Raw genomic sequence first — 144,179 nt, forward strand, 5'->3', positions numbered from 1 at the left:
CACCTTTTGGCACCTCCCGTTTCAACGGACTTTTGGGCTCTTATCTGGAGCCCCAACGGGAACTTTCTTTGGCCAAATCCACTGTGAGGTGACAAAGGAAGCAGTCCCCGCGGGGGTGGATGGAAAGGAGCGGCAGTAGCGGCCAGATTACGGAGGATCCTTTGGAGCAGCGGCAGAGAAGAGAAGGGAGAAGCAAGACGGTGGCCGAGGGAGCCCAGATGGTATGGGGCCCGGAACAGCAGGAGTTCCTCCGACGATGTGTGGAGGAGCTCAAGAAAGAGGTGCTGGCGCCGATGTTACTGGCAATTGAGGGACTAAAGGAAACACAAAAGGTCCAGGCGATGGAGCTCCGTGGAGTGAAGGCAAAGGCAACTGAGAATGAAGATGAGATACAGGGCCTGGTGGTAAAAACGGAGATGCACGAGGCACTACATAAGAGGTGCATAGAAAGGCTGGAAGCCCTGGAGAACAGCTCGAGGAGGAAGAACTTACGGATTTTAGGTCTCCCCGAAGGAACAGAGGGAGCTGATGCTGGGGTGTATGTGAGTACGATGCTCCATACTCTAATGGGAGCTGAGGCCCCAACGGGCCCCCTGTAAGTGGAGGGAGCGTACCGGGTCCTCGTGAGGAGACCAAAGGCAGGGGAAACACCAAGAGCAATGGTGGTGAAGTTCCATCGCTACAGGGACAGAGAGATGGTCCTGAGCTGGGCTAAGAAGACACGGAGTAGCAAATGGGAGAACGCGGTGATACGCGTGTGTCAAGACTGGAGTGCGGAGGTAGCGAGAAGGAGGGCGAGTTTCAACCGGGCCAAGGCGATGCTCCATAGGAAGAAAGTCAAATTTGGGATGCTGCAGCCGGCGAGACTGCGGGTCACGCATCAGGGCAAACACCACTACTTCGAGACGGCGGAGTAGGCATGGACATTTATTCAGGATGAGAAATTGGACTAGACTTGAGAAATTGATGTCCGGAGGGAAGTAGCGAGGTGGTGGCACAGAAATGTAAAGTGGGGAGAGGGAGGGCTACTGTATAATAATGTTGGACGGGGAATATTTCTCCCCCCGATGGGGGGGACACGAAGAAATGTGGGCGCCGGTGGAAAAGGGGACAGGGAAAGGGAATGAGGGAACCGCGCCATTAGGGGCGGGGCCGAGAGGAAAGCGCGGGTATTTTCCCGCGCTATGGAAATCATAGCGGGAAAAGGGGCGCAGGAAGGAAAGGAGCCTCACACGCAGGGAGGTCAAAGAATGAACGGGGGAAGCCGAGGTCAGCCAGAGTTAGCTGACTTCCGGAAGCAATATGGGGGGAGTAATCAAGCTAGAGGGGGATCTAGTGGGGGGGGGGGGGATTAACTGGGTTGCTGATGGTAAGGGGGAGCTGATACGAGACGAGGTGGTCGGGACGGGAGGGCGCCGTCTGGGGGACAGACGGGTGCGTGAGACCTGGGTGAGTAGATGGCTTAAAAAAGGGGATGGCTAGCCGACGGGGGGGGGGGGGGGGGTAAATGGCCCCCCAATTCGGCTGATCACGTGGAATGTGAGAGGTTTAAATGGGCCGATTAAGAGGGCAAGGGTGTTTGCGTACTTAAAGTGACTGAAGGCGGACGAAGTTATGCTCCAGGCGACGCACCTGAAGTTGGCAGATCAGGTTAGACTAAGGAAAGGATGGGTGGGGCAGGTATTCCACTCAGGGTTGGACGCGAAAAACAGAGGGGTATCAATACTGGTGGGGAAACGTGTATCGTTCGAAGCGAAGACCATAGTGGTCGATAGTGGGAGCGGATATGTGATGGTGAGTGGCAGATTGCAGGGTGAGACGGTTGTGCTGGTGAACGTATATGCCCCGAACTGGGATGATGCGGGATTCGTGAAGCGAATGCTGGGATGTATCCCGGACCTGGAAGTGGGAAACTTGTTAATGGGGAGGGACTTCAACACAGTGCTGGAACCAGGGCTGGACCGGTCCAGATCCAGGACCGGGAGAAGGCCGGCAGCAGCCAAGGTACTTAAGGGATTTATGGAACAAATGTGGGGAGTAGATCCGTGGAGATTCGCCAGACCGATGGGTGAAGAGTTTTCCTTTTTCTCCCACGTCCATAAGGTATACTCCCGGATAGACTTTTTTGTTTTGGGAAGGGCACTGATCCCGAAGGTGGCAGGAACGGAGTACTCGGCTATAGCCGTGTCAGACCACGCCCCGCATTGGGTGGATCTGGAACTGGGAGAGGAAAGGGAGCAGCGCCCACTCTGGCGATTGGACATGGGACTACTGGCGGATGAGGGGGTATGCGGAAGGGTGAGGGGATATATCGAAAGATACCTGGAGGTCAATGACGATGGGGAGGTCCAGGTGGGGGTAGTATGGGAAGCGCTGAAGGCGGTGGTTAGAGGAGAGCTGATTTCCATCAGAGCCCACAAGGGGAAACAAGAGGGTAAAGAAAGAGAGAGATTAGTGGGGGAAATTTTGAGGGTGGATAAGAAGTATGCGGAGGCCCCAAACGAAGGGCTATACAGGGAGAGACGAAGATTACAGACGGAGTTTGACCTGCTGGCCACGGGAGAGGCAGAGACACAGTGGAGGAAGGCACAGGGGATACAGTATGAATATGGGGAAAAGGCGAGCCGGCTGCTGGCCCAACAACTTCGAAAGAGGGGAGCAGCGAGAGAGATCGGAGGAGTTAGGGATGAAACGGGAAAGATGGAGCAGAGAATAGGGAAAGTGAACGAGGTGTTCAAGACATTTTATGAGAGGCTGTACAAGTCCCAACCCCCGGAGGGGAAAGAAGGAATGATACACTTTTTGGATCAGCTAGAGTTCCCGAGGGTGGAGGGGCAGGAGGTGGCAGGTCTGGGGGCGCAGATTGAGGTGGATGAGGTGATCAAAGGAATAGGGAACATGCAAGCAGGGAAGGCCCCGGGACCAGACGGGTTCCCGGTGGAATTTTATAGGAAGTATATGGACCTGCTGGCCCCGCTCTTGGCGAGAACCTTTAATGAGGCTAAGGAAAGGGGGATATTACCCCCGACAATGTCGGAGGCGACAATATCGCTAATTCTGAAACGAGACAAAGACCCGTTGCAGTGCGGGTCATACAGGTCCATCTCCCTCCTAAACGTAGATGTCAAACTGCTGGCCAAAGTGATGGCGACAAGGATAGAGGATTGTGTCCCAGGGGTGGTACATGACAACCAGACAGGGTTTGTAAAGGGGAGACAATTGAATGCCAATGTACGAAGGCTGCTGGGGGTGATGATGATGCCCCCACCGGAGGGGGAGGCAGAGCTAGTGGTGGCGATGGATGCAGAGAAGGCATTCGATAGGGTGGAGTGGGATTATCTGTGGGAGGTGCTGAAGAGATTTGGGTTCGGGGAGGGGTTCATTAGATGGGTTAGACTCTTGTACGGGGCCCCGGTGGCAAGCGTCGTTACAAACAGGCAAAGATCGGGATACTTTCGATTACATAGGGGTACAAGACAAGGGTGCCCCCTGTCCCCGTTACTGTTCGCGTTGGCAATTAAACCATTGGCCATAGCGCTGAGGGACTCTAAGAGGTGGAGGGGGGTGCTTAGAGGGGGAGAGGAACATCGAGTGTCACTATATGCAGATGACTTACTGCTATATGTGGCGGACCCGGTAGAGGGGATGCCAGAGGTAATGCAGATACTCAGGGAGTTTGGAGAGTTCTCGGGATACAAATTAAATATGGGAAAGAGTGAGCTTTTTGTGATGCACCCCGGGGAACAGGGCAGGGGGATAGATGCTCTGCCGCTGAGGAGAGTGGCAAGGAACCTTCGATACCTGGGGATTCAGGTGGCCAGGAACTGGGGAACCCTACATAAACTTAACCTGACGCGATTGGTAGAGCAGATGGAGGAGGACTTTAAGAGGTGGGATATGGTGCCCCTGTCATTGGCGGGCAGAGTACATGCGGTTAAACTGGTGGTCCTCCCGAGGTTTCTTTTCGTGTTTCAGTGCCTCCCCATCCTGACAGGAGTATTATGGGCTTTGTGTGGGCGGGAAAGACCCCAAGGGTAAAGAGGGGGTTCCTGCAGCGCATTAGGAACAGAGGGGGATTGGCACTGCCGAGTCTGAGTGACTACTATTGGGCCGCTAATGTGTCGATGGTCTGTAAGTGGATGAGGGAAGAAGAAGGTGGGGCATGGAAAAAGTTGGAGATGGCTTCCTGTAAGGGAACGAGTCTAAAAGCGCTGGTGACGGCGCCGCTGCCGTTCTCCCTGAAAAGGTACACCACAAACCCAGTGGTGGTGGCGACCCTGAAGATCTGGGGGCAGTGGAGACGACACAGGGGAGTGACGGGTGCCTCGGTATGGTCCCCGATAAGGAATAACCACAGGTTCGTCCCGGGGAGGATAGATGGGGGATTTCAATGTTGGCAGCGAGCAGGAATTAGGAAGCTGAAGGACCTGTTTGTAGATGAGACGTTTGCGAGTCTGGGAGCATTGGAAGAAAAATATAAGCTGCCACCAGGGAATGCTTTCCGATACATGCAAGTGAGGGCATTTACGAGGCAACATGTGAGGGAATTTCCGCAGCTCCCGACGCAAGGGATCCAGGATAGAGTGATTTCGGGGGCATGGGTTGGAGAAGGTAAAGTGTCCGAAATATACAGGGAGATGAGAGACGAGGGGAAGGCGATGGTAGAGGAGCTGAAGGGAAAATGGGAAGAGGAGCTGGGGGAAGAGATCGAGGAGGGGCTGTGGGCAGATGCCCTAAGTAGGGTAAATCCTTCGTCCTCGTGTGCCAGGCTTAGCCTGATTCAATTTAAGGTTCTACACAGAGCGCATATGACGGGAGCAAGACTGAGCAGGTTTTTCGGGGTGGAGGATATATGTGGAAGGTGCTCAGGAAGCCCGGCGAACCACACTCACATGTTCTGGTCGTGTCCGACACTGCATGAGTTCTGGGAGGGTGTGGCAAGAGTGATTTCAAAGGTGGTGGGGGTTCGGGTCAAACCAGGCTGGGGGTTGGCTATATTTGGGGTTGCAGAAGAACCGGGAGTGCAGGAGGCGAAAGAGGCCGACGTCTTGGCCTTTGCGTCCCTCGTAGCCCGGCGTAGGATTCTACTTATGTGGAAAGAAGCGAAGCCCCCGGGCTTGGAGGCCTGGAGAAACGACATGGCAGGGTTCATAAGACTGGAACGAATAAAATATGCGTTAAGAGGATCGGCTCAGGGGTTCACCAGGCGGTGGCAACCGTTCCTTGACTATCTCGCGGGACGATAATGGAAAAACAGAAAAGACAGCAGCAGCAACCAAGGGGGTGGGGAGGGGGGGGGGGGGGTCAGAGTATTATTCCGTGTTTTTGTTTTTTGTCAGTTGTTGATCTTTGCTTTTTGGTTTAATCTCTTTTTTCATTTGTTGTTAGTTTAATATATTATTTAAATAACGTTTAATGTATATTCCTTTATTAAGTTGTAAAAACGGAAAATTTCTGTTTGAAAAATTTCAATAAAATATATTAAAAAAAAAAAAATTTTTTTTTTCGCTGTTAAGTGCTCAAGCCTGCAAGGACATACGGCTTGTCCAAAAAATGTTCATGAAAACCAAAGACACATCAAGACTGGACGATGACATCCAGCAACTGCTTAGTGAATACCTGACATATTTCGAGGTATTGGTACAACAATTTTGCTCAAGAAGGATGCAAAACCCTTCATTTATCTGCCAAGGAGGGTACCAGCTCCTCTGCACGAAAGGCTGAAAGCAGAATGACAACAATTACAGTCTCAAGGAATCATCTCAAGAGCCATGCAGCTGACTGACTGGGTCAGCTCGTGGGTCTGTGTCAGGAAACTATCAGGTGATCTCAGAATCTGTATGGATCCCAAGGATATCCATAGGGAACACTACCCTATCCCTAAGCGAGAGGAGATAACTGGTGAGATGGCAAACGCTCGCATTTTTACCAAACCCGATGCTTCCCAAGGTTTCTGGCAGATGCAGCTCGATGATTCAAGTAAATTTCTCTGTACATTCAACACTCCATTTTGGATATTACTGTTTTAACCGCATGCCTTTCGGGATCATCTCAGAACATATTGCCAGATTAAGAAAAGTGTTCCACAGGATCCACCAATATGGATTGAAACTCAACCAATCAAAGTGTACGTTTGCATGTTTATCTTTAAATTTCTTGGGTGATACAATATCAGTTCGAAGTGTCAGGCCAGATAATGAAAACATCTTTGCAATCCAGAACATGCAGCAGCCGATAGACAAAAAAGCTGTGCTTCGATTTCTAGGATTCATTAACTTCTTAGGCAAGTTCGTATCCAACTTGTCAATGAGGACGTCAGCTCTACAAAACGTAATCAGGAAGACTGCAGAGTTTGAATGGAGTCCACGCCACCAAGAAGAATGGGTGAATCTCAAACATCAACTGATGACAGCTCCAATTCTGACTTTTTTTGATTCAACTAGACCTACAAAGATCTCCAGTCAAGATGGAATCGGTGCGATACTTCTTCTGCAAGACAACCAAGCAGACAGGGTTCCAGTAGCATACGCATCCAGAGCGATGACCACCACGGAGTGCAGGCATACATAAATTGAAAAAGAGTGTCTTTGGCTGATCACAGGAATCACAAAATTTCATGACTATGTGTGTGGGTTTCCTACGTTCATCGTAGAAACTGATCACAGACCACTAGTCAATATAATTGAAAAAAAACATAAATTATATGACTCTTCACCTGCAAAGAATGATGCTGAAGTTGAGGAGGTATGATTTCACACCAGTATACACTGCAGGAAAGGACCTCATCATAGCCGACACACTATCGAGATCCATCAATACTGAAAGCTCACTTCCTGAGTCCATTGATGATATTGAAGCTCACTGCAGTTGTACAAGGAGAATCTTCCAGCATCTGACGAGAAGTTGCAGAAAATTTGTCTAGAGAAACAAAATGATGTGACCTTGCTCTGAGTAATACATCATCTCCAGCATGGTTGGCCAAAGGGACACTGTCCATAGTTCCAAACCATACAGGCTGAACTGACTGTAGTGGATAGACTACTACTCAGAAATGACCAGATCGTCATTCCGCTAACTTTCAGGTCAGAGGTTTCATAGAATTTACAGTGCAGAAGGAGGCCATTCGGCCCATCGAGTCTGCACCGGCTCTTGGAAAGAGCACCCTACCCAAGGTCAACACCTCCACCCTATCCCCATAACCCAGTAACCCCATCCAACACTAAGGGCAATTTATCATGGCCAATCCACCTAACCTGCACATCTTTGGACTGTGGGAGGAAACCGGAGCACCCGGAGGAAACCCACGCACACACGGGGAGGATGTGCAGATTCCGCACAGACAGTGACCCAAGCCGGAATCGAATCTGGTACCCTGGAGCTGTGAAGCAATTGTGCTATCCACAATGCTATTGTGCTGCCCAATGCTGAGGTGCTCATCAAGATTCACGAGGGACATCTTGGGATCGAGAAATGCAAGAGAAGAGCACGGCAGGCTGTATATTGGCCTGGGATAAATAAAGAGATAACCGATATGGTAATGATGTGTGCCACGTATCAAAAACATCAACCGGTACAAATGGAGGAGGTATCCTGGAAAGGAACAACCCTCTGGGCCCTGGCCACAGCAGCACTCCCATCCTCCTCAACAAGGTACACAACAAGCCCAGTGGTAGCGGCCACGCTGAGAACGTGGAACCAGTTGAGACAGCACTTCGGGATAACCAAAATGTCCCTTATCACAGATTCTCCCAGCCATGCTAGATACCACCTTCAAAAAATGGAGGCGGGACGGGGGCACACTGACATTCGGGGACTTCTACGTAGGGCACAGACTGGCGACACTGACCTCTCAGTGTCGCCAGTCAAGAGGAAGTGGAAACTAGCAAGAAGACAGGAATTGAGACACCTTCAAATAAAGCACTTCATCCGCAAAGAGACAGTAAGCACACTACTAGAGGACCTGATAGGCATAAGCAGCGATAAGGGGGGGCTATGTGGGAAAATATACAGACAGCTACCGGACAGAGCCCGAACACCACTGGACAGGACCAGACAAAAATGGGAGGACAAACTGGGGACAGAGGTAGGGCTGGGACTCTGGAGCGAAGCACTGAGCAGGGTGAGTTCCACCTCCTCCTGCGTAAGGCTAAGCCTAATGCAGCTTAAAGTGGTGTCAGAGCGCACCTGACCAGAACCCGAATGAGCAGGTTCTCCCCGGAGGTGGAGGACAAATGTGAACGGTGCCAGAGGGGCCCGGCCAACCACACCCACATGTTGTGGGCTTGCCCCAAGCTTGCTGGGTTCTGGGCAGCCTTCTCTGAGGCAATGTCCAAGGTTGTGGGGGTGAGGGTGAAGCCATGCCCAATTATGGCAATCTTTGAGGTATCGGAGCAGCCAGGGCTACACATGGGGAAGAGGGCCATGTGTAGCCCTGGGCTCTTGCTTTCGCTTCCCGAATCGCACGCTGGAGAATCCTGCTCGGCTGGCGATCGGCAGCACCACCCAAAGCTGCAGACTGGCTTGCTGACCTCTCAGAATTTCTCCATCTGGAGAAGATTAAGTACCCCATTCGAGGGTCAGAGGAAGGCTTCCTGGATACTTGGGGGCAGTTCGTCGGCCTGTTCCAAAACCTGTTCGACGCCAGCAACGAGGAGTAAGCCAAGGAAAAAAAAAGATGAAGAACCAAGAAAAATGTAATGTACATAAGTAACAACTGTTTATAAATATGAGAAAAGCCAATAAAAATATTTTCAAAAAAATTAAAACCACACCTACTCCAACTCAACCGAGACGATCAAACAGGAGAAGACATAAACCCAATAGTTTACATTTGTGAACTTTGAACTGATTGATTCATTGGCTCTACATAATGCATTACAAACTGCATCATTTCTTTATGTACAATTTTCTTTACAGCATATAGAAAATATGTAACACAATAAAAGGGGGATGTAGTGATCGCTGTATATGTATTTACATGAAGGATTAATGTGTAGTCAGTACAGTCAGAAAATCATGAGAGGGCAACATTAACAGGGAGTATAAATACAAGCTCACTCTGTTTTCCCACTCACTTCGGGTGTGTTGTGGCTAGAGCACAGAAGTGTATAGTTAGCTTAGAGTGCAAAGTATAATATTCATAGTTCATCGAATTCTATCTTGTTCAGTTTAACTACTTGTAAAAGTATTGAAGAATTGAACACACAAGTTAATTGATTAGTTACTCAATAAATTATTTGTTATCACTGGACGACTTCGAGTATTCATCATCATCAAAGTTAAGTACATCTCGGCATAAACAAATGAGTAACATATATTCGTCCAAGTAATATAACAGGGGTCTCTATGGACATCTCGCCTAGCTTGAGATGGTGCCTGAACTAGCTACATGTCCTTAGTGTGGCCACTACCGGGCTCCTGGAGTGTCTGGGTGAGCAGGGAGTTGTGCGGTGGCCAATGCTCAGAGAGACGTCTCCGTGCAGGAGGCCTCCTCCATTCAGAACCAGACCACCTCCTGTTCCCTTAGCCACCCCCCTCACCTTCTCTGCATTTGCCACCCAGTGGTAGAATAGGAGTTTCGGTAGCGCCAAGCCTCCCACATATCGCCTTCGCTGTAAGATGGTCTTGCGTATCCTAGAGACTCTTCTCCCATGACGAAGGCCATGATTAATTTGTCGACCCTGGTGAAGAAGGATTTGGGGATGAAGACTGGGAGTGATCGGAATTCGAAGAGGACGTTCATTTTGACCATCTGGACCCTTCCCATTAGCGAAAGAGGGAGTGAGTCTCATCTTTGCAGGTTCCTCTTCACCTGCTCCACCAGGCTGGAGAGGTTCCATTTGTGGAGCCTCTGTCAGGTGTGGGCCACTTGGATCCCCAGTACCTGAACTGGTTTGGGTCACTTCAAACGGTATTTCTTTCAGCTCTGCTCCTCCCTCTCGGGTGTTCTTCCCCAGGTTGAGTTTGTAACCTGAGAAGGCACCAAACTACTGAAGGGGTCCTGTTATCTTTTCTATGCTGGCCAGGGGGTTTGACACATAGAGGAGCAAGTCATCCGCATGGAGCGAGACTCTATGCTCTCTTTCCCCTCTCCGAATGCCCGTCCACCACTCCACCACACTCGGCAGCACGGTAGCACAGTGGTTAGCACTGTCACTACACAGAGCCAGGAACCCAAGTTCGATTCCCAGCTTGGGCCACTGTCTGTGTTGAGTCTGCACGTTCTCCCTGTGTCTGCGTGGGTTTCCTCCGGGTGCTCCGCTTTTCTCCCACAGCTCCTGAAAGATATGCTGTTACGTGAATTGGACATTCTGAATTCTCCTTCAGTGTACCCAAACAGGCGACGGACTGTGGCAACTAGGGGCTTTTCACAGTAACTGCATTGCAGTTTTAACGTAAGCCTACGTGTGACAATAAAGGTTATTAATTATTAAAGTCACACCCCATCCTGACTTGGAACTATATTGCCATTCCTTCACTGTCGCTAGGTCAAAGTCAGGAAACCCCCGAACAGCACCATACAGATGCAACAGTTCAAAGGGGCGGCTCACCACTAACTCTCTAAGGGTAATTAGGGATGGGCAACAAATGAGAATGGCGAGGTGATGAATGTAAAATGAAGTCTTTCTATTGTGAAGTGAGGACAAGGTGCTGGAAGTAGATGGTGACTGTACTTATGGTCGTTTTGTGGAAGGAAATAGAGTTATTGTGTGGTGTGAAGAGCGGACAGGAAGAGGAGAGTGGGTTTGGAATAGACAAAAGAGATGCTTTAGTGTGCTGCAGTGAATATATATTGAAGAATATTATGGAGGAGAGGTGATAGTTGAGATTCTTGAGGGAGTGGACGAGAGGAGTGCTGTTGAAGGGTTGCACTCACTCACCCTTGTTCGTTTGAGGCCATTAGGTCTCAGGGATGATGCTATATACCCTGGCCCTCCCAGCCACTTCTGCCCTAGCCTGCTTGATTGTGGCTTTCTGGAAGCCTCAGTGGATGTTGAGGTCCTGTCTCTGCAACTTACATGATTTCCACAGTTGTTCAGTAAGAATCTAAGCAGGAGATTTCACAGCAATTTCAGAGATCCATCCCTGCTTTAAGCCGGGTTGTGAGATCACGATTGAAATCACATGGGCAGAACATTGAGAAGGCAGTCTGTCCTTCAAATGCTAGCGGCCTGGCATGTCTTTCTCAGGTATCCAGTCTGGCACATTAACGTTCACGTGGTTGGAGCACATTAGCGGTCAGTCCATTTTTGCCCTTGGCATTTAGTTAAGTGTTAGGCAATGTATTACTGGATATTGACATAACTTTAAGGTCTATCTGATTAGAAAGATTATAAAATTGAAGCAAAAGCAGTAGAATTGGCTGCACTTCTCCATGACTGCTGTGAATATGTAATCGGTTGGCAGAATGTAATTGAAGGGAATAATTTGGTCTGTCAGTTCTACTGTCATGCCTCATGAAAATCCAGCTGACTGAGGTACGTGGCCTGAGAATTTGACTTTCAAATTAGCAAAAAGATAAAACTATGCTCTTGGATTTTTACACAAACAAAATACTTCCCATAGATGTGGGTAATGTGCACTTCTGTTAATGTGATATACGGCCATTTTACTTGCAAGTTATGTTTGGGAATTCTCCCAGATGTGCAGAATGAGGAATATTAGATACATTTCCCACGTGTATTATATGTAGTGAAATCATAAGTGTATTCTTTATAAATGGGTTTATGATTTTATTCCACATACAACACAAAGAGCATCTGCCCACACTGTTGCTTGTTCCTTTCATGATCTCCAGTGCAGTTATTTCTTAAGTATGACATGAGAACAGTATCCAAATATTAAATAATTATTTGTTTTAATTGCTTTCATTCATGGGTTTTTACAACAAAGGTCATCATTAGACTTTTAATTCAAAGTGCACCATCTACCATGGTGGGATTCAAACCTGGGTTCCCAGGGCATTATCCCTGGGTCTCTGGATTACTAGCCCAATCACAATATCACTACGCCACTGGGTCCCCTTTTAGACCCAGCATTTAGGCACTTTATCAATATTACTTGATTTGATTTTTATTCCTAAACTATGGAGTAAATGAGTGAATTTATAGCTAAATGATCTGTGAAGCTTTAAGATGTGATGTCAGTAGCAATATTTTGATATACATTCAGTAACCCAAATCAACACCAAGCTGTCACAGCTTCGCTTGAGTTCACAGGAAAAACTCTTGGTCAGAAACTGTGTTTGTCGTTTTTGTCAGCCGTTCTGCTGTTTAAACTGAGACTTGACAGATCCATTTGCAGCTATCACCAGTTCAAATTAAATTCAACTAAAATCTCCACCTACGTGCCAAGCATACAAAACCAAAACTAATAGAGGAAACTCGACTTTTTAGACCAAGATTATTATTTTTAAAAATTCACTTTCGGGATGTGGGCTTTGCTGGCAAACCCAACATTTATTGCCCATCCCTAGTTGCCCTTGAGAAGGTGATGGTGAGCTGCCTTCTTGAACCGCTGCAGTCCATGTGGTGTAGGTCCATCTGGTTTCATTCCTTTTTGTTTCCTTTGTATGGGTTGGATACAACTGGAGTCACATATAGGCCAGGCCAGGTAAGGATGGCAGATTTCCTTCCCTAAAGGGCATTAGTGAACCAGATAGGTTTTTACAACAATGGACAATAGTTTCATGGTCATCACTTTGAATTCCAAATGTTTTATTGAACTTAAATTCCACCACCTGCCGTGGTGGGAATTGAACACACACCCCCAGGCCATCACTCTGGGTCTCTGGATTACTAAGTCAGTGACAATACCACTGCACCACCACCTTCAAAATGCAAACAAATTACAATATGATCCAAAATGTAATTGTGGTATCAATGATTGTGTTGCCTTTTCAGATAGACAATCTTACTTGAACTTAATGAGGGAAAGTTAGGCTTGACCAAGTCAGCTGGGTTTTTGAAAATCTTCTCGTTTGGCTGCTTCAACTTGTAATACAGTGAATGTTTATAATAATACTTCTGGCATCCATGCTATGATTGTGCATAAGAGAAGTCAATCAACCAATGTTCTATTCTTCCTTGGGTAAGCTCTCTTCTTTTAATTGGTTATTTTCAAATAATTATTTTATATAAAACCATTTTTTCAAACAGATTTTCAATATTCTAGTTTATCATATTCCACACAAAAAATCCTGCATTTGTGCCCTTCATTTATAGAACATTTTATACCACCCCAAGCAAAAACGTCAACTCTCACTTAAATGAATTCAATGAATCAGTGTTCACTGCCCAAGACTATCCCACAGGTCCTCTGAACATCTAACCTAGTTCTGACTTTGCATAAATTGAGATTGTGACCTCTGATCCATCACTAATCTATTTACAGTATTTGAAATAGAGGTATTCAAAATTATGAGGGCTTTTGATAGACTAATTGGGAAAAACTTTTTTCACTGGGTGGCGGATGAGAGGACTTAACATAATTGACAGGAGACCTAGAAGGGAGATGAAGATTTTTTAAATGCAGCTATCTATTGCAATCTGGATCACACTGCCTGAAAGACTGGTGGAAACATATTAAATGATAACTTTTGAAGGCAAATATATACAGTACTTCCTGCCATTTGCGGGCATTCCATTCTCGCAAAGTGTGAAATTGCAAATGGTAAAGTTGTGCATGTGCAGTGTTGGCACATGTGCAGTGTACAGTTTCTATAAGAGAACGACATGGGAATGGTGGGAGTCCAACATTTTAAATTGCGGTTGAGTGACGTTTTGTGGATATGAGTCGCAATTACGTTGTTGCGATCCCAGTTGATGTTACTATTGGACAAGTCAGATCTCAGGATGGAATCTGGCTCGATGGATCCTGTGCTGGATTCTCCGCCCCGCCACGCCAAATTTCTGCCCCGACCCGTCAGCGGGATTCTCCGTTATGCCGGCCGATCAATGGGGTTTCCCATTGTGGGGCAGCCCCACGCCGTCGGGAAACCCCCGGGCGCCGGCAAAACGGAGAATCACGCCTCCTAACTTTTATTCTTTGCTTCGAGACTTGGATGAGCAGAATCACAGGACTGCCGATGAACTTTTTACAAAAGTATAAAACATTCATTAAACAAGAGCATTAGCTATAATACACTACTACTTCACTCTGGCTATACTTATACAGATAAATTCAGATTTGTAAGGAGAACACAAGTTATAAAATGTACCTTATACTCTAATGTTCTCAGTAAACACACAGCCCATGTAAACCAAATAGATGAAATGTGGTCTGGCACGCCACACTCTGAAACAAAGTGACAGATGCCACCCAAAATAAGCTCCATGGACTTTTCATCAATCACTCCCAGATGCGTGTCACACTGTGAACCAAATAATCTCACTGGAACTCTGACTTCCACATGAGGGTTTCTAATTTCCACTCTCAAAGAACACATAGAACCATAGAATTCCTACAGAGCAGAAGGAGGCCATTCAGTCCCTAGAGTCTGCACTGACCCTCTGAAAGAGCACCCTGTCTTGGCCCACTCCCCTGCCCTATCCCCATAACCCCAAAACCCCACCAAACCTACACATCTTTGGACAACAAGGGGCAATTTAACATGGCCAATCCATCTAACCTGCACGTCTTTGGACTGTGGGGGAAATCCAGGCACTCGAAGGAACCCCATGCAGACACGGGGAGAAAGTGTAAACTCCACAAAGTCACTCAAGGCCACAATTGAACCCAGGTTCCCCAGTGCTGTGAGTCAGCAATGCTAAACACCGTGACACATTTTGTAGTTCTCCTACATGATGCTTTCTCTCCGGTGCCTTCATCATGGACCGAGCTTCAGATTTAAACCTCTCTTTTTGTTATTCCACTGCCTTGGTGGCCACATGCATTCAGGCTTCCATACAATGGGCAGGATTCTCCGATTGCCGACGCTGAAATTGCGTTCGCCGATCAGGTGGAGGATTCCCGCTTGCGCCGAAATCGGGGGCAGCGCTGCTTTTGCGATGTTCAGCCCCTTCGAGTACACCGCACGCCATTGGGATGGCCTCAGGATGTCCTCTGAGACCCTCCCCCGATGTTCCACCCCCGATGGACCGAGTTCCTGATGGCACGGAACGCTTACGGTATTTTTTTTGTGGATCCTGCGTGGCAGCTGCGGTCTGTGCCCAGCGGCGCCACAGTCAGGGGGGGAGCCCTGCCGCTGGCCAGGGGGGGCTTCGGCGAGGGCTGGGGGACTGTTGGGGGGTGGCGAGAGGGGGTTACTGGGGGTCATTATTGGGCAGGCCAGGTCTGTGCGCGGCCAGCGCCATGTTGCACGGCGCGGCCACCGCAGGCCATTCTCCATCCGCGGACCCGACCAGTCTCCAGCCGTTTTTGGCGTGGGAGCCGGGAGCTTTACCCGGGGAGGCTGCAAGCCCCCCAACGGTCCCACAATCAGTGCAGCTGTTGCGCCGTTTTTTCTGGCATAAAACATCACTGTTCCCACATCAGCATCAGCAAAATCATAGAATCGAGCCCAATCTCCCAGGCACCCAGCCACGCTAGCAGAATACCACTGCTTCACAGGCTATATTTGATGTCACCAACCTTTTGATTACCTCGGATATCTGGCTTCTCACATCGCTATCTTTAAATCTGATTTAGTTGTCCCGTTAATTCAAATCCCTTTCTCTGGACCTTGCTATAACTTCACTGAACAGGACATTGTTCCTGTGACTTCACAGTCCTCCTGGAATCTTCCTCTTCCCCATTCCCTGGTTTTTGGGAAATTCTGTTCTTTAGCTTGGGACTGGCTTTTTGTCCATGTGCATTGTCCTGCCTGTTCTAGAAGTGCCAGTGGGATGCTCCTGCCTCTGGGTGTTACAACCCCAGTGGATGTTATAATTGGGAGGGAAGATCCCAGAATGGAACCCTGGCTCAGAAGACCATGGGCGGGATTCGCCATTTCAGTGGTGAAATGTTGACCCCAGGACGAAATTGGTGAACTTCTGCGACAGCAAAATTGGCGCGGTCCTGGAGCGATTCATCAACAGTTAATGAGCTAGCGCCGGTACCAGATGAGTGATTCCAATGGAAAACTGTATTCGATTTGCTGGGGCTGGGTTTGACAATTGAGAGGCTGACAAGCTGCAGTTGCATATTAACACTCCACTCCCCACACACACTCATCCCAACCAACAGGATGGCAGCACAGAGAGCGGCACCCTGATTCGCAGACGCAGAGCGCATGACCCTGTTGGATGCTGTGGAGGAGAGGTGGGCCACCCTGTATCCTGGGGTGTGTTTTTGAAGACTCACCACTATTCTTAGAAGTCCCCCTATACCAAAAAGGGCCGACATTCTAAATGGTGAACAGGGATTCTCACTCCCTGACTCCGATGCAGGCTTCAGTGGGTGCTATTCAGGTCAAACTATGTTTTCAAGTTATCCCCCGGTATAACCCATACCTTCACCGAAGATTTCATCTACTTACCACTTAGTAGCATCGATCCTGGGTCCCGCATTGCTAAGTAAGTAAAGTAGACTTTGGAATAACCACTATTTCAGGTTAAATTAAGTTATTTTATTATTATATTTTTTCTATTAAAAGCTGCAAATGCTTTCTTTACAGAAAGGAAAAACATCTTGCTTCTGGATCCTTCTGGTTGGTTGAAGGGACGTTCAGGCCCAACTTGACAATCAATCTTCTTTATAAAATCTGGTCTTCTTTAGATGTATTCGCTGATGAGCTCGGTTTCTGTGTCCTATCTTTCCCATGTACCGAGCTGTGAGAGCTGGCTCTGCTGGCTGTCTCTGAGCTGGCTCTGAGCTGTCTCTGCCTACTCTTTAAATTCTAGTCTTCCTTAGATGTATTAGCTGTTTTAGCTCGGCTGCTTTGCCCTGTCCCTTTCCCATGGCCGAGTTGACTGTAATCTGACTCTGAGCTGCTTGTTCCTTCTCTGCTTCTCCCCTCTCTCCCTCTGAGTTCTGGTTCTGGTAGTTCCTGCTCTGGTCTCTAGGTTTATATTCTCTTTCTAACAGTTATTAAGTTTTTATGACTTTATTGTAAAGTAACTCTTATTTAACTTTGATTGTAAAAAGTATCTTTGATCTAAACTTTCTAATCCAACTAAGTATTCATTTTGACATAACCTCACCTCTCAGGTCTCTGATTACATTGTTTCGATGTTCAAAGTTCCTTTGTGATATTCAAAAATGCTTTGGTTTCAAGAGGTGTTACTTTTAATTTCTGTGATTTCTATAGTTTTATTTTCCAAATGTGTCCTCAGCTCCTAATTTTGACTTTGATTTTGGCTTTGAATTATGTTTTTTGTAAACTGATAGTCTCCAGTTTTCTTTAATTTACCTGGTATTTGCAAAATTTCGCACCTCGAATTCTCATCAAATTTAACCGAATCTCATTTTTTCCTTTCCCGCTGTTTACTAAGATAGTTACTTTCAATGAAGGTGTGAGCCATTGTTTTTGGCTTCATTCAAAATCCTGTTTGTCTTGTTTGTTAAGCCTGCTTGACCAAGGATATCTGCGTTTTACAATCCTGCTCTTTGCAGCTGCTGTTAACCCTTTGTGGGATCTTTCCCTGTATCCTCTCACGTTTCTCTCAGACCAGATATTGCCAGACTTCCATGTTTCAAATGACACATCTTTCCATATTTTCAATAACAGGTGGGAAGGAGGTTGCCAGCCACCCCTGTAGACTTATCCTTGGCGGAGGTGGCAGAGGTCGTGAGCGCCATGCCCCCCACACCAGGACCCGACAGCAGTGCCGCAAAAAGCTGTATGACCTCCTAGAGCGGCTAGGATGAGTAGGCAGCACTGTGCTCCTGGCACTAACCAGTCATGCCCCCCACTGATAGAGTGTGTGCTCCCCCCCTGCATCACATGCCAGCACCCATATCAGCTGCCATGGCCTGGTGCCCTGGTTACGGAGGCCACCAGCTGCCCACCCCATGTGCTGCATGCATCTGACTGCCTACTAATACCTTGCCCTTTCTGTTTCCACCTCTGCACCCCCACCACTCCCCCACCCCGAAGGTGTCACACAACCGCCAGGAGACAGAGAAGACTGGAAGGGAAACACTGGCCCTCGGGCTCCTCACTGGAGCGGAGCAGCAGGCACTGGACCTGGTTGGTGGGCCTGTTGAGAGTGCTGTTGCTGAGGCAGAGGCTGGCATCGGGCGAGCAAGTGAGCCCCCGCTGAGTTGTGCTTCCCCATGGCATGTGTGTCACCACACCCCCCCCCCCCCCCCCACCACAGCAACCCCTCACCAATTCCTCAACACCCATACGGCCGGTGTCACTGTGCGCAACCATGAGCCACCGGGATGTGTGGCAAGATGGCTGCCTGGTAGGCTGCGTCAATTGCAGCCCATACTTGGACAACCAAGTCCCGGGGGCGGGGGGCGGGGGGCGTGGAGGGGGTGGAGTTATCCTAACTCCATAGCCTGTCCACTGGTCACCCCTGTCACTGCTCCCGCCCCTCCCAAAGCCCTGCCAGCGCAGGTCCGGTAGGCCGCGGTCGAGCATCTGGGAACATGTCCTACCACCTCTGTCCCTCAGCAGCCATGACACATGTTTCCCGACTTTTAAAACCCAAGTGAGTGGGATTACTGGCTTACGGGGATAGGATGGAGGTGTGGGCTTGGATAGGGTGCTCTTTCCGAGGGCCGGGGCAGTCTTGATGGGCCGAATGGCCTCCTTCTGCACTGTAAATTCTGATTCTATGAAGTGAAACTCGCTGTCAGTAATTCCTCCTGGCGGATGTGGAGCATCGCGGGAGTCCAGGAGAATACTGAGTCAGGCTCGTTAATGATATGCCAATGGTGGGCGGCATGTGGCGCAGTGGTTAGCACTGGGACTGCGGCGCTGAGGACCTGGGTACGAATCCCGGTCCTGGGTTACTGTCCGTGTGGACTTTACACATTCTCCCCATGTCTGCGTGGGTTTCACCCCCGCAACCCAAAGATGTGCAGGTTAGGTGGATTGGCCACACTAAATTGGCCTTTAATTGGGAAAAAAAATGATATGCCAATGCCGTTTACTGTTCATGCAGAGTAGAACGCATTGACGCCGATGTTGAGGCACCGGAGCGTGGTATTCCATCGGGTGCCCAGCGGCTGCCCAGAATTTGGCCTCATGACCTATTCTCCGCCCAATCGCCTTTCCTCATACCGGCGTCGGCAAATGCAGAATCCCGTCCCATAACTTTTATTTTACATAATAAAACATGGAGGACCAGAATCACAGGATCACAAATTAGTTTTAACAAGAATTAAAAAACATATATTAAACATGAAAAATTGGATTCTGAAACAATATGGGCAGGATTCTCCGTCTTGGCAGCGGCCAATGGGGTTTCCCATTGTGGGCAGCCCCACGCTGTCAGGAAATCCCCGGGCGTGGGTTCACTGCTGGCACACTGGAGAATCCCAACAGTGGGGAATCCAGCCCTATAGCTTTACCACCCCTCCTCCCCCAATTTAACAATTATGCACATGTTTTTGAATAAACACGGATTACAAAGAACATCTTAATCTATAATGGTCTCATTAACACAAGTCCCCTCTTTTAAAAACTATTTTTATTCAAGGCATTTTCACATGGACAAAAAGAATCAGAATAACAACAAAACAATTCAGTTAACAACCAACAACCACACACCACCTTCTCCCCTGACACCAACCCCTTCTCACGTCCGCCTTCCCCATTTTAACCCCCTTACCCTCCCCTAACTCCCTCCAACACCCCTTGCTGACCCCTCAAACCTCCTGAAAGGAATCAATAAACGGCTTCCACCTCCGGGTGGACCCCTCTGCCAACCCCTCAAAGCGAACTTGACCTTTTCTAGCCTGAGGAATTCTGCCAGGTCACTCACCCACACTCCCTCTTCCGGTGGCTCTGAGTCCCACCTCCCAAGCAAAATCTGTCTGCTTGCCATCAGGGAGGCAAACATCGGCCTCTCTCGCCCCCTTGACTCGCGGGTTTTCCGATACCAGAAATATCACCACCTCTGGACTCGGAACCACTCCATACCCAACACCTCGGACATCATGTCTGAGAACTTCCAGAACCCCCTCAGTCTCGGACACGCCCGGACGATGTGGATGTGATGTGATTCCCAGTCCTTTTCAAGTACTCAAGTACGGGCAGCATGGTAGCACAGTTATTAGCACAGTTGCTTCACAGCTCCAGAGTCCCAGGTTCGATTCCTGGCTTGGGTCACTGTCTGTGTGGAGTCTGCACATTCTCCCCGTGTCTGCGTGGGTTTCCTCCGGGTGCTCCGGTTTCCTCCCACAGTCCAAAGATGTGCAGGTTAGGTGGATTGGCTGTGCTAAATTTCCCTTGGTGTCAAAAAGGTTCGGTGGGGTTATTGGGTTACGGGGATAGGGTGGAGGTGTGGGCATAGGTAGGGTGCTCTTTCCAAGGGCCAGTGCAGACTCGACGGGCTGAATGGCCTCCTTCTGCGCTTTAAATTCTATGATCTATAAAAAAAAATTCTAATACTGTGGGAAAATACACTCTCCACTCTGAATTCCAAGTGAATATTTGAGGATGTCTCTTCAAAATCCCCTCGGATGATTGTCAAATGAGTATTTCCAAACTCCTCTCTGACTCTAGACTAGGTTTTCCAAATGACATTTTTAAACAAAGCTGCTGCCCAACTTTTAACAGCGAATCCAGTCGAGGAGTTTACACCAACCCTTTTAGGATTTATTTCTCGTAACTGCTGTGCAAACTTTTCACAGTTGATTTAACTCTCAATTCCCAGACTGTATTAAAATAGCATCAGGCTTTTGATTTGCTTTTGAAAACTGCTGTCCCACTTTAAATCTGGTTACTGCAATTGTCTCTTTAACTCAGATCCCTTGTTCACTCTTCCTTGAATTTTTCTGAACAATGTCTTGGTGTCTGTTAACAACTTCAATCGTTTTAAACATTCTTTCTGTCCAGAAACCTGATTATTTTGGCCGTAAGGCTTTTGATTTGCTTTTGGAAACTGCTGTCCCACTTTAAATCTGGTTACTGCAATTGTCTCTTTAACTCAGATCCCTTGTTCACTCTTCCTTGAATTTTTCTGAACAATGTCTTGGTGTCTGTTAACAACTTCAATCGTTTTAAACATTCTTTCTGTCCAGTAACCTGATTATTTTGGCCGTAACTTGTAATTTAGGAAACCTGCCTATTTGCAGCTCCCATCCTACCCAATTTTTCTTCTGGCAGAATTAGGTGATGTTCACTCTCCGAGGCCCTGTCTCCAACTGCAATCAAATGATCAAATGTGAGACTTAAAATCTTCTCTACCTTACAAGGCCCAGCATTGCCGACATATCTCTTCTGGCTTATTTATTCTTCAGGTTGTAATCATCTATAAGTACAATAGAAACACCGTTGGAACTTAACCAGCAACTCCCCCCCCCCCCCCCCCCACACACACACCCACACATACAAACACCTTTGTCCACTATAAGTTTTACCCTTCCCTGCACAGAAATGTGAAAGTAAACACATTTAAAACTGTACCTTATTTCTAATGTTTACTTACCAATGCAAATATAAATCCCTTAAAACTACTTTTCTTTTCCGAATACTGGGTTACCTGATTCAAATGGAAAGTCAAGTACTTCTGTTTTTTGTATGGGCCTCTGTTGCGAATAAATAGCTTACCTTGTTTGCTTTAGGAGTCCTAACAGTTTATTACAATGCAGGAAAAGTTTAAAGTGAAACTAAAACTCAGGCTTGCATGCACCTTATTTTTTTTATAACGTGAAGCTAAACTGAAGTTTTAACTCTTTCTTAGCACACAAATACAGAAATACAAAGTAAGCCTAAACTTAAACTTACATCTTATTTGTAACACACACAATACAATTCTAGATTATTTAAACTAACTCTACTTCCTAACAATGAGTATATGTACATTTGCGTGGATAAATAAATGTGCGGCACGGTAGCACAGTGGTTAGCACAGTGGTTAGCACTGTTGCTTCACAACGACATGGACCCGGGTTTGATTCCCAGCATGAGTCACTGTGCGAAGTCTGCACGTTCTCCCCGTGTCTGCGTGGATTTCCTCCGGGTGCTCTGGTTTCCTCCCACACGTCCCAAAAGACATGCTTGTTAGGTGAATTGGACATTCTGAATTCTCCTTCAGTGTACCAGAATAGGTGCCGGAGTGTGGCGACTGGGGGATTTTCTTTTTTTTGAAAAATATTTTATTAATTTATAACGGAAAACATCAAAAATCAAAACAAACCAACAGGGCTGCAATTAACAAACTCAACAAAATACACCACCTTCTCACACCCCACTTCCTAACCGCCCTGCCTCCCCATTTTAACACCCCCTTCCCCCCTCACTATTGACATCTTAACTGTTCTCAAAGAAGTCGATAAATGGCTTCCACCTCCGGTCAAACCTCTCCACAGACCCCCTCAAGGCGAACTTTATTTTTTCTATCCTTATAAATTCTGCCAAGTCACTCACTCATACCCCCTGTTTCGGGGGCCCAGGGTCCTTCCATTCCAACAATATCCGTCTCTGGGTTACCAGGGAGGCAAAAGGCCAAGGCATCGGACTCTCTCGCCCCCTGGACTCCCAGGTCTTCTTACACTCCGAAGATCGCCACTTCTAGACTCGGGATCACCTTCACTTTCAGGACCACCGACAAACTATCGGCAAACTCCTGCCGTAATCCCCCAAGCTTCGGACAGGCCAAAAACATATGGACATGATTCGTGGGCCCACCGGCACACCGTCCACACCTGCCTTCCACCCTTCAGAAAACCTGCTTATCCTGGCCACAGTCATATGTGCCCTGTGGACCACCTTAAACAGGATAAGGCTAAGCCTAGCGCATGACGAGGATGCATTCACCCTCCTCAGGGCCTCCTCCCATGGTCCAGCCTCAAACACCCTACCCAACTCTTCTTCCCACTTACATGTCACCACCCCTATCAGGGCACCCTCCCAATCCACCAGCTCCTTGTAAATTTCCGACGCCCTCCCCTCCCCTACCCTGTTCTTGACACCACATTGTCCTGTAGCCCCTGGGGAGGCAGGTGTGGAAAGGACGATACCTGCCTCCGAACAAAGTCCCACACCTGTAAATATCGGAACCCATTCCCAACGGGCAGCTCAAATTCCTTATCCAACTGCTCCAGGCTCGGAAAGCCGGCGTCAATGAACAGATCCCCAAACCTCTCAATCCCCGCCCATTGCCACTCCCGCAACCCCCCATCCAGCCCCCCCAGAACAAACCGGTGATTTCCACAAATTGGTGCCCAAGCCAAGTCCCCCTCCAGCCTCAGATGTTGCCGCCACTGTCCCCACACCCTGAGGACCGCCACCACCACCACCACAAGGCTTGTGGAGTACCTGGCCGGCGAGAATGGCAGAGGTGGCATCAACAATGCGCCCAAACTCGTACCTCTGCAAGAGGCTGCCTCCATCTGCTCCCACACCGACCCCTCCCCCACTCTCCACTTTTGAACCATAGCTATGTTCGCCGTCCAGTAATAATTCATGAAGATCGGGAGAGCCAACCCCCCTCCCCACCACTCCAGCAGCGCCTTCTTCACCCGCGGGGCTTTACCCATTCAAACAAACCCTGAAACCATCGCATTCACCCTCCTAAAGAAAACCTCAGGAATACAAATCGGGAGATTATGGAACACAAACAAAAACCCCGGGAGGACTGTCATTTTCACCGATTGCACCCGTCCAGCCAATGACAGCGGGAGCACATCCCACCTCCTAATATCCCCCTTCATCTTCATCTGTTCCACCAGCCGAGCCATATTCAGCTTGTGCAGCTGCTCCCACCCTCGCGCCACCTGAATGCCCAAGTACCGAAAATGTTCCCCCACCCCCCTAAACAGCAACTCCCCCAGCCTCTTCTCCTGTCCCCTCGCCTGGATTGGAACGACCTCACTCTTCCCCATATCTAATTTATATCCCGAGAACTGGCCAAATTCCTCCAAAATCCTCATAATCCCCCCAATACCTTCCAGCGGGTCCAAAATATACAGCAGTAAGTCATCCACATATAGCGAGAGCCTATGCTCCACCCCTTATACTATCCCCTGCCATTCCCTTGATGCTCTCAGTGCCATTGTCAGTGGCTCTATAGCAAAGTTAAAGAGCAATGGGGAGAGTGGACATCCCTGCCTCGTACCCTGGCGCAGCCTGAGATATTCTGAGCTCACCTGGTTTGTCTGCAAACTCGCTACCGGTGCCTGGTACAGTAACCGGACCCAGTCCACAATACCCTGCTCAAACCCAAACCGCCCCAGTACCTCCCACAAATAGTCCCACTCCAACCGATCGAAGGCTTTCTCCGCATCCATGGCGACCACCACCTCCACACTTCGTCCCTCCGGGAGCATCATTATGCCATTCAGTAACCTCCTGATGTTGGCCCACAGATGCTTCCTCTTAACAGACCACGTCTGGTCCTCCCCTATCACCCCGGCACACAGTCCTCGATCCTTAAGACCAAAATAACGACCAGTAGCTTGATGTCCAGGTTTGACAACGAGATTGGCATGTAGGACACATACTGCTCCGGATCCTTGTATTTCTTTGAAATTAAGAAGATTGAGGCCTGCGATAATATCAGGGGAGGAGCCCCTGCGCCCTCTCCAACACAAGATAATCGATTCGGGAGTACACCCTATGCATATGGGAGAAAAATTAAAATTCCTTCGCCCTTGGCCTGTCATTCCTCCACGGATCCACCCCCACCATGCGCTCCATAAACCCCCTCAGTTGCTTTGCCACCGCCGATACTCACCGCAACCTCAGACTCGACCGATCCAACTTTGGATCCAAAACTGTGTTAAAATCTCCCACCCCCCATTAGCAACTGGTGCAAGTCCAGGTCCAGGATCTTCTCCAACACCTGCCTCATGAGCACTACGTCATCCCAGTTCGGGGCATAAATAGTCACCAATACCGGCATCCCGTCCAATTTCTCACTCACCAAAACATCGAATTTACAGGGGGGCACGGTAGCATAGTGGTTAGCACAGTTGCTTCACAGCTACAGCGTCCCAGGTTCGATTCCTGGCTTGGGTCACTGTCTGTGCGGAGTTTGCACTTTCTTTCCGTGTCTGCGTGGGTTTCCTTCGGGTGCTCCGGTTTCCTCCCACAGTCAAAAGATGTGCGGGTTAGGTAGATTGGCCATGCTAAATTGCCCTTAGTGTCTGATGCACGATCAATGATCTCTAAAGCTAGGTTGGAGTCCAACTGAAGGCTTTAATAAGCTAGATGTTTCCCCCAGCAGCTCAGGTATAGAAAGAAGGCTGCTGGCGCGGCAGGGGCTCATATACCCCGCCTTGCAGGGCGGAGCTACCATACAGCTTGACCAATAGGAAACATACAATATCTACCAATGGTGTTCCAGCATTACCAGGTACCATAATACCTCTACACAGACTACCACAGTGTCTAAAAAGGTTGGGTTGGGTGGAGTTACAGGGATAGGGTGGTGGTGTGGCCTTAGATAGGGTGCTCTTTCCAAGGGCCAGTGCAGACTTGATGAGCTGAATGGCCTCCTTCTGCACTGTAATTTATATGATTCTATGAATATACCTCCCTCCAGAGTCTGTCACTATGCTCCCCACTTCAAATGTTAACTGTTTATTTATCAATACCGCTACCCCTCTCATCTTCAAGTCCAATCCAGAATGAAATACATGCCCTCCACACCCTTTCCTAAGCCTAGTTGAACCCCAATCTTCAAATTTGTTTCTTGCAGAAATGCCACGTCCGCCTTTAGACGCCTCAAATTGCGAACACGTGAGCCCTCTTGGCCGGCCCACTCAACCCTCTCACATTCCATGTGGTCAGCCTGGTTGGGGGATTCCCCCCCACCCCCTCCTTTAACTAGCCCGCCAGCTAGCCTGGCTGCCCCCGCCTATGGCACCTAACATCCTTCTGCAGCCCCTCTGAGTATCCTACATCACCCCCAACTCAACTGCCATCGATGTGAGCTGCCCCTCATGCTCCCCCACTGTCTCCTCCACCTTCTGGATCGCCTGGATCTAAGCTTCCAGCCTCGTTTCCAGGCGGTCGATCCCTACCTTAATCGGGTCCACCATCTTTGCCAGGTCTTCCAGAGTCTCCTTTCTCTGCTGGGTGAACTTCTCATTCAGGAAGTCTACCAGCTGCTCCATTGACCACTGAGATGTTAGGGCCGGACCCTTACCCTCCACCATCTTCCTCTGTGTTGCAGGTACAATTTCTCCCAACTGCTTCTTCCTTTTGAAACCACTCCTGGTCCATGAATCCATCCACCGGTGGGACACCCTCTCTTTCCACGCCTCCTGCACCTTTTTTCCTCAACACATCCACCCATTAGCCGGGGAAAAGGGTCCAAAAACACCGCCACGTGTGGGAGCTACCAAATGTGTGACCATTCACACCATGGCCGCCACCGGAAGTCCCCACGTTTCCTGCATGACAGCAGTACTAATACCTCAAAGGTACTTCATTGACTGTAAAGCAATTTGAGATGTCTGCTGCTCATGAAATGTGCTATGTCCAACTAGGGGATTTTCACAATAATTTCCTTGCAGTGTAAGCTGCACATAGACTGGAAAGATCAGGGGCGGGATTCTCCGACCCCCTCACCGGGTCGGAGAATCGCCGGGGGGCGGTGTGAATCCCGCCGGCTGCCAAATTCTCCGGCGCCGGGGTTTTGGCGGGGGCGGGAATCGTGCCGCGCTGGTCGGCGGCTGCTGGCAGCGACCCCCCCCCCCCCCGGCGATTCTCCGGCCCGCGGTGGGCCGAGTGGCCACCCGTTTTCAGCCAGTCCCGCCGCCGTATATTACACCAGGTATTTGCCGGCGAGATCTGGCTGCACGAGCAGCCTCCAGGGTCCTCGGGGGGGCGCGGGGAATCTGGCCCCAGGAGGTGCCCCCACCGTGGCCCGGCCCGCGATCGGGGCCCACCGAACCGTGGGCGGGCCTGTGCCGTGGGGGCAATCTGTTCTTCCGCGTCGGCCGCTGTGGTTCTCCGCGATGGCCGACGCGGAGATGAACCCCCCGTGCCTGCGCTGGGATGACGCCAGCACATGCTGGCACTCCTGCGCATGCGCCAACTCGCGCCGGCCGGTGGAGGCCCTTTGCTGCCGGTTGGCGTGGCGCCAAGTCCCTTCCCCGCCGGCCGGCTGGGCGCAAACCACTCCGCCGCCGGCCTAGCCCTTGAAGGTGTGGAGGATTCCGCACCTTTGGGGCGGCCCGGCGACGGAATAGTTCACGCCACTCCTTCGCACCGGAGTTGCCCACCCCACCGATTCCCACAGAATCCCGCCCCAGATTGGAAAAGGTTGCATAGATGAGGAATTCATAAAATATTTTTGGGATAGTTTCTTAGAATAGCACGTTTTAACACCAACCAGAGAACAGGCTATACTGCACCTGGTTTGTGCAATGAGTTAGGATTAATTAATGACCTCATAGTGAAGGCGCCCCGAGGTAGCAGCGGCCATAAGTTTATAAGTTCATAAGATATAGGAGCAAAATTAGGCCATTCCGTCCATTGGTCTGCTGCACCATTTGATCATGGCTGATATGTTCCTCATCTGTTACCTACAATGCTACAAACCAAGGGTTGAATTGCAAAATCAGCCAGAGCATCTCCTCCCTAGAACACATGACCTAGGAGCAGGAGCAGGCAATGTAGACTCCCGAGCCTAAACACTTTCAATGTGATCATGGCTGATCCCATCATGGCTTTAACAGCAGTAGCGAATTCCACAGATTCACAACCCTTTGGGAGAAGTAGTTTTTCTTCAAACCTGTTTTAAATTTGTTATCTCTTATTCTAAGATTATGACCTCTTGTTTTAGAATGCCCAACAAGAGGAAGCATCAGCTCCACGTCTAATTTATCCATGCCTTTTAGCGTCTTGTTTACCTCGATTCGATCTCCCTCATTCTTCTAAACTCTAGCGAGTACAGGCCTAAACAATCTCTCCTCATATGACAAACCCCTCATCTCTGGAATTAAGCGACTGAACGTCCTCTGAACTGCCTCCGATGCAACTACATCTTTCCTCAAATAAGGGGACCAATTTCTACACAGATAGAATTTCACCACTTCTGGACTCGGGGCCACCTTCACCCACAGAACCTCGGACATTAGGTCCGCGAACCCCTGCCAGAATGCCTTCCGCTTCGAACATGCCCAAAACATGTGGACATGGTGCGAGCCTCTCCGCACTCCACCCACATCTGTCCTTCACCCCCTCAAAGAACCTACCCCTATGAACTACCTTAAACTGGCCTTGAGCACAACTAGGATGCATTCACCCTCCTCAGAGCCTCCTCCCCCAACTCAGCCTCCATTCTCCCCCCCTCACCCCTGCCCAAGTTCCTCCTCCCATTTCCTCTTGACTTCTCCTAACGGGGCTCCCTCCCATCCCATTAACTCCTTGTAAATCTCGGAAACCTTGCCCTCCCCCACACCCTCCTTCGAAACCACCTTATCCTGTAATGACGGAAGCCGCAGATTGGGAAAGAACAGCACCTGCTTCCTCACATAATTCCGTACCTCACAAACCCCGAAATCAGAGCAATAACTTCCCTAAAGAATTATATTGGGATGAAGAGCTGGAGGTTCTGAAAAACAAATTAAAGCCTTGAGAGTACCGTCATTTTCACTGTCTGTACCCGCCCCTCCAGTGATAACGAGAGCACATCCCACCTCTTGAAATCCCCTCTCATCTGTTCCACCAACCACGGCAGATTCAATTTATGCAGTTGTTCCCATCCCTGTGCTACCTGGATGCCCAAATATCTGAAGCTCACCCCACCACTTTAAACGGCAACTCGCCTAATCTCCTCTCCTGCCCCCTCACTTCGATCAGGAAGAATCATAGAATTTGCAGGGCAGAAGGAGGCCATTCGGCCCATCGTGTCCGCACCGTCTCTTAGAAAGAGCACCCTACATAAGCTCATGCCTCCACCCTTTTCCCGTAACCCCAACTCACCTTTCTTTTGGACACTAAGGGAAATTTAGCACAGCCAATCCACCTAACCTGCACATCTTTGGACTGTGGGAGGAATCCGGAGTACCAAGAGGAAACCCACCCAGACACAGCGAGAATGTGCAGACTCCGCACCGACAGTGACCCAAGCCAGGAATTGAACCCGGGACCCTGGAGCTGTGAAGCAACTGTGGTAACCACTGTGCTAATGTGCTGCCGTAACATGAGGAAAACCTCACTCTTCCCCATGTTATATCCAGAAACCGACCAAACACCTCTAAAATACTCATAATTCCCCCAATGCCTCCCAGTGGGTCCGAAATATAAAGCAACAGGCAATCCGCGTACAGAGAAACCCTGTGCTCAACCAACACCAAGATCTTAGCCAACAACTTGGCGTCTAAATTTAAAAAACAATATCGGGCAATAGGACCTACATTGCTCCGGATCTTTATCCTTCTTTAAAATTAGGGATTCGGACACCTGTGATAATGTAGGAGGGAGCTCCCACTTATCCCTCGCCTCATTATGTGCACTTACCAGCAGGGGCCCCTGGGCCCCAGCAAATGTGATGGCAGCATGGTAGCACAGTGGTTAGCACTATTGCATCACAGCTCCAGGGTCTCAGGTTCGATTCCCCACTTGGATCACTGTCTGTGAGGACTCTGCACGTTCTCCCCGTGTCTGCATGCGTTTCCTCCGGGTGCTCCGGTTTCCTCTCACAAGTCCTGAAAGACGTGCTGTTAGGTAATTTGGACATTCTGAATTCTCCCTCTGTGTACCCGAACCGGTGCCGGAATGTGGCGACAAGGGGCTTTTCCCAGCAACTTAATTGCAGTGTTAATGTAAACCTACTTGTGACAATAAAGATTATTATTATTATAAAACTCTACCAGAAACCTATCTGGGCCCAGGGCCTTCCCTGCTTGCCCTCCGTCATCTCCACCAGTTCAATGGGGGCCCCCAGTCTCTCCACCAGGTCCTCCTCCTCCTCGGGGAACTCCAACTCATCAAGGAATCACTTTATTGCCTTCCCCCGGCTGGGGACTCAGATTCATAGAGTTTCCTATAAAACTCCTCAAATACCCCATTCACCCCCACTGGGTCCAGAACCACTCATTCCCTCCCATCCTTCACCCTTCCAATCTCCCTTGTCGCCTCCTGCTTCCTGAGTTGGTGGGCCAGCATCCTACTAGCCTTTTCTCCGCACTCGTACACTGTCTCTCTGGCCTTCTGCAATTTACCTACTGCCTTCCCAAACTCCATCTGGAGCTTCTGCCTCTCCTTCAATAATACCACCTCTGGGGCTTCCGAATACCTCCTGGTCCACCCGCAGAATCATGTCCACCAAACATGTCACCTCTGCTCGTTACACCTTTTCCCTATGCGCCCGGATCGGTATGAACTTCCCCCTAACCACTGCCTTGAGCGTCTTCTATGGCAGCCAACACCTCACCCATATCATTCAGTTCCACATATTTGCGAATGGTGGCCCTCAGCCGCTCACACACCTCCTCGTCCATTAACAGCCCTACGTCCAGTCTCCACTGCCTATGCTGGGCCCTCCCCGGTCTAATTGCAAGTCCACCCAGTGTGGTACGTAGTCTGAAACCACGATCGCCAAGTACCCCGATTCGACGACCCGCGCCAGCAGCGTCTTGTCCACCACAAAATAATCATTCCGAGAGTACACCCAGTGCATATGGGAGAAGTACGAGAACTCCTTTGCCCTCAGCCTCCCAAACCTCCAGGACTCTACCCCCCCATACGCTCCATGAACCCCTTCAGCCCCTTCGCCATTGCCGACATCCTCCCCGACCTCGGGCTCGACCGGTCCAAACCTGTTTCAATGACCATGTTAAAATCCCCTCCCATGATAAACCGGTGCGAGTCCAGGCCCTGGATCTTCCCAGCACCCGCCTCATGAACTCCACGTCATCCCAGTTTGGGGCATAGACATTCACAAAGACCACTGGCATCTTCTCCAGCTTTCTACCCACTATCACGAACCTCCCTCCTGAATCTGCCACAATGTTCTGCACCTCTAATGCCACCCATTTGTTTATCAGCCCTCCTTAACATCCTTGGCTATCCATGGTAGGTTCTTCCTTTCCTTGTAGCCTTTCCTCCTCATTGGGATGTATTTTTGCTGGGAGTCATAAATTATCTCCATAAAACCAGCCAGTGCTCATCTATTGTCTTACCTACCAATCTATATGACCAGTCCACTTTGGTGAATTCCATCCTCATACCTACGTAATTCCCCTTGTTTAAGTTTAACACTGGTATTTCTCACACTCAAGCTGAATGCTAAATTTTATCATTTGCAGGTTACCAGATCCAAAATCGTCTGATCCCTCGTTGGCTCCATAACATATTGCTCCAAAAGAGCATCCCAAATGCGCTCTATGAATCATTCTCTTGGCTGCTATTTCCAATTTGATTAGCCCAATCTATATGAACATTAAAAATTGGAATCTGAAACAAAACCAGAAAATACTGGACAATCTCAGCGGGTCTGACAGCATCTGTGGAGAGCGAAGGGAGCTATCGTTTCGAGTCTGGATGACTCTTTGTCAAAGCTGTGTATACAGATACAGATTAAAGTCACCCATGATTAATGCAATGCTCTTTTTACATGCATTTGTTATTTCTTGATTTAAACTCGTTCCTAAATGTAGCTACTTTTCGGGGGCCTGTACAATATTCTGACCACTCTCTTCCTTCTTTTGGTATTTGTCACTTCTGCCCAAATCAACTCCACATCCTCTGAGTCTAGATATTCCCTCAGAACTGTCCCTATTTCCTCTCTTATTAGCAGAGCTAATCATTGCCTTTTCCTTCTCGCCTGTCCTTCCTAAAAGTCAAATAACATTGAATATTGATTTCTCAACTTTGATCTTCTTGCAACCATGTCTCAGTAATGACTATCAGATCGTACCCATTTTACTCTATTCATTCTGTCAGTTCATTTATCTTGTTTTTTATGCTACGTGCATTAAGATACAGAACTCTTAATTTTGCGTTTCTACCACTTATCTTTACACTAAGCTTATCTCTTCGAACAATGGAGCCACTGTTTGTTTTTTGCCTTTTATTCCCAAGTCTTCCTCTTTTGCATTCACTTTTTCTGCCTTTTGTGTCTAATCCAGATTCGAACTCCTCTAACTCCCTAATCAGGTCCACATCCGCCTGCCATACTAGATTAAAGCCTCCCCAACTGCACTAGCAGACACCCTTATAAGGATATTGGTCCCAGTCCTATTATTTGTCAATTCTTTTTTTTACGGGATGTGGGTGGCCCTGGCAAGACCAGCATTTGTTGCCCATTCCTAATTGCCCTTAAGAAGGTGGTAGTGACCTGCCTTCTTGAACCGCTGCAGACAATGTGGTGAGGTACACCCACAGTGCTATTAAGGAAGGACTTCCAGGATTTTGATCCAGCGACAGTTAAGGAAAGGAGGTGAATTTCCAAGTCAGGATGGTGATGGGTCAGGATGGGGAACCTCCAGGTGGTGGTGCTCCCATATGTCTGCTGCCCTTGTGCTTCTAGATGGTAATAGTCGTGGGTTTGGAAGGTGCTGCCTAAGGAGCCTTGGTGAGTTCCTGCAGTGTATCTTGTAGATGGTACACACGGCTGCTACTGTCGTTGGTGGTGGAGGGAGTGAATGCTTGTGGAAGGGGGAGCTATCACACGGGCTTTGTCCTGGATGGTGTCAAGCTTCTTGAGTGTTGCTGGATCTGCACTCGTCCAGCCAAGTGGGGACTATTCCATCACACTCCTGACTTGTGCCTTGTGGGTGGTGGACAGGCTTTGGGGAATCAAGAGGTGAGTTACTCGCTGCAGGATTCCTATCCTCTGACTTGCTCTAGTAGCCGCAGTATTTATATGGCTAGTCCAGTTCAGCTTGTGGTCAGTGGTAACGCCGAGGATGTTGATAGTGGGGGGGGGTTCAGTGATGGTAATGCCATTGAATGTCAAGGAACAATTGTGTGATTCTCTCTCATTGGAGATGGTAATTTCCTGGCATTTGTATGGCACTCATGTTATTTGCCACTTGCCAGCCCATGCCTGGATATTGTCCAGGTCTTGTTGCATTTGCACATGGACTGCTTCAGTGTCTGAGGAGTCGCGAATGGTGCTGAATGGTGCTGAACATAGTGCAATCATCAGCGAACCTCCCTACCTCTGATCATATGTTGAAGTAGCTGAAGATTGTTGAGCCGAGGACATTACCCTGAGCAACTCCTGCAGTGGTGTCCCGGGACTGAGATGACTGACCTCCAACTACCACAACCACCTCCCTTTGTGCTATATATGACTCCAACCAGTGAGGAGTTATCTCCCAATTCCCATTGACTCCAGTTTTGCTCAGGTTCCTTGAGGCCATACTCGATCAACTGCAGCCTTGATGTCAAGTGCAGTCACTCTCACCTCATCTCTGGCCTTCAGCTCTTTTGTCCATGTTTAAACCAAGGTTGTAATGAGGTCAGAAGCTGAGTGATCCTGGCAGAACCCAAACTGAGCATTTTTGAGCAGATTACTGCTAGGTAAGTGCCACTTGATAGCACTGTTGATGACCCTTTCCATCACTTTACTGAATGAGATGACTGAGAGTCGACTGATAGGGCGGTAATTGGCAGGGTTGTATTTGTCCTGTTTTTGTGTGCAGGACATACCTAGGCAATTTTACACATTGCCGGGTAGATGCCAGTGCTGCAGCTGAACTGGAACATCTTGGCCAGGGGTGCGGCAAGTTCTGGTGCACAAGTCTTCAGTTCTATTGCTGGAATATTGTCAGGGCCACAGCCTTTGCAGTATCCAGTGTCTTCAGCCATTTCTTGATATAATATGAGGTGAATCAAATTGGCTGACGACTGGCACCTGTGATGCTGGGGACCTTCGGAGGAGACTGAGATGGATTCACTTCTGGCTGAAGATTATTGCGAATACTTCAGCCTTGTCTTTTGCACAGATGTGCTGGGCTCCTCCATCATTGAGGATGCAGATATTTGTGGAGCCTCCTCCTCCAGTGAGCTTTCTAATTGTTCACCACCATTCACAACTGGATGTGGCAGCACTGCAGAGCTTAGATCTGACTCGTTGGTTATGGGATCGTTTAGCTCTGTCGATCACTTGCTGAGATTGTTGTTTGGCATACAAGTTGCCCAATGTTGTAGTTTCACCAGGTTGTCACCTGATTTTATGGTAAGCCTGGTGCTTCTTCTGGCAGCCTCGCCTGCATTTTTCATTGAATCAGGATTGATCCCCTGGCTTGGTGATAATGGTAGAATGGGGATATGCTGGGCCATGAGGTTACAGATTGTGGCTGAGTACAATTCTGCTGCTGTTAATGGACCACTGCACCTCATGGATGCCCAGTTTTGAGTTGTTAGATCTGCTTGAAGTCTATCCCATTTGGCACAATGGTAGTCCCACACAACATGATGGGGGCATCCTCAATGTGAAGACAGGACTTCGTCTCCACAAGGACTGTGCGGTGGTCACTCCTACTGATACTGTCATGGACAGATGCATCGGCAGCAGGCAGATTGGTGAGGACAAAATCAAGTATGTTTTTGCCTCTTGTTGGTTCCCTCACCACCTGTCGCAGACACAGTCTAGCGGTTATGTCCTTTCGGACCTGGCCAATCGGTCTGTGGTGGTGCTACCGAGCCACTGGTGTAACCCATCCACATTTTACAAGTCCCACCTTCCCCAGAACCCGTCCCAATGCCTCAGAAATCTGAAACTCATCCTCCTACACCACCCTTCTAACGCGCATTCATCCTACCTATCCTCTTTTTTCTGCTCTTGCCAGTGCGTGGCACTGGGAGTAATTCTGAGATTACTACCTTGAAGGTCCTGCTTTTTAATTTATCATCTCACTCCTTGTACTCAGCTTTCAGGACCTCATCCCTTTTTTTACCCATGTCATTTGTACCAATGTGTACCTCGACTACTGGCACTTCACCCTCCCCCTCCAAAATATTCTGCTGCCGCTCTGTGACTTCCTGGACCCTAGCACCAGGGAGGCAACATGCCATCCTGGAGTCACTTTTGTGGCCACAGAAATGTCTATCTGTTATCTGTTCCCCTTACAGTGACTCCTCTGTACCCTGACCCCTCTCTCTCTCCCCCCTGACCCCCACCCCCTCTGTAAAGTTGAGCCTCCTGTGGTGTCACTGACTTGGCTTTCACTGCATTCCCCTGAAAAGCTATTACCCCAACAGCATCCAAAGCAGCATGTCTGTTTGAGATGGGTATGGCCCCAGGGGACTCCTGCACTACTTACCTGTGCCTGGCCGTCACCCATTCCCATTCTGCCTGTGCAGGCTTAGCCTGGGGTGTGATAACCTCCCTAAACTTACTATCCACAAAGTCCTCAGCCTCAAGATGTTTCAGAGAGACACCAGGCACCACTCCAGCTCTCATACACGGATTTCCACTATGTTTGCTAAATTTGCTGATGACACAAAGATAAGTAAGATAATAAGATGTGAAGAGGGAGCCTACAAAGTCATATTGACAGATTAAATGAGTGGGCAAAGACCTGGCAAATAAAGTGTAATGTGGGAAAGTGTGAAATTGTACATTTTGGCAGGAGAAATAAACATAATGGGTGTGATTTGACAGAAGTGAAACAGAATCCCTTGTCGTGCGCATTTAGCCAGTTGATTCCTAGCGCTCAAAGCAGCAAAAAAGATTCTGCTATCTAACAGGACTCTGTTTCAATTCGAGGCCTCAGCGGAGAATGCCCCACCGAAGCCGCACTCCGCTCGTCAGATGGTGGGATGCAAATCACGACGTCTTGTGAGATCCCGTTAGATCGCGTGAGGAGTGGTGAGCCGGGTTGACCGGCTGTGCCGCAGCCCGAGCATGGTGCGGCGCAGCCGTTAGATCGGGCCCAATATCTAAATGGTGAGAAAATGCAGAGCTTTGAGATGCAGCGGGATCTGGGTATCCTAGTACAAAAGGCTGGTATGCAGGTATAGCAAGTAATTAGGAAAAGTAATAGAATGTTATTATTTATTGTGAGGGGAACTGAATACAAAAATGTAGGGAGGTTATGCTTCAGATATGCAGGGTATTGGTGAGACCACATCTGGAATATTGTGTACAGGTTGGTCTCCTTATTTAAGGATGCAAATGCATTGGAAGCAGTTCAAAGAAGGTTTACTCACTAATACTTGGATTATGCGGGTTGCCTAATGAGGGAAGGTTGTACAGGCAAGACTTGTATCCATTGGAAAAGGAAAAGGCAACTTGATTTTAAATTTTTTTAAATTCGTTCGTGGGATGTGGGCGCAACTGGCGGCAAGCATTTGTTGCCCATCCCATGTAAAAGTCAACCACATTGCTGTGTTTCTGGAGTCATATGTAGGACAGACCATTTAGGGAGAGCAGAATTCCTTCTCTAAGGAATATTAGTGAACCAGATGGGTTTTTACGACAATCGACAATGGTTCCAAAGTCACCACCAGATGTTTAATTGCAGATTTTTTAAATGAATTCAAATTTCACCATCTGTCATGGGGGGATTCGAACCCAGGTCCACAGAGAATTACCCTGGTCCTCTGTATCACTAGTGCAGTGATAATACCACTACGCCACCATCTCCATACCGTATCAGAACACATAAGATCTTAAGGGGTCGTGACTGGATGGATGTGGAGAGGATGTTTATGATTGTGGGAGAATGTAGTACTGGAGGCCACTGTTTAAAAAATAAGGGGTCTCCCATTTGGGATAGAGATGTGGAGAACTTTTTTCTCTAAGAGTTGTAAGTCTTTAGAACGCTCTTTCTCAAAAGGTGATGGAAGCAGAGTTTTTGAGTATTTTTAAGGCAAAGGTGGGTAGATTATTGATAAGCAAGGTTGTGAAAGGTTATTGATGATAGGCAGAAGGGCGGGGGTTCAGGTTACAATCAGACCAGCCACGATCTCATTGAATGGCAGAACAGGCTTGAAGGGCCGAGTGGTCTGCTCCTGCTCCCAAATTGTGTTTGTATGTTCATACGATAGAGAAGAGGAATGAGGAATGTATGGTGCTAATTGAATAGCTCTATCAAAAACGCAACTGCATGGTGGCCGGCATGTGGCGTAGTAGTTAGCACTGGGACTGCGGCGTTGAGGACCCGGGTTCGAATCCAGGCCCTGGGTCACTATCCGTGTGGAGTTTGCACATTCTCCCCATGTCTGCGTGGGTTTCACCCCCACAACCCAAAGTTGTTCAGGTTAGGTGGATTGGCCATGCTAAATTGCCCCTTAATTGGAAAAAAATAAAAATGATTGGGTACTCTAAATTTATTTTTTTAAATAGCCTCCGTTCGGTCTGTAAGCTTCCATCATTCAGCCTAGTTTAGCTAGAATGAAACACATGGTGGCCAGAAGATCATTATGCATGTTGGCATCTTTCTCCTCCATCTCATGGTGTCTTCAAAACATTTGCATCTTTGATGATCTCTGTTATCCAGAATCTTTTTGAAGGCCTCATTTCTGGGACTGTGGCTCAGCACTCATTGCTTTGTGTGAGAACAGAGTGCAGGCATGGTGTGATTCTGGAAGCCCCTGTAAACACCGGAACCCACAGTCAATATGGAAGCCAACCGAATGCCTATGTCAGTAATGTGAGCAGCAATGGGAACAGTCAGATGAGATTGTATCATAGTGATTGTCACGTCATGATCATGCAGCTGCCAACCTGCTCCAGGTTGAAGAGGATGTTTTCCATTCTACGCAAAGTTTTGCCACAAATTGACCTAGCATTTCTTAATCTATGCCCATCAGCCTTTGTAGATACTCTTGAACTCTGGCACTTGTGGCCTGCTCACCCCCCTTCAAGCCAATGATTGTTTGCCTGCATACCCTTTCCCTAGTTTGTCCCTTGAGTATGTGTGGTTCAAGCCTCTGAGCTGATGTTGGTTAGGCCAGACCAAATAACTGTGATCTTGAGGAAGACTGGCCTTTTTTCTTCCTGAAGTAGCTCTGTCCCCCAACATTTTCAAGATCTAAAGTGAAAAAGGTGAAGGATTCGCTTTGAGCGTGAAGTGTAGGGGTGAGGTGGGGGTGAAGGTGGGGGTGGGGGTGAAGGTAGGAGTGGAGGTGAGGTGGGGGTGAGGTGGGAGTGGGGGTGAAGGTGGGGGTGGGGGTGAAAGTGGGGGTGGGGGTGAGGTGGGGGTGGGGGTGAAGGCGTAAGAGTTGGATAAGTGATTCCTCCAGTTGCCACAAACTGGCTCATTTTGTGCACAACCTCCTCCTGCAAGAAATAAGGGCACATTTTTCTGACAGTCTTGTGAAGTGTTTTGAAAATGTTCCTGATTTGATGAAATTGCTTACATATTGAGTGGAACATAGGTGTGAGACTTGTGGGGAAATTAGGATTGCAATTGTGGTGGAAGAAAGAAGACTGTAGTAATAAGGTTGAAACAGCAAGGCCCATATGATGTAAGCGATGCATGACAAAGTGTTGTGAGGGAGAATGTTTAAACTTCAGCAGTGTATTCATGTATTTCTGTGCATTGTTCAGTTATATCCAATACACCTTTTTATTTTGTAGACATAATAATAATAATAATCTTTATTGTCACAAGTAGGCTTACATTAGGGGCTGGTTCAGCACAGTGGGCTAAACAGCTGGCTTGTAATGCAGAACAAGACCAGCAGCACGGGTTCAATTCCTGTACCGGCTTCCCTGAACAGATGCCGGAATGTGGTGACTAGGGGCTTTTCACAGTGACTCCATTGAAGCCTACTTGTGACAATAAATGATTGTTATTATTATTATTATATTAACACTGCAATGAAGTTACTGTGAAAAGCCCCTAGTCACCACATTCTGGCACCTGTTTGGACATACCAATGTCTCAGCCAGTATGAGCTAGTCCAACCAACATACAACATGGTGGCAGCTGTGAAGGATCCCCAAACCTTTCAAACTCAACTTTAAAAAAGATTGCAAGTCTGACCTGACCTGGAAAAGTGCCTCCAAGGTTGTAGAACTCAGTAGGGCACAGGTGAAGAACTCCAAAATTGCTCCATAGTGTTAGCACTGCTGCCTCACAGCGCCAGGGACCCGGGTTCATTTTTGGCCTTGGGTAACTGTCTGTGTGAAGTTTTCAGCTTCTCCCCGTGTCTGTGTGGGTTTCCTCCGGGTCCTCTGGTTTCCTCCCACAGCTCAAAGATGTGCAGGTTAGGTGGATTGGCCATGATAAAAATTGCCCCTTAGTGTCCAGGGATGTTCAGGTTGGGTGGGGTAACAGGGATAGGGCCTGGGTGAGGTGCTGTTTTGGAGGGTTGGTGCAGTCTCAATGGGCCGAATGGCCCCCTTCTGCACTCTAGAGATTCTATGATTCTAATTTGAAGCAGAGGCGGGTACAGTCAGAACATTAACTGTTCTAGTCATTTACGTCTATACCACAGCACATGGTAGTTCATGACGAAAATCCTGATCTAGCAAAAGAATCAAAGAACCAAGTGGAGATCGTGGTACTGATGAGCAACCCTTCAAAGGGGTAAAAACCTCTTGTTAATGGCACACTAGTGAGGCAGCACTGAGAAAATTACACCCAGAACAAGCATGGGTTTCGATAAACCCTGCAGTCCAGGTTCGAGGTCAACACCATTACACATGGTGAACGCAAGGCCATACAAATTAAAAACGACCACAAATACTCAATGCTCTAAGATAAGGGAGTGAAGAGAGTATTCCAAAAACCTAAAGTGAAGAGTTTAAAGGCTTTCCAGAGTCTTAGAAATAAATGCCTAATAGAGACAGTGATGGGACTCCATGAGAGGCTGATCAATGCAGGAAAACTGCAATTAGTGCAAAGAAAGTTTAAAACTCTGGACAAAATACCTAAAAGCTTAGAAAAACCCATGGATTCCACATTTATGCTACCTATAGTTTTGGACATTGGAAGGGTCAAATCAAACTCAAAACTGGGTACTTTGGAGACAAAGATTCTTCAGGTTCCAAATTGGCTCAGGATTGGACAGTAGGTCTGAAGCTGAACAGCCAACACATTGCTTTACTCCATAGGAAAAAAAGCAAATAATTATTTGCAAGTCAGGGCATTAATGAGACCTCAGATAACTTTGAAAAAATCTTAAGCGCCTTTGATAACTATTGCAACTTGAGGAGCAACAAGATTCTGGAAAGGGACACATTCAACAAAACGATCCAGAAACCAGGTGAACCAGTAGATGCTTTTATTAATAACCTTTACAGACTGGCCGAAGGATGCGAATATGAAGACCTAAAAACAGAATTAATATGAGACCGCCTTGTAGCCAATGTTACCGATGACATTCTGTAGGAACTATTGCAACATAAGAAAGACCTAACCATGGAGAAAGCAATACAGCTGGTGAGACAAACAGAGGTCCATAAACAGAACAGGGCAAGACTGAGAGGTGAAGAAAATCCTTGGCTCGGGAAACAGCCAATGACCGTACAGTTCCTTAAGCACTGGAATGTGAAAGAATCAGAAAAGATACAATATGGAAGGAAAGTAAAAGGAACCATTGTATCATGCCAGTACTGTGGCACCAGACAGACCCACAGGCGCAAAGTGTCCAACAAGCACTGCAGAATGCTTTGTCTGCAAAAGTCATCGCGATTTTAGAAAAATGTGCCTGAGTAAAGCCTCTATAACATTACAGGTGTTAAGGAGAAAGTCTTCACACATGAGGCTATTAATGAAGTTGAAGAATTTCAACCAGATGAGGAATAAAAATGTTTTCTAGGTGAGATCAATGACTCCAATTATGCATTCTGGAACACTTTAAACTGCATACCGAGTGAGTGTCACAGTTTTATTTGACAAAGAACTATGGTGAGCAATGCAATGCCTGCAGCCTACAGAAACCCAGCTATAAGGTCCAGGAGGGATCGAATTACAAGTCAGGTGAAAGTTACAGGCTCTCAGTGTTGGAAATTTTGGATGCTCTACTGTATCAGGAATTCTCTCTTCTAAGTCAAAAAGCATGTAAATTCTTCAATCTTATTAGGGAAATGGAAGAAGTTAATCAGTAAGCATCCAAGGATAACTTCAGAAAGGAATCTGTGAAACTATCCAACTGCAATGAAGATCTGGATCTTCATAGCATCATAGAATGTACAGTGCAGAAGGAGGCTATTCGGTCCATCGAGTCTGCACCGGCCCTTGGAAAGAGCTCCCCACCCAAGCCCACACCTCCACCTTATCCCCATAACCCAGTAACCCAACATTACCATTTTGGACTCTAAGGGCAATTTAGCATGGCCAATCCATCTAACCTGCACATCTTTGGACTGTGGGAGGAAACCGGAGCACCCGGAGGAAACCCACGGGGAGAAAGTGCGAACTCCGCACAGACAGTGACCCAAGCCGGGAATCGAACCTGGGACCCTGTAGCTGTGAAGCAACTGTGCTAACCACTGTGCTACCATGCCCCCCCTTCTGGAAAGTACATCTGCATCTAAATATCCATCAAAAGTAGTCATCAAGGATGCTAACAAACAAAGAAGACAAACACCAGACATTGAACCAAGTCATTTAATGCAATGTCTGCCTTTGCTACATTGGAAGACAGTGACCTTATTCTACACTGGGTCTGCTGGATTTTGAGCGAAAGCAAAATATTGATCAAATGGATTCCCCCCACTTCCCATTCTACCGCAACAATTATTTCTGGAGAAAGCAGTCCAGAATTATTCAACAGTTCGAGTATGAGTGACCACAGGGAGTCATTTCTCCAGAAGTACAGAAAGACAGAAAACACCATTGAAAAGGAACCAGGGCAAACTGAAGACCATAAGAGCATATGACATAGGAGCAGAATTAGTCCACTCGGCCTATCGAGTTTCCTCCGCCATTCAATCATGGCTGATATTTCTCATCCCCATTCTCCTGCCTTCTCCTATAACCCTTGATCCCCTTATTAATCAAGTACCGATCTAGCTCTGTCTTAAAGACATTCAGTGATTTGGCCTCAACAACCTTCTGCGGCAAAGATTTCCACAGATTCATCACCCTCTGGCTGAAGAAATTCCTCCTCATCTCTGTTTTAAAGGATCGTCCCTTTAGTCTGAGATGATGTCCGCTGGTTCTAGTTATTCCTACAAGTGGAAACATACTCTCCAATCCACTCTTTCCAGGCCTCGCAGTATCCTGTAAGTTTCAATAAGATCCCCCCTCATCCTTCTAAACTCCAACGAGTACAGACCCAGAGTCCTCAACTGTTCCTCATACGACAAGTACTTAATTCCCGGGATCATTCTTGTGAACCTCCTCTGGACCCTTTCCAAGGCCAGCACATCCTTCCTTAGATGAGGGGCCCAAAACTGCTAACAATACTCCAAATGGGGTCTGACCAGAGCTTTATACAGCCTCAGAAGTACCTCCCTAGCCCTCTTGACATGAATGCTAACATTACATTTGCCTTCTTAACTGCCGACTGAACCTGCACATTAACGTTCAGAGAATCGTGAACAAGGACTCCCAAGTCCCTTTGTGCTTCTGATTTCCGAAGCATTTCCCCATTTAGAAAATAGTCTATGCCTAAATTCCTCCTTCCAAAGTGCATAACCTCACACTTTTCCATATGGGATTTCATCTGCCACTTCATTGCCCTCTCTCTAAGCCTGTCCAAATCCTTCTGCAGCCCCCTTGCTTCCTCAATACTTCCTGTCCCTCTACAGATCTTTGTATCATCTGCAAACTTAGCAACAATGCCTTCAGTTCCTTCTTCCAGATCATTAATATATATTGTAAAATGTTGTGGTCCCAGTACAGACCCCTGAGGCACACCATCAGTCACCGGCTGCCATCCTGAAAAAGACCCCTTTATCCCCACTCTCTGCCTTCTGCTAGTCAGCCAATCCTCTATCCATGCTAGGATCTTACCCTTAACACCATGAGCTCTTAACTTATTTAACAGTCTCCTATGCGGCACCTTGTCAAAGGCCTTCTGGAAATCAAAATAAATCACGTCCACTGGTTCTCCTTTGTCTAATTTCCTTGTTACCTCCTCAAAGAACTCTAATAGATTGTCAGACATGACCTCCCTTTGACAAAGCCGTGCTGACTCAGTCCTATTTTACCATGCACTTCCAAGTACTCCGCGACCTCATCTTTAATAACAGACTCTAAAATATTATCAATGACTGATGTCAGGCTAACGGCCTATAATTTCCCATCTTCTCCCTCCCTTCTTAAACAGCAGTGTTACATTAGCCACTTTCCAGTCCTCTGGGACCCTTCCTGCCTCCAGTGATTACTGAAAGATCATCACTAATGCCTCCACAATTTCCTCAGTTATCTCTTTTAGGACCCTGGGGTGTAGACCATCCGGTCCAGGTGACTTATCCACCTTCAGACCTTTCAGTTTCCCCAGAATCTTCTCCTTAGTGATGGCCGCTGCACTCACCTCTGCCCCCTGGTTCTCCTGGAACTCTGGCATCCCACTGGTGTCTTCCACCGTGAAGATTGATGCAAAGTAACTATTCAGTTCATCTGCCATTTCTTTGTTTCCTATTATTACTTCTCCTGCCACATTTTCCAGTAGTCCAATGTCTGAAGAGACAAGGATATGGAGAATTTGGAATTCAGGGAAAGATAACCCGACAAAATGCAGTCAAGAGAGAGGGAAAAGTGATTGAAAAAAGTATAACTGCAAAGAGAGAAAGGAAAGAACAAGTCGAGATCCAGAAACAAGAAGGGCGGCACGGTGGCAGAGTGGTTAGCACTGCTGCCTCACAGTGGCAGGAACCCGGGTTCAATTCAGGTCTTGGGTGACTGTCTGTGTGGAGTTTGCACTTCCTCCCCGTGTCTGTGTGAGTTTCCTCCGGGTGCTCCGGTTTCCTCTCACATTCCAAAGATGGGCAGGTTCGGTGGATTAGCCATGATAAATTGTCCCTTAGTGTTCAAAAGGTTAGGTGGGGTTACGGGGATAGGGTGGGCTTAATGAGGGTGCTCTTTCCAAGGGCTGGTGCAGACTCGATGGACCGAATGGCCTCCTTCTGCACTGTAAATTCTATGATTATGTGATTCGAAGACCAAGGCAAAGAAGGAGTAATAGTCCAGAGGAATAACAATCAGCAGAGATCTTACATACTTCAGGAGGTACTATACAAGGAAACCAGAGGATTGTTACCTTTATTCCTCAAAGTCGACCATCAGCCATACATTTGGAAGAACCACATGTTGAGTCAGAAATTGACAAAGAACGAGATGCTGTAACTCTCACTGAAGACCAACAAAATCAAGAAAAAGGATTTCAAAGGCAGACCACTGATCTTTGAAGTCTGAGAAGAACACAATCAGAGAGCTTTGTGAAGCCTCATGGTTGATTGAATCTGAAAAGTCAGAAATTTAGGAAATATTTTATTAAGGCATTTATAATTTTAACACTTTTAAGCAGAAAATTCCAACAAAGACAAAAAGCCACAATGACATAGCACCCAAAACAGACCCCAACAAATATGGCCCATATAAAATACTCCATCTCGCAATCCTCCCTTCATTGGATTTCCTACCCTGATTCATCACTTCTATGCCTCCCCCTTTTCCCCGCAATCCCCCCGCCCCCCCCCCGCCCCCGCTCCCCCCCCCCCCCCACCCCCGCTGACAGATTAATTTTCCTTAAAGAAGTCGATGAACAGCTGCCACCTCCGAGCGAACCCTTCAAGGCGAATTTAATTTTCTCGATTCTGAGAAACCCCGCCATGTCGCTAAGCCATACCCCCGACTTCGGAGGCTCCGAGTCCCTCCATCCCAGCAGAATCCGTCTCTGGGCCACCAGGGGAGCAAAGGCCAAAACGTCGGCCTCTCTCTCCCATTGGGCTCCCGGATCTTCCGACACTCCGAATATTGCCACCTCTGGACTCGGAGTCACCCTCCCATGCAGAACCTCAGACATGACGTCCGCAAATCCCTGCCAAAAGCCCTTCAACCTTGGGCATGCCTAGAACATGTGCACATGATTCGCAGGATCTCCGCCACAGCGCCCACACCTGTCCTCCACCTCCTCAAAAAACCTGCTCATCCGGGCCACAGTCATATGAGCCCTGTGGACCACCTTGAATTTGATCAGGCAGAGCCTGGCACACAACGAGGATGTGTTCACTCTCCGCAGGGCCTCCTCCCATAGACCAACATCCAACTCCCCTCCCAACTCTTCTTTCCACTTCCTCTTTGCCTCCCCTATTGGAACTCCTTCCCACTCCATCAGCACTTTATATACCTCCGAGATCTTCCCCTCCCCAACTCCTATTTTGACATCACCTTGTCATGTAGACCCCTTTGTTGGAGGCGCAGAAAGCTCAAGACCTCCCTCCGAACAAAATCCCGTACTTGCAGGTACCGGATCCCATTCCCACCTGGCAACTCAAACTCCTCCTCTAGCTCCTCCAAACTCAGGAAGCCCTCCTCAATAAAAAGAATCCAAATTTCTCGATCCTTACCCACTTCCACCTTCTAAAGCCCCCGTCCAGCCCCCACAGAGCGAACCGATAATTGTCACAGATCGGTGCCCATACCGACGCCCCTTCCAACCCCATATGCAGCTTCCACTGTCCCCATATCCTCAGGGCTGCCACTACCACCGGGCTTGTGGAGCACCGAGCCGGCAAGAACGGTAGAGGTGCCGTCAACAAAGCCCTCAAGCTCGTGTCCTAACAAGATGCCACGTCCACTCGCTCCCACACCGACTCCTCCCCACTACCCACTTCCTGATCATCGATATATTAACCACCCAGTAGTAATTGGTAGAGTTCAGAAGAGCCAGTACCCCCTCCCCACGCACCCGCTCCAGCAGAACCTTCCTCACCTGCGGGGTTTTTCCAGCCCAGATAAAACCTGAGATCGCAGCATTCATCTTCCTAAAACATGCCTTAGGGATAAATATTGGGAGACACTGAAATACAAACAGCAATCTTGGGAGGACTGTCATTTTCTCAGTCTGTACCCTCCCCGCCAGTGACAGCAGGAACACGTCCGACCTTGGAAGTCCCCTTTCATCTGTTCTTTAGTCTACCCAAATTCAATTTGTGAAGCTGACCCCATTTACATGCCACTTGAATACCCAGATACCTAAAACTCCCTCCCACCACCTTGAACGGCATCTCCCCCAATCTCCTGCCTCCTTGCCTGGATCAAAAAAAACCTCACTTTTGCTCATATTCAATTTATAACCTGAGAACCGACCAAATTTCTCCAGTATCCCCATAATCCCTCCAATCCCCACCAGCGGGTCTGCTACATATAGTAGCAAATCGCGGCCGCATAGAACGAGTCCCTGTGTTCCACCCCCCCCTCATACTATCCCCCACCAAATGTTTGGCACTCGCAGCGCCATTGAAAAGTCAGAGATTTAGGGAAGAGATGAGGCCGTATGTGAATATGAATGTAGAAAAATAATATGGACAAAGACTTGGGGGGGTGGGGGGGTTGTTGGGAGATGATTAGGTTTGGAAAGGTTAACATTATAATGATGTGAGAGACATGAGACCAAGAGTCGAGAGGGAGTTTCCAGCTTCACGGGAGTAACACTTATTCGTGTACACCTGTGTATAGTTCAGTTATATCTAACAAACCCTTTATTGTTCAGACGTAGCAATGTCTCAGCAATCACTCCTTAGCCTGCCCAATGAACGTACAACAAAGGCCAGCATGAGTAGAAGGAGAAGGAGGTGGATCATAGGATGGAGAAAAGTTGGGGAGGGGAGCAATTGTAGGTCATTAAGTATTGTGGGTACAAAGCGGGAACAATTGGGAGGTAAGATTCTAACCATAAAAATCTGTTGAAGTCACTAAAAGTTTTGCAACAATGCAGTAATGCCCTGAGAGCTAAGCTCCTGAGTTTGACCTCCCCCTGTGAGCTCTTCCCATTAATGGAAGAGGTGTTGCCTGGAATGCTTTCTGCACTCAGGAGGAAATAGATTTGTCCTTCCTTCTGTCTACTGTCTGTATCAAAGCCTTTCAAACACTATCTGAGAACTGGGGCCTGGCTCTGTAATCATTTCTCTGTTCACAAATATTTCCTGCTGTGTGCCTGTTAAGAGATGTTTATCATCTATTAGAGGCTTATGTGATGACTGATTTCTCATCCTCATCCCTGGGGCAGCTCGGTAGCACAATGGTTAGCACTGTTGCTTCAGAGCTCCAGGGTCCCAGGTTCGATTCCCGGCTTGGGTCACTGTCTGTGCGGAGTTTGCACATTCTTCCCGTGTGTGCGTGGGTTTCCTCCGGGTGCTCCGGTTTCCTCCCACCAGTCCAAAAATGTGCAGGTTAGGTGGATTGGCCGTGATAAATTGCCCTTAGTGTCCAAAATCGTTAGGTGGGGTTACTGGGTTGTGGGAATGCGGTATGGGGTGGAGGTCTGAGCTTGAATAGGGTGCTCTTTCCAATGGCCAGTGCAGACTCGATGGGCCGAATGACCTCCTTCTGCACTGTAAATTCTATGAACACAAGTGTACTACCTATAAGCATTGTCGATATTGCTGGCTACATGTCTGGCTCATTGTACTGAGTTCCTTGCACAATTTTCACATTGTCCTTGCAGCCAAGTGAAAAGGTGAGTGTTGAAGCATTCTACCTCTGCCTGTCTGTTTACAGACTTTGATCAAACATCTAGGCCAGTATCATGTTTACCTTCCCCATGGAATGATTAGATCCCACATTCCAACAATATTTTTTCATATACACGTGGCCTTAACTACTTCTGTCGTGTTGACAGGTATATGATTTTTCTCATTTCAACAAGTAGGCTTTTCAACTGAATCAACACCATTTCTTTTGGAAAATGGCTCCGCTCCTCTGTCTGATTTATACATCATCCACTCTTCCACCTTTTTATGGCTTCCAGTCTAAATTCCATTGCCTTCGGATTTTGCTCTTCTTTGAATTTCGCATCAGTTATTGCCATTCTATTTTTTTAAAAAAATCTTTTTATTGCCATTTTTCATATATATAAACAGTTGTATATATACATCACATTTTTCTTAACCACGTTAGTTTACTTTATTGTACAGAATGGTTTATCCCGTCCTTTCTTTAATTAACCTTATATACATTTCGCCACCCTCTGGTTCGGTATATGGTTCCTTCTGTCTCCCCCCTCCCCGCCCCTCCTCCCTTGCGTACTCTCCTGCCCCTCCCCCCCACCCCTCATTGGCTTCGGCTGCACTTTGCTTTGGTGTTCGGGTTACCCCCCCCTCCCTCCTCCTTTTTTTTGGCTTTCCCCCTTCCTTCCGTTTTCTCCTCCCCATCCCCCTCCCTCCCCCTGGGTTGCGCAGTCCTTTGGTTCCTCATCTATCTTGTTTTTTCCCCCGTCTTCCCTCTTTTTCTTCCTCTCTTTCCCGTATTCTTAACTTACTCCTCGTTGCTGGCCTCAAACAGGTTTTGGAACAGGCCGACGAACTGCCCTCATGTATCTAGGAAACATTCCTCCAACCCTCGGATGGCATGCTTGATTTTTTTCCAGGTGGAGAAATTCCGAGAGGTCAGCGAGCCAGTCTGCAGCTGTGGGTGGTGCTGCTGAGCCAGCCGAGCAGGATTCTCCGACGTGCGATTAGGGAAGCGAAAGCAAGGGCGTTGGCCCCCTTCCCCATGTGTAGCTCTGGCAACTCCGATACCGCAAAGATTGCCATAATTGGGCATGGCTTCACCCTCACCCCCACAACCTTGGACACTGCCTCAGAGAAGGCTATCCAGAACCCAGCACTTTGGGGCAAGCCCAAAACATGTGGGTGTGGTTGGCCGGACCCCTCTAGCACCGTTCACATTTGTCCTCTATCTCCAGGAAGAACCTGCTTATTCGAGTTCTGGTTAGGTGTACTCTGTGTACTACTTTAAGCTGCATTAGGCTTAGCCTTGCGCAGGAGGATGTGGAGTTAGCCCTACTCAGTGCTACGCTCCAGAGTCCCCATTCCACCTCTGTCCCCAGTTCGCCCTCCCATTTTTGTCTGGGTTCGTCCACTGGTGTCTGAGCTCTGTCCAGAAACTGTCCGTATATTTTCCCACATAACCCCCCCTCCTTGCTGCTTGTGCCTATCAGGTCCTCAAATAGTGTGGTTTCCGGGGCCTCGGGGTACCCGACTGTCTCTTTGCGGAGGAAGTGTTTTATTTGGAGGTGTCTTAATTCCTGTCCTTTTGGTAGTTTCCACTTCCTCGTCAGTTCGTCTAGTGTCGCCAGTCTGTTCCCTCCATAAAAGTCCCCGACCGTCAGTGTGCCCCCGTTCCACCTCCATCTTTTGAAGGTGGTGTCTAGCATGACTGGGGGGAATTTGTGATTGCCGCAGATGAGGGCCATGGGGGACATCTTAGTTTGCCATTCTATTTTACTTGGACCACTGGACTTAAAAATCCAAAGCCTTTCCAATTGGGGCCCGAATATGTTATATGCGTCTAATAGTAATTCCCAATTGGATTGAGAAGCCTCTGCAAACCTGAAACCTAACCATTGCCAGGAGAGTGGGGCACTAGGACACATTCCCTGCAACCCCGCAACAAGAGCTTCCATGGATTCTCCCCACAGGATGGACTATATAATTAGTTTAAAACAACTTCTTTGTGTTTTGACTACTTCAAACAGAAACTCAAAATTTCTGCAATACAGTTGTTGTTTTGTTTGACTTGCCATTTCTCCTTTTCTGGCTGTTGATCAAGCAATAAGCCAATACAGATTCTTGTTCTAATGAAGTTCCAACTCAGTCTGACGTATTTTATAGGGTGATTAATGAAACCAAGGACCAGTAAATGTTTGCTGATTAGCCCAGCCTGCATTATGTTTGGTCAATTTTATTAAAAAATGTGCAGCGATTGCATTTAATATTGCTATGGTAGGTCTCCAGTTCACATCAATTAATGTAATTAAAGTTGACATTATAGATTTTGTGGATGACTCTTGGCTTATTAAATGGATAAAAAGCTTATGAGAGTGAAATCAATTTTTAGTTTACTCTCTTGTCACAAAGGACAAATGGATTATTTTTATCTATGTTGTTACACCATGTATGAAACCACCACTTGGTGGCAGGAGATTACATAAACGACTAGAATTTTGTATTTTTGAAACACAAAACAGAATATTTTGAAACAAAAAGTACTTACATTGTTCATAAGTTTACAATTATATTGAGCAGAGATCGTCTTTCTTATAGATGTAATAAACTTCATATTTACTGCGGATTAGACCAACAAACACATCAGGGAATGATTAGTGTTGCTAACTTTCCGGTTGGTTCAATTGCTCTGTTTTATTACCTTTGCTCTCGAGTCGCCAGGTATCTTTATGATACCGCCACGAGGTTCAAGTCCAAGTAATGATCAATAACTCAATACATCGATTAGTAAGATTCAAATCAAAGCACATTTATTATACACAGTAATCGCTACTCATGCACAAATTCTACGTCTAAGCTACTTCTATAACTAACAGGCCTATACTTAACTTCGGACTGGCCCACCAGGTCAGGGGAACAAATGGACTTTTGTTCGTGTTCTGAGTCTGCGGGATTCAAAGTTGGTACGGGTTGATAGCTAGGAGCGCCTATCTCGTAGCGAGCATTGAATTAAGACTTACTTCTTTCAGCGGTCACTGATCCGGTCATGGTCAATTTTGGTTCGCGTTGCTGGGTGACCCGGGCAGGATGAAGAGAGTGAGTTGAACTTGGCGGCTTAACTTTATAGTCCCCAGGGGCTTCCCGCCTTTCGGGGCGGACCCTGTACCTGGTTCTAGGTGATTGGACTTCGTTCCAATTGTTTGGTTCGATTTCTCCAATACTGGAGCGGTTCCCTGATCGATGGGCGGTCTTGAGGTGTTCGTTAACCTCCTTTGTGTTGGCTCCTGCTGGCGCCGGGGAGTCTGGCTTAGTTTTGTGTGTCCCAAATGTTGCGATTGTTCCCAGGGATTGCTCATTAGTATGTAGATGGCTGCTACATTATTATGCTGATGGTCGCTGGTATCTATGCTGTCTGGGCTTTTGCAGAGTTAAATACACAGCAAACCTGCACCTACTGGTTTCTGCCTGTGTTGGCTGAATTTCCCATCAGCCTTTGCCGTTCGCCATTTTAAATTGGGAGTTGGCCAATTTAGGTGGCTACATTAGCCAATGTTTTTAGAAATGGATGCACACCTTCAGGTGCTTCATTTAACTCAATTTATAGAAACATTAGAAAATAGGAGGAGGAAGAGGGCATTCAGCCCTTTAAACCTGTTCCGCCATTCATTATGAGCATGGCTGATCATCCAACTCAATAACCTAGTTCTGCTTTCCCCCCATATCCTTTGATTTCCTTCGCCCTAAGTGCTATATCGAACTGCTTCTTGAAAACATGCAATATTTTGGCTGCAACGACTTCCTGTGGCAACAAATTGCACAGGCTGACCCTGAGTGAAGAAATTTCTCCTCATCTCTGTCCTAAATGGTCTATCCCGTTTCCTCAGACTGTGCCCCCTGGTTCTGGACGTACCCACCATCGGGAACATCCTTCCTGCATTAACCCTCTCTAGTCCTGTTAGAATTTTATAGGTTTCTATGAGATCCCTCCTCGCTCATCTGAATTCCAGCGAATACAACCCTAACTGATTCAATCTCTCCTCATACGTCAGCTTCGCCATCCCAGGAAGCAGTCTGGTAAACCTTCGCTGCACTCCCTCTAGAGCAAGAACATCCTTCCTCAGATAAGGAGACCAAACCTCCACACAATATTCCGGGTGTGGCCTCACCAAGGCCCTGTATAATTGCAGTAAGACATCCCTGCTCCTGTAATCGAATCCTCTCGCTATAAAGGCCAATATACCATTTGCCTTCTTTACCGCCTGCTATACCTACATCCTTATCTTCAGTGATTGGGTGAACGAGGACACCCAAGTCTCAGCGTACAATCCACTCTCCTAATTTATTAGATAATTCAGATAATAGTCTGCCTTCTTATTTTTTTGACCAAAGTGGATAACCTCGCATTTCCCAAAATTATTCTGCATCGGCCATTCATTTGCCCACTCACTCAACTTGTCCAAATCACACTGAAGGATCTCGGCATCATCCTCACAACTCACCCTCCCACCCAACTTGGTGTCATCTGCAAATTTGGAAATATCACTTCTTGTCCCCTTATATTTTATTTTATCACAGCGAAACATTTTAAAACCATTCTTGTTCAATGAATTTTGATCATGCACCTTACAAATAACTATGAGATGAGTATGCATTTGATCTGTTTGGGCAGAATTCGCCCTAGCTCTCTCTGACGGTTCAATGGCGAACAGGGGTAGGGTTAGAATTCGGCATGTGGAAATCGGTTTTACGCCAGTGTGGATTTACGACAGGGTCTTCCATTGGTGTCCACCATGGCGGATCAGGAAACCTGCTGGAGACCAGTGTGAAACTCATTTGCATTCCGCTAATGGGATGCGGATGAAGTCCTGACCAATCACGTCCGGTTCTCTGCACCACCAGCAGGAAGGCATGTCAGCATGAAACAAGTCTGGAACAACGTGGTATGCAGATGTCAGGTCTCATTTGAACAATGCGTGGAGATGCCTCTGGAGTTCAGGTTGGAGGCCAATAGCAACTCTGGACCCTGGAGCACCACAGTAGTGAGTGGGGGCAGCATCTACAGGTGCACCTTCCAGATTTGATGTCCTGGAGGGGGTCCATCTTCTAGCCTCAGAATATTCCTGGAGATCCATCTTCATTTTCAGTAAGTCCACCTTCTTTCTTCAATAGTGGACCAGTGATGTTGAACGCCATCAGCCCTGCTCCACCATGGAATTATGGAAGAAAACACCATAATTGAAGCACCATAATTGCATGACTAATGAAGTCAGGGTTGGAAGATTTTGCATGTCTTCCCCCTGGTCTCCGCAGCAGGAAACATTCCGCATTCCTGCCCCCACCACGGGATGTAGTCCCAGGATGGGAGAATTTTATGTTGCAGTATTTATGAGGGAGCAAGATTGGCAGGACTCTGTGTGATCCTTTGATCTTTAGCATTTCAACTTGAATTTTTACCTGAATCACTGGATCAGTACACCAGGCCAATCTTTTAACAAGATACGTTTTCTTGTCAAAAATGTCTGATTTTGTGTTCAAAATGAAGTTTATTCATTGGGAAATGTGACAACAATTCATAACCACAAAAGCCATTTGACCAGCTGTTACTTTTAAATTGTTTTTTCTTTCATGGAATGTGGGCTTCACTGGCAAGGCCAGCATTTGTTACCCATCCCTAATTGCTCTTGAACTGAGCGATTTGCTCGGTCATTTCAGAGAATAGTTAAGAGTAAATCACATTGCTGTGGCTCTGGAGTCACGTGTAGGCCAGACTAGGTAAGGACAGCAGATTTCCTTCCCTAAAGAACATTAGTGAACCAGATGTGTTTTTACAACAATCGATGATAGTTTCATGTCACCATTACTCAGCGTAGCTTTCAATTCCAGATTGGTGGGATTCTATCTTCTGCCGCTTGTCAATGGGACTTCCCATGGAAGCCACCCCATGCCGCCAGGAAACCAGCCGGCGGGGGTGTGCTGTCAGCCGGAAAAGAATCCCAACCCCCTGATACACAATCAATACTCTCGAGACAAAGTGGAGTCATATCTAATCGGCTTTAATCAGCTAGAACTGTACCCAGCAGTGATGATACAGAAAGTGAAGGCTGCTGTGACAGCATCGGTTCTTATACCCCGCCTCTCAGGGCGGGGCTATGTACATTATCCAATGGTAGACCCCTCGGTCTAGCCAATGGTCACTCACCTCTCAGGTACTGCAATACCTGGTATTACCACACCCCCTTATCTCCATCTCATGCACCTTCTAGGTCCGCCCTTGTTTCAAGGCTATTTCTTCAGACAGGTTCAGAGGTCTATAGTTAGGGAGCCTTCCTTCTGTACATTTCTAATGGGCTGTATTCTCCTGTAAGCAGAGTGAGAAGTCAAATGTCACAATGACTTCCAGGAATCCCTAAGTGTTACATGAAATCCAGAGTGGGTGTGATGGCCTGTACATTAAACATTGATTAGATTAGATAGAAGGATTATTTTAGGCTGAAAGCATCTAAGGGTGTACATGAAGGAACGCTTCCAGGCTGATGTTAGGGATATAGAGTGGGCCTTGCTGCATTATGGTGAAATATTTTGGAGTGTGTGATGATGGAATAGGAGTGCCTCTAAATATCTTACATACTACATCAAATAGTTCCCTGTGATGCACTGATGTGACAAGGTTGGTGACTTAGTTTTTCTTGTTCAGTAGTGCCCTGAAGTGTTTGATTATATAAACTCAGGTGCTGATAGAGGATCCAGACGTGAAATTGTTGCCAGTTGTGCCAAGCTGATAACATGATGAACATTTGTGCTCTTCTCCAATATAGTGCTATAGAATCTTGTACATCAAGCTGTGAGGACAGGTTGGTTTCGCATCTAATTTAAAAGATGGCATCTCTGGCAGTGTGCCACTCCTTCAGGGCAGCACTGAAGTGTCAGCGAAGATATGCCATTCAAGTCACTGGACTTGGACTTGAACACGTAACTGTTAGAGGTTTAGAGGTGACAGTACTACCACTGATTCAATAACATTCAATAGTGAGCAGGACTCAACGAAATGGGATTTCTGTCTGATTCAGGCTTGTTCTCAGAAAATACAAGAGCTGATGGTGATGGAAGCTTCATCTGTTATTTGCACTTGGTTTTGGATGGATCCTGAGATATAAAACTCAATGGGCGGGATTCTCTGATCCTGAGGCTAAGTGTTGACGCCGTCATAAACGCCGCTCCAGCTGCCGATCCCGGCGTCAGTTGGCCGCCGCAAGTCCGCGCATGTGCAGTGGGACCGGCACGATTTCCGCCCATGCGCGGTGGCTCCCTTCTCCGCGCTGGCCCTGACGCAACATGGCGTAGGGCTACAGGGGCCGGCGCGGAACAAAGGAGGACCCCAGCCCGAGAGGCCGGCCCGCCGATTGGTGGGCCCCGATTGCGGGCCAAGCCACAGCGGAGACCCCCCCCCCCGGGGTCAGACACCCCCTCCTCCCCCACAGGCCGCCCCCGGATCCTTCCACGCCGAGGTCCCGCCGGGTAACACCAGATTAGAATGGCGCCGGCGGGAGTCGGGTTTTTTGGTACGGCCGCTCGGCCCATCCCGGCGGAGAATCGCCGGGGGGGCCCCGTAGAGCGGCCCCCCAACCGGTGACGCGCCGGCACCAATGGCGCCGATTCTCCGTCGCGTTCGGACGTCGGCGTGACGCTATTCGCGCCGGTTTCAGCGATTCTCCGGCCCAGCCCGGGGGTGAGAGAAGAGAATCCCGCCCAAAGTGATTGGGAGAGGCATGACCCCTTTGACACTCCAATGGCTCCACCAAAGGTTACCGGGACTTCCGTCACAAAAAAAAATGTCAGTTGCCCTTCAGCTGCCAAAATAATACTTTTGCTGGTAAAAATATTCAAGGGGTATTGGGGGTGCAGAGGGCAGATGGTGCAGTCTGAGGGAAATCGAGGCTGTGTTCCCTGCTCTACTCGATAGAACATGGGATCATTGGGAATTTCACGTCCATTTGGGACCTATTGCAGTTTGTAGCTCCCTCCCGCCAGTTTACTCCTATTATAGTTGTGCCTGTCATACATTGGAAAGGCCAAAGTTTTAGTTTTCCAATCTTCAGTCTTGCTTGAGGCTTACAGGTTGATTTGGTGTTGGGACGAGTCGTTGGATCTCGCAAGAGTTCTCTCACGAGACGTGTGACGATCAAAACGCCTCACGGGATTTAATGAAACCTCACGAGACGTTGCGATCTGGATCTGGATTGCGTCTCACTGGGTGTGATCCAGAGCTACATATTTAAATGAGCTATTAGGCTCATTTAAATATGCGCTCGTGAGATTCCCCTGCCGCCTGAGACCTAACAGCCATGCCTAGGAGACTGCCAGGGTGCCGTTTAGTACTGAATTCCACAAATGTGGACCAGTTATAATTGCACCAGAGGGGGGCTCCCAGGCCATTAGAGACCTGCAAGTAGTCGGGGACAGGACAGGGTGGCACCCTGGCATTTCCTCTGGCACCCATGCACTTTGGCATTGCAGCCTGATACCGTGGCTATGCCACCTGGGTATCCAGTTAGTGCCACCCTGGCACTGCAAGGATGTCAGGGTGGCAGTGCCAAGGTGCTTAGGTGCCAGGTTGGCACTGCCAGGGTTCAGGCCCGTGGGGGCTTTGCCAGGTGGAAGAGGGCAGAGGAACTGTTCCCGGGACCACTCCAAGCATAGGGAGGAGGGGGGGGTCAAAAATGAGGCGGGGGAGATCAGGGCAACCTTCCAAAATGGAGCCCTGACCTCCGAGGAGCCTTTGCTGCTGGGATCGTCAGCAGGAAATGACTCAAGTGTGGCCTTGGTGGAGAGAAACTCCGAGAGGCCAAAAAAACCAGCAAAGTGCCGTTGAATAGCCAGTGCTGCAGCCGTCGAGAAATATGCCGTTAAATGTGCACAGAACTGGACGTGGAATTTTTTTAGTTGAATCGCACCCTGTGCCTCTCTTGACATTCCCTTCGAATTCACCAATTACTGTGAGAAAATCCAAGTACTTTGAAAAGTTTTGTGTTGGAAATATCTTTAACACTCTTCTCCGATGCACCAACATGATTTTGAAGGTCAGATGCTAAATATCATGAACAATATTAGAGTATTACAATATCAAAAAGTTGCAAAGTATAAAAAGAGATTTGAGCCATTGTTAAATGCTTTTGGGATGCCATCCAAGATTCAATTATACTGGATTATAGTCTGTCGGGAAATGTCTCCCATTGTACAAGTGTGTTTGGTGCACTGATATGATTCATCTAGCATTTTTCTAAGTTTGTTAAAACAACAACAGCTCATATTTCTATCGCACCGTTAATGTCATGTAATGCCCAAGGCACTTCACAGAAGCATTATAAAGCAAAATATGATACCGAGCCACATGGGAGATATTAGGTGAGATGACCAAAAGCTTGGTCAAAGAGGTATGTTTTAAGCAATGTCTTAAAGGAGAACATTCCAGAGCTTTGAGCCCAGGCAACTGAAGGCACAGCCGCCAATGGTGGAACAATTAAAGTTGGGTTGCACAAAAAAAAAGGTATTTTAGGTGCATGACATGAACCATTTAAAAGAAGGAATTAATGCAAATAATGAAAGTAAGAACTAGCTTTAGAAATAACTAATGTAAGAAGGTGAGAAGCAAATTAATCAGTAGAAAAATGAAACAAATGGAACGATAAAGATGAAAAAGTATGTAAACAATCACGATAATCAGTACAAGGCAATAATAAAATAGTACAGCCCATCAGGCAGTCGGATAGAAGACAGATGTTTAACTTATTCTCATGCAGAAAATAATTAATATTTTTAATTCGCTTCATGCAATTTCAGCACAAATAAAAGCCTCATTGTCCTTTTCATATCCATTTATATTCCTGTGTATTAAAGGTACTAAGGTAAATCCCTGCCTGCTGGCTCCCCCCCAGCAGGCGGCATATAAACGTGCATGCTCTCCTGCGCTGCTCCCATTCTGGTTCCAGCTGCAGGAGGCACAACATCTTATGCAATAAAGCCTCGATTGTTTCACCATTCTCGTCTTATGGTAATTGACGGTACATCAATTTATTGCACAAGATTTTAAAAGATGGACTTCCTAATCAAGCCTGATCGCCTGCAGCTGAGCCCTCACACAGCCAACGCCACGTCCGCCTTCGAGCACTGGCTAGCCTGCTTTGAAGGCTACCTCAGAGCAGCCACTGAAGAACTCTCGGACCCACAGAAGCTCCAAGTCCTCTACTCACAGGTGAGCCCTGAAATTTTTCCCCTCATCCGGGATGTGCCCACCTTCACAGAAGCAATGACACTACTGATTACGTTAAGTCAGTGAATCAAGTGTACGCCAGGCACCTCCTGGCCACGAGACGGCAACTCCCGGGGGAGACTCTGTACAATTTCTTGCGGGCCCTACTGATTCTCGGTAGGAACTGTGACTGCCAGGCAGTTTCAGCAGTCCAACACACCGAACTTTTAATCACAGACGCTTATGTCACGGGCATGAAGTCTACGTACATTCGCCAGGTACTATTGGAAGGGGGTAAGCTCGATCTTGCGGAGACTAGGCAGCTTGCCAATTCACTAGAAGTGGCCTCCTGTAATCTGGAGGCCTACACGCCCAACCGCGCGGCCTCCTCGTGGGCATCGTGGGCCCCACCAGCTCTCGACTCCAGCTCACCGCAAGCCTGTGGACATGGTAAACACCCCAGGCAGCGCTGCCTGGTGCAGAGCGCGACCTGCAACGTGTGTGCAAAGAAGGGACACTTTGTTTCCGTTTGCCAGGCCCGGTCGGTCGCCGCTGTTTCCAGGCCCGGCATTACTACACCCCCCACGTGCGATCCAGGTGCGCCACCATCTTCTCCACCGCAAGCCACGTGCAGCCCATGGGCTCCGCCATCTTTGATGCCGCCCGCCACGTGTGCCCCGTGGGCGCTGCCATCTTCAGCGCCATTTTGGACCGGGCCTCAGTACCCCTGCTCGTCTGGCCGTTTGCTACCTACTGATACCTCCACCGCTGATCAGCCTGGGACCTCCCAGCATCTTTCTCAGCTCGCCTCCATCACCCTGGATCAGTCTCGGCCCGGCAACTTCACGACCGCTACGACGATGGTGAAGATCAACGGGCACGGGACGACCTGCCTCTTTGACTCCGGGAGCACAGAGAGTTTCATCCACCCTGCTACGGTAAGGCGCTGCTCCCTCCCGGTACTCCCCGTCACCCAGAAAATCTCCCTGGCCTCCGGATTCCATTCCGTTGAAATCCGGGGGTACTGTGTCGCGACCCTCACCGTTCAGGGCATAGAATTCTGCAACTTCAGGCTCTACGTCCTCCCCCACCTCTGCGCTGCCCAGTTACTAGGCCTTGATTTCCAATGCCACCTCCAAAGCCTTACTTTGAAATTCGACGGACCCCTGCCCCCCCTCACCATCTGCGGCCTCACGATCCTTAAGGTCGACCCACCCTCGCTGTTTGCGAACCTCACCCCGGACTGCAAGCCCGTTGCCACTAGGAGCAGACGGTACAGTGCGCAGGACAAGACCTTTATCAGGTCGGAGGTCCAACCGCTCCTGCGGGAGGGAATCATTGTGGCCAGCAACAGCCCCTGGAGAGCTCATGTGGTGGTAGTGAAGACTGGGGAGAAGCACAGGATGGTCATTGACTACAGCCAGACCACCAACCGGTACACGCAGCTCGACGCGTACCCGCTCCCACGCATATCTGACATGGTCAATCAGATTGCGCAGTATCGAGTCTTCTCCACAGTAGACTTGAAGTCCGCCTACCGCCAGCTCCCCATCTGCCCGCAGGACTGCCAATACACTGCGTTCGAAGCAGATGGCCGCCTCTATCATTTCCTCAGAGTTCCCTTCGGCGTCACAAATGGGGTCTCAGTCTTCCAGCGAGAGATGGACCGAATGGTTGACCAGTACGTGCTGTGGACCACCTTCCCATACCTAGATAACATCACCATCTGTGGCCCCGATCAGCAGGACAACGACGCAAACCTCCAAAAATTCATCCATACCGCCAAACTCCTTAACCTCACCTACAATAAGGAGAAATGCATGTTCCGCACCAAACACTTAGCCATCCTTGGCTACGTAGTGGAAAATGGAGTCCTAGGGCCTGACCCCGACCGTATGCGCCCCCTCCTCGAACTCCCTCTCCACCACTGCCGCAAGGCCCTGAAACGATGCCTGGGGTTTTTCTCATATTACGCCCAGTGGGACCCAAATTATGCAGACAAGGCCCGCCCACTTATCAAGTCCACAGTTTTCCCCCTGACGGCTGAGGCCCGCCAGGCCTTCAACCACATCAAGGCTGACATCGCCAAGGCCACGGTGCACGCAGTCGACGAGACCCTCCCCTTTCAGGTGGAGAGCGATGCATCAGACGTAGCTCTGGCAGCCACCCTCAACCAGGCAGGCAGACCCGTGGCTTTCTTTTCCCGCACCCTCCATGCCTCCGATATTCGGCACTCCTCTGTCGAAAAGGAGACCAAGCCATTATGGAAGCTGTGCGACATTGGAGGCATTACCTGGCCGGCAGGAGATTCACTCTCCTCACTGACCAACGGTCGGTTGCCTTCATGTTTAATAATACGCAGCGGGGCAAGATCAAGAACGACAAGATTCTGAGGCGGAGGATCGAGCTCTCCACCATTAACTATGAGATCTTGTATTGCCCGGGGAAGCTCAATGAGCCCCCTGATGCTCTATCCTGCGGTACATGTGTCAGCGCACAAGTGGACCGACTCCGGGCTCTCCACTATGACCTCTGCCAACCAGGGGTCACCCGGTTCTTCCATTTTGTCAAGGCCCGCAACCTGCCCTACTCCATTGAGGAGGTCAGGACCGTAACAAGAGATTGCCAAGTCTGCGCAGAGTGCAAGTCGCACTTCTACTGGCCAGATAGAACGCACCTGGTGAAGGCCTACCGCCCCTTTGAACGCCCCAGCATGGACTTCAAAGGGCCCCTCCCCTCCACCGACCGCAACGTGTACTTTCTCAATGTTATTGATGAGTACTCCCAGTTCCCCTTCGCCATCCCATGCCCCGACATGACTTCTGCCATGGTCATCAAAGCCCTGCACAGCACCTTCACTCTGTTTGGTTTCCCCACCTACATCCACAGCGATCGGGGATCCTCTTTCATGAGCGATGAGCTGCATCTGTTCCTGCTCAGCAAGGGCATCGCCTCGAGCAGGACGACCAGCTACAACCCACAAACCCCGGGGAAACGAGCAGGTGGAGAGGGAGAACGGGATGGTCTGGAAGGCCGTCCTTCTGGCCCTTCGGTCTAAAAATCTCCCGGTCTCCCGCTGGCAGGAGATCCTGCCCGACGTGTCCAACTCTATCCGGTCGCTCCTCTGCACCGCCACTAATGAGACCCCTCACGAAAGTGTGTTTGCCTTCCCCAGGAAGTCCACCTACGGGGTCTCGCTCCCAACATGGCTGACAGTTCCTGGACCCGTCATCCTCCGGAAGGATGTGCGGAGCCATAAATCAGAGCCCTTGGTCGAGAAAGTCCACCTCCTACATGCAAACCCGCAGTACGCCTACGTGGCACACCCCGACGGGCACCAGGACAGTTTCCCTCCGGGACCTGGCACCCACTGGATCCCCACCCACAACCCCCGACCTGACACACCTCCCCCCCCCCCCCACCTGGTTGCCTCATTCACCTCTGCGCCACCCACCCTCCCTCCAGCGAACCTCACCCCAGCAGGATCCCGCCCTCCCACTGGATCCACTCAGGGGTGACGAAGGAGAGGACAACATGCTCCCGGAGTCGCAGGTGACCAACTCGGCACCCACATCACCACCAGGACTGAGGTGATCGCAGCGGAGGGTCAAAGCCCCCGCCAGACTTAATCTGTAATGTTGTTCTTCACCCCCGCCGGACTCTTTTTTAAACAGGGGGTGAATGTGGTAAACACCACTAGTGATATATTGTATGTATTACGGCACTGCCCGTGTATTACGGTAAATCCCTGCCTGCTGGATCCTCCCATCAGGCAGCGTATAAAAGTGTAAGCTCTCCTGCGCTACTCCCATTCTGGTTCCAGCTGCAGGAGGCATAGGATCTTGTGCAATAAAGCCTCGATTATTTCACCATTCTTATCTTGTGGCAATTGACGGTACATCACACAGTGATGCTCAATTATTCTCAGCCTCTTGCCTGACAGCATGCTGAGTTAATCAATACCACATCTTACATGTGATGTGTCTGACTGCAGGATGCCATGGCAAGTCATTGAACTTTACAAGCAAAAGCCTGCATGCATATGTACTTCCTTTCCTGTCAAACATTCAAATCTTAACACATAAATGCCTAATAATATAACACTGGGTATATTGGAAAACTTCATCATCTAGTTAATAAAGGACATTGGATGAGGTTCTCATGAAAATAAGAAAAATATACTGCGTACCCTATTGCTGACATTATTTTTCTCAGCCATATGCTCTGAGCTTGCACCTTGGTTGCACTCCTTCCTGTCGCCATCACTTAGTTGATTGCACCTGCCACAAAATATGGAATGGAGTGTGTGCAACTAACTATAACAATTAGAAACATCTTCACTGGGCTATATTTAGTAATGTAAATGAGTGTAATTTATCAACTGCGTTCTGCCAAAAACGTAGTCTTGTGGTAGTTGGAAAGCCAACTCTAAATTTATAAAAGGTTGATGCCAGAATATGTAGTGCTGAAGGACATATATGTTGTTTTGTGTTAGTCCTGAAATCAGTCTTAAGTTTTTATTTATTTTCGGGTATTTGTGCCAGTTAAAGTTGGATTATGAAAGGAGTGTTAATAATCAGAAACATTGTCATATAAACAGCTTTTATTGTCCATGTCGTGGAAATTATGTAAAGGCGTATTTATCTTCCTGTCTGCTCTGGTGTACATAATTGGTATTTCAATTTAGAAAATCCTTTTTAGTCATGATGATGTGTCCAACCATCCTGCCATTGTAAACCATTGAGTGCAATGTTTGCTGTGCAATGGAATGAAGAAGACCAGAGGTTTTCAGTGTTGTTTGTTGCAACTTTGGCTGCAATTTTTCTCAGGTGGCAGAAATCCAACTACTGGGGTTGAAAACGGGAGTGACCCCCTTCAGTGGACCAGAGGGGCACCAATATCCTGGCCGGGAGGTTTGCTAATGTGGTTCGGGAGAGTTTAAACTAGTATGGCAGGGGGGTTAGAACTGGAGCAGCAGGCCAGCAAGTGTAGAGACTGGGAAAGAATTTGAGACTAAGACAAATATAGCAAAGAGGGAGAGCAGGCAGAGGGAAATTGCTGATCTCAGTGGGTCTGGAGGTTTGGAGTGTATTTGTTTCAATGCAAGAGGTTTAGCAGGTAAGACGGATGAACTTAGAGCCTGGATTAATGTGCGGAATTATGTCATTGTTACTATTATGGAAACATGCTTAAAGGAGGGACAGGACTGGCAGCTTAATGTTCCGGATATCAATATTTTAAATGAGACAGAGGGGTAGCAGAAAGGGTGGGGGAGTTGCAGTACTGGCTAGGGAAAATATCACAGCTGTGATTTCATAGAAATGATGAGGGAGGATATCTTGGAGTGAGGCATTATGGGTAGAGCTCACAAATAGGATGGGTGCAACCGCAATACTGGGGTTGTACTATAGACCTCCCAACAGCCAACGGGATACAGAGGAACCAATATGTAGTTAGATTCTGGAAAGATGTGAAAATAGCAGGGTTGTTGTGGTGGATTTTAATTTCCCCCATATTGACTGGGACCCCTTAGTGTCAGAGGTTCATAAAACCATTGAATCATAAAATTTACAGTGCAGGAGACCATTAAGCCTATCGAATCAGCACCGGCCCTTGGAAAGAGCACCCTACTTAAGCCCTCCTCCCTTTCCTCTTAACAATCCGAGCTTATTCAACCTCTCCTCATAGCTCACAACCTCCAGACCAGGAAACACCAGGAAACATTCCTTGCACTCTCTCCAAAAGCATCCACGTCCTTCTGGTAGTAACGACCAGAACTGCACACAATTTTCTAAACTAAAGCCGAACTAAAGTTCCCTCTGTCTCATTTTAAACATTGATATCCGGAACATTAAGCTGCCAGTCCTGCCACTCTTTTAACCATGTTTCCGTAATAGCAACAACAACATAATTCCCCACATTAATCCAAGCTCTAAGTTCATCCGTCTTACCTGCTAAACCTCTTGCGTTGAAGCAAATACACTCCAGACCTCCATGACCTGCCAACTCTTGTACTCAATGCCCCACCCGATGAAGGCATGCATGCCATATGCCTTCTTGACCACCTTATCCACCTGCATTGCCACTTTCATGGAACTATGGACCTGAATGCCCAAATCCCTCTGTATGTCAATGTTCCGAAGGGTGCTGCCATTTATCTGCTATTTCTCTGCCCAACCCTCCAATCTATCTACATTCTCCTGTAATCTCTGACAATCCCCTTCACTATCTATACCTCCACCTATCTCAGTGTCATCTGCAAACTTGCTAATCAGACCATCTACATTTTCCTCTAGATCATTTATATATATTACAAACAACAGTGATCCCAGCACTGATCCCTATGGAACACCACTAGTTACAGGTCTTCATTCTGAAAAACTTCCAACCTTTGTTATTCTCTGTCTCCTGTTGTTAAACCAGTTCTTTATCCATCTAGCCAGCACACCCCAGATCCCATGCAACTTTACCTTATGTACCAGTCGGCCATGAGGGACCTTGTCAAACACCTTACTAAAGTACATGTAGACGACATGCATAGCTTTTCCCTCATCAATTAATTTTGTCACCTCGTCAAAAAACTCTATCAAGTTAATAAGACACAACCATGTTGGCTATCACTAACAAGTCTATTCGCTTCCAAATATGACTAAATCCTGTCCCTCAGTATCTTCTCCAACAGCTTCCCCACCACTGACGTCAGGCTCACTGGCCTATAGATAGCTGGATTATCCCTGCATCCCATCTTAAACAAAGGGACAACATTGGCTATTTTCCAGTCCTCTGGAACTTCACCTGTGGTCAAAATGATGCAAAGATATCTGATAAGGACCAAGCTAATTCCTCTCCTACCTCCCACAGTACCCTGGGATATATCTCATCGGGCCCAAGGAACTTGTCTACATAAATGGATTTTAAGATATCCAACACTTCCTCATTCATTATGCTGACATATCCTAGAGTATTCATACACCCATCCCGAACCTCAACATCTGTCATGTCCCTCTCCATGGTGAATACTGATGCAAAGTACTCATTAAGGATCGCACCCACTTCCTCTGACTCCATGCATAACTTCCCTCCTTTGTCCTTGAGTGGGCCTACTCTTTCCCTAGCTACCCTCTTGCTCCTTATATATGTATAAAAAGACTTGGGATTTTCCTTCACCCTGCTTGCCAATGATGTTTCATGGCCTCTTTTAGCCCTCTTAATTCCCTGTTTCAGTGTGTTCCTACTTTCCCTATATTCTTCAAAAGCTTCATCTGTTTTTAGTTGCCTAGACCTTATGTATGCTCCCTTTTTCTTTTTGGCTAGTCTCATAATTTCCCCTGCCACCTGTGGTTCCATAATCCTGCCATTTCAGGCCATCATTTTACAGGGACATGCCTGTCCTGCACTCTAATCAACTGGTCTTTAAAAAACTCCCATGTATCGCACGTGGATTTACCCTCACGCAGCCGCTCCCAATCCACATGCTCCAGCTCTTGCCGTATTCTGTTGTAGTTAACTTCCCCCAATTTAGCACCCACACTCGAGGACCACTCTTGTCCTTATATATGAGTATTCAAAAACGTACGGAATTATGATCACTATTCCCCAAATATTCCCCTACTGAAACTTTGGTCACCTCGCTAAGCTCATTCCCTAATATTAGGTTCAGTAAGGCCCCCACCCTTGTTGGACATCCACATACTGTTTCAATAAGCCCTCTAGACACACCTAACATATTGCTCTCCATCCAAATGTGTGGCACGGTGGCACAGTGGTTAGCACTGCTACCTCACAGTTCCAGACACCAAGGGTTCAATTCCCGCCTCGGGTGACTGCCTGTGTGGAGTTTGCACTTTCTCCCCGTATCTACATGGGTTTCCTCCGGTGCTCCGGTTTCCTCCCACAGTCCAAAGATGTGCAGGTTAGGTGGATTGGCCATGCTCAATTGCCCTTAGTGTCCAAAAAAGGTTAGGTGGGGTTACTGAGTTACGGGGATAGGGTCGATATGTGGGCTTAGGTAGGGTGCTCTTTCCAAGGGCTGGTGCAGACTCAATGGGCCAAAAGGCCTCCTTCTGCACTGTAAATTCTATGAATTTATGAAATCTGTCCATCTTTTTGATCTCCCTCCCTCCCTCGTCCCCCTCAAATGTCAATCTGTATCTTGCTTTCCGACTGTGTTGCCTCTTTCTCTGCTATTAATGTATTATGCTATTTTGCTTTCAGACAGTGCTGACTTTAATTCCGCTATTAACACCTACTTTAGTTTTTAATACTAATTACCATTACCATTCTCTTTGTTTTGTGTTCCATGACATCTTTGTCATTTATTCCCTCCTGCCTTCTAATCTATCCCTGACGTCTATTTTTCTCCATCTGTCCCATCTGCCTCTTCCACCTTTTTTACTGCATAGAACCCATCACACATATACCGTCTCCAATTCTGATTATGAGTCTGATTGGACTTGAAATGTTAACTCTGCTTCTCTCTCCATTGATGCTGCCAGACCTGCTGAGTTTTCCCAGCAGTTTTTGTGTTTTGATTTCAGATTTTCAAAATTCACAGTATTTAGTTTTTATGTAAATTTCAACAGGCACTGGTTGGGCTGAATGGCCTGTTTTCTATGTTGTAACTTCTATGTATTAAGTAATGATAAAGCTAATTGATTTCTATGCATAATCAAATAATCACTGATCTTCTAGGATCATGGGCATACCAATGTGGATTTTCTAACTGCTGCTATTTTAAATGGCAGTCGTGACCTCTATAAAATAAATAGATAATAAATTGATATTACAATAAATCAAAATGGAAATCTAGACCATCATTTCAAGGAAGGTCAAAGATGAATAATGCATGATTGTAAGGCTGGATGTCATCTGGCATTTTGGTTAATTTACATTTGAAAGCAGGGAGAAAATTTGTAGAATATTCCCTCAAGAGATGGAATAAATAGTATAGATTATTCAGAACCATTGTAGCATATCTCCACAACATAAAGATTTTACTGTAGTCTTTGGGTGGAGTAATGGAGCAAAATACACCATGGTTTTATTTGGGAAATAATATTCATGTAACATTATTTGCTCTCTAAAACATTGCTCTTTGAAGCAGTTGCATGTATTTGCGGGAAATTAATTTTGCTGTTAGAAATAGGTGATTTTGTTGTATCATCTGCCTAACAATGGAAAATGTCCAAACACTATAAACCTTACTTAGTGAATTGTTGAAATTATGAACAATCATTTCTGGATTGTTAAAATACAGAAGATGTCACCAATCCTGACTCCCATTGGAGAAGCATGATTAAGGAAACATGGATCACAGAATCAGTCATATAATGCTGTAGGTTGAAAAGCAAATTACTGCGGATGCTGGAAAGAGAAAATGCTGGAAAATCTCAGCAAGTCTGGCAGCATCTGTAGAGAGAGAGAAGAGCTAACGTTTTGAGTCTGATGACTCTTTGTCAAAGCTAACAGAGAAAGTGGGAAATATTTATACTGTGGAGTGAGAATGAAAGATGAGTCATAGCCACAGAAACCCAGGGAAACCGGGTGCTAATGGCCACAGAAACTAAAGGGAAAGAGTGCTAATGGCAGTCCCCAGAGAGGACAAAAGATGTGAAAGGTCAAACAGCAGGGAAACTAGCATCAGAGGATGAACTGTAGATGTGGGGGGAAGGGAAGGGAGAAGCAAAGAGGAGAAAGGTGAAGGAAAGGTGGATAAGATTGGGGGGGGGGGGAAATTAAATGTATATTAAGAAAAAGAAATGGTAAAAGACAGTTAAAATGAAATGAAAACAAATGGGTCGAGGTGGGGTAGAGCTGATCATCTGAAGTTGTTGAATTCGATGTTCAGGCCGGAAGGCTGTAGCGTGCCTAACCGGAAGATGAGATGTTGTTCCTCCAGTTTGCGTTGCGCTTCACTGGAACATTGCGGCAGGCCAAGAACAGACATGTGGGTATGGGAGCAGGGTCTTTTGTTAAAATGGCAAGCAACAGGAAGGTCAGGGTCTTGAATGCACACAGACCGAAAATGCTCAGCAAGGCGATCACCCAATCTGTGTTTGGTCTCTCCGATATAGAGGAGACCACATTGGGAGCAGCGAATGCAGTAGGCCAAATTGGAAGAGATGCAAGTGAAACGCTGCTTAACCTGGAATGAATGTTTTGGGTCTGGGATGTTAAGCATGGACGAGGTAACGGGGCAGGTGTTACAACTTCTGCAATTGCATGGGAAGGCGCCATGGGTGATGGGAGAGGTACTGGGTATGGCGGAGGACTAGATTGTCTCGGAGGGAACGGTCTCTGTGGAATGCTGACAGAGGGAGTGAAGGGAAGATGTGTTTGGTGGTGGCATCACGCTGGAATTGGCGAAAATGGCGGAGGATTATGCTTGTAGGTTGTAGGTTGTAGGTTTATCTCTGATTCACAGAACCTTCGAGTGTATTTCTCACGGGAAATGCAGGATTAATTCATTTATTCTTTTATCTTAACTTCTTTTCGTTAATGCTTGTATGCCATTCTTTCCAGCATGTTGGTGATTTTACACAGAAAAAGCTTTCATTTTATCTTTAAAACGGTTCCGAAATATTTACTTGGGGGATTAAAAACAAGAAGTAAAGATAATGATAACTATAGCAATTGAACTAGAAGTAGAACTTTAAATGATGTCACAATTGAAACATATGGGGCGAGATTCTCTGATCCTGAGGCTAAGCGTTGACGCCGTCGTAAACGGCATCGCGTTTTACGATGGCGTCAACAGGCCTCTAGGATCAGCGATCCTGCGCCTCACAGGGGGCCAGCACTGCACTGGAGTGACTCACACAGCTCCAGCTTCCGATACCGGCGTCAGGATGGGCACCGCGGGTCTGCGCATGCGCGCTATGGCCGGCGCAAATTTGCACATGCGCATGGGTAGCCTTCTCCGCGCCGGCCCCGATGCAACAAGGTGGAGAACTACAGGGGCCCGGCACGGAGGAACATAGGCCCCCACCAGGACAAGCCGGCCCGCTGATCGGTAGGCCCTGATCGTCGGCCAGGACAACGTGGAGCCCCCCCCCCGCGGGCGTATTCCCCCCCTACCCCACCTGGCCCCCCCCCTCCCCCCCGCAGGGTGAACGCTGTAGTGATCTCTATATGTGCATGTACACAAGGGGTTAATGTGTAATCAGTAGCACCACATGATCACTGGAGGGCCGGACCAACAGGGGTATAAAAGGTAACCACATTGGGTCTCTCTCTCTGTCTTGGGTGCACTGTAACCAGGGCAATAGCAGACTAGTTCAGGTGGCTAGTGGAGTTACGTATAGTTACTGTAGTTAGATCTTGTTAACCTGATCACTAGCTTCAAAGTTAAAGTAAAGAACTCATGCATTTATTGTTATAGTTACTCAATAAACCTTTTGTTACTGCTGGATGAGTTTGAGTCTTCTTCATCGAGATTCAGAAGACCTCATCACTAACCAAGGCTTGAGTAGCACATGTTACTACCACACAGGTAACAAAACATGGTACCAGGCGTTTGGCTTTAACAGAACTAGTTAGATTAGGTTAGACAAAAAGAAAAGAAAATTCAGACAGGATATTCGACTGTGGAAGACTTCGCAGCAAATAGATCCTCGACGACTAACTATGGGACTCATTGGACCTCTAGGGCAGCTGGAAACAACTGTTAATTTAAGTTATGACTGGAAAAGATTTGAACAGATATTCCAAATATTTATCACAGCTAATGATTTAAACATGGTCTCTGATGCAACAAAAATAGCACTACTACTCTTAATAGGAGGGCATGAAGCAAGAGAAATCTATAATTGCTTTAATTATTTAGAACAAACAAAGACCAAAGAACAAAGAAATGTACAGCACAGGAACAGGCCCTTCGGCCCTCCAAGCCCGTGCCGACCATGCTGCCCGACTAAACTACAATCTTCTACACATCCTGGGTCCGCATCCCTCTATTCCCATCCTATTCATGTATTTGTCAAGATGCCCCTTAAATGTCACTATCGTTCCACCACCTACTCCGGTAGCGAGTTCCAGGCACCCACTACCCTCTGCGTAAAAAACATGCCTCGTACATCTACTCTAAACCTTGCCCCTCTCACCTTAAACCTATGCCCCCTAGTAATTGACCCCTCTACCCCGGGGAAAAGCCTCTGACTATCCACTCTGTCTATGCCCTCATAATTTTGTAGACCTCTATCAGGTCGCCCCTCAACCTCCTTCGTTCCAGTGAGAACAAACCAAGTTTATTCAACCGCTCCTCATAGCTAATGCCCTCCATACCAGGCAACATTCTGGTAAATCTCTTCTGCACCTCTCTAAAGCCTCCTCATCCACTTAGAAGGTGAAGACAACACCAAATTAGAAGTAATATTCAAAAACTTTAATGAACACTATAAGAGTCAGTCTGATGAGATGCTGGGAAGATTTAACTCTTGTCATAAATGCCAGAGGAACGGAGGGCCCATCACTGATTTTATTACAAATCTCAAGTTAATACCAAAAGGCTGTGATTATGCTGATTTCAGAGACACGATGATAATGGATCAATTAATTTCTGGACTATCTGACAAAAATTTGAAGGAAGAACTTTCACAAGATAAGTATCTAACTCTAGAAACTGCTATACAAAAATGCCTTGCTTATGAACAAAAACAAAATCAATCCTTTGAGTCTTTACAAACACAGAATCATTATCTAGAAAACAAAATCAGTAAAGGTGGCGCGAAAACTCACCACAAGGCAGAGGCAGGATTGAAACAGAAGAAGACGGAAGTTCTGAGTGGCAGCCATCTTGCGCATGTCCAGTCTGGCCAGGCCGCACATGCGCACGACCCTAAAAGACGCAAACTGGCTAAACAGTGTTCTGCGCATGCGCAAGAAGCTGCGCATGTGCAGTTGCGAAAAGAGCGCACAGTAAAGGAAACTCGGATTGCGCATGCGCAATCGAGCCCTACGCATGATGTCATGAGCGGCATGATGTCAGAGGACCCGGACCACGCCCACTTAAAAGGGAAATGCACGAAAATTAAAAAAAAGAAATTTAAAGCTGCAAAACCCAATTTTCTTACCTCAAAAGACAGAACAATGCCCAAACCTACACCAGCAGTTGAAAATAACTTTCACAACACCCTGGAATAAGCAGTCTGCACCACCCAAAGTGAAGAGCACAATGACAAATCCGAAACCCAAGAAGATGATTTGTTCATTGAACATGAAGAGAACGATAACAACTCCAAAACAAAAAGAGATGATTTGTCCACTGAACAATACACACAATACCACTCAGACATGGCTGAGTTATTTGGATATGCTGATCACAGCATCAGCAACATGGTTGCAAAGCTCAACGCGACTCTACTCATGGTAGATGATTCCAATACCATGATGCCATGGCAGATCGTCGATACATTGGATGACAGCAACCTGTCAAATACCCAAGATAAGACGACACCACACAGAGAGCACAGAACAACACTATTGAGAGAGCACAGACCGACTCTACAGCGAGAACACTACACAACTCCACAGAGAGAGTGATGACAGACTCCACAGAGCGAGCGATGAAAGACTCCACAGAGAGAGCGATGAAATACTCCACAGAGAGAGCGATGAAAGACTCCACACAGAGAGCGGTTAAAGACTCCACAGAGAGAGCGATGACAGACTCCACAGAGAGAGCGATGACAGACTCCACAGAGAGAGCGATGAAAGACTCCACAGAAAGAGCGACGCAAGCCTCCACAGATATCTCGGTGACAGACTCAAAAATGGAAGCAAGCAAACACTCCATAGCGAATGCCATGCATGAACAAGACTATGAAGGTCTATCCACCTTATCTGCGCAACCAGTAGCAAATGATGAAAGTCTACCCAGCTCATTTAACCAACAAGAAAACACTGACTGTCTGCCCGCTGTATGTGAGAATAGTGACAATGTGATCACAATCGACATACAGGATGTGCAGATCTCAGCTCGTCTGTACAGAAGCACTCAACAATTAAAGGACGGCTACTCATGAGTCCAGAGTGACCACGTCAATTGAAATTGTGAAGATTTTGACTCCGGAAGAGGAGCACCAAGAGTCCAGAGAGACCACGTAAATAGACTCCAGAAGAGGAGCACAAAGAAACCAAAGATGATTCAAATGAATCCAAAAGAGGAGCACCAAAAAATCAATGATGCTTCAAGTGAACCAGAAATGACTCTAGAAGAGGAGTACCAAGGAAGCAAAGAAGATGAATCAAATCCACCACAAATGACTGATGTCACCAACATCAATGCAACATCAGATCATTCTCACAATTCTCAAGAAGAAATGCTCAATGTAACAGATACCACAAAGGACACTGACATAATAACTGTGACAATGACTCAAATCATCCACACGGAACACTCATTGAGCGCAACAGGAAAACAAAAACAACAAGAAGCATAACAGAAACGACAAGAAAAAGAACAAGAACAACAGCGAAAACAACAAAACAGAAACATCAAGCACAATAAAAACAACAAAAAGAACGACAAGAACAAGAACGACAACGAAAACGACCAAGACAGAAACAACAATAATGAAACAACGACCTGTACAACTCTGCACGTGAAGGACAATGCAAAACAATGGCAAGAATACAAACATGACATGGCATGGCAACAAATCTCACAAATTCACAATTGCTCCACAACAAACAAGCAAACCAGCTTTCAAGAAAGAGGACATGCAGAATCAATACCATAAACACAGGAAAAAGTCCAAGTCAGACAACAAAGATGTAACACAGAATCTCTACTGCAAGCATAGAAACAAAAAGCATAAATCAGACAACAAAGTGATTCGACCATTCAAATACCTCATTGATGACTTCTTGGTTATTTAAACACAGGAACACTGACGACGTTCACAAAGAAATAACAGCATCAATATCACCACTTCAACAACAGAAGAAGAAAGCAACTCGACCGAACAAACTCATAAAGTATGGACTCACAAATTTTTTTAAAAAAATTAAGATTGGACTCATAAATATTAATTGGCTTTGTATAATCATCAAGATCATCACAACTTGTACATAACATCATTTGTCTACCTATTTCACGCAAGCGAAAAAACCTAAGAGGCTAAATGTATTAACATTTGACGGACTAACTCATTGATTTTCTGTAATGCATTTGCAAACTGCATCCATTATGTTTGTTCAATTTTCATTACAACATACAGAAAATATGTAACACGAAAAAAAGGGGGATGTAGTGATCTTTATATGTGCATGTACACAAGGGGTTATTGTGTAATCAGTAGCACCAGATGATCACTAGAGGGCCGGACCAACAAGAGTATAAAAGGCAACTACATTGGGTCTCTCTCTCTCTCTTGGGTGCACTGTGACCAGGGCAATAGCAGACTAGTTCAGATGGCTAGTGGAGTTACGTATAGTTACCGTAGTTAGATCTTGTTAACCTTATCACTAGTATCAAAGTTAAAGTAAAGAACTCATGCAATTATTGTTATAGTTACTCAATAAACCTTTTGTTACTACTGGACGAGTTCGAGTCTTCTTCATCGAGGTTCAGAAGACCTCATCACTAACCAAGGTTTGAGTAGTACATGTTACCTACCACACAAGTAACAATACAAACGCCGAGGTCCCGCCAGGTAGGACCACACGTGAATGGCGCGGTGGGACTCGGCCTATCTCGGCGGCCACCCGTCCATCGCGCGCGGAGGATCGGCGGGGGGGGCCGTGTAGAGCAGTCCCCGGCCGGCGCCGTGCCGGCGCCAATGGCGGCGATTCTCTGGTGCCCGGATAATCGTCAGCCTGGCGTCGGAGCGGCGTCGCGTGAATTGTGCCCTCGGTGATTCTCCGACCCGGCCTGGGGTCGGAGAATCCCGCCCATAAAGTGTGTACATTTGAAAGTGTTCAGCAGAGGCTAGAATCTCATTACTGAATTTTCATACCAATTCCAGAATGGTGAGGGAAAGAACAGTGCAAAGTGCACTGGACACTTGAGCACGAAGGGAGGATTACTGTTTTGCTGCAGCTTTCAAAAGATTGTCTGAACATAACCAGAGTCATGTGAACCGATATGAAGCATTCCACAAAGTTTGTTTGTGAATGCAGAGTTGTGTGTGGAGAAGTTGGCTGTCTCCAACTGCGCAGTCATACACTACGGAGGAACTAGAGCCAAAGCAGTTTCAGGATCATGTCAGAGGTTAATGGGGTGGGGGATGTATTGTCACTAACGAATAATCGAGAGACCCAGGGTAATGCTCTGGGGACCCAGATTCGAGTACCACCAGGGCAGATGGAGAAATTTGAATTTAAATTTTAAATCTGGAGCTAAAGGTCTAATGCTCGCCTGGAAACATTTGTTGATTGTAATAAAAGATGGACATTGATGATGCTGAGGTAATGCAAAGATTACATGTAACACTGATTCTCTGGGAATGGTGCTTTGGTCACTTAATTGCATTTTTGCAGACAGGAGCTTTGGTACTTATCTGACTGAGTCCTGTATCCATGTCAGGCATAATAGCTTTTCTGATTGCAAAGGAGATTCTGCCAGAGTATTGCTTGCATTATTGTTTATGTCTGCTTCTTGATTGCCTTGATTGTACTTTGGACTCACCCGCTGCAGTGGTTAGGCTTATTTGGGACACAATGTTATGCAGCATACAATAATTGCTGATGATCTTGCAGACAGTGAAATTAGGGAAGACATTTTGGCTGTAACTATCATATTATGGGTGGAGTGACTAATAATATTAAGTATGTGGAAGAAGCTTTTATATACTCTGCACAAGAGATATCCACTGGCGGGGAAATGCAAGTTGCACTATTTTTAAATATCAGCTAACTTTGTAATAATGGAACAATCTTAGATTCCTGCTCAGAAGGTTAATGCCACCTGAGTCTCTATCCTAACCTCTGATTTATCCCACAGCCTAATGAGAGCTGTTGTGAATCATTCAGCAGTGTGTCAACCATAAAATAAATGTCCAATAATTTGTTACATCAAGCAGAAAATAAATTAGTCACTCATTTTCTGAAGTTTAAAAATTTTTTTTGGTTAAGATTTTACATTTTGTACAAATTACCAAACACATAAACAAATACCTTTGAAAAAATAAGAAAAATAAAACAGAAAAAGGCCAGAACCCACCCCCCCACCCCAATCACCCATCCCTCCCTGCCCTAATAGCTAACAGTGACCGATTCTCTGAAATACAATGTAAACGCCACCATCTCCGACAGAACGCTTCAATCGACCCTCTCATGGTATACTTGAACTTCTCAAGGTGCAACAACTTAATCAAATGTCCTAGCCATGCCGAACCACTCAGCGGGGTTGCCAACCTCCAACCCAACAGAAGCCGCCTCCATGCTACCAACAAGACCAAGACATCTGCCTCCGCACCCGTCTGCAGCTCTGGCACATCCGAAACCCCCAAAATAGCTGCCAGGGGGCAGAGTTCTAGCTCAATATTTAGGATCACCGACATGATATCGAAAAAGGACTTCCAGAAACCCACCAGCTTAGAACAGGACAAGAACATGTGTGTGTGGTGTGCGGGCCCCCTTGCAAACAGCGCTCACACCTGTCCTCCATCGTCTCGAAAAAACGGCTCATCCTCGCCTTAGTGAGGTGAGCCCAAAACAATGCCTTCAACTGAACAAGGCTCAATCTCACACACAAAGATGTATGATTCACCCTCCGCAGCGCCTCACTCCACGCCCCCTCCTCCAGTAGTGGCCCCAGTTCTTCCATCCATTTCACCTTCACCCCTTCCACCGAACTCAACTCTTCCTCCACCGGCTTACATGCCAGACGTACTGCCCTCCTCCGACCCCAAACATGAGAGAATCCGCTCCAATAAGGAAGATGGCTGCACCACCCGGAAAAGCCCCCAAAAACTTTTAAGAAAAGTCCTCACCAGGAGGTACATAAACACGTCCGGGTCCACCAATCAAACGTCTCCTTCAACTCCCCCAAGCTAGCAAACCGCCCCTCCAAAAATAAATCCCCCACTCTCTCCATCCCTCTCTCCCTCCACGCACAAAATGAGGCATCCAGCCTTGCCGTCTCAAATAGATGGTTAGCACAAACGGGAGCCAGCCTTGAAACTGCCTCCAACTTAAAATGCTGGCGGAGTTGCCTACATATTTTTAACATGGCCACTGGATTCAATGAGTGCTTTGCCGGCACCAATGGAAGTGGCTACATTACCAGTGCCCTCAAATTTGTCCCCTGACATGACTCCCACCCCAATTGATGTTCCAACTCTCCCTGACCCACTCCAGGACCCACTCCCTCCTCTGGTTACTGTGGAATCGGAGGATCACCACCTGCGGTGGATCTTTCGGCTGCGGATTCTGCCGCAAGGCCCAATGCGCCCTGTCTAATTCCGGCACGGCGAATACTTCATCACCGCCCACCAACAGAGAGAATATATCTGAGAAATACACAGGCTGGCCTTGGGTCCTCCATCCCCTTCAGCAAGCCCACCACTCCAAAGTTCATGCACCTCGACCTGTTCTCCAGATCCTCTACTGTGGCCTTCAGGTCTTATTCCTGTCTGACATAAGCAGTATCTCAGCTTCCAGCGAGGCAAGCTGGTCCCTGTGCCTCGGCAAGGCCTCCTCCACACCTTTGAGCATCTCCCCTTGCTCCTTTACAGCTTTGGCAGTCTTGCGCAGTTGGCCCCTATTGAACCCAACACCTCCTCAAAGGTGGCTTTGAACGGCTCTCTTATCTCCTTCCCTTGTCATTCGAATTGGCTGTCCACCTGCCTGCCATACTTCTCCTACTCCTGCACCATCACCCCAGGCAATGTTTCTAGCGTGACGGGTGCGGCTGTCTCCGCCATCTTTTCTCCCCCTGATTCCTTTGTTGGGCTCCCGCAGGGGGTTTCTTTCCCGGAGCCTTCTTCAATGAGGATTTTGACATTCCTCAACAAACTTATTCAAACTCCACACCAATCTACTGGGTTAGAACCCAAAATCTACTGAAAAAAAACGGGCAAAGAGGATAAAAAATACCGCGACCTTGGCAGGAGCCACCTTTTGTGCATTCTGCTTCCACATGCTGTCACTGGAAGTCTTCTGAACAGGTTTTAATGTACGAAATGAAAGTTGTCATGCTTTAAATCTTGTTTGTTTTCATAATATCTTTGTGCTGAACTCAAATGTCACAGGACTAATTTTATATGCCTGAGTACTGAATGGGTAGGTGGTGAAAGCAGCACTCACTGAGACGTGGAGGAAGAGAACCTCCACGTTTTGCTTTGCTGCACTTTTAACATGGAGTTGGCAAACTGTCAGAGCAAAACATGCCTCTCAGGGGTAGCTCACCAATTTGGAGATGATATATCAGACAGCATGGCCTCTTCATTAGGGCTTGGGTGCAGTTTCCAGAGGCAAGGACATTTTTGTGTGTGCAGGGAGAAATGACACTGTGGAACAATGACCTGAGTTCAGGTCAGAAACTACAGCAGCAACTCAAGGCACTTCTAAATCCTTTGAGGTAAAGAAAGTATCCTAATATGTGAATAACGGTCCAGATTTTCGCAGAATGGCGACATCAAATCTCACGAGAAAGCTGAGCTGTAATTTGTTGACTTGGTTTTACTTTCATTGAGCAATTGCACAATTCATTTGAGCTGTAATGTCGATTGAAATCCCAGAATGGCCATTAAGCGCTGTTGCTGGAAGCGGTACGCTAAAAGGGATAATTCACATGTCGGTGCAACTGACTCTGCTGTTTATGCATCTGTATTTATATCCAGAACAACAAATGTTATTGCGAGAGGTTCAGGTATTGTGCTGAAACATAACTTGATTGCCTTGTCTTTGGCCCAGTGATTGTTAGTATTCCCAACACATTTGTTGGGAGTTCAACAACATTTTCAGCACTATGTAAAAATCTGATTCAATGCATGCCTTATAAGGTCAACCATCATCTTGCTGCCAAACGTATAGACCATTATTTTTAAGCGTAAATGGCAGTGGCATGGAAAAACGCTTCAATGCGGGCAAATGCCGATTGCCGTTCTCTAGCCCTGAAAGCCAGTTGCTGAAAGATAGAATTAGAGCCAATCTTAATAAACTTTTCCTTTTATTTACACAGTTACACATTAAAGTAATTCACTTGCGAGCCCACAATCACAGCTTTACTCTGTCTTTATTTACAGGAGCTCTAGTGAATCCTCCAGTTAGTATCCACCACCTATATACCTAATATACAATTAATTTACAAGTAACAGATTCCCTTCTTTCCATTTGAATAAAAGCTAGATTTAATATGTAAAACCAAATTTTTAAAACAAATTAAATCAAAAACCTCCGTATTCTGTACAAAGCATTTAACACCAAGATGTTCCTGCTCCAGGACCAGAATAATTTATCGGTATTTACATTCCTTTCTGTAAAGCAGTCAGACAGTTGAAGAATTGCATTCACCCATTTAACTTCAGAGGATGCGATTCTCAGGCCTCGTTGCACTCTCGCTCAAGCATAACGAAACCGGTGAATAGCAGACGAGGCCAAAAATGAGATCCGCGCCAGGCGCCAAACAGTTTGCGATGCAATCGGCCCACTCCCATTGGTGACCTCACCGTAGTCAGGCAAGAAACCAATTATCACAACTTAAACCCCATTTCAATACAATTAATGGGAGCCACCCCATATCCAACAGCCTCCAGTCATTCAACGACCTCCCCAGCAAGTGGCCACGCTGGCGCTGATTAGTACACCTTTTGAAAAACGTGAACCTGGCTGAAGGGCTTCTGTGGGGAGCCGAGGAGGTAAGTTGCCGTCTTTGCTCACAGGCAAAGAGCCCGGGGACGCTGGGCTTGCTATCCCAGTGCTCGGTGGGGGAACCCTCCGCAGTAGTGAGCTGTCATTAGTGGGGGGGGGGGTGCACTGGGGAGATGGGCAAAGGGTCCGGGGCCAGCCCGCATTGCAGAAGGAAGTGACAGAGGCATCATAATGGTTTTGCAAAAAGGTGTTTAATGTTCTGTACAAACCCCACTCCCAATGGTCCCCCCCCCCAACCCTCACCCCCTCCCCTCCCCCTACCTCCTCCCCACTCCCTCCCCCCTCTCTTGGTACTCTCAGTGGTCCTCGGCTTGCTTGGCACTCCTAGCTCTACCACTATGTCTTGGTGTATCCCCAAGATGCACATCAGAGGTGGAGGCAGCCAGATGCTTACCTTGTCCCATGGCCTTCGATACCCCTGGCGGACGTCCTCTGGGGGCTCTGGGGCCTGAGGGCCCCGGCTCACTTGTCGGCGGCACATGCACAGCCGTGGCACCCCATGTGCTGACTGCAAGACCCAACCTCATCAGAGGGGTGGAACCTGGGGAAGCTGGTTCTCCAGGGGACGGGGTCCAGCTTGGCACCCGGCACCCCATCCTCCCGACCGGTGTCCTCAGGGCCCTAGGGTTCACCTTGGGACGGAGGGCAGCTGGTTCGAGCTCCAGCTGCCCTTGCATCATCTGGTTCTGCCAGCCCTGGCAGTTCCCCATGGTCCGCACCATCATGTCGACGCCCACAGCGATGCTCCTCAGTGATTGGGCCATGCTCGGCAGCTCCTCAGTCATGCCCACCTGCGACTGGGACAAGCTCCGCAGCACCTTCGCCATTCCTATCTGAGAGTGGGACATGTCCCGCAGAACCTCATAAAGGTCGCCCTGGTGCTGGGTGGCATTCCCCAGCTAGTCGGATATCCTGCCGTCATGGTCGTCACCGACTGCACGATGCCTTGGACACCTTCACTAATGGTGCCGACGCAGTGCACCAGGCTCTCCACGGCGGTCACCACCCTAGCAGTGTTGGCCTCGGTGGCACGCATTGCCGGCGGCATCTGCTGCGTTGGTAGCCTCTGGGTCTCCTCCAAGCAGCTATGGATCTGCTGGAGTGTCGCTGACATCTCCCCCTGAATGCCCAGTTTGTTCCCTATCATCTTCATCAGCTCTATTCCTCTATTCTCTATTCTCTATTCTCTATTCCACAGGCTCAGCATTAGGCTGGGACCCAGCTGGGTTCTGGGATCCAGCAGACCTCCGACTGCTGTCTTGCCTGGGGGTTCCTGCCTCCACCTAATATGCATCATTAGCTGTGTGGTGCTCACCAGATTGAGCCCAGGAGCCTGACAACTAACATGTCCTACTGAGATGTGTGTATCTGCGCTGGTGGAGGGTGGGGATGGCAGCTATGCTGCGGCCCCGGTTGAATCCTTGGAGCTCTCTTCTGAACTGTTCTCCTCGGAGTCAGGAGAGGGGGCCAGCCGGGATGGGCCGGTGCCATCGGCTGGTGGGCCTGAGAGAGAATGGACATGTGGTAAGTGGGAGGAATGGGTCAATCAGTAAGGCAATAATAACTCAAGTTTGACAGGTGTCCTGTGTGGAGGCCGGTGGTTTCTCACCTCTGCGGTGTCCGCCAGCCTCCGCATGGCTGACTGCCCTGTCCTCGGCCACACTAGTCACCTCCAGGGTCCACTACCCAAAAGAAGGTGAGGATTCTTAATTCCGGCACCCCATTGCCAGTCTGAGCCCTCTCCCGTCGATTGTGGGAGAGGTTTGCATGCGGAGACATAGAGGGGCCATCGTTAGCCACACGCGTGATTCACAGTGGTTGGAGAGGGGGATGTGAAGGTGGGGTTGGGGAGGGTTGAGGGGGGAGAGAGTGCTAGGGGTCGCATGGGGAGGTGTGGGGTGGGTGCTTCCTTGGGGGGGGGTGGGGGGGGGGGGGTATGGCCGTTGGTGTCTATGCACTCGTGCTGCCCACTGCTCCGGCACTGGAGGCCAGTCCTCCTGGTCACACTCTCCGAGCTGACTGCTGCTGCCTCCTTGTCCCAGGCAGCACTAGCTGCCTTGTGGCTCACCCTCTGGGACCCTCGGGGGAACAGGACACCCCTCCTGCTCTCCACCACATCCTGGAGCCTCCCCAGGTCTGCAGCCCCGAATCTTGGGGCCGATCTCCTGGCGCCATTGCTGCAAGCTGGCTGGGGTTGGCTGAGCAAGTGCAGCTTAAGTGCTGCTCGACCTTGTTAGATGGCGAACGCGGTGCCAGCGAATCAGCTGCTGAGTCTTCATTTGTGGCGGGAAGCTTGTGAGGCCTCGTTAAGTGGACTAATTAATGTTGAATTGCGCTGCCGGCCTTGCTGGGCCGAGCGCTGGGAAGCTCACGGCAATTCCCACTCGCTCCCAGACTTTGGAATCTTTCCAGAGAATTGCGCCCAGAGATTTACTTTCTCTCCAGCTTGTTTCAAACCAGTAAGTACTTTTAACAGCCACTTTAAAAAGATTGTTAGCTTCACAAACTAAAAGATGTTTCTCACTTTCACCACTAAGAAATATCATAAAATCAGTTGCACTAAAATTTCCATCAGAAAGATAAGCAGTTGATGCATCATTAAAATTGACAAGATCATTTTACTTTGGGTATCTGAGGTTTGGAACTTAATTACACATTTCTCCAGATTTTTAAACATATTTATTAGCCATTCAAATTTTCTCCACTTCAGGGTGTTTCATCTTAAAACTTAACTCCAATACATTGGCTGAGATTTTCTGTTTCTGTTCGAATTGAACGGGAAAGGTGATGGGAGCCAAGTGTTTTAATAGCTAGGTGGTTGTTTTTGATTGGCGCAGGTATGATGGGCCGAAGGTACTGTAGACCTCTAGGAGTGGAAAACCTCGCGAGAGGCCCAAATCACATTTGACTTTGGCGGAAGGTCCCATTGTCATAGTCCCCACCCCATGTCAGGGACAGAATGGGTTTGCCAACATGCATGTTGGGAATCTCAGTCCGATATATATTTACATCTCATTGTCGGGTCTTCTCGCGGCAATCATTTTCCCTCACTCAAAAGTCCTCCCATATCGGCGTGACGTCACAACAGCTCCATTTCTAACAGTTTTTCAAATACGGGAATCTGCCGAGTTCATTCTGCAGGGAGTTCGGAGGTGACAATGACAGCTTGCCATGGCCTACCAGTGACTCACTGGGGAGAGAGGGCAACGGCAAGGAAGGGCAAGATGGAACTGGCAAAGGGCCTCAGAGCATAGGGGGGGCGTGTACCGGCGAAGTGTGCTGGCGGTGAGGGGGTGGCAGCAAGGGAGTGAGTAGCGGTGAAGGGGTGAGGAGTTAGCAGGGAGGGTAGCAGCAAAAGGGTAGTAGTGAGAGGGGTAATAGTGAGGCAGTTGCAGTGAGAGGGTAGCAGTGAGGGGGTAATGGCGACGAGGCTTGCAGCAAGGAGGTAGTAGTAAGGAGGTATAGAATTGAGGGAGGCAGCGGCAACTGGGGTAACAGCGAGGGAGGTAGCGGCAAAGGGTCGAGGCAGGTAACAGCGAATGTAACAGTGAGGGGGGCAGCAGTGAGGGGCAATGGCAAAGGGTAGCAATGAGGGTTAACGGCGAGGGTTAGCAATGAAGGGAGGTACCGGCGATGAGGTGAGGGGGGTAGCAACAAAGGGCTGAGGGGGTCAGCAGAGAAGAGGCAAGGGGGGGGGATACCAGCGAAGGGTACCCTTTGGGTTAAAAGCATGGGGCAAAGGGGCAAAGACCTTGGTGGCAGATAGAGGGAAGATGTGGGCCCAGAAAGGGGAGGACTCAGTGCCAGTAGGGGACGAAAGCCAGTCTTAAACTGACCCTTCCTGAGGTTCCATTCTTCTGCTGCTGGGCTTCTGCCTTCTTGGAGGACCCTGATACTGGGAAGGGAAGCTTGGCCTAGGGTGCTAGGTGGCTGTCCAATCATCATGGACTGAAATATCCACTCATATGTGGACAGGGGTGAAGTTGCCTGCAGTTCATCACTGACAAGGGCAAGTCGAATGGTGAGACATGTCAGTAAGGAACTTAGTTCCATCTGAGATCGTTGTTCTACAAGTCAGTGAACATTCCTGTAGTCCGACTGCTCACACAATTATGCCCACTATATCACCACTGATGTGTGTGAGTGCCATTGATTGCCACTCAGCAGTGAACCTTTGCCACACTGACTTCCTCATTCAGTGATTTTTATGGTTTTCCAGCACCTCTGGTTGAGTGGGCAAGCACATACATTCCCTTTGACAGTGAGCAAGGGCACACTGGTGGAGTAGAGTGCTCTGACCCATCAGGTGTGTTGTCTGGTGGATCTTGACAGCTGCCCCTTGTTGACTGGGTTGTGTGCAAAGCCTTGGAGTGAACCTTGGGACAAATGCCTGCACCCTCCATGAGAGCTCAGAATGCAGTAGGGTGGCCAAAGTTGTGGCCATTTGGTCAAGCTGAGTGGGGCAAGGGTGATGTGGGATGTTGTCCAGTCTGCTGAGGAATAGGTCCTCAATGTGGAAGCTAGCACATGAGATACTGGCTGTTGGGACGCAGCTACTGAATGGGCAAAGGAGCCAAAAGCTCACCGTTAACTCTCTCACTTTACTTTTGCAGTGATTAGTGCAAGAGAGAGATGGAGCCTGTGGAACTGGCTATCATATTTCTGGCACATCAAGAGGAGAGAAGGTGTCAATATAGGCATCTGGCTCTCCAGAGGCTGGAGAAGAACCCTGAGGAGGAAGGGGTGGCAGGGCCTGCCATAAGAGGGACCCAGAGAGTGGTTGCTCGGAGGCACCTTTCATGACTCAGTGTGTACAGACAGTGACTGACCTTCCTGCAGATGAGAAACAACCAGTGTCAGCTAAGACTTTGCAACCTTCTGCGCGTGTCAGCGTCACAGAGACTTGGAGGGCATCCACTGCCTGCTGCTTTGAAAGTCACAGCCGCCCTCAACTTTTACATGTATGGCTCCTTTCAGGGCTCCATGGGTGACATTTGAGCAGGCCTGGCTGGTGGGCTGCCTGGGCAGCTGCCCTGATGTGCCCATGAAGAAGTGCATGGTAGGAGCCCTCACAAACAGGAGACATGATCGATGGTGACGTGGTGTGATGGATGATAGTGTTTTGGATCCTCACTTGGTTTATTGGTTCCCACCTCACCTTTGGAGTAGGAACAGCCAGCTGGGGGGCTCTGTCCTCGGATTCAGAAAGGACTTTCAACTTGGGCATTCCTCTGCCCGTCTGGGATCTCTCCCTCTTGCTATGTGCCAGCTTGTCCTGCATGAAAACAGGTGGAGTGGGTGTAAGCAGGACATGTGCCAGGGCAGATGCTAAAAATGTCTGGCATGTGTTCAGTGAATGGGACCAGTGAGGTGATGACCTGTAGGGGAGATGACGATGTGTGTGGGAGAGTGAGTGGAGGTATCTCTTGAGCTGGCAGTAAGTGAGTTTCCTGTGGATGTGTGATGTGTGTGTGAGTTGAGAGTGGTGGGAGGAGTGACTCACCCTGGCAGAATGGAGGAGATCATTTATCCTTTTACAGCACTGGGTGCCTGTCCTCCTTTTCTTTTTTTTAAAATAATTTTTATTCAAATTTTCACAATATATCAGCAACAAAATACAGAAAGGAAAGAACAACCCCCCCCCCCCCCCCATAAACATAAATAATAAATGAACAGCCTTCATCAACACAAAAGCAAAAATACACGCCCACTCAAGAAAAACGAACCAACCCCTTCCCCGAGCCCACCCCCCTCCCTCCTCCGCCCCCCGGGTCCCCCCCACTCCGAGCCCCCCCACCCTCCCCCAGGTTGCTGCCGCTGCTGACCATCTTCTAACGTTCTGCCAGGAAGTCTAGAAACGGTTGCCACCGCCTGAAGAACCCTTGCACCGATCCCCTTAAGGCGAATTTCACCCTCTCCAATTTAATGAACCCTGCCATATCGCTGATCCAGGATTCCACGCTTGCGGGCCTCGCATCTTTCCACTGAAGAAGAATCCTTCGCCGGGCTACCAGGGACAAAAGGCTAGAATACCGGCCTCTTTCGCTTCCTGCACTCCCGGCTCCTCTGCCACCCCAAATATTGCGAGCCCCCAGCCCGGCTTGACCCTGGAACCTACCACCCTCGACACCGTCCTCGCTACACCCTTCCAAAAGTCCTCGAGCGCTGGGCAGCCCAGAACATGTGGGTGTGGTTTGCTGGGCTCCCTGAGTACCTCACACACCTGTCCTCGCACCTAAAGAACCGGCTTATCCTTGCCCCGGTCATGTGAGCCCTATGCAGCACCTTAAATTGTATGAGGCTAAGCCTCGCGCAAGAGGAGGAAGAGTTCACCCTCCCTAGGGCATCCGCCCACATCCCCTCGCCAATCTCCTCACCCAACTCCTCCTCCCACTTACCCTTTAGCTCCTCCACCGAGGCCTCCTCCTCCTCCTGCATCACCTAATACGTTGCCGAGATCCTTCCCTCTCCAACCCACACCCCCGACAGCACCCTGTCCTGGACCCCGCTTGGCGGCAGCCGTGGGAACTCCACCACCTGCCGCCGAACAAACGCCCTTACCTGCATATATCTGAAGGTGTTCCCCGGGAGGAGCCCGAACTTCTCCTCCAGCTCACCCAGGCTCGCGAACTTCCCGTCCACAAACAGGTCCCCCATCCTTCTAATACCTGCCCTGTGCCAGCTAGAAACCCTCCATCCATCCTCCCCGGGACAAACCGGTGGTTCCCCCGAATCGGGGACCGCACCGAGGCCCCCACCTCCTCCCTGTGACGTCTCCATTGCCCCCAAATTTTGAGGGTAGCTGCCACCACCGGGTTCGTGGTGTACCTTGTTGGAGGAAGCGGCAGCGGCGCCGTCACCAGCGCCTCCAGGCCCGTGCCCACACAGGACTCCATCTCCAGCCTCTTCCATGCCGCCTCATCCCCCTCCATCACCCACTTATGCACCATTGCCACGTTGGCGGCCCAATAATACCCACAAAGGTTAGGCAGCGCCAACCCCCTACCATCCGTGCACCGCTCCAGGAACACCCTTCTCACCCTCGGGGTCTACTGCGCCCATACAAACCCCATAACGCTCCTGTTAACCCGCCTGAAGAAGGCCCTAGGGACCAGGATGGGGAAGCATTGGAACAGGAACAAAAGCCTCGGGAGCACCGTAATTTTAACTGACTGCACTCTACCCGCCAGGGAGAGTGGCAGCACGTCCCACCTCTTAAACTCCTCCTCCATCTGCTCCACCAGCCTCGTGAAGTTTAGCTTATGCAAGGCCCCCCAGCTCCTAGCCACCTGGACCCCCAGGTACCTGAAACTCCTCTCCGCCCTTTTTAGCGGGAGCTCACCAATCCCCTCTCCTGGTCCCCCGGGTGCACTACGAACAACTCACTCTTCCCCATATTAAGCTTGTACCCGGAGAAATCTCCAAACTCTCTAAGGATTCTCATCACCTCCGGCATTCCCCCCACCAGGTCCGCCACATATAGCAGCAAATCATCCGCATAGAGCGACACCGGATGCTCCTCCCCACCCCGCACCAACCCCCTCCAATTCCTCGACTCCCTCAACGCCATGGCCAGGGGTTCATTCGCCAGTGCAAAGAGCAGGGGGGACAGGGGACACCCCTGCCTCGTCCCCCGGTGTAGATGGAAATACTCTGACCTCCTTCTGTTCATGGCCACACTCGCCACCGGGGCCTCCTACAGCAGCCTCACCCACCTGACGAACCCCCCCCCCCCGAACTCGAACCTTTTCAACAGCTCCCACAGGTACCCCCACTCCACCCTATCAAAGGTCTTCTCCGCACCCATCGGCGCCACTATCTCCACCTCCCCTTCCATCGCCGGCATCATTATAACATTCAAGAACCTCCGTACATTGGTGTTCAACTGCCTCCCTTTCACGAACCCCGTCTGATCCTCGTGTATGACCTGCAGCACACAGTCCTCTATCCTCATGGCCAAAATCTTTACCAGCAACTTTGCGTCTACATTTAAGAGTGAGATCGGCCTGTATGACCCACACTGTAGGGGATCCTTGTCCCGCTTCAGGGTCAGGGAAATCAGCGCTCTAGACATCGTCGGGGGCAGGGCCCCCCCTTCCCTTACCTCGTTAAAGGTCCTTACCAACAGCGGGCCCAGCAGGTCCGCATACTTCTTGTAGAATTCAACCGGGAACCCATCCGGCCCCGGTGCCTTCCCCGCCTGCATGTTCCCTATCCCTTTGACCAACTCCTCCAACCCAACCGGTGCCCCCAACCCCGCCACCTGCCCCTCCTCCACCCTCGGAAACCTCAGCCGATCCTGGAAGCGACTCATCCCTCCCTCTTCCAGTGGGGGCTCAGACCGGTACAGTTCCTGGTAGAAGTCCCTGAAGACCCCATTGATACCCACCGCACTTCGCACCATGGTCCCTCCTCTATCCCTAGCTCCCCCGATCTCCCTAGCTGCCTCTCGCTTCCGAAGCTGGTGCGCCAGCATCCGGCTCGCCTTTTCTCCGTATTCATATACCGCCCCCTGCGCCTTCCTCCACTGCGCCTCCGCCTTCCTGGTGGTCAACAAATCGAACTCAGCCTGGAGGCTACGCCGCTCCACAAGCAATCCCTCCTCCGGGGCCTCCGCGTACCTCCTATCCACCCTCACCATCTCCCCTACCAACCTCTCCCTCTCTCTCCTCTCCCCCTCTCCTTGTGTGCCCTAATGGAGATCAACTCTCCTCTGACCACCGCCTTCAGCGCCTCCCAGACCACCCCTACTTGCACCTCCCCATTGTAATTAGCCTCCAGGTACCTCTCTATACACTTCCGGACCCGCCCGCTCACCTCCTCGTCCGCCAGCAACCCCACCTCTAGGCGCCACAGCGGGTGCTGGTCCCTCTCTTCCCCCAACTCGAGGTCCACCCAGTGCGGAGCATGATCAGAATTGGCTATCGCCGAGTACTCCGTATTCTCCACCCTCGGAATCAGCGCCCTGCTCATGACAAAAAAGTCAATCCAGGAATAGGCCTTACGAACATGGGAGAAGAATGAAAATTCCCTGGCCCCCGGCCGCGCAAACCTCCATGGATCCACCCCTCCCATCTGGTCCATGAACCCCCTCAGCACCTTGGCCGCCGCCGGCCTCCTGCCCGTCCTAGACCCAGAGCGATCCAATGTCGGATCCAGCACCGTGTTGAAATCCCCCCCCATTATCAGGCCCCCTGTCTCCAAGTCGAGAATCCGGCCCAGCATACGCCGCATGAACCCTGCATCGTCCCAATTCGGGGCATATACATTGACCAACACCACCCGCTCCCCCTGCAGCTTGCCACTTGCCATCACTTACCTACCGCCCGACACCTCGAACGACACTCTCTTCCCCACCAAGATCGCCACCCCCCGATTTTTTGCATCCAGGGAACTACAGGCCGGTGAGCCTTACATCAGTGGTAGGGAAATTACTGGAGAGAATTCTTCGAGACAGGATCTACTCCCATTTGGAAGCAAATGGACGTATTAGTGAGAGGCAGCGCGGTTTTGTGAAGGGGTGGTCGTGTCTCACTAACTTGATAGAGTTTTTCGAGGAGGTCACAAAGATGATTGATGCAGGTAGGGCAGTGGATGTTGTCTATATGGACTTCAGTAAGGCCTTTGACAAGGTGCCTCATGGTAGACTAGTACAAAAGATGAAGTCACATGGGATCAGGGGTGAGCTGGCAAGGTGGATACAGAACTGTCTAGGTCATAGAAGGCAGAGAGTAGCAATGGAAGGATGCTTTACTAATTGAAGGGCTGTGACTAGTGGTGTTCCGCAGGGATCAGTGCTGGGACCTTTGCTGTTTGTAGTATATATAAATGATTTGGAGGAAAATGTAACTGATCTGATTAGTAAGTTTGCAGACGACACAAAGGTTAGTGGAATTGCGGATAGCGATGAGGACTGTCAGAGGATACACAGCAGGATTTAGATCGTTTGGAGACTTGGGCGGAGAGATGACAGATGGAGCTTAATCCGGATAAATGTGAGGTAATGCATTTTGGAAGGTCTAATGCAGGTATGGAATATACAGTGAATGGTAGAACCCTCAAGAGTATTGAAAGTCAGAGAGATCTAGGAGTACAGGTCCACAGGTCACTGAAAGGGGCAACACAGGTGGAGAAGGTAGTCAAGAAGGCATATGACATTCTTGCCTTCATTGGCCGGGGCATTGAGTATAAGAATTGGCAAGTCATGTTGCAGCTGTATAGAACCTTAGTTAGGCCACATTTGGAGTATAGTGTTCAATTCTGGTCGCCACACTACCAGAAGGATGTGGAGGCTTTAGAGAGGATGCAGAAGAGATTTACCAGAAAGTTGCCTGGTATGGTGGGCATTAGCTATGAGGAGCGGTTGAATAAACTCGGTTTGTTCTAACTGGAACGACGGAGGTTGAGAGGCGACCTGATAGAGGTCTACAAAATTATGAGGGGCATAAACAGAGTGGATAGTCAGGGGCATTTTCCCAGGGTAGAGGGGTCAATTACTAGGGGGCATAGGTTTAAGATGAGAGGGGCAAGGTTTAGAGTAGATGTACGAGGCAACTTTTTTACACAGAGGGTAGTGGGTGCCTGGAACTCGCCACCGGAGGAGGTGGTGGAAGCAGGGATGATAGTGATATTTAAGGGGCATCTTGACAAATACATGAATAGGATGGGAATAGAGGGATACGGACCCAGGAAGTGTAGAAGATTGTAGTTTAGTCGGGCAGCATGGTCGGCACGGGTTTGGAGGGCCGAAGGGCCTGTTCCTGTGCTGTACATTTCTTTGTTCTTTGTTCTTGTTCAAACCCGAATGAAACACCTGCCCTACCCACCCCTTTCTCAACCTTACCTGATCCGCCACCCTCAGGTGCGTCTCCTGAAGCATGGCCACATCCGCGTTCAGCCCCTTCAGGTGCGCGAACACCCGGGCCAGCTTGACCGGCCCATTCAGTCCCCTTACATTCCAGGCTATCAGCCGGATCAGGGGGCTACTCACCCCTCTCCCCCGCCAACTAGCCATATCCCTTCCTAGGCCAGTCATGTACCCGCGCCCCCCCCCACAGCGGCAGACCCCCGCCCTGACCTCCTCTATCAACCCCAGCTCCCCCTTGGCCATTCCAGCAGCAACCCGGTCATCGTCCACTGCACCCCCCCCCCCCTCCACCCCAGCTAGGTTCCCCCCTAGCTGCATTACTCCCCCCATTGCACTCCCGTAAGTCAGCTGACTCCTGCTGACCCCGGCCACTCCCGCCGCTCCATCGACCCCCCCCCAGTGTGGAACTTCCCCTCCACCCCACTGTCCACCAGCGGGATCTCATCCCTCCCACTCCCAGCGCAGGAGAAAAAGCCCGCACTTCCCAGCTCCGGCCCCGCCCCTTCAGCCCTCAACGCGGGGAAAAAAAGCCCGTGCTTTCCACTCGCCCGGCCCTGCCTCCCCTGGCGCAGCACCCTTTCCAGTCCCGGTCCCACTACCTCCATCTCAGGCCACTCTCCCCCCCCGCAGGCCCCATCTCCTCTACCGACCATCAACCCCCCCAAGCAGTTTACCTACCCCCCGCCCCCCCCACGAGCCCGCCCGGCAGACCTAATTAAAACAATACCCAATCAACCCCCAAAAAACAAAGAACCCCCCCTCGCAACACAACCCGACAATCCCCAACCATCCCTCCACCGCGACTCCTCATCCCCGACCCTTAGTCTGAGTCAAGTTTTTCAGCCTGAACAAAGGCCCACGCCTCCTCCGGGGACTCGAAATAGTGGTGTTGATCCTTATAGATGACCCACAGACGCACCGGCTGCAGCATACTGAACTTCACCCCCTTCCTGTGCAGCACTGCCTTTGTCCGGTTGTAGCCGGCCCTCTTCTTCGCCACCTCCGCACTCCAATCCTGGTAGATCCGGACCTCCGCGTTCTTCCACCTGCTGCTTCGCTCCTTCTTGGCCCACCTCAACACACACTCTCGATCAGCAAACCGGTGGAGCCACATCACCACCGCCCGCGGTGGCTCGCTGGGCTTTGGCCTCCTCGCCAGCACTCGGTGGGCCCCCTCCAGCTCCAAGGGCCCCTGAAAGGCCCCCGCTCCCATCAGCGAATTCAGCATAGTGACCACGTAGGCCCCCACGTCCGATCCCTCCAGCCCCTCCGGGAGACCCAGGATCCGCAGGTTTTTCCGCCTCGACCGGTTCTCCATCTCCTCGAACCTCGCCTGCCATTTCTTGTGGAGCGTCTCGTGCGCCTCCACCTTCACCGCCAGGCCCAGAATCTCGTCCTCGTTCTCCGAGGCCTTCTGCCGGACCTCCCGGATCGCCACCCCATGGGCCGTCTGGGTCTCCAGCAGTTTATCGATTGAAGCCTTCATTGGCTCCAGCAGCTCTGCTTTCAGTTCCTTAAAACAGCGCTGGAGAAGCTCCTGCTGCTCTTGCGCCCACTGCCCCCATGCTGCCTGGTCTCCGCCTGCCACCAGCTTGGTCCTCCTCCCTCGCACCTTTCTTTGCTTCAATGCCACTTTTTAAATCGCCCCACTCCTGGTCCACTCCATACACTATCGGGGGAATGTTGCTGTCCCCTTCCCACATCTGGAAACGTCGAACAAGCGCCGTTATGGGCCCTAAAAAGAGCCCAAAAGTACATTTTTAGCGGGAGCTGCCGAACGTGCGACTTAGCTCCGCATAGCCGCAACCGGAAGTCCGTCTGTCCTCCTTTTCAGGGAGTTGGCGCTGACCAGCTCTGCTGCTGCCTTCCATGTTGTGCTTGTTTTGTTACTTGCTGGTCTCCTCCCTGTGCGCGGGTAGGGGGTGTCACGGTGCACTCCACTGCATCCAACAGCCCGGTGAGGGAGGCCAATGAAAATCTTGGGGCAGACTTCTTTGAAGCCATTCTCTTTGCTGGTCCATGAAGAAGTGGCTGGGGAGCACTGGGGTGACCTTTAAATGGAACCCCCTGCTAATTGAAGTGCTGAGGTGATGGCAGGGCAGGCGAATCAGAGGCCTGTGCTCTTGTACCTCACAATATGGCACGAACACCTGCCACCGCTGCCAATGGGCTAAACCCCGCTTTCCCCACCCGCTATCGCACTCTGCCAATTTTGGGGAAAGTTCTGGCCATGATGCCAAGCATCTGTTTAAGTCTGAATGCCAATTGGTTCAACTAACCAATCAATCTTTACAATTGCTCTGACTCTTGTGTAGATATAAACATAATTTTTCGATGATGAGCGGGTAAAATTAACTGGGATCGGAGTAACACTCTCAGTAGGATTGTTGATATAAAGTTATTCCAGACCTAAGATTAACATCTAAACTAATATACTCAAAAGCCCAACAAGTTAAATTCCACTCTAATCATTTTTCAAAGTCCGCAGTACCACTTTGTAAGAAATCATCGACATACATCATGAAGATGTCTCAAAGCTTCTCTTAATGATACAAACAAAACTACACAGGATCTGCGTTAAGTTGAAGACAATCTATTTTCAACAAAATTGAAAATTGTGACATCTTGGATCCATCGTTCAGACCACAGACACATTTTGTCTTTTTTAAATATTTGTTCATGTGATGTGGGCGTCCCAGGCTGTGCCAGCATTTATTGCCCATCCCTAATTGCCCTTGATGGGCAGTTAAGAGTCAACCACATTGCTGTGGGTCTGGAGTCACATGTAGGCCAGACCTGGTTAGGATGGCAGATTTCCTTTCCTCAAGGACATTAGTGAACCAGAAGGGTTTTTGCAACAATCGGCAATGGTTTCATGGTCACCATTAGAATTTTAAAATTCCATCTGCAGTGGTGGGATTTGAACCTGGGACCCGAGGGCAGTACTCTGCATCTCGGGATTACTAATCCAGTGACAATACCACTACGCCATCACCTCCCTAGAATCATAGAATCCCTACAGTGCAGAAGGAGGTCATTTGGCCCATTGTGTCTGCACCGACCCTCTGAAAGAGTGCTCTACCCAGGCCCACTCCCCTGTGCTATCCCCGTAACCCCACCTAATTTGCACATACGTGGAGACTAAGGGGCAATTTTATCATGGCGAATCCACCTAAGCTACACATCTTTGGACTGTGGGAAAAAATCGGAGGAAACCCACGGAAACACGGGAAGAAGGTATAAACTCCACAAAGGCGGCCACCCAAGGCCGTTATTGAATGCAGGTCCGTGCAGGTTAGGTAGATTGGCCATGATAAATTGTCCCTTAGTGTTCATAAGGTTCTTTGGGTTTTCGAAATAGGATGGGGACGGGGGCCTAGGTAGGGTGCTCTTTTGGAAGGTTGATGCAGACTCAAAGGCCTCCTTCTGCACTGCAGGGATTATACGATTCCATGATTAAATTCTGTCTTGGATGATCCTATTTGAATGTCTCAGAGCTTCTGAATGACTTTAAGCTCAGCCTTGATGAACTTCCGTCTCCAGCGTGTAAAGCATTCACATGGGCAGAAACAATTGCATAGCACAGAGGCAATTCGGATTTCACACATGGATTAATTGATAAGGACTATACTCTCCAATCATCTACAGTGAATTATTTGAATGAACCATGCATGCCAAGGCAGTTGTCAACTAGCAAAATCATATATCAGCTGAAATTGTATGCAGCACTTCATCAGTCATCACATAATTCCTTTCATGGAGTCGAATTCAGAAAAGACTTTCAGCTGCAGTGTTTATAATCATGATGTTCAATGTTTTATACATGTCTCTGAACTCATCATTGGCAAATTCCTCTCCGTTATCAATCTGAAATTGACCCATGCACCTACCTTGTTAAAGTCACGTGCCAATGGGAGGCTTACAATAAGATGTGACGACATCCTCTGATTTAAAAAAAAACACATTTCCCACTGCCTTCTAATCTCTTCTATTAGCATTGCATATTCTTTATTAACAACCTCCGACACCTATTTGCAAGATTTTTAATCTTTGACAAATAGGGTGAGAAAAGTAGCCATGTAACTTTAAGACAGTTTGCTCTGTTTCTTTCTGGTCCTTATCACCTGATGTCATTAGCACTTGTCTAACACTCTGACGAGAAGACCATCTTTTGTTAAGGAGATACAATAGCGCCCTGACTGGGTAAACTGCAGATTCACTGACCTTCTGAAAACAAATGCCCTACCAGGCCCCATGCCAAGGTTCATCTATGCTTTTTTCATAAGAGCATTGGTATGTCACCAGGTACTACAGTTGAGATTTTCTGCATCCGATCATGACAGGTGTATTCAGTGGCCTGATTTGGAAAGTCCTGCAAGGAAAATCCTGCAACAGCAATGCATGGCTTGCCAAAGGAAGGAGCAGAACATTCACATTCAAGTGCAAGTGCTGTAAGGCCTCCTCTGCATGCAGAATATGAACCCCAGAGAGCCATCGTTTGTAGGCACATCAATAGACACATGGTCTACAGAAGGCATGTGTGCTCTCTGCAGAGGAACAAGAACCAGTGTTGTTAATCACTGCACATATCAAGGGAACGGGACATTCACATATGCCACCTTCTGCAAGATTTGGTGCCACAGGGACTCAGAGGGCATCCAATGCCACTGCCACTGAAAGTGAGCACTGCCCTCAATTTCTATGGCTGTGATTTCTTCCTGGGCTCCACTAGGGACTTGTGCGGAATCTCACAAGCCTCCACTCACAAATGTCAGGAGGTCATGAATGCCATTTTTCCCAAGACACACAGCTTTGCCAACTTCGACAGTGATCAGGTGAGCCAAGAAGCAAGAATGCTGGGATTTTCAGAGACATCCAAATTCCCACAGGGCAGGATGCCATCGACTGCACTCATGTGGCTCTTAAATCTCTCTGGCAACAAGCAGTCCAGTATGTGAAGTGCAAAGGCTTCCACAATCTCAACGTTCAGCCCATCTGCGATCATAACAAATGGACCATTCAGGTTGTGTAAGATACCTCAAGAGTGCCCACAACTCATACATCCTCAGCTGGTCTCAGATCCCTGATATCTTCCAGGCTGCAGGGTTGTCTCCTCGGAGACAAGAGCTCCCAAAAAGATATGGCTAATGGAACCCTTACAACGGCCTGAGACTCCTGCTGAAAGAAAATGCAACGAGGCTCATTCCACAGCACAGAGTTTTGTGGAGCACACCATTGGCATCGTGAAAATTAAGTTCTGTTGTCTGGATAGATCTATTGGAGAACTCCAGTACAGTCCCCAGAGGGTGTAAAGCATCATTGTGGTTTGTCGCATGCTGCACAGCCTGATGATGCAAAGTAGGAAGGACCTGATGATGAGGCGATGGAACAACTGCACATCTCCTCCAATGAGGAGGAAGGGGATTCTGGAAGGTCCTGGAAGGTGCAGGTGCAGGTGATGAGGCATTGCACTGGCCAGGTGCTGTGAGGACACAGAAACATTACAGAACCCAGTGATGCTTAGGTATGAGATTCATGCAGCAAAAACAAAGCCACATTGAGGTGCAGGCATCACTGATCTAGCGAGTGACTGTGAAATCAGACAATACCTGTGCTCAGAAGATTACACAATGCACAGGGGAGAGGCCCTGGACTGTGACTCATGACTTCATTTTGCACAGAAAACAAGATTTCACATCTGACTGACGTGAACACTGCTCATCATAACAAGGAGCCATAGACAAAGAGATATCCTTGGGAGTGTATTTATAATGGTCAACGTATCACCCTTGCCCACACTATTCTTGACCTTTCTAATCCTGCCTCTATTATTTGCTGCATCCCCAACATTTACAGCAGGGGTGGAGGTAGTCCTCTGACTGCTACGTCCTGTTGTCTTTGATGGCCTTTGTGGACGTACGCTGGAGGGTTGAGACCTGGAGGGTCCCGGCCTGTTTTCGGCGCCATGATGTGTGGCAGTACCATCCTCTTTGGCCTGTGGAGCTGGAGCTGTTGGGGTCACAGGAAGAGGAGATTCAAATCGGTTGGACACTCCCGGAGTCACTGGGGTGGATGGCCCTGGGTTGTGCACCAGCTTATCCTCCTCCCTGTGGACTCCCGAGGATTGCTGGCTTCCTCCCTCGGGCAAAGGAGCACCTGGAGTGAGCTCAAGAAGGCCTGCTATACTTTCACGTTGATACTGATGGATACTACCAAGTGCCTCAGCGATGAAGTGCAGCTCCCTTAACAGGACTGATGTCCTGGACCAAGGTCTCCACGGTGGCAGCACCCTACAGTGTTAATCTCAGTGGTGTGTTGGCATGTTGGAGCTATCAACCCGATCTGAAGACAGATAGATGCTTCCATCATGCCTTGCAATCTGAGGATTGCAGCAGATATCCCTCCCCGATGTTCCCGAGCTTGTCTTTGTAGCTGCAGAAACTGAGGTAGAACCAAATCCCAGAGACTCATATCTGGCTCGGTTCCAACAAATTCCTGGTCTCCTGCTGTTTCCCCGTGTTCTGGCGCCCTGGAGTGTCCCTGCTTTCACTTGTTGAGGATCATCATATTGTGACCAAAGGCTGCTCACCAAGATGTGCATCTCTGTGCCGATGGAGGGTGTGGGTGAGCACTGTGACTGGTTTTCAATGTTGGGGGTCTGTGGATTCATCTTCTGTAGTGTTGTCGGGGCTGGAGTCCAGGATCTGGTTTTCAGCTGCTTCCCTCATGTGCATGCAAAAGAGAGGAGAGATCATTAGTGTGTAACAAGGGTCTGAGAAACAGAAGGCATCACTCGCAGGTTGCCTGATGGATGTGCAGTGCAGGATCCTCACTTGGTTCAGCACCGCCAACCTCACCTTCAGCACAGGAATGGTCAACATCCTCTCAGACCAGCTGAAGCGTTCTGTCTTCAAAGTCTGTCAGGACCTTGAGTTTGGCCATTCCTTCATCATCCTGGGTCCTATCACTTTTATAATGAGCCAGCTTGTCCTGAATGATGACAGATGGAGAGAGTGTAAGCAGGATGTCTGCCAGGCCAGAAGATAAAGATTATAAATAAATAAAAATCGGAAATGCTGGATAAGCTCAGCAGGTCTGGCAGAAAAAACATAATTAACATTTCAGATCTAAATGATCCTTCTACAAAGGCCAGGAATTTATGGGTGGTGAATGGGACTATGGATGCAATGAGGTCATGATCCGAAGGGGAGGTGAATGTGTGTGTGGGAGAGTTAGTGGCGGAGTCCCTTGAGCTGGCAGTGAATGAGGTCTCTGTGGATGTGTGATGGATTTGGGAGTATGTGTGCTAATTAGAGTGATGAAAAGAGTGACTTGCCCATGTTGAATGGAGGAGATCATTCATCCTCTTTTGGCTGTCCTCTTTTGGAGGGCGTTTGCGCTGACCACCGCTACCACCACCTCTCTTTCTGGATTGGTGACCTTGATTGCAGGAGGTGGGAAGGTGGCAGGGTCCCCACATTCCATCCACTCACCTGATTAAATGTCTGCAGGCAACAAACCCACCATGAAGGCAGGGCACAAGATGTTGCCCATTATGTCGTCACTTTTACCCCTTTTCATCATGGTTTTGAGCTGCACTATGGACCTTGTCTCATCTTTGACATTCAATTGGAAGAAAATAATGATCATAAATACTTCCCTGATTGGATTACTTCCATGCTCATCAAAAATAAAATGAAACATCAAGGGCGGGATTCTCCGAGCCTCCGTGCCGGGGGGCGGCGGCGGAGAATGGGCGTCAAACATGAGATTGGGTCCGACGCCTCTCCCACTATTCTCCGGTCCGCAGAGAATCGCCGCCAATCGGGTGCACGCGGTCGACATGGCGCTGGTTGGGGGCCATTGAAAGAGGCCCCCACGGCGATTCTCCAAGTGTAACTGGCCGGGTTCCCGCTGGCGTGGTTCTCTCATGATTCCACCCGGCAGGCATTCGGCGTGGCGGCTGCAGACTGAGACGGCGGCCGCCCTGGTGGGGGGCTCATTCACTGGAGGGGGGGATGCCCTCCAGTACAGCCATGCTATCGATCAGGGGCCACCGATCCACAGGCGCGCACGATCTGGGGTAGGCCTAACTTCTTGGTGCCGGTCCGCAGTGTGGGTCGGCGATGTCCTGCGGGGCGGCCAACACAGGCCGCCGCTGTGCGCATGCGTGGACCCCCGACCGGAAGTGCAGGGCCCTGTATCGGCAGCCGGACTGCGAGGAGCACTCTAGGGCTTTGCTGGCCTCCTCCAGGTAAGTGAATCATTTTGGACTTTCTGAAAGAAAGTCCGGAGTGATTCGCATACGTTTGTTCGTGGGCGTGGGGACACAGCCCCATTATTGGAGAATCCCCAAACGCACAAATCTTGAACGAACAAATTAAAATTGCTGAGATATAAAGCATTCAATCAGCATTTGTAAGAGAAAAAATAACCTTTCAGGCATTTTTTTCATTTCTGGTCTTAGTACATTTGTGATTTCATAAAACTTAAAATATATGTCACATAGCCTGCATTGATATAAGGTGGATTTCTAGCATTATTTAATTGTGACTCATTTCTTGGAGGCAACAGACATCACTGCTGGCATTGAAACATATATTTAAAAGAATAAGGAATCACAGTCTCCTTTGGAGATCTCTGCTTTATTAACATTTTCCTAATGATCTCTACAATTACTGTTACTGAAATGTTTGAGATTTTGTGTCATCAGTTTCGAGGAGAATTAGGTTCACAAATCACAAATACTCCCTAATCTTTGGTGCAGAATATTTTATTCAGAGCATAGATATGAACAGCATCTGATGGAGACTTTTACTAGATATCTTGATTTAATATTCAGTTTAACGATATACATTGAATCATTCTGTACATGTAATTTATGTTCCTTTTTTGTTGAGTAAAGTTTTTTGTTTCAATAATTTTATTTTCAGCAAAATATCATAGTGGATTTTTAAATTTTGGCTTCTCAAATCTTGGAAATAAGCAGAAGGCTGAAAGAAATCTCTCTCCCGAGTAACTGAGATTCCATCATGGAAAAAACTAACAGCCCCATAGCTGCCAACAGTGAGAGCGTAAGTGAGACACATATTTTCAAGTTCTGTTCATGCAAAGTCTTCTCATTTTATGTAAAAATTCAAACAATGCAAAAGGATTAACTTAATAAATATCAAACTAATCTCGAAATGCCATCTTAACCATTTAAATCGGGTTGCAAAGAATATCAACAGACACTGGGTGGCAGAGATTAGAAAGTGGGAACAACATAATCCCAAAACAGTAAGATATGTTTTTTAGGTGTGCAATTCCCATGAGCATTTTCTTCTACATTTACTTTAATTAGAGTTGAGCATGTAATTAATTATACTGTACTTTTGTCTAGTATTATGAACTATGGATTCAAAGTCTTTTTATAATACCGTGTAATCACAAATTCACAATTAATAATTCTGTTTATTTGTTTTATGCATTTGATTTATGCAATTTTAATCCATTCTTGCTTGGGTTAGGTAGTCTTGGGCATGACAGAACACAACCATATTAAGTTTATTTTCTTTGACGTCTTATCACTTTTATTATTTTATACCCTGTGTAACTTTAACCTTGCACTGTTTATCTGGAAATTGTGACTATCATAAATAAAGTCAATTAGAAAAATAGAAGTAAAAATGCTAGAAATACTCAGCAGATCAGGTAGCACCTGCGGAGAGAAACAGAGTTAAGATTTCAGGTTCAGATGACCCTTCATCAGGACTGACGAAAGATAGAAATTGGGTGATTTTAAGCCAGACGAAGGTCGGAGGGGCAGGAACAACAAAAATGAAGGTCTGTGATAGGGTGGAAGGTAAGGGAGATTAAACACGAGAAGACTTCATGAGGGCAGCTCGGTTGCATAGTGGTTAGCACTGTGGCTTCACAGCACCAGGGTCCATGGTTCGATTCCCTGCTGGGTCACTGTCTATGCGGAGTCTGCACGTTCTCCCCGTGTCTGCGTGGGTTTCCTCCGGGTGCTCCGGTTTCCTCCCACAGTCCAAAGATGTGCAGGTTAGGTGGATTGGCCATGCTAAATTGCCCTTAGTTTCCAAAAAGATTAGGAGGGGTTATTGGGTTAGGGGGAATAGGGTGGAAGTGAAGGCTTAAGTGGGTCGGTGCAGACTCGATGGGCCGAATGGCCTCATTCTGCACTATATGTTGTATGTTTTATGTTCTACGATGCGACAGTCAGAATGGAATTAGGTATCATGGAACATAGAACATAGAAAATACAGCACAGAACAGGCCCTTCGGCCCACGATGTTGTGCCGAACCTTTGTCCTAGATTAATCATAGATTATCATTGAATTTACAGTGCAGAAGGAGGCCATTCGGCCCTTTGAGTCTGCACCGGCTCCTGGAAAGAGCACCCTAACCAAACTCAACACCTCCACCCAACACCAAGGGCAATTTTGGACATTAAGGGCAATTTATCATTGGCCAATTCACCTAACCTGCACATCTTTGGACTGTGGGAGGAAACCGGAGCACCCGGAGGAAACCCACGCAGACACGGGGAGGACGTGCAGACTCCGCACAGACAGTGACCCAAGCCGGAATCGAACCTGGGACCCTGGAGCTGTGAAGCATTGTGCTATCCACAATGCTACCGTGCTGCCCTTAAGAACAAATAAATCTACACTATATCATTTTACCGTAATCCATGTACCTATCCAATAGCTGCTTGAAGGTATCGTAAAGAAACAAAGGGTGTGCCCAGATGAGGTGTGAATGGCTACAGAGCAACTCTCTAAATGCAACAAGAAGTGAATGAAAGAAACAAGACAAGACAGACCAATGTAGAAAAACAAACACAAAGAAAAAAAGAGAAGAATAGGACACGGTGGAGGCTGCGGTCCAGATGTAAAGCTACTGAACATGATGTTGAATCCAGAAGGCTGTAGAGCGCCGAGTCGAAATGAAAGGAGATATTCCTTGAGCTTGTGTTGTGCTTCACTGAAACACTGTTGCAGGCCAAGGGCAGAAAGGTCAGCATTGGAACAAGGTGGAGAATTAAAATGACAAGCAACCAGAAGCTCAGGGTTACGTTTGTGGACTGAATGGAGCTGTTCCGCAAGTGGTCGCCAAGTTTATATATATATATATATATTACATACATAGAGAACATACAGTGCAGAAGGAGGCCGTTCGGCCCATCGAGTCTGCACCGACCCACTTAAGCCCTCACTTCCACCATATCCCGTAACCCAATAACCCCTTGTTGCTCTTTATGATATGATGTTATATCCCAACAGTGTCGCCAATACTGTGGGTATTTCTATTTATCTTACTGAACCACAAGGCTTTCCTTATATCGGTCAAATGACCACACGACCAGTTGTGAGTTCAAGTTCAAAGATGGTTTATTTACACACATGGGGTACTTCGACATGCAAGCACAATATACTACAAGTTAAACTATACCTATCAGCTACAATAACCTATACTTAACTTCAGGATGACCGGCACTGTGCAAATGGGTAAGGCCTTTATCTTAATCTCACGTGGCTGGTTTGAAGAAGTGGCTCTGTCTCTGCTGGGCTCATCCGTCAGGTAGCGATCGGTGGTCTTGAACTTGGCTGGCTGTTCCTGCTACAATTGGCTGACACGGGCAGGATCCAGAAGGGGCTGGCACAGGCCGGGTCCAAAAGAGGCAGAACACATCGCTGTGTCCTCTTTTATCCCTCTGGGATTTCGCGCTCTTTGGGGCGGTCCTTAATCTTGGACCCAATAATTCGACAGGCTTCGATCACTGCCTTCGATTTTGGCCAATAAAGGGGCAGGTGCCTTGGTGGCTGGGCGGGTCCTTAGCGGTCATTGACCTTGGCAGTTGGGCTCTCTGAATAAAGGGAGTGGCGCCGATCAGTCTGTGGCTGTACCGGTTTCTTGGTTGGAGTTCTATTGTTCTGGAGAATGGGCCATTAAAATGCAAACAAGCGGGGGTTTCGATCAGGTCTAGCTACCTGCGTTTCAAATACACAGAAGCTCTGTATCTGTCTGAGTCCTGGGTTGGCCATAAATCCCATGGTCCTTTGCAGGTGGCCATCTCACATGGCTACATCCAGTCCACTTGATCCTGAACGCGAAGCGTGGTGGATCGCACTATTGATCCCTATCCATCCTTGGTGTACCGGTCACCCTTGGTCAAGGCCAGGTTCTGCTCTATCCTATCCTATGTTTTGGGGCATTTACCTACTATTTATTAACACATCATACATTAATTAATCTCTAACGGGTCACTACAAAACATTTCACTATTAAACATTTAACTTATCCATACAGTTGATTACTAACTAACACTCTCTAAACTACTCTTATGCTGCTGGTAAATATCAAAAAGAACGTATGTACAGTACAAAAATTTTAAAACAGCAGCATTACATTTCTACTTAATCTAGCAAAGTTTACAGAGGTACATGGTTATAATTCTTACAGCAGGTAATTCAGTTTTGTTGAATGCCGAAAAAGGGGGCTCGAACTGTATATCGGGGACTGGGAGGCTTTTGCTCGCCATTTACGGAGTTGAAGTGTCTGAATGACACTGCAGATTATTGCAATTACTAGAAGGGCCTCTACTGTGTATGTAAGGGGGTTCCAATTGGCAATGTTTTCACACCAAGTGGGATGGCAGTGTCTATCTCTATGTGTGGTGTAGTGTCCGGGCTAGGGGTGTCATGTTGTGTGGTGGTATTCAGGGTTGGTGTAGTGTGCATTAAAATAGTTTGTTGCGCGCGCAGTTGTAAGAGTCCAGCGATGATCAAAACGTATGTCAGTGGTCCTTGCTTCATCTTGTCTTCTTTATGTTTGATTTCCCAATGTAGAGGAGACCACATCATAGGCATATAGGAATTAGGAGCAGAAGTAGTCAATTAACCCTTCAAGCTTATTCCACTATTCAATCAGATCATAGCTGATCTCTTCCTGATCGCAAATCCACCTCCCCACCTGTTGCCCATATCCCTTGAACCTGTTTTTCAAACAGAAATATATCTATCTCCTTCTTGAAACCATTTAATGACTCAAATTCCACCGCACTATGGCAGCGAGTGCCACAAATTCACCACCAGGCAACGTGCCTCAATGACTACCGACCAGTGGCCCTGACTTCAGTCGTAATTAAGTGCTTCGAGAGGTTGATCATGAAGCGCATCACCTCCATACTCCCAGAACGCCTTGATCCACTGCAATTTGCATACCGCTGCAACTGGTCCACATCAGACACCATTTCCCTGGCCCTACACTCATCTCTAGAGCATCTCGAAAACAAGGACTCCTACATTAGACTCCTATTTATTGACTACAGCTCCGCCTTCAACACCATAATCCCAGCCAAGCTCATATCAAAGCTCCAAAACCTAGGACTTGGCTCCCCACTCTGCAACTGGATCCTCGATTTTCTGACCAACAGACCACAATCAGTAAGAATGAACAACAACACCTCCTCCACAATAGTCCTCAACACCGGCACCCCGCAAGGCTGCATACTTAGCCCCCTACTCTACTCCCTGTACACACACGACAAAACTTGGTTCCAACTCCATCTACAAGTTTGCTGACGATACGACCATAGTGGGCCGGATCTCGAATAATGATGAGTCCGAATACAGGAGGGAGATAGAGAACCTAGTGGAGTGGTGTAGTGACAACAATCTCTCCCTCAATGCCAGCAAAACTAAAGAGCTGGTAATTGACTTCAGGAAGCAAAGTACTGTACACACCCCTGTCAGCATCAACGGGGCCGAGGTGGAGATGGTTAGCGGTTTCAAATTCCTAGGTGTGCACATCTCCAAAAATCAGTCCTGGTCCACCCATGTCGACGCTACCACCAAGAAAGCACAACAGCGCCTATACTTCCTCAGGAAACTAAGGAAATTCGGCATGTCCACATTGACTCTTACCAACTTTTACAGATACACCATAGAAAGCATCCTATCAGGCTGCATCACAGCCTGGTATGGCAACTGCTCGGCCCAGGACCGCAAGAAACTTCAGAGAGTCGTGAATACAGCCCAGTCCATCACACGAACCTGCCTCCCATCCATTGACTCCATCTACACCTCCCGCTGCCTGGGGAAAGCGGGCAGCATAATCAATGATCCCTCCCACCCGGCTTACTCACTCTTCCAACTTCTTCCATCGGGCAGGAGATACAGAAGTCCGAGAACACGCACGAACAGACCCAAAAACAGCTTCTTCCCCACTGTCACCAGACTCCTAAATGGCCCTCTTATGGACTGACCTCATTAACACTACACCCCTGTATGCTTCATCCGATGCCGGTGCTTATGTAGTTACATTGTATACCTTGTGTTGCCCTATTATGTATTTTCTTTTATTCCCTTTTCTTCTCATCTACTTAATGATCTGTTGAGCTGCTCGCAGAAAAATACTTTTCACTGTACCTTGGTACACGTGACAATAAACCAATCCAATCCAATCCAATCCAACCCTCTGCGAGTAGTTCCTCCTCGTCTCAGTTTTAAATCTATCGCCTCTCAACCTATATCCATGATCTCTCATTTTAGATTTCCCCAAAAGTGGGAACATTTGGTCCATGTTTACTTTATCAATCCCGTTTAGTATTTTATACCTCGATTAGATCCCCTCTCATCCTTCTAAACTCCAGCGAGTATAAGCCCAAACTGTTTCATCTCTCCTCATACCTCAACCCTTTCATCCCCGGAATCAATCTGGTGAACCTCCTCTGAACTGCCTCCAATGCATTCACATCCTTCCTCAAATAAGGAGACCAAAACTGGACACAATACTCCAGATGTGGTCTCACCAACACCCTGTACAATTGCAACAACACTTCTTTACTTTTAAACTCCAGTCCTTTTGCAATAAACGCTAACATTCCATTTGCCTTTTAATTACATGCTGTGCCTGCATTCCGACTTTCTGTGATTCATGAATAGACACCCAGATCTCTCTGCCCAGGTGTATCTTGAATCTGCTTTCCATTTAGATAATAATTTGCCTTTCTATTTTTTCGGCAGAATGGATAACCCACACTGATCTACATTAAACTCCATCTGCCAAACTTTAGCCCAATCTCCTAGCCTATCAATATCTGTCTGTAAAATCTTTATCTCCTCCACACTGCCTGTTTTCCCACCTATTTAAGTATCATCTGCAAATGTTGCTATGTCACGCCCTGTTCTTGCTTTTAGATCGTTTATGTAATGTCCATCCACATTATTTTCATGGCAGCACAGTAGGAAAAGATTGAAATTGAGCCCCCTCCTCCAGGAAACATGAATGGCAAATACAGTTTGTTAAATTGAAAGAATTACAAGTAAGTCGTGTTGGACAGTGAAATGTAGGGAGGTGTAAGAACTGGTGCTGTATCTCTTGCTTTTGCACAGAAAGGTACCATAGAGAAGGGAGGGTGTAGTAAGGGTCACTGAGGAGCGGACCAGGGTTTCGCTCAGGAAAATCTTTTGTGATTTAACCTGTCCTGCATCCCACTACAGAGCTTCCCTTTTGTTCCTCCTGCAACCGTTTGTTTTTATTTTAGACTTTGAGCGTCCACAGTATTTTCCTTCTGTCACTAAGACTTTCTGGCCTCCCTGCAGCAGTAGGCGTCGGGCCCGCCACCCCCAGAAACGGAACAAAGTAGCTAAATTTTAAGAGACTTAACTTTAAATGCTTGAGATGTGCTGTCACAATGGCCTTGAAAGGTTTGAATATGGGGAGGGTATTGGAGGAACTGCGAAGTTGGCACTGCTAAGGTGCCAAGCTGGCTTGTTCTGCACGCATGCAATCGGGGATAGATAGCCTAGGAGAATGCCAGGAAACATGTGGCTAAATGCGCTCACTCGTAGACTTTGTTCCCTTTTGGGAAGATCGCGCCCTATATTTCCTTCTGCTCAACACCCTACTGGTGCCAAAATTATAGAGGAAGCTCAGAAGAAAAATGGACAATAATCCTTAGCTCCTCCCTCATTCCCCACCCGCTCCATCACCACTGTACTTAAATAATGCTCAGCTGGATTCTCCGGTCCCCCAGCCAGGTGTTTCTGGCTACACTCCTGCAGCTTGTCAATGGGATTTCCCATTGAAGCCATCCCATGCTGCCAGGAAACCTGCAGGTGGGGATGCGCTGAAGGTGGGAAGAGTGAATCCCAATGGCCGTAGAATTCCAGCCACTGTCTCCAAATTTTGGGGTCTAGATTTGGGAAGGTGATGACAAAGTGATATTGTCACTGGACTAGTGAACCAGAAACCCAAGGTGATGCTCTGGGGTCTCGAGTTCAAATCCCGCCACTGCAGATGGTGAAATGTGAATTCATGGTGACCATAAAACCATTGTTGATGGTTGTCAAATCCCATCTGGTTCACTAATGTCCTTCAGGGAAGGAAATCTGCCATCCTTACCTGGTCTACATGTGACTCCAGAGCCACATCAATGTAGTCGGCTCTTAACTGCCCCTCAAGGGCAATCAGGGATGGACAATAAATGCTGGCACAACCTCCCACGGCCACGTCCCAAGAACAACTAAAAAGAATTCTCCGTTGGCGGGCTCCTCCGCTTCGCCGGCAGAGCACTCACGCCCACGGATTTCCTGACGGCGTGCAGGTGCCCACAATGAGAAACCCCATTGGCTGGCTTCCGGGACGGAGGATCCCGCTGCCAGCGGGGTGCATGCCGCACCAGGAAACAGGTGTGGCAGGACGGAAAATCCCACCCACAGCGTCTGCCTCTGGCTGCTTGAAGAAGGTGCAGCAGTAGGCATTTCATGCAAGTAGATGCCAAATAGCTCTGCAATCAGATTCATAATGGTGTAGAATGCAGATGAAGGGAAAACTGGCTAATAAAAAAACAAACATTGCTGCGTAATGACCCGCAGTTAGCCATTTCCAGTCCTAAAATGATGGACTGGTATTGACAAGAAATGCCTTTCCAGCCAAAATATTTTTGCTGCTTCTGATTGTATCTGTGGGGGTTGGGTGGTGGGGTGGGACAACCGTATGGCCAGTATCCCTCTGCACAACCACAGGCCATGGTGGGCGGTCAGGGGGTTGCGCAGCAAGATGCATGCCTTGCAGGACGCGGAAATGGAGGTCCATGCCTGGACACCCAGGTCCCATGGGGGGATCACCCCTATCCCACAGCCCATCCCCTGGCAACCCCCCAGTCACCCCCTGGCAGGGGCACCCCACCCTGCAACCAGCCCTGCCAATGGCCGGTCCGGCAGCCCACGATTGTGCCTCTGTTTGTCCTATCTCCTCTCTCTCCCTTATCCACGGCGACAGTTTCCCGATTCCTGAAACCACAATAAAACTCACCGTTGGTAATCCCCCGGCGGAGGCGGTGCAACGCAGAGGCCCTGGAGAATATCGGGTCAGGTCCTCTAATGATGTGCAAACGGCATTTGCAGTTTGTGCAGAGTAGAACGCATTGCCGCTGCTGTTGAGACACCGGAAGATGGCATTCTGCTGAGTGCCCGCAATAATTTTGACTTCACTGCTGATTCTCCACTGGCGCCTTTCCCAATTCCAGCGTCGGGCGACAGAGAATCTCACCCAATATGTTTGATAGTGAGCAGATCAGGATATTTCAAGGACACTGATTATGAGGATACATTTCATTTTCCGATGAGTGACCAAAATGTTGATCATCTACTTCATTGAGCTGATCATGTGGAATCACTGCCTCAAATTCGTGGATCTCACGGGAGGAGAGACCTTCATGTCTCAAAGACTATTTGTGTACTTCGAGCAAATGGTCACCTTGAACCCTAAGAAATGATTTGATGCACATATATTTGTTTGTTATGATGATTTAATTTAAAATAAGGCAGTGGGATGCTCCGTCCTGCCGCCCCACATTTCTGGTTCAGCACGCCGGCGGGATGCTCCGTTACGCCGACTGGTCAATGGGATTTCCCATTGTTGGGCAGCCCCACGCCGTCGGGAAACCCCCGGACTGCTGACAAAATGGAGCATCCCACCGGTGGAGAATCCCGCCCAGGTTCTTTAGTTCACAAGAAGGGAATGATGTTGCATTCAATTGTTTGCTGTTTGATTGTGTGTGTCTATTGACTGCTTACTGTGCTGTGTGCTGTTAGTCAAGCCTGTGGGTGTAGTCAGAGAAACTGAAACTCAGCCTAAAATGAAGCTCCTCTTTACAATTGAACCCGCTGTGTGTCACCTCTGCATCTCTCCATAGTACAAGAGACAATAACCCCCATCACACCCTCACTCAACTGAATCCAGTGATCCACTGATGATCCATGGTGAAGACCCTAGAGCACTACCAGCAGCAGTACCACCGCCAGTAGCACTGATGGCCATGGAGAGCTGCTGGCCCCTGATTGGTTGGCAGCTATAATCAGGTTAGACGTTTGCCCCTGGAGCCCTGACATCCAGGGAAGGCCTGATGCTGGCCGGTTAGCTGGTTGGACCTCCTCCACAGAAGTGACGTGATCTCTCATTGGTTCTGCACCTCCTGGGCGGGACCAGTGGCGGCAACATTAAAATGCGTCTAACATATCAGCTTGGTGCTTTCCATTTACCCACTCTTTCTAAGTTTGATGGTGAGTCACGCCATTGGCTGCTTCAGATACTGCTGCCATTGAAGTGTGGTACAATAGCCATGGCATATGATCAGGGAAGGAAATAGACAAGGAGAGCAGTGATGTGCAAATTTAAAGTTACTTTGCGCCATAATTGAATTTACATACTTCCTGCTGCTCAGAAGCAATAGACAAAATAAAAACCTTCCCATAATGATGAAAATTTGTATAAATTGCTCTGGCTCTCTCAAAGAGCTTTTACTGTGCCTCTCTCTTTAATGTTGCTGCTGCCTGCCTGCATCCAGAAGTCACTCCACTTCCTGTTCCCCCATTTGCTGCATCCAATAATGTGCCAACATGGGTGTTTAAGCACAGAAGCACTGGATCTGGAGGCCTACTTCACCTAAATTACATCCAGAAAATGTCAAGAGAGTAAAACTCGTCTTATGAAATGAAAATGTGGGGATGGTATGAATGCAAAAGTAGCAAGGTGCATTAAATAAATAGATGATGGAGCTAGCAAAGCATATGTGTAACATGTAAGTAATGGAGCTTCAATTCAGGAGCATTAATAAATAAAAAGAGCTCGGGGCATGAAGTCAAGAAATATTGGAAGATGTCTGCTTGTGGGATATATTTTATATTAATGTAATTGCATCAGGGCTCAGTGCAGTCGGAGAATATGAACAGTGGTGTTTGTTTTATTTTATTATCTATAGACCGCCGCTCAGAAATCAGGAGTGATGGGGAGATGGTATTATTTAATTATATTGAGGGTTTTATTTCATTACTTCTATTGCAATACTAGGGATACATATTTAATTTGATCAAATTTGATTTCATAAATTGATAGCTCAACTGATATTTCTGAGCCTTCTTGCATTATGAACAATGGGGATGTAGCAGAATGGGGTTCAGAAGGGGGCTGAAGAGGGCGTGGGTCGGAAGTGGAGAAAGGGACCAGGAAGGGAAGTGGACTGAGTGGCAGAGTGCAGCCAGGTGGAAAGAAACAAAGTGAGCTGGTAATTGGGGGAAAGAGGGATATGTCGGCAGGAAAGGCAAAGAACACAAGGGCCGCGATTCTCCCCTACCCGGCAGGGCGGGGGGTCCCGGTGGGATGGAGTGGCATGAACCACTCCGGCGTCGGGCCGCCCCAAAGGTGCGGAATCCGCACCTTTAGGGCCAAGCACTCACCGTGAGGGCCTAGGCCCGCGCCGGAGTGGTTTCCGCTCCACCGGCTGGCGTGGAAGGCCTTTGGCGCCACGCCAGCCGGGGCTGAAAGGACTTTGCCGGGCGGCGGAAGTCCGCGCATGCACAGGAGCATCAGCGGCTGCTGACGTCATCCCCGCGCATGCGCAGTGGGGGGTGTCTCAAACGCTTCGGCCAGTGCAGAGGCTGTGGCCGAGGCAGAGGGAAAAGTGGGCCCCGATCGCGGGCCAGGCCACCGTGGGGGCACCCCCGGGGCCAGATCGCCCCGTGCCCCCCCCAGAACCTTGGAGCCCGCCCGCGCCGCCTAGTCCCGCCGGTAAGAGAGGTGGTTTGATTCTCGCCGGTGGGACAGGCATGACAGCAGCGGGCCTGAGAATCGCCGGGGCGGGGGGGGCGGGGGGGGGGGGGGCACCGACCGGCATGGTGTGACTCGTGCCCCCGCCGAATATCCGGTGCCGGAGAATTCGGCAACCGGTGGGGGCGAGATTCACACCAGCTCCCGGCGATTCTCCGACCCGGCGGGGGCTCGGAGAATCCTGCCCAAGATCACAAGAGCTGGAGCAGGAATAGACCATATGAGCCTGTTCCACCATTCGCTGTGAGCGCTTCAGCTTCACCTTCCTGCCCACTTCCCATATCCCTTGATTCCTCGAGGGGCCAAAAATCTGTTTGTCCCAGCCTTATATAAATTCAGTGATGGAGCACCCACAAGGCTCTGGGCTAGATCATTTTAAAGATTCACAACCCTTTGAATGAAGAAACATCTCTTCAGCTCAGTCCTAAATGATCGACCCCCTTATCCTGAGTCTGTGCCCCAAAGTTCTAGAATTGCCAGCCAAGGGAGACAACCTCTCAGTATCTAACCTGTCAATGCTCTTCAAAACCTTGCATGTGTCAATTAAATCACCTCTCACTCTTCTAAACCCCAGAGAACATAGGCCCAACGCATTCAGTTTCTTATCATACAGGACAGCGTCGACTCTGGATGCCATGAAGTCTCCTGGCTTCAGGTTAAATATGGGCAAGGAAACCTCCTGTTGATTATCACGTACCGTCCACCGTCAGCTGATGAATCAGTACTCTTGAACACCACTTGGAGGAAGCACCGAGGGTGGCAGGAGCGCAGAATGCGCTTCATCACCAAGAGTGGCTCGATAGTACCAACACAGACCTAGCTGCCGGGTCCCAAAGGACATAGCTGCTAGACTGGGACTGCAGTAGGTGGTTGATGCACGATCAGTTACTATTAAAATGAGGTAGTAACATAACTGAAGGCTTTAATAGACTAGAACTGTTCCCCAGCAGCTTCGGTACAGAATGAGGGCTGCTGGGATGGCACCGGTTCTTATACCCCGCCTGTCAGGGCGGAGCTACATACAAAACAGCCAATGGTAAACTCCTAGGTTTAACCAATGGTCTTCAGCCTCTCGGGTACTGCAATACCTGATAATACCACAGTGGTGAGGGAACCATCAAGAGGGAAAAACATACTTGACCTCATCCTCATCAATCTGTCCGCTACAGATACATCTGTCCATGACAGTATCGGTATAGTGACCACCGCAAAGTCCTTGTGGAGACAAAGTCCAGTCTTCACATTGAGGATACTCTCCATCGTGTTGTGTGGCACTACCACCGTGCTAAATGGGATGGACTTCAAACAGATATGGCAACTCAAGACTGGGCATCCATGAGGTGCAGTGGGCCATCAGTAGCAGCAGAATTGTTCTCAACCACAATCTGCAACCTCATGGCCCGACATATCCCCAACTCTACCATTACCACCAAGCCAGGGGATCAACCCTGGTTCAATGAAGTGTGCAGGAGAGCATGCCAGGGGCAACATCAGGCATACCGAAAAATGAGGTGTCGACCTGGTGAAGCTACTACACCGTGCTATCAAGCAGCACTTAAGCAGCAAGTAATAGACAGAGCTAAGCGATTCCACAACAAACGTATCAGACTAATCACTGCAGTCCTGCCACATCCAGCCGTGAATGGCGGTGGACAATTAAACAACTCACTGGAGGAGGAGGCTACAAAAATATCCCCATCCACAATGATGGAAGAGCACCTGTGCAATGGACAAGACTCAAGCATTCGCAACAATCTTCAGCCAGAAGTGCCAAGTGTTTGATCCATTTTGGTCCCAACTGGACGTTCCCAGCATCACAGATGTCAGTGTTCAGCCAAAATATTCACTCCATGTGATATCAAGAAACGGCTGAAGGCACTGGATACTGCAACGGCTATGGGCCCTGACAATATCCTGGCAATAGTGCTGAAGACTTGTGCTCCAGAACTTGCCGCATCCCTAGCCAAGTTGTTCCAGTACAGCAACAACACCGGCATCTACCCAGCAAAGTGGAACGTTGCCAAGGTGTGTCCTGTACACAAGAAACAGGATAAATCCAACCCAGCCAAATTACCACCCTATCAGTCTACTCTTCAGCAAAGTGATGGAAGGAGTCATCAATAGTGCTATCAACTCAGCACTTACTCAGCAATAACCTGCTCACGGACGCTCAGTTTGGGTTCTGCCAGGGCCACTTAGCTCCTGATCTCATTACAGCCTTGTTCAAACATGGACAAAAGAGCTAAATGCCAGAGGTGAGGTGAGAGTGACTGCCCTTGACATCAAGGCAGCAGTTGACCGAGAATCTCATCAAGGAGCCCTAGTTAAACTGGAGTCAATCGGAATCAGGGGGAAAACTCTGTTCGTTGGAGTCATACCTGGCTCAAAGGAAAATGGTTGTGGTGGTTGGAAGTCAATCATCTCAACTCCAGGACATCACTGCAGGAGTTCCTCAGGATAGTGTCCGAGGCCCAACTATCTTCAGCTGCTTCATCAATGACTTCCTTTCCAACATAAGGTCAGAAGTGGGGATGCTTGCGGATGACTGCACAATGTTCAGCACCATTCGTGACTCCTCAGATAATGAAGCAGTCCATGTCCAAATGCAGCAAGACCTGGGCAATATCCAGGCTTGGGTTGACAAGTGGTAAGTTACGTTCACGCCACTCAAGTGACAGGCAGTGACCATCTCCTACAAGAGATTATCTAACCACCGCTGCTTGACATTCAATGGCATTGCCATCGCTAATTCTCCCACAATCAGCAACTGAGGGTTACCATTGATCAGAAACTGAACTGGACTAGCCACATTAATACTGTGGCTACCAGGGCATATCAAAGACTAAACATCCTACGGCGAGTAACTCATCTCCTGACCCCCTCCCCCCAAAGCCTGTCTGCCATCTATAAGCCACAAGTCAGGAGTGTAATGGAATACTCTCCACTTGCCTGGATGAGTGCAGCTCCAACAACACTCAAGAAGCTCGACATCGTCTAGGCCAAAACAGCCCACTTGATTGCTCCCCCTTCCACAAACATTCAAACACTCCACCAACGATGAACAGTGGCAACTATATGTACCATCTACAAGATGCACTTCAGTAACTCACCAAGGTTTCTTACAAACACCTTCCAAACCCATGACCACTACCATCTGGTAGGACAAAAGCAGCAGACACCTGGGAACCCCACCATCTTGAGGTTCCCCTCCAAATCAGTCACTACCCTGACTTGGAAATACATCACCGTCACTGGGGCAACATCCTGGAACTCCCTCCCTAACAGCACAGTGGGTGTGCCTACACCTCAAGGACTGCAGTGATTCAAGAAGGCAACTCACCACCCCCTTCTGAAGGGCAACTAGGGATGGGTCTAACCAGCGATGCCCACATCCCCTAAATGAATTTTAAAAAACAACCTCATCACAGGGTCCAATCTAGTTACCCTTCACTTTACTGCCTCCAATGCAACTATATAATTCCTTAGACATGAAGACCAAAATTGCATGCAGTATTCCAGATGTGGGGCGTCATTCTCCGCCGGCGGGAGTCTCCGTTTTGCCGGCGCCCGGGGGTTTCCCGACGGCGTGGGGCTGCCCCACAATGGAAAACCCCATTGACCGGCCGGTGTTACGGAGACTCCCGCCGGCCGGTCGGGGCAGAAATGTGGCGGGGCGGGTAGGAGAATTTCGCCCCAGGTCTCACCACAACCTGTATAATTGTAGGAAGACTGTACTCCAGTCCCCTTTTAATAAAGGCCAACATGCCATTTGCCTTGCCAATTGCCCGCTGGATCTATCTGCCAACTCTCTAAATTCCTGGTACGAACAAACCCAAGTCTCTCTGGACGGTAACATTTGCAAGTTTCACAAGTTTCAAAAAATATGCTGTTTTTCCATTCTTCCAGTGAATAAACTTATATTTACCCACATAATTCTCCATCTGCCATCTTGTTGTCCACTCACTCCCTGGGCGGTATTTTACATGCCCCCACTGAGTGTGTTTTGTGTAGGCAGGCATGTAAAATAGGGTAGGTGCCCATCCCACTATCTGCTTGCCCACTCAGAGCTCACCCTCAAACCACAGTGGGGGGGGGGGGGGGGGTGACACCAAAATCGCCAGTGCACCTGCCATAGTTAAGTGAATAACCAAGGGTCAATTAGGTTTATTATCAAGCCAATTGACTCCGCCAATACACTGCCTACGCCATAAAGTGTTTGGCATGGGCAGTGGGGCAGGAATGGGCATCTTTTGTAAAAATAGATTCTTCAAAGGGCAGAGTCACTCTTCAGAGGCTGTCATTTGCCGATCGTGGGGTGGCACACCTACAATCAAACCCCCCTTCCTTCCTACCCGCTCGCAGATTTAAAACCCAGCCCATCACTGACCTATCCAAACTCTCTCTGCCCAAAACCTTGGACTTACTCTGGAATCCATGGGGCTTCTTCGTTCTTCTCCTGAAGTCTCAGTATCTGCTATGATGTGCTCTTGGTGCTGCTGGGACTGATGGGGCTGCCAGAAATTGGATTGACTGATAGCTCCAAGTGGGTAGGACTTTGTCCCCCGTGAGAGGAGAAACCATTTGTCCCTTGTTTAGCCACACCACGGCACGTTGTGGCTGCAGGCAGGTCGATGTGGAACATGTCAGCTCCACGCTGACTTTGTTTCTGTGTTTGGGGGTGGTCGTGTTGGGAACCGTCTGCCTGCCTGTACTATTCAGCCCACCCTGTGTATATCTCTCCGCAGCCTCTCTATGCCTTTGTCACAACTTACATTTCCACCTAGCTTTGTATTGTCAGTACAATTAGATACATTCCTCTCTGTTTCTTTGCAAGTTCAACTCTATGGTAGTGAAGCAAGTTATATTGGACTCAAAATATTGGGCATGATTTAATGGAAAGAAAACAGAGTCCGAGTCCCGTTGTGGGCAGGTTTAGCAGGGTGTTTCCTGGTGCTTGTAGTACTAGGAACGATCCCGCTGTCGAACGAGCCTCTGTTACATTTTTGGGCCTCGGTGAGGTCTCTGAACTGACTTTCATTTCCAGTGCAAGAAGAGATCAGGGTGCCATTCAAAAATGGTGCTCCAATCTTTCGATTCCCCCAACCTGACCCACAAACCTGCCCCCCCCCCCCCCCACCCCCCATGTACCTGTTGGGGGGTCCTCAAGCATCCCTGGCAGCGCCAAAAGCACATCAGTAGCAGATACTGAGACTAAAGGTCCCACACCTATTAATGGGAGAGTCCAGCACATAAGCACAAAAGACAAGGCTGAAGCATTCACAACAATTTTCGTCAGAAATACTGAGTGGATGATCCATCTGAGCCTCCTCCTGAGGCCCCCAGCATCTTCAGTCACTTTGATTCAGTTATCATGATATAAAGAAATGGCTCAACTGGATTTTGCAAAGACTATGGGGTCTGACAACATTCTAGCAGTAATACAGAAAACTTGTGCTCTAGAACGTGCTGCGCTCTGAGAGAAACTGTTTCAGTACAACCCTGGCATCTACCCAGCAATGTGGAAAATTACCCAGGCATGTCCTGTCCACAAAAAGCAGGACAAATCAAACCCGACCAATTACTGCCCCATCAGTCTAATATTGACCATCAGTAAAATGTAAAATGGGTTGTCCACAGTACTCTCAAGCAGCATTTACTCAGCAATAACCTGCTCACTGGTGCTCAGTTTGGGTTCCACCAGAGCCTCAAGGCTCCTGACCTCACTACAAAATGGAACAAAGAGCTGAACTCCAGAGGTGAGGTGAGGTGAGAGAGACTGCCCTTGGCATCAAGGCAGCGTTTGACCGAATGTGGCATCAGGGATCCCTCGCAAAACTGGAGTTGGCGGGAGTCAAGGAGAAAATGTCTGCTGACTGGAGTCATACCGAGTATAAAGGAAGATGGTTGTGGTTGTTGGAGGTCAATCATTCCAGTCACAGGACATCGCTGCAGCAGTTCCTCAGGCTGGTGTCCCAGGCAAAACCTTCTTCAACTGTGTCAACAATGACTTTCCTTGCATCATAACGTCAGAGGTGGGGATGTTCTTTCAATCACCAGTGAGAGTACACGCACTATAAAGACAGGGGGCATCAGAGTTCCCGCTCATTCGAGTTGCAGCTAGCTAGCTAGGAGGACAGAGCTCACAGCCTGCAACACAGACATTCACCATGTGCTGAGTGCATCGACTGGTTAGGACAAGGCAAAGGTCTTTAGTTAAAGCTGGTATCGTATTAACCCACAGTCAGAGTATGATTAAACAGTTAAAGATCCAATAACATAGTGTTGCACTATTTCAAGTGTTGGTGACCTGTATATGATCCAGAACACCCAACACATCAATGCACATTTGCAGACAGACCTGGACAGCATTCAGGATTGGGCTGACAAGTGGTAAGTGACATTAGCATCACACAAGTGCAAGATAATGACCATCTCCAACAAGAATAAATCCAACCATCGCCCTTGACATTACCTGTACACGCCAGACATTTGCTCTCGACCTGCCGCCAGCGCTCCGGGGAAACGATAGATGAGTACTTGGAGAGACTCACCGTGCTCGCCAGGAACTGCGACCATAAAGAGGTGATGGCAGAAGTCCACATGAACTTACATATTCGTGATGCTTTCGTGTCCGGTATTCGATCCACGTACATCTGGCAGCGGCTCCCAGAAGATGGAGCGAAGGACCTCCAAGGCACGGTAACGCTCGCCTCTTCTCTGGAAGCGGCCCACCATAATCTACGCACGTACTCCGCGGACCTTGCGAACCCGTCTCAATCCCCTCCAGACTCGACCACGCTACAGGCCTGCGCCGCTCGGCGACCCGCTCACACCGGGGTCCATGCTATTTCTGTGTGCAAGGCCAGCACTCACGCCAGCATTGCCCGGCCCGCTCCGCTATCTACGGTGAATGCGGAAAGAAGGGACACTTCGCAAAGGTCTGCCTGACTGGGCCCTAAGGCCAGAAACAAAAGTCTCATCAGGCCCAGAAATCGAACTCTCGGGACCACAGGCCCCGCAATGCGGCCGCGCAGCGGCCGGACATGCCTACCTCCGACGCATCATCGGCCTCGTGCAGTCATGGGAATGGCCATCTTCAAAATCCAGAACGTGCGACCGACGGCGCCGGCCATTTTGTGTCAAGGGCGATTTTGTGAGTCCGATTCAACCGAGGACTCTGACTGCCCGGAACGAGGAGCGATCACATCGATCAATCTCGGCCGAAGCACCTGCGAAACTCAATGATGCAGGTTCAAATCAACGGCTGCGACACCCCCTGCCTTTTTTACTCCGGGAGAACGGAGAGATTTATCCATCCAGACACGGTAAGACACTGCTCCCTGCGCACCTATCCCGCCTCCCAAACTATCGCCCTCGCATCTGGGTCTCATTCGGTCCAAATCACAGGATATTGTGTCGCGAACCTCGCTATTCAAGGCGCCAAATACGCCCGTTTTAAATTTTATGTCCTCCTCACCTCTGCGCCCCCCTGCTGCTCGGTCTGGACTTTCAGTGCAGCCACCGAAGCCTGACAATGAAGTTCGGCGGACCCCTGCCCTCACTCACGGTATGTAGCCTGGCAACACTCAAAGTTGCACCACCCACCCTCTTCGCGAACCTCACTCCCGTCGCCACCAGGACTCGGCGGTACTGTGCCCAAGACATGACTTTCATCAAGTCAGAGGTTCAGCGGCAACTAAAAGAAGGGGTCATAGAGGCTAGCAACAGCCCTTGGAGGGCACAAGTACTGGTAGTCCGCTCCGGAGAAAAAACACATATGGTGGTGGACTATAGTCAGACCATAAACCGCTTTACGCAACTCGATGCGTACCCACTTCCCCGCAGAGCAGAAATGGTGAACCAAATCGCCCAGTATCGAGTATTCTCCACGTTCGACCTAAAATCTGCCTATCATCAACTCCCTATCCGCCCAGAGGACCACCCCTATATGGTCTTCGAAGCAGCCAGTCAGCTCTTCCACTTGCTTAGGGTCCCTTTTGGTGTCACAAACGGAGTCTCCGTTTTCCAAAGGGCGATGGATCAAATGGTGGACCAGTACAGCCTACGGGCTACATTCACGTATTTGGACAACGTCACCATCTGCGGCCATGACCAGCAGGACCACGATGAAAACCTGAGGAAATTCCTCCAGACCGCCCGGGCCCTCAATCTGACATACAATATAGAGAAATGCGTGTTCCACACAACCCGACTAGCCATCCTTGGCTACGTCATGGAAAACGGGGTCCTAGGCCCAGACCCCGACCGCATGCGCCCTCTTAAGGAACTTCCCCTCCCCCGTAGCCTCAAGGCGCTCAAACGGTGCCTGGGGCTCTTTTCCTATTATGCCCAGAGGGTCCCCAGATATGTGGACAAAGCTCGACCACTCATTAAGACCACGGTTTTTCCCCTGACGGCTGAGGCTCAGTCGGCCTTCAGTCGTATCAAGGCCAATATCATCAAGGCCGCCATGCACGCGGTGGACGAAACCATTCCCTTCCAGGTAGAAAGCGACGCATCAGATGTCGCCCTGGCTGCTACCCTCAACCAGGCGGGCAGACCAGTAACGTTCTTCTCCCGAACCCTCACCGCCTCGGAAATTCGACACTCTGCAGTCGAGAAGGAGGCACAAGCCATAGTGGAGGCCTTGCGCCACTGGAGGCACTACCTAGCCGGTAGGAGGTTTGCACTCGTCACCGACCAACGGTCGGTCGCCTTTCTGTTCAATAACGCACAACGGGGCAAAATAAAGGATGATAAAATTCTGAGGTGGAGGATCGAACTCTCCACCTACATGTACGATATTACATATCGTCCGGGGAAGCTCAACAAGTCCCCAGATGCCCTGTCCCGCGGCACGTGCGCCAACGCACAAAAAGACCGCATGAGGGCCATCCACGATGACCTCTGCCACCCGGGGGTCACCCGGCTTGCCCATTTCATCAAGTCCCGCAACCTACCTTACTCCACCGAGGAGGTCAAGACCATGACCAAGGCTTGCCAGATCTGTGCGGAGTGCAAACCGCACTTCTATCGACCAGACAAGGCTCGCCTGGTAAAGGCCTCTGGGCCCTTTGAGCGACTAAGCATGGACTTCAAAGGGCCCCTCCTGTCCACCAACCACAACAGTTATTTCCTCACTGTCATCGATGAATTTTCCTGCTTCCCCTTTGCTGTCCCCTGCCCCGATATGACCTCAGCCTCCGTAATCAAGGCACTGCACAGCATCTTCACGCTGTTCGGTTTCCCCGCTTATATCCACAGCGACCAAGGCACATCGTTCATGAGCGATGAGCTGCGTCGATATCTGCTCAACAAGGGCATCGCCTCGAGCAGAACGACCAGCTATAACCTGGGGGAAATGGGCAGGTGGAGAGGGAGGACGCGACAGTTTGGAAGGCTGCCCTTCTAGCCCTACGGTCAAGAAGTCTCCCAAACGCCCGCTGGCAGGAGAACCTACCCAATGCCCCACACTCCATTAGGTCGCTCCTCTGTACGGCCACGAATGAGACCCCTCACAACCGTTTGTTTGTCTTCCCCAGGAAGTCCACCTCTGGGGCCCCGCTTCCACGTTGGCTGACGACTCCGGGACCAGTTCTACTCCGGAGGCACGTGAGGAGCCATAAGACAGATCCGCTGGTCGAGAGGGTCCAACTACTACACGCAAACCCTCAATACGCCTACGTCGAGCACCCCGACGGCAGGCAGGACACCGTTTCCCTGCGAGACCTGGCACCCGCTGGCTCGCCCACCGACGCCCCCCTTCTACCGACGCTCCCCTCCCCGCACCGGTTGTCGACTCCGACAGCGCCCCCCCCATAGCACCCCCCTCCCCCCAGCCGACACCGGCACCTATCACCCTAGTCACCCGGGATACCTCCCCTGCTCCAACGCGGGCAAAGGCTCAGACAACCGTGCTCCCGGATATACCACCACCGAGGACAACCGTATCCGCCGCACCACCACCGGAGCTGAGGAGGTCGACATGGGCAATCAGACCACCCAAAAGACTGAACTTGTAATTCCACTTCACCCCCGATGGACTATGCGCTTTTTTTAAAACAGGGGGTGAATGTGATGAATGATATCTGTATACACATGTACCTTTAATGCGTAGGCCCCTTTAAGACCGGGTTTGGAACCTGGGGGACTCCGCCTCTGGCTCCGCCCCCAGGGAACTGTATATAAGGTTATGTTCAGTGGGCAGCGTGCAGTGAGCACACTTCTCGGCAGCTGTCTGGTTCTCTGGTAATTAAAGCCTTTGAATTATCAATCTTAGAACATAGAACATAGAACAATACAGCGCAGTACAGGCCCTTCGGCCCACTATGTTGCACCGAAACAAAAGCCATCTAACCTACACTATGCCATTATCATCCATATGTTTATCCAATAAACTTTTAAATGCCCTCAATGTTGGCGAGTTCACTACTGTAGCAGGTAGGGAATTCCACGGCCTCACTACTCTTTGCGTAAAGAACCTACCTCTGACCTCTGTCCTATATCTATTACCCCTCAGTTTAAAGTTATGTCCCCTCGTGCCAGCCATTTCCATCCGCGGGAGAAGGCTCTCACTGTCCACCCTATCCAACCCCCTGATCATTTTGTATGCCTCTATTAAGTCTCCTCTTAACCTTCTTCTCTCCAACGAAAACAACCTCAAATCCATCAGCCTTTCCTCATAAGGTTTTCCCTCCGTACCAGGTAACATCCTGGTAAATCTCCTCTGCACCCGCTCCAAAGCCTCCACGTCCTTCCTATAATGCGGTGACCAGAACTGTACGCAATACTCCAAATGCGGCCGTACCAGAGTTCTGTACAGCTGCAACATGACCTCCCGACTCCGGAACTCAATCCCTCTACCAATAAAGGCCAACACTCCATAGGCCTTCTTCACAACCCTATCAACCTGGGTGGCAACTTTCAGGGATCTATGTACATGGACACCTAGATCCCTCTGCTCATCCACACTTTCAAGAACTTTACCATTAGCCAAATATTCCGCATTCCTGTTATTCCTTCCAAAGTGAATCACCTCACACTTCTCTACATTAAACTCCATTTGCCACCTCTCAGCCCAGCTCTGCAGCTTATCTATATCCCTCTGTAACCTGCTACATCCTTCCACACTATCGACGACACCACCGACTTTAGTATCGTCTGCAAATTTACTCACCCACCCTTCTGCGCCTTCCTCTAGGTCATTGATAAAAATGACAAACAGCAACGGCCCCAGAACAGATCCTTGTGGTACTCCACTTGTGACTGTACTCCATTCTGAACATTTCCCATCAACCACCACCCTCTGTCTTCTTTCAGCTAGCCAATTTCTGATCCACATCTCTAAATCACCCTCAATCCCCAGCCTCCGTATTTTCTGCAATAGCCTACCGTGGGGAACCTTATCAAACGCTTTGCTGAAATCCATATACACCACATCAACTGTTCTACCCTCATCTACCTGTTCAGTCACCTTCTCAAAAAACTCAATAAGGTTTGTGAGGCATGACCTACCCTTCACAAAGCCATGCTGACTATCCCTGATCATATTATTCCTATCTAGATGATTATAAATCTTGTCTCTTATAATCCCCTCCAAGACTTTACCCACTACAGACGTGAGGCTCACGGGTCTATAGTTGCCGGGGTTGTCTCTGCTCCCCTTTTTGAACAAAGGGACCACATTTGCTGTCCTCCAGTCCTCTGGCACTATTCCTGTAGCCAATGATGACATAAAAATCAAAGCCAAAGGTCCAGCAATCTCTTCCCTGGCCTCCTAGAGAATCCTAGGATAAATCCCATCAGGTCCCGGGGACTTATCTATTTTCAGCCTGTCCAGAATTGCCAACACCTCTTCCCTACGTACCTCAATGCCATCTATTCTATTAGCCTGGGGCTCAGCATTCTCCTCCACAACATTATCTTTTTCCTGAGTGAATACTGACAAAAAATATTAATTTAGTATCTCGCCTATCTCTTCAGACTCCACACACAATTTCCCATCCCTGTCCTTGACTGGTCCTACTCTTTCCCTAGTCATTCGCTTATTCCTGACATACCTATAGAAAGCTTTTGGGTTTTCCATGATCCTTCCTGCCAAATACTTCTCCTGTCCCCTCCTTGCTCGTCTTAGCTCTCTCTTTAGATCCTTCCTCGCTACCTTGTAACTCTCCATCGCCCAACCGAAACTTCACACCTCATCTTCACATAGGCCTCCTTCTTCCTCTTAACAAGAGATTCCACTTCCTTGGTAAACCATGGTTCCCTCGCTCGACGCCTTCCTCCCTGCCTGACCGGTACATACTTATCAAGAACACGCAGTAGCTGATCCTTGAACAAGCCCCACTTATCCAGTGTGCCCAACACTTACAGCCTACTTCTCCACCTTATCCCCCCCAAGTCACGTCTAATGGCATCATAATTGCCCTTCCCCCAGCTATAACTCTTGCCCTGCGGTGTATACTTATCCCTTTCCATCATTAACGTAAACGTCACCGAATTGTGGTCACTGTCCCCAAAGTGCTCTCCTACCTCCAAATCCAACACCTGGCCTGGTTCATTACCCAAAACCAAATCCAACGTGGCCTCGCCTCTTGTTGGCCTGTCAACATATTGTTTCAGGAAACCCTCCTGCACACACTGTACAAAAAAGGACCCATCTATTGTACTCAAACTATATCTTTTCCAGTCAATATTTGGAAAGTTAAATTCTCCCATAATAACTACCCTGTTACTTTCGCTCTTATCCAGAATCATCTTCGCCATCCTTTCCTCTACATCCCTAGAACTATTAGGAGGCCTATAAAAAACTCCCAACAGGGAGTTTCCTGTTTCTAACTTCAGTCCATACTACCTCGGAAGAAGAGTCCCCATCTAGCATCCTCTCCGCCACCGTAATACTGCTCTTGACTAGCAGCGCCACACCTCCCCCTCTTTTGCCTCCTTCTCTGAGCTTACTAAAACACCTAAACCCCGGAACCTGCAACATCCATTCCTGTCCCTGCTCTATCCATGTCTCCGAAATGGCCACAACATCGAAGTCCCAGGTACCAACCCATGCTGCCAGTTCCCCTACCTTGTTTCGTATACTCCTGGCATTGAAGTAGACACACTTCAAACCACCTACCTGAACACTGGCCCCCTCCTGCGACGTCAAATCTGTGCTCCTGACCTCTATACTCTCATTCTCCCTTACCCTAAAACTACAATCCAGGTTCCCATGCCCCTGCTGCATTAGTTTAAACCCCCCCAAAGAGCACTAACAAATCTTCCCCCCAGGATATTTGTGCCCCTCAGGTTCAGATGTAGACCATCCTGTCTGTAGAGGTCCCACCTTCCCCAGAAAGAGCCCCAGTTATCCAGAAATCTGAATCCCTCCCGCCTGCACCATCCCTGTAGCCACGTGTTTAAATGCTCTCTCTCCCTATTCCTCATCTCACTATCACGTGGCACGGGCAACAACCCAGAGATAACAACTCTGTTTGTTCTAGTTCTGAGCTTCCATCCTAGCTCCCTGAAAGCCTGCCTGACATCCTTGTCCCCTTTCCTACCTATGTCGTTAGTGCCAATGTGGACCACGACTTGGGGCTGCTCCCCCTCCCCCCTAAGGACCCGGAAAACACGATCCGAGACATCACGTACCCTTGCACCTGGGAGGCAACATACCAAACGTGAGTCTCTCACGCTCCCACAAAATCTCCTATCTGTGCCCCTGACTATAGAGTCCCCAATTACTAATGCTCTGCTCCTCTCCCCCCTTCCCTTCTGAGCAACAGGGACAGACTCCGTGCCAGAGGCCCGTACCCCATGGCTTACCCCTGGTAAGTCCCCCCCCCACAAGTATCCAAAGTGGTATACTTGTTTCTCAGGGGAACGACCGCAGGGGATCCCTGCACTGACTGCTTTTTCCCAGTCCCTCTTACAGTTACCCACCTATCTCCAATCTTTGGTGTAACTAATTCCCTGAAGCTGCTATCTCTGACCCCTTCTACCTCCCGAATGATCCGAAGTTCTTCCAACTCCAGCTCCAGTTCCCTAACTCGGTCTTGGAGGAGCTGGAGATGGCAGCACTTCCTGCAGGTAAAATCAGCAGGGACACTAACAGCATCCCTCACCTTAAACATCCTGCAGGAGGAACATTGCACTCCCTTCCCTACCATTCCTCTAACTTTCTACCAAGATCTGGCTAACAACTAAATTAAATTTTTGATAAAAAATAAGAATAATATAATAAAATATGGTACTTACCTCAGACCAATGGGTTTTATTATTAGGTTAGAGGAGGAGGGCGGGTGGGAGACACTACACGTGTAGTGTCTCGGGTTTCCTCTCCACCAGAATTTATTGGTGAGGGTCTTCCCAGACGTCCGCGGGTCGACTTCCTGTTCCCGCCTAAAACACTAATTTAAAAATTTTTTTTTTAAATTCTCAGCTCCTGCTGAAATTGACTAACCAGCCAGCTCCACTCCCGACGAAATCGACTGGCCTGCCCCTGCAAAGACTAGTGCTTTTAAAGGACAGACTTACCTCCCAGCAGCCACTTCCGCACTGCTCCCGCTGAAACTGACTCACCAGCTGTTCTCACGCCGAAATCGACTGGCCTGCCCCTGCAAAGACAAATGCTTTTAAAGGACAGACTTACCTCCCAGCAGCCACTTCCGCACTGCTCCCGCTGAAACTGACTCACCAGCTGTTCTCACGCCGAAATCGACTGGCCTGCCCCTGCAAAGACAAGTGCTTTTAAAGGTTGACTTACCTCCCAGCAGCCACTTCCGCACTGCTCCCGTTGAAACTGACTCACCAGCTGTTCTCACGCCGAAATCGACTGGCCTGCCCCTGCAAAGACAAGTGCTTTTAAAGGACAGACTTACCTCCCAGCAGCCACTTCCGCACTGCTCCCACTGAAACTGACTCACCAGCTGTTCTCACGCCGGAATCGACTGGCTTGCCCCTGCAAAGACAAGTGCTTTTAAAGGACAGACTTACCTCCCAGCAGCCACTTCCGCACTGCTCCCGCTGAAACTGACTCACCAGCTGTTCTCACGCCGAAATCGACTGGCCTGCCCTTGCAAAGACAAGTGCTTTTAAAGGACTTCTCTCATGAGTCGTAATTGAGGGTATCTCACATCTAAAAGCCATCTTTCCCTTTATATGTTTAGAAATTTTGGAATCTTTTACAAAGGATTGTAATGGAATGCTCTCCAGTTATTTGGTTGATTGCAGCTACAGCACACTCAAGAATTCAACGCTATCCAGGACAAAGTAGTCAGTTTGATTGGGACCACCTCCACCATCTTCAACATGGATTGCCTCTCCCACTGACACACAGTAGCAGCAGTTTGTATAGTCCACAAGGTACACTGCAGCACCTCACCAGTGTTACTTTAAAAGCATCTTCCACACCTGAGACCTCTATCACCTAGAAGGACGAGGGCAGCAGAGGAACACCACCACCTGCAATTTCACCTTCAAGCCACGCAACTGCCTGACTTGGAAGTGTATCACCATTTCTTCACTGTGACTGGATCAAAATTTTGGAACTCCCTCCCCAACAGAACTGTGGGTGTAACTCCATGTCAGTGACTGCAGCAGTTCAACTCAACACCACTTTCTCAAGGGAAATTAGGGATGAGCAATAAATGCTGGCCTAGCCAGTGACACCCACATCCCATGGAAGAACAAAAAGAAAGGGCACCACTCTCTCTCCGCAACTATTTATTTTAGAACCCTTGGATGCAGGCCATCAGGCCTTCGGGATTTGTTAGATATTAGCCCTTATGTTTCTCCTATAACCACAGGTCCAGGCCTGCCCATGGGCTAAAGTGGAGCCAGTAAGGGGCAGCTGGTTGATGGTGATAAAAATAGATTAAGAAACTGGTCGTCAGGCAGAGATAAATGAATCACTAGCATAAGCTGGAAAAGCAGGTCAAGTGTATGGATACCCATGAGTCAGCACAGAAGAGATCACGGAGCAGGAGCAGTGTAGGATGACAATAACTAACTGAAGAAAATCTTAAAATTTAATATATTAGGATTACTCACCAGTTTGCAGAATTATGAAAAAAACATTAAAAAATGGGCGTAAAACAAGGCAGAAATGGAGCTGCAAAAGAGATATCATTATACTTTTTCCACTTTATGACCAAAGTTTATAATTATAATGTGACAGGTGACTTTGCACTGTTTGAATCAGAAAGATGGGACAGGATTTTGTTTTTTGGGTCAGAGTTTGACCTGGGGTCAAATGTGAGACCTCACCCTAAACTGTATGAGACAAAGTTACCTGGCAGTGATTTTCTATGAATTGGCCAGAGGACACCTTTACCGTCCAATTAAGCAGGGTAGATTGGTTCTCGAAGCTGGAGGGAGTTTAGGAGACCCTAACGAGCTGTTGCTTGCCATTGCTTGCAAGGGGAGAAGAGAAAGAGAGGGTGGCAGCCTCTCAGCAACTTGTGAAGTTTTGAACTAAAAACATGGCAGCCAGATGATTGTGGAGGGGGAATCTACCCACAAGATGGCCTGTGGCCAAAGCTGTGGCCAGTGGGGAGGGCCTCAAAGTCTGCCCGCACTGCTGACTCCACCCCAGTCTGATGCCATGGGGAAGGGGTCTGCAGGCCAACTGGAAAATTCCAGTCAACCTCTGAGAATTGGCCTTCAGTGACTTTTTAATCACATTAATTGGCCTCCTGCCACTTGAGGGCAGGTAGCCTTCCTGCCCCCCCAAACCTGTCGCCAGGGAAATGGCCTGTGGGTGGGAAAATGCCAGCAAACTGGTACACCAGCTGCTGATGTGGATTTACACATGCGCCCACCTCAATACTCACATGCGGTGCCTTCGACACAAAAAAGTGACAAAATGTCATGACAACAAGAAGTAAGGTTTATGAACTGCGTGTATAAGTTAACATTTTATTTTGTATGTAGAATATCTGAAATCTTCAATGGTATTAAAAAGAAAATGGGAAATGTTTAAGCATGTGTAATAGTTTTGTTAGTGTTTTATTTAGTTCTTTGGAGCTTTCAACGTCTTACAGCTTTCTAGAGCTGGTATGGAAAATAATACACATGACAGAGTTCCTCACTCCCAATGTTTAAATCTTGTGGAAACATTGAGGTCGGCTGTGTAGGGCTATGTTGAACAGGTGAGGTTAGGCCATGTGGACCCGGAAAGGGAAGGACTATATGGGCCCTGCAATCAACTAGCTTCTGTAGACTAGAAGTGAGAAATTCCACTTAGGTGCAACCAAATGCAGGCATAAAGCAGAGTTTTCATGATTAACTCTCAAAGCTGCTGTGGAAGCTGCCACATCTATGGAGCCCGTAACGAAAGAAGCTTTACAAATAGGGGTTGGAGTGAAGGTCCACAAAATGGACACCACAAGAAACAAGGTTGTAAGAGGATGACCATGTCATTGGTGTACACAGGTTGGCCACTCAGCGGGGGAATGCTGGAGTCGAGAAAATAAGTGCAAGAACTGTGGTATAAACGACCATATTGCCAATGCATGTTGGGCTCAGAATACCTCATCGATATCAAGGATGTGCGAGAAAAAAAAAATCTAAACAGACTGGCTGTGTCTATAAATTAGTAGATGAAGTTGAACACCACTTAGAAGTCGACGGGCACAATCCACCGGCCGCGTTGCGCTCTCGCTTGAGCGCGGTGCAGCCAGTGAATGCCGGCAGAGTCCACTCACGGACCTCTTGACAGTCTTCACGCCTCACGGGATTCACCAAAGTCCTGTGAGGTCTCGGAACCTGAAACACACCCACAAGGAGCATGACCAAACGGCTTAGGCAAAGTTACGCGGTATCCACCGGCAATGCTGGATCCACCGTCCTCCCCAGCGGCGCCGCAGCCGGGCGTCGTTCAGCACTGGTCCACACAAATGTGGATCATGCAGAACGGCATCCGGGGGGGTCTCCCAGGCAATCAGAGACCCCTAGGTGGTCAGGGTAAGTGTAGGGTGGCCCCCTGGCCTTCCTCCTGGAATGTGGGCACCTTGGCACTGCCAAGCTGGCACTTTGGCACTGCCACCTTGGATAAGGTGCCAGGTGGCACTGCCAAGCTGGCAGGAGCACTGCCTGGGTGCCAGGGTGGCATTTAAAGAGTGCACGAGTGCCAGGGTGGCACTGCAAGGGTCAGGGGCAAGGGGGGCCATGCCCATGAAAGGATGGTGGAGGGAGGGTTTGAAATGTGGGGGTGCGCAGGGCAGGTATGTCTCCCCACTACTGGGAGGTTGAAGGGCTGATGAGTGGGGGTGCTGGAAGGGAGGGGGTGCTTTCAGGGAGCTTGCGGGGGACCCAATGAGGGGGGCCCCCAGGCAACCCATAGCGGGGAGTCCTCACTTGGGGGTGTGGGGTAGTGTCCATATGTGTGGGGTGTGACATTGCCCATGGGTAAGGGATGTGGGGTGTCCACAAGCTCACTTGGAGAACGGGGCACCCTTTCAAAATGGCGGCCCAATCTCTGAGGTCAGCTCCCCAGTGCTAAACCGGTGAGAAGCTACCCGAGGACCAAAAATGTAACTAAGGGCTGGTTCCTTCCACCCCGCCGGCCGCAATAACGCTATGTGCGAGCCGCGGACAATGGAGAAGTCCATTGACCTTGGGCGGGATTCTCCGGTCACCGGGCGGACGTGGCCGTAGAATCCCACCCTAAGTGTCATTGATTAGCGGTGGGGAACGCACTGGCAGAGCCGGCAGGAAACTCCCTGAAAAACGCACCACAAATTAACTTAGACATTTTGGGGGAGAATCGCGCCCTGTGTACCTGAGCAACGGCAGGATCTGAACCGAGTCATCTTGTCAGTGCGGACCAATCAAAGACTTTTTTGGGCCGATCCAAAACTCAATAGTCATCAAATTAAGTTTGACGTGGATATGGGCGCAGCTGTATCGTTAATACCTGAGACAATTTATAATCAAAAGTTGAAGTACCTGCCTTTAAACGAGGAAATGAGATCCTAAGGGTGTACACAGAGAGGTTGTACCATTAAAAGGATGCATTATGATGAAAATAGATGTCAAAGGACAGATGGTGGAGTTGCCTCTTCATGTTGTCCATGGAAATTGTCCTGTTTTATTTGGTAGAGCATGGCTGACAAAGCTTAAACTCAATTGGGGAGCAGTAAATCAACTCGTGGAGTCCAAGAACAACTTACAACTACTCCTGGAGAAATATGAGAAGATGTTTGAAGATTCACTCGGCACCATGACTGGAGTTGAAGTACAATTAAAGATCAAGCCAAACAGTACACCATGTCTCAAAGCTAAAACCGTTTCATTCACCAGCAGCCCAAAAGTCGAAGGAGAACTAGAAACACTAGTTCACACAGGTGTCATTGAACCAGTTGCTACAAGTGAATGGGCAACGCCAATAGTTTCTATATTGGAAAATGACGACTCAGTGAGAATATGTGGAGATTTTAAAACACAGTGGACATCACTTTTGCTTCACAGCTCCAAGGTCCCAGGTTCGATTCCCGACTTGAGTCATTGTCTGTGTGGAGTCTGAATATTCTCCCCATGTCTGCATGGGTTTCCTTCGGGTGCTCCGGTATCCTCCCACGAGTCCCGAAAGACGTGCATTAGGTAATTTAGACATTCTGAATTCTCCCTTTTAAATTCTCCCTCTGTGTACCCGAACAGGCGCCGGAGAGTGGTGACTAGGGGCTTTTCACAGTAACTTCATTGCAGTGTTAATGTAAGCCTACTTGTGACAACAATAAAGATTATTATGATATGATTATTATTACTACTATAAACCCAGTATTGTGTACCAATCACTAATCAAGGGCGCTGATTTAAGATTTGTTTGCTGGACTGTCCGGAGGACAGAAATTGTGTAAAATTGATTTCCCACAGGTGTATTTACAATAGAATATGGCTGCAAAATCACAGCCATTACTCACTATTGTTTCGCTACAGAAGACATCCGTTTGGAATAACATCTGATTTTTTTTCAGAGATCCATGGGTCAAATTCTAATTGGGCTAAATGTGGTGCAATGTTACTTTGATTCAACCTTTTAAAAAAAATTCATGTATGGGATGTGGACCTCGCTGGTTAGACCAGCATTTATTGCCCTTCAGAGGGAATGAGTTGCCTTCTTGAACCGCTGCTGTCCCTGAAGTGTAGGTACTTTGGGCAGCACGGTAGCACAAGTGGATAGCACTGTGGCTTCACAGCGCCAGGGTCCCAGGTTCAATTCCCCGCTGGGTCACTGTCTGTGCAGAGTCTGCACGTTCTCCCTGTGTCTGCGTGGGTTTCCTCCGGGTGCTCATGTTTCCTCCTACAGTCCAAAGACGTGCAGGTTAGTTGGATTGGCCGTGATAAATTGCCCTTAGTGACCAAAAAGGTTAGGAGAGGTTATAGGGTTATGACATAGGGTGGAAGTGAGGGCTTAAGTGGGTCGGTGCAGACTTGATGGTCCGAATGGCCTCCTTCTTCACTGTATGTTCTATGTTCTATGTACACCTGCTATGCTGTTAGGGGGGGAGTTCGAAGATATTGCCCCAGTGACATCGAAGGAATGGCAATATATTTCCATGTCAGGTGGTGAGTGACTTGGAGGGGAACCTCCAGGTGGTGAGGTTCCAGGTGTTTTTGTCCTTTTAGATGGTAGTGATCATGAGTTTGGAAGGTGCTGCCTAAGGAATCTTGGCGTATTCCTGCAGTGCATCTTGTAGATGGTACACACGGCTGCCACTGTTTGGAAGAGATTTAACATTTGTGGAAGTGGTAGCAATCAAGTGGGCTGCTTTGTCCTGGATGGTGTTGAGCTTCTTAAGTGTTGTTGAAGCTGCACTCATCCAGGCAAGAGAAGAGTATTCCTGACTCTTGACTCTGGTACGTCGCCTTCAGGCTCCAGCCAAAGGAAGGTACAACGCTGCTCAGGTCACCACACTCTCCCTCATAGAGCAAACCATTAGACTGCTGAAGATGTGATTCAGATGCCTAGACCGCTCAGGTGGCTCTCTGAAATATATACCAGAGAGGATTTGCTGCATGATTGCAGTTTTCTCTGCCCTTCACAATCTGGCTATGCAGAAAGGTGAGGCACCGGCAAAGGGTGAACTGGAGGATGAGTGCCCTCCTCGAAAGATGTTGAGGAGGTGCAGGAAGCCTGGAGTTGAGCTGCGGGACAACCTGAGCACTATGATGTGCTCATAGGAGACGTGGGAGGCGTGTCCGTGATACCCTCATAGCTGAAAGGTTCCCAGAGGAGTAAATCTTTTAAAAAATAAATTTAGAGTACCCAAATAGTTTTTTCCAATTAAGGGGAAATTTAACGTGGGCAATCCACCGACCCTGCACATCTTTGCTTTGTGGGGGTGAGACCCAGGCAGGCCACGGGGAGAATTTGCAAACTCCACACGGACAGTGGGATCGAACCCGGGTCATCAGCGCGGTGAGACAGCAATGCTAACCACTGCACCACCGTGCTGCCCAAAGAGTAAAACTTTAAGTCAGATCATCAGGAAACATCTCCTTTAGCCTCCAAGCCATTTTCTGACTTCTGAAGGAACAGCTGAACTATTGGCAAGCGGATGGGTCCTGGATTCACATTTGGGCCTTATTTCCCTCGACTCACTAGGATCAGATCTTAGCTGTGAACATTAGTGTCTTGGTAATGTGTTCATTCTGTCAACTTAAACTAAAGCAAGAAAGAACAGTTTGAGTTGAGGATAGACATTTCCCAAGCCATGTAAGGATACAAACACTGCCGTGAAGGAAATGCAGACCAGCCTCGGGCTCTCATCCTAAAGTATATGTCTTGGTTTGGGACAATATCAATCAGGAAACCCAGGTGCACAGAGAGTCACAGATCTGATGAGCCTCATTGGTCATTGCTATCCCTTGAGGAGTAAGGGTTAAGAACTCACCCATCATACATTCCAAATAAAGAATTAGACACATCTCGCTGACAACACACAAGGGTCTGGTGTACCAAGTGACATTGAGATTGACATTGTATGAATGTTCATCTTAAAAGGACACCCTGAGTTTGAGAAAAGTCGAACTTTGGATAAGAGGATTGCAAAGATCAAAACAAAATGCTTTCATCTGATCATTACATTCACTAGCCATGGGATGATTTTCAAGAAGTGCAATTTATTCACAGCGATAGAGCACCCGTGACCCTGAGATGACATCGCTTTCCAAACCCTACCACTGCACCTTGGTGAAGCCCTGACATCTGCAGCAAGATTGGAGGCAACCTGATGACTGCTGTGTCTTGATGTCTGTGATGACCTTGGCGGAAGTCCTCTGGTGGCTTGAGCCCTGGAGAGGCCTCATAAAGGTCTTCTGCTCAGGGGCAGGAGCACCATTGGTGGTCTGCACCGCTGGAGTTGGTGAGGGCACAGAGTGGAGACACCCAGGGTGTCCAGCCGAGCTTATCTTCCCTGTGGTTGCCAGATGACCAGACGTAACTCCTGGAGGAGATGGGGCACCTGGAGGGAGGCCAAGGTACCTGGTCTCCTTGTGGACTGCATCCTGATGCCCACCAGAGTGTGTGGCCATGGAGTACAGAACCAAGCACAAATCCAACAGGGTCTGCTGGATCAAGGTCTCCATGGTGGCTTCCAACCTTCCCATGGTGGCCTTGGGACACCTTCATGTCGGAGCTATGACATTAGACAGAACAGGGAGGGACTTCTCCATCGTGCACTCTAGTCTGATGAGTGACTGTTGAAGCTCTGCCCGATGTCCCGCTGCCTCCATTCGCTTCTCCACCAATGAGCTGACAGCTGCTTCCAGGTGCTCAACAACTGACTGGGACTGAGCAGGTGGCTGGTCTCCAGCAGCCCTCCGAGTGCCGGAGACCTGGGCTGTCCCTGTCTGACTGCTGTGGGGATGTGTCTGAGAGGTGTTCTCAAGGTCTAACATTGAGCTATGCCCCACCAATGTGTGTGCCTCTGTGCTGGTAGAGGGTGGGGGTGAGGGCTGTGATGATTCTTCTTGAGCATCTCATCCGCAGACCTGCTCCAGGGGCTGGGAGAGCTGCTGGCTGGGTGGCCGCAGCCTGAAAAAGACAAAAGGACAGTTTTAATGGATGAGCTGAAGCGAATTGAGGGTATTTTGCACTCATTGTGCATTGGGTGAAGCGATTAAGCTGAGATCTGTACCAGGTTATTGCGAGAGGCCAAGCTCTGTGTCGTCACAGGAGCAATCCTGGTCCTCGCTGGCGAACCCTCCGGCAATATCCTGAAACTCGCTGAGGGCCAGCATCTCTACCAGCCCTCCCTCTGTCTGGGCTCTCTCGTGCTTGTTGTGTGCAGGTTTGGCCTGTCTGGAGACAAGAGAAAGATGTGATCAGAGGGGTGGAGCAGAGGTTGTGTGAAATACATATTCCTCTGTGTATAGTGATCCCTCCCCTGGAGGAACAGAGGTTGGAGTTTGAGCAGCAAGACTGATGGGCTGGATGAGCATCTTGTTCAGAGAGTAAATGCTGATATTTGTCCCCTGCAACTAGATGGGTGAGATCCATGAAGGGAGTAGCCATTTGAGTGCATGATGCCAGGCTGAGAGTTTGATAGTGGCGGGACTGAGAGAGAACTTACCCTGGTGGAATGGATGAGGTCATTCATCTGCTTCCTGGGCTGGATAGCGTTTTGTGGGCAACAGCCTCCCTTGCTGGAGAGGTGAAGTTAGTGTGTTTCCTTAGGCTGTAACTGGGGTAGAGGGCATGCCACTGGGCCTGCATCTTGAATAAGGGCCTCAAGGGCCGTGGTGCTGAAAGCTGGTGCTGCCTTTCTCTTGAGGCTACTAACCTTTTTCTTCTGGGTTCCAGACATGTTGGAGGTCTGGTGAAGACAGATGGGCTGGAGAGGGTGATATGAGTGCGCTGTACAACATTCAAATATGGTGCCAGGACCTTCAAACCCATCAGCTGAAGGCAGGCGGATGAATCAGCTGCCGCCAAGAGAGTAGGCAGGAAACTCACCTGTACATAATTAATAAGGTTCCAAATGCTGAATCTGGCAGAGGATTATACCATTCTGACCAGTGGGACAAGTCCCTCTGGAACCACCCAACACCGCACTTAATCTCAAAATGGAAGAATCCTGCCAATAGTGTAGGGAAGCAAAACTGTATCAGTGGTGGGGTCTTTTATCCATGATATGCTGTCTTCACGATGCCCTGATGTTGTTACATGCTCCATGTATTTGTCCCAAACCCTCTTGAACGCCTAAACAGATTTTGGAATAACACTGGTGTATGTTCTCTAATAATCCATGCAGAGTGGCGGCACGGTAGCTGAGTGGTTAGCACTGTTGCTTCACAGCGGCAGGGTCCCAGGTTCGATTCCCGGCTTGGGTCACTGTCACGGTGGACTCTGCACATTCTCCCTGTGTCTGCGTGGGTTTCCTCCGGGTGCTCCAGTTTCCTCCCACAAATCCCAAAAGATGTGCTGTTAGGTCATTTGGACATGCTGAATTCTCCCTCAGTGTACCAAACAGGCGGCGGAATGTGGTAATGAGGGGATTTTCACACGAACTTCATTACAATGTTCATTACAATTGTCACAAGCCTACTTGTGACAATAAATATCATTAAAATAAAAAACTCTACAGACGCTTAAAGGACAGCTGATAAAAGTTCAGGTTACAGCCACTGTGAGTTATAAATCCATATGTGCTATAATACCTGTTCCTCTTGTTCCTAGCTCTCTCTAGTTGCTTCTCAGCTGGAACAAAGGACATAAAAGCAGGAGTAGGCCATTCGGCACTTCGAGATTGCTCCAGCATTCGACAATAACTGCTGTTCTAACACATGTTCCCTCTCACTGCAGCGCCCTGCTGATTTAATCTAAAGTAGATGTGTCAGGCAGATGATTGCAGCACCTAAAGTGCTTCATAGATTTTGTTTTAAAGAGAGTCTGCCTTGTTCTGCTGCTCTCTGGTGCCAGAATCCTCGCCTTGAGAAACTAAATCGAGGAGAATTACAACAGATTACTCTGCAAATCCAACAAGATACATTGCTTGCAGAGGGGTGGATATGGTTGTCAATTAATCAAGGTAGCTCTGTTTGGACAGTTTTCTTCTGCCCCAAATCAATGTCACCTCCTCCACTTATTTCACTTAATAAGGGTAAGAGGAGTTGAAAATCCATAGCTTTTCCAACACACTCACACTGTGTCAGACGGGAATGTGTCTAAAATTAGGTCAGGGCCTGGAGAGACTGGGTTTGAGCCTCGCACGATAGAACCTGTGGGGATTTGTCAGAGGCAGAGCCTGCAGCCAAACCTTGCAAGGTCAGTGGCACAGATTACAAGACCACCAAGGAAAAGGTGCATGATAAATAATGGTTTTATTCCCAACATAATAATAATAGCTTATTGTCACAAGTAGTCTTCAATTAAGTTACTGTGAAAAACCCCAGTTGCCACATGTTCGGGGAGGCCTGTATAGGAATTGAACCCACGCTGCTGGCATTGTTCTGCATCACAAGCCAGTTGTTTAGCCCACTGTGCTAAACCAGCCCCTAATGTTGAGTTAATGATGCTCACTGTGTAAGATTGTCCAGTAATGTTGGGCAAGGAACTCCATGAATTATGAATTGTCGTAAATTGCTGAATAATTAATGTCGCCGCCACTAACATCATGAAAACTGAAGCTTGCCCTCAACCTCCCTCGAGTTACAAGGAATTACTGCACTTGTCAATTAAACTCACTGCAGAAAGTTAAGGACACTACTTAACAGCCCAAGTATGTTTTTGATTATGAAATCTATAATTCTGTATTGCTACTCACTCTTCCCAAGGTAGCAAGGAAACAATTGAAACTTGTAACAATTGTTCTGCCCAGGTGAGGAGAAGCGAACTGGCTCCCCTTTTTTCAGCTCCCTCAGGTGGTCGCAACAAAAGTGTTTTTAAAAATGTATTTTCCCTGTCGATCCCTGTTTCAAATCCAAATGTATTTTCTTTTAAACAAGGGGCCAATCAAAACAGTTTTCAAGAATCAAAAAAATACAGGGTAATAAGTTTATTAGTTCATGGGATGTGGAAGACACTGGCAAGGCCAGTACTTGTTGCCCATCTCAAGTTGTCTTTGAACTGAGAGGCTTGTTATGTAATTTAAGAGTCAACCACATTGCTGTGGACCTGGAGTTACATGTCGGCCAGACCAGGTAAGTATGGCAAATTTCCTTCCTGAAAAGACATGAGTGAAGCAGATGGGCTTTTAAAACAATCAATGATAGTTTCATGATCACCATTATTGGGGTAAAGTTTTAACTCCAGATTTTAGTCATTGAATTTAAATTCCACCTGCTGCCATGGTGGGATTTGAGCTCATGTTCCCAGAGCATTAGCCTGGGCCTCTGGATTACTCATTCCCATGACATTACCACTATTACCACATTACCATCCCACCCAAAACTAAACCCGAGGAAAAGTAATTAAAGGCACAGCAACACACACACAGCCATCAGAAGTATGAAAGGTTGGGTCCAAATAAAAGTTAAAAGAACTTACAATGAATCCCTTTGCTTGTCCTTGAAGTATAGCCCGTTGAACGTTGCAGCCATTTGAAGGTAGCCAGTTTCCTTTGAAATGTTGTAGTTGAATTGAAATTCAAGCAATTGCATATTTCTGTTGTCGATTTTAATTTCAGAGTGAGAGGGGGTGAGAGAGAATTTCCTTACTGCTTCCTTCAGCAGTTTTTCCAGATGACTTTAATAATTTCTCTCTGCATCTGGCTTGGCAAAACACGTTCTTAAACCTCCTGTCTTATATTCCATAAATGAATTCAATTAACATGTCTTGCCATCGTCATTGTAAATAACTTAATCAGATTTTTGATCATTCACTTCAGAAACTTTTGACATATTTCAAGATAGTAGAAACCAGCAAGAAATGGGATTATTTCATTCTCCACAGGTTTTGAGTATTTGTTGGGTGTATCTGGCTGGTTGGCAGCTCCTGTTACCTTGACGGTTTTACCATTGATTAAGCCCAATACTTTGCATCCTTAATGCCTTCCTTTCACGAGCCCCTGTTTCAGGTTGACCTCGATAACCCCCAGGTGTGAAATCCCATGAGCAACAAGTCAGCAGTGCAATCCATATAGAAACTTTCCAGAAAAGTGGTCAATTTACAATTCCATTCATCAGGTGATTCATGACAGCCGTTTTGTCAGTGCTGTTTCTTGTATTCTTTTAAGAAAACAGTTCCTCTTTAAGTAGTTCAATATGTTTTTAGTCAGCTGGTAAAGGTAGATCTCACTCACTCATAATTTCCCATCGTCGTGACAAGTTTCATTACTTTAGTTTGTTCACCATTTATTAGAATTTAACTTTTAATTTTTTTCCACATTTTCCTTGCTCTCTTTTGCTTCTCTTTAATCCAACCATTAGTCTCCTCTCTTTATTAATCTTTCTGTACCTAATTGAGGGGAGGCAGTGGCGCAGTGGTATTATCACTGGATTTAGCAGTCAAGTCAGACAACTTGATAACTTCAAGATTATTTGAAAAGTAGTCTATGAATAACACATAATCACGACCACAGAAATGAAACAAGTCGATTCCTACTTTTGACCATGGAGTCTTTTCCAATTCATGCGGTAGAAGTTTTTCTTTGCATTGAGCAGGTTGGTGTTTTTGAAATGTTTCACACTCAAGAATAATATTGGTGATGTCCTTGTTGATGCCTGGCCAATATACTGCTTGTCTAGCTTTTCTTTTGCATTTCTCTATGCCTAGATGACCTTCATGTATCTGTCATAGAATCATGGGTCTAAGTGACATAGTATTCACTGTGCGATCGAGACGGAGTAATAATCCATCAACAACTGCGTGTTCAGCTTGTAGGTTTCTATATTTGAAACAGTGTCCTTTAGGCCAATCATCTCCTCCAATACCTTCAGTCATTTGTTCCATTGCACGATGAAATATCTCCGAAGCTGGAATAATACCAAATGGTATTCTGTTGAAACAGTATCGACCAAACATTGTTGAATGTACACAGTTTCTTGCTTGTGTCATCTAGCTGCATTTGCCAAAACCCTCTGGAGGCATCCAGTTTGGAAAGAATTTTAGCATTCGCCATTTCGCTGGTGATTTCTTCATGTTTGGGTATTGGATAGTGTTCATGCTTTATATTTTTATTGAGATCTTTTGGATCTATGCAAATCCTTAATTCCCTAGAAGGTTTCTTTACGCACATCATTGAACTGACCCAGTCAGTCGGTGCTGTTAACTCGGACATTATGCCAAGTTTTTGCATACGTGCAAGTTCTTGCTTTTATCTTTCACGAAGTGTGGCAGGAACTCGTCTAGAAGGGTGTACCACTGTTTTGGCATCTGGCTTCAATTGAATTTTATATTGAAAGGGAAGAGTACCCATGCCTTCAAAGGCGTGAGGAAAGCGCTCAAGAATTCCTTGTATGTCTTCCTGAACAGGTGGAAGAGGTGAACGTGTGCTATGAATTCTTTGAACTAGGTGAAGGTCCTGACATGCTTGTACACCTAAGAGAGAAGACCTGTTTGGTTCAACAATCTCATTTTTAGTGATATGGCAGTGTCGTGATTTGTCACCAATAAATAGCATGGTCCCAATGAGGTGATTGTGTTGCCATTATAATCAAGTAATTGACAATCTGTTTTCTTGGTTTTAGGAGGTTGCCTTAGTTGCGAAAGGTCATTTTTGTCGACCAAGTTCACGGACGCGCCTGTATCAAGTTTGAAAATAGTTTCAGAACCATTTACTTGAAGCGTTGCATTCCCTTCAGATTCCATGTTAATAGATTCCACTATTTGAGGAAAGATGAAACATCTGTAGTAGCATCACATTTTTCAATAATGCCTACAAAGAAGGAATCTTCTAAGCAGTAAGCATCATGATCATTGGCAAAATTATCATTCTGTTAAGCTTCTTCTATTGTGTCTGCACTTCTTACATTCATATGTGCCTTAGGTAGGTTTGCAGATTTTAACTGTGTTGCTTTAAGTGAAGTTCTGCATCGCACAGCTTAGTGGTTGCGTTTGCCACATTGTGAGCAAGCTTCTCCCCATGCAGGACATTTTTTGTGTGGGTGGGTGGGTCCACAGCGTCCACACGTCATGACGTCATGTTGTCACGCGTACAGTGCCTTCGCACATGCGTAGGTTGGTCGTCTTCCGTCTCGCGTCTTTTTGCAAAGTGCACATGTGCAGGTCGGGAATGCGCGTTCGCTACATGGCTGCCATCCGAAACACGCATTTTTCTGAACTGTGCCACAGCTCCAACGCATTCGGTCTCGAGGCTCTTTTTCGCGCCTTTTCTTTTTGCAGAATCTCAGAATACAGACTCTTAGGCAATTCATGCATTCGACACATTTCAATAACGTTTTCAAGCTTGAGATCTTTGTGTCTCAGCAAACATTCCCTGAGCTTATCATCTACAATTCCAAAGACAATTTGGTTCTTATCATAGAATCAGATAGGATGGAGAAATTACATGTTTGAGCTTTGAGTTTTAAATCAGCCACGAAGCAACCAATCGACTCCCCATTTTTTTGCATCCTTTTCTTAAAGACAAATCTCTATGTTTCATTAATTCATATTTTGCAGTGCAGACCAAATTTTTCTATGACAATATTATATTTAGTTTTATCTTGAACCTTTGCAAATTGATATGAGTTATTTAGTTCTACAGCTGGTGGACCAGCCATCGTTAGGAATAATGCTAGTTTCTGATCATTACTTGCATTATTTAAATCAGATGCAGACAGATGAAGCTGAAACTGTTATTTGAACACTCACCAGTTAACATTTAGTTTACCAGATATCCGGAGCTGTCGTAGAGATTGAGCTTTTTCCATGAGTCCGGGATTCTTCGGTGTTTTGCAGTAACAGGTTTGTAAGCAGTCTGTTCTTCAAAGTCTGAGTTTTTTCTGTTAGCTAGGTTCTAACTAATCTACGTAAATAACTTTACCAGTAACCTGGTATCATGTTATATTACCATGACTGGTAATATGTTGTATTCTTTGTCTTTTCTTCCAGAATGACCCGATGTAGTGTTGACAAAGAATATACCAATCAAAAGATTGAAACAAAACAAATTTATTATTACACTACTGATTAAATGAAATTCGCACACTCTACTGAGTTATAGATGATAACAAAGATATTGAATCTGTACTACAGTATTCAATATTCTAACTACTAACTACACTATGACTTGACCTTGTGCTATATACCTCTAATCAACTTTCACTCTGCTCTCTCCATGTTCTCTTCAGCTTCTCCCAGAATTCCTTGAGAGGCTGTCTTAAATCCAGTGAATTAGTAACGCCCTGCAGTGTTTGATTTACACCTTGATGTAATTATTAACCCTTCACTATCCTGACTATATACATATCATTACACTTATGACACTAATAATAAAGATTTTTGTTATCCTTGCTGCAATGGACATGTGGTGCAATGCCACTCTATATACCAAGATCCAGCAAATTACTGAACCGACATTCCAGGCAAAGGTTTGGGGTCAAAATTATCTCCACCCCAGCAAAACCTACACTGCTACATTGACCACAAGATCTTTTCCTCTTGTCAAAAAAAAAGTGTTTCAAAAATATTGCTGCACTGATACAACATATCGGAACAGCAAAGTCCTGCACAAAATCATAGTTAGACGCATATTTTCATTAACCACAGATTAAATTGCCATCCTCAAATATACCATAGTGGACAGATGCCGAGTGAAACCAGTGCCAGAAATTAACCCCGTGTTATCCTACATCATCTCCATAACTTTGGTGGAAAAGCTGTTTGGAAGCTTAAACTAGGTGATATCTGTAGGTGAGAAGATTAACCCTCGACTTACCCTTTGATGAGGATCCAGCAACACTTAATCTGCACACTCACCCTCTCATCTGTGGTTGTTGTATAGTTCAGGGACAGCTATGAGGGCGAGGGTAGACAAGTGGGTGAAGAAAGATGGCAGTTTGATCCCACATGGAAAGGAAAATAGAAGACTAATCACAGAAAATTGGAGTATGGAGCATCCTTTATCTCATTCATGCATGCTTTGTCTGAAGACGACAGGCCCCAGCCTTCTTGTTTGCTGGTGCTTCATCCTGACCGAGGCAATTAGTCTTTCATTTTCAGGACAGGTCCCAAACCTACCTCAACTAGGACAGAATTGAACCCATACGGTTGTTCTGACCCACACACTAGCCTAAGCCACTGAATTAGCTGGCCCCCAATATTTTGGCTAACATTTCACAAATAAGATACAATAATAATCTGTGATAAATACAATTGTAACAATTTTTTCAAATTATAAATGTTTAGCTACTTAAGACAAACATATTACGGGCAGAACGGCAGCACACGTGGCTAGCACTGTGGCTTCACAGCGCCAGGCTCCCAGGTTCGATTCCTCGCTGGGTCACTGTCTGTGCGGAGCCTGCACGTTCTCCCCGTGTCTGCGTGGGTTTCCTCCGGGTGCTCCGGCTTCCTCCCACAGTCCAAAGACGTGCAGGTTAGGTGGATTGGCCATGCTAAATTGCCCTTAGTGTCCAAAAAGGGAGTTATTGGGTTAAGGGGATAGGGTGGAAGTGAGGGCTTAAGTGGGTCGGTGCAGACTCGATGGGCCGAATGGCCTCCTTCTGCACTGTATGTTCGATGTATCTATACTACGCAGATGGTAAGTGCTATTGCCTATGAAAACTTCTAGTTTTCCTTGTTTTTATATTTAAGTGGCAAAAACCACGGTGCAGCTAGTCACAACAGGATTGAACAATTACAGTGCTAGTCCATTAGGGAAGTGGGAGCTATTTCACTAACATTGAATTAGCCTGACAGAATCAGATAAGTGAATGAGTGATGAGGGCTAGAATTATTAGTGTCCTGTGATGAGCCAGTCAGCCATATATCTAACACGCTGATACTCCAAAAATGCAAGCCTAATGTGACATTGAAGTCACTTCTTGCCTTTAATTATATGTAACCAGAAAAGAAGAGAAAGGATCATTTGACCCGCAGAATGATTGTGCCAGTAATTGCCAGGCTTTTTTTTTGGAGACAGCAGAGCAAAATATGAACTTTGATGACCTTTCTACAATGCCTAAGGCCTCTGTGTATAGCAAGATTTTAATATAAGAAAAAAACAAATAATTAATCAACAATAACGTCTTGATTATTAGAAGACTTGATTTTGGAATATCTTGATATTATATCCTTTTCCTTGCTGTAAATATAGTCCTGTTGTTGTTTAATCCCCAGGGAAGGTGACGGATGAAACTACAGAATCCGACTCTCATCTCTCTGCTAGTGCCTAATGGTAATCTTCCCATTTGTCAACAGGAAATTGTTCATAATTGTGTTCCTCAGATTAGGAACTCTGCTGCTCTGTTGGCACCTATTAAACAAAAAATTAAATTCTATTCAACCGTTGTAAAATTTTATAAATACAACTTCTTTGAATGTGCTGTAAATGACCTTTACTGAACAAAAAGGATCATACTGGACATGCCTGGATATTCAAGCCATTATAATAATTGCTTTGCAATTCCCCTATCTTTATTCACTGCACATATCTCACTACTGAGTGTTGTCCGTATGATCCCTTCTGCTTCTATCACAGCCAATTTATTCACCAACAGAAAGACAATTTTAATTTTAAATTTCCATAGATGTTTAAATATACATAGCTGGAGTAACTGCATGATTATTCTTTCCTATCGGAAAGAGAGCAATTAACACATTCAATTCACACCACCATATTCAACAAATCGCAGTGATGACTTGGAATTAACTTAGTCAGCAGACCAGTCAAAATTTGTATGCATTTTTAGATTCTTTTGTAATGATGTTACAATCTGATGCTGACAATTTGGTTCAAGATCATCTCTACGGATATAGGACAAACTACCGTGAAAGAATGTGAACCGTCGTCCTGATACTTGTTGCAAATGCAAGCTCATTAGCCATATGCTTCCTTCTCAGGTACGCCAGGCACTTACTGTACCATTTTTGTTGGAATAGATATGTATTGTGCCACAGCCACGTAAATGACATTTCCTGAAAGGGATCTGTGAACTAAAAATTTGTTTGCGGGAACAATAGGCTTATGCTGAGGGAGATGGTTGGGGTGTATGGAAAATGGAGGGAGGTGGGGCTGGTGAGGACAAGGGACTTGTACTTGGAAGGGAAGTTTACAGATTTGGAGGAGTTGCGGGAGAGGTTTGGGATGCCGAAGAGGAGTGAATGTAGGTATATGCAGGTCAGGGACTTAGCACAGAAGAAATGGAGGACGTTTCCCAGGTTGCCAGAGAACACCCTATTGGAGCAACTGCTGCTCCCAGACGAGTTGGGAGAGGATAGGATTGGGGATAAACATGGGTGGTTGCAGGAGCAAGAACAAATGGGAGGAGGAGCTGGGGGAGAGGAAATAGGCTGTGGGCTATGGTGCGAGGCGATGGGTAGGGTGAATTCAACTTCCTCCTGCACGAGGATGAGCTTGATTCAGTTCAAGGTGGTGCACAGGCTACATTTGACCCGGGCAAGGATGAGTGGGTTCTTCCAAAGGGTGGTCGATGAGTGCAAGAAGTGTGGGTGAGGGCTGGCAAATCATGCACACATGTTCTGGGCCAGACCCAATGGTGATGATCTTTGGAGTATCGGAAGTGCCGGAGATCCTGGAGGGGTAGGGGTTGATGTTGTGGCCTTTGCCTCTCTAATTGCTCGGCAAAGAATCTTGTCAAATTAGAGGTTGGATATGCCGCCGGTGGTGGCCTGGCTGGGGGACTTGCACGATTTTCTCCAGTTGGAAATATTAAATTTGAGTTTAGTGGGTCAGTGGAGGACTTCAAGGCACAGTGGGGTTTGATCATGACAATGTTTGAGGAAGGGGATAGAAAGGGGAAAAATTGTACAAACTGTGGACTGTGAATCTGTGGAGCATGTTTTTGTATATGTTGCTGTTTTTTTTACACATGTTTGGAATAAAATACATCATAAAAAATAATTTGTATGCATATGCATGAAGCTCCCTTTTAATTTGTGAATGAATCAATTCAAAAATAAGCAGCAGCAAAGCTGGTGTCTTAAACAGGATAACGGTTAATTTATTACAAAACACTGCTGTAGGTTTTTAAAGTAAAAATGATGAAGTTATTAACTAAAATGCAGATACAAAGATTAAAACGCAGATAAAAGACGACAGATACATGAAGATGAAGTTTCAAGTCAGTCTCTTGTTGCAGGCCATTTGCTTAAATTTGTTTTTCTGAAGTGAAGGGATTGAAACTTGAGACTCAGTTTAGAAATCACTTCTTCAGTTGAAAGTTCAGAGGTTTCCTTTTCAGGTGGCTCAGCAGATCAGCAGGTTTTCTTGGGAGAGAGGTTTCCTATTCTTCCCTAATTCTGCATTCATGGCACTTGCAGATTTCCCTGGACCCTTACAGCAGAACAGCAGTTGATTTCCATATACCTTGCCCTTTGTCCTCCCTTGGCCAAGCACCCCCTTTAATGTGGTCTCTCAGAGTTCTTCCTGGGCGTTCTGCATCCTGCATAGAAGATGGCTTTGTACAGCCTCCTTTATATAGCATAAAAATGCAAAATTGACAAAAACTTAATTACATGGTGATCCTTTGAAAT

The sequence above is a fragment of the Scyliorhinus torazame genome, chromosome 3, assembly GCF_047496885.1.
Source record: "Scyliorhinus torazame isolate Kashiwa2021f chromosome 3, sScyTor2.1, whole genome shotgun sequence".
In the NCBI taxonomy this organism is placed as follows: domain Eukaryota; kingdom Metazoa; phylum Chordata; class Chondrichthyes; order Carcharhiniformes; family Scyliorhinidae; genus Scyliorhinus; species Scyliorhinus torazame.